General features: G+C 40.4%; 1 protein-coding gene across 4 annotated transcripts; it reads right to left on the bottom strand.

Moving 5' to 3' along the window:
• Positions 1–30,986: 30,986 nt before the first annotated feature.
• Positions 30,987–112,721, bottom strand: Nckap1 (NCK associated protein 1). Of its 4 annotated transcripts, none has more exons than XM_051166698.1 (32): positions 112,583–112,721; positions 100,872–100,889; positions 99,764–99,874; positions 86,438–86,530; positions 86,092–86,148; positions 85,298–85,440; positions 85,127–85,217; positions 81,195–81,332; positions 80,257–80,305; positions 77,735–77,891; positions 74,296–74,352; positions 73,353–73,449; positions 72,942–73,048; positions 71,830–71,962; positions 68,397–68,478; positions 66,376–66,434; positions 62,970–63,115; positions 60,757–60,889; positions 57,687–57,806; positions 54,976–55,115; positions 53,818–53,949; positions 50,976–51,194; positions 50,464–50,594; positions 50,173–50,270; positions 48,380–48,473; positions 43,240–43,322; positions 42,809–42,889; positions 39,418–39,511; positions 37,411–37,527; positions 36,751–36,860; positions 32,711–32,800; positions 30,987–31,868 (listed from the first exon to the last, which is right to left on the bottom strand). In XM_051166698.1, the coding sequence occupies exons 1-32, from the start codon at positions 112,688–112,690 to the stop codon at positions 31,752–31,754; spliced, it is 3,405 nt and encodes a 1,134-aa protein (XP_051022655.1). In that variant the 5' UTR covers positions 112,691–112,721; the 3' UTR covers positions 30,987–31,751. The 4 variants fall into 4 exon arrangements, with proteins under 4 accessions (XP_051022655.1, XP_051022656.1, XP_051022657.1 ...); XM_051166699.1 differs by having other exon boundaries at positions 86,438–86,524; XM_051166700.1 differs by lacking the exon at positions 100,872–100,889.
• Between the last annotated feature and the right edge of the window lie 31,458 nt (positions 112,722–144,179).

The following is a 144,179-nucleotide window of genomic DNA, read 5'->3' as shown; positions in this document are numbered from 1 at the left end:
CAGAGAAACGCAATTATTGCTTCACAGTATAAGCTGAGGAAGAAGACAGATGAAGAGACTTAGATGCCTGCGTTTCAATGAGTTTCAAAGAATTCAAGTCCAGGAATACTCTATCAGTACTTAGTGATGTCTGACCTGAGAGTTCTTCAAAGAATCCCATGCTTCAGAGGTGTCTGTGAAGACATACTGTCTTCAGTCCCTCGCCATTTCTATCTGCCATACCTTTCCCATTAGCACTGTAATCTTGGAATCATGGTTTGGTCTTTCAAGGTACCAGCATCCATACAGGAATACAGCTGCAGTGACCGAAATAGAACTAAAGGCATTGTACACTCAGGAACATCCAAGAGATTTGCAAGCTCTGTGCTAGGTAATGAGGCAAAAGACCACACATACATACATACCCACATTATTTGGTGCAAATGTGACAAAGATAGTAGTGATTTCTGGCTTATTGTAGACTAAGCAAAAACATAAGCTATTTTTTAAATGTTTTGTTTTTAGCAAGATGCACTTCCCAATAAGCCGGTGTGATTCTCGTGTGATTCTCCACAGGCAGTGAGTATTATCACAATATAAAATCTGTCCTTCTATTAGCTCATGCTCAACTCACAAATTCCACCTTAAAAGGTATTTTGATATTAGGGAATATATTGTGGGTTCTCTTTACAAGGTTCTTTTAAAGGCTATTTTATCCTAGTAACATGAAATTGCCCTACACTAAACTCTCATATACTTTTGTACTAGAATTTGTTTTGAAACTATAAATTGAATTTTAAAAATGGAATAATGTAACCATGGAACTCTTAAAGAAATTATTTTAGTTTAGTATTTAGTATAATAACTATTCTCTGTTCAAAGTAAAGAAACATAATTGGGAAGTCAGTTGACTAAGTATTTTTGTTCTTTGCTCAACCTAATCTTAGTTTTTTTTTTTTATTTCAGCCAAATAATGAGGCTCCATAATACGGTTTATTGGTAGCTTAATGGCCCTTATTATTCCCCTTCCTCATGCTGAAGACACTTTTAAGAGCACATCTGTGTGGTGCTTTGAGTTGTTCAGATTAAGAAAAGCCTATAAAACTTTAAACCAGTGTTTGGTCTGAGGCAGCAAAGCAGCCTGTCAAATCCTGTCGGGAGACACAGGAGTGGGTTGTTCACAGAACAAAGGCCTGGATGGGCAGGAGCGCTCCAGCTTTAACTCAGAATTCTGTGTCTGTGAATGATACCGCTGAAGAATCAGAGTTTGGTACACGCTATATCAGCACAAATCATTGAAGTGATTTAGACTAGACAAAAGGAGAAGGAAGTGGCCTGGGAAAATGTTCACAATGTTAAAAATCTTTAAACTTATCAAACAGAGCAGGAGTGTGGATCTGTGAGAGGGCATTTTCTTTCTATACGCAAAGCCTTGGCTCCTATTCTCACTTTCCCCTAAAACACACACACACTCACACACACACTCACACACACACTCACACACACACTCACACACACCCACTCACACACACCCACACACTCACACACACTCACACACACACTCACACACACTCACACACACACTCATACACACACTCACACACACTCATACACACACTCACACACACTCACTCAACTGTGGAGAATGTTCTGACCATTGGCTAGATCTGGGTAGGGGTTTAAAGTTTACCTCCTGTATTGTCCTTGGCTGGTGCCTTAGTTTGAGCGGGACCCCTGGGCCCAAATCTGCCTATCATAATGTTCTACTTGTAGGTTTCTAGGACCCTCTGCATCCTTCTACTTTGCTATTCTCCCATGCTTCTCTCATCTAGAGTCCCAGTAGGATGTCCTCCCCTCTGTCCCAGTTTTCTGGTAAGTGAAGGCTTTCGTGGGACAAGAAATACTACTTTTAATGCAGAAAAAAAAAAAACATGTAAATGACGGGAACTATAAAAAACTAAAATTGGTCAACTAATCACCAGGCTTTATCACAGTCATTCTGAAAGAAAAATATTATATTTTATTTGTTAATATTTCTCAAAGCCCAAAGTTTCTTTTTCTAAAGATTTTTATTTTTAATTCATGTGTGTCTATGTGTGAGTATGGGCACATACATATGGGTGTCTATACAAGTCAGAAGAAGACATTGGATCCCCTGGAATTTGAGTTACAGGTGGTGATGAGACATGTGATGTGTCTGCTGGGAGCCCAAACTCAGGTCCTCTGGAAGAGCAGTAACAGCCTTGCGTGCTGAGCCCTCTCTCGGTCCCATCAAGCTCCAGTTTTTCATTGTAGTGTTTTGCCCTTTGGGTTTTGTTGCAGTCACAACTGTACTTCCGAGGCCATGTGGGCTTGCGATATGGATCCAGCCTCAAAATTACTTGTGGACACCTGCACCATTAGCTTTAGGAACTCTTGAGGCACAATTAACTTTTCAGTTTGATGATACTAAATCACTCACTATTTGAAACATGATTTAAAAGTCACTTAAAGTATTTTTTATGGAACATCTCAGATTTTCAAAACAAAACAAAACAAAAACCCAGTTCTATGTAAGACCTTTCTTATGGCATATGGTTTGTGCATGAAGCATTTCTAATTGGCTTAAATATGACTTTTCTGTAGGAACTTAGCAGCCCAAGTACTATTGGCTAGGAACTCAGGAAACAAGACATTTGTTTTAGCATCCACTTCCTTCTTGCTTTGTCTGTCCAGGCTGCCTTCTCAGTCTAATCATGAAGGCAATGTGATCACCTCCACAAAGGGCTATCACCTTTGTGTGGGTTATTACTGATGTAATACTGCACCTATGTGCCAACTTTCATGAATAAATGCTTCTTTTTCAGCCTTAGAAGTTTGGGGTTCCACCTGGAGTACAGCAGAAGACTTGCCCTAGAGTAGTGCAGGAAAACTACAGAGGAAACTGTTGGTCTCTGTTTGTGTTCTCCTGTGAGCTGCTTTTGAGAAAATAGCACTTGGTGTAGAAAAAGGGTACAGTGAAAGCTTTTGACTACAGGGCTCATGAGAGATCCTTCCTTGTTCTTTAATTTTCTTGGTTTTCTTTTGTGGTCTAGGAAAAAAATAGGACATTGCTTCCTACTTTTTCAGAAAGTTGGCCTCTTGATGACAATAATTACATGATACTTACTTTCTCTTGAATGGGCTAAAAGAAGGCTAGGGTAAGATCACTCAGAGCCTTGGGCATGCTATCTCATGCCTGCCATCATAGTCCTGAAAGATTTCATCGTGTGTGTGTGTGTGTGTGTGTTTTTGTGTGTTTGTGTGTGTGTGTGTGTGTGTGTGTGTGTGTGTGTGTGTGTGTGTGTGTGCGCGCGCGCGCGCACCTGCCTACTTGCCTGCCTGTCTGAGTCTGTGTTCATGTGTGAAAGTATGGTCTGGTGCACACCTCCAGGGTTGCTCTTTGTCCTTCTACCTTGTTTGAGACATAGTCTCTTTGCTGTTTACCAGTCCATAGCCAAGCTGGCAGGCTGTGAGCCTAAGGAGCTCTCATGTCTCCATCCCCCATCCTGCAGGAGAAATACAGGGAGCAGAGATGCTGCTACTGCAATTGGAATGGGCTCCGGGGCCTCTGACTCAGGTCCTTATTCCTGTACAAGTGTTTTACCCACTCAGTCACCTCTCCATCCTCAGGACCCCGTGATAAGTGTTTTACTCACTGAGCCACCTCCCCAGCCCCCACCTAACTTGTTTCTGTTCAAACTAATGAGCTACAATATATCATCATCAGCTCACATACTCACCAGGAAATGTGGCTATCCACATCAGCTCACACGCTCAGTGTCCGTTGCACATTGCACGTTTTCTCTTCGTCTCAGAATCACAGTTAATGAATTGCTACCTACAGTGCAGATGCAAGTTACTGTTGCAAAGTATTGCTAAATATACAAAAAAGCTATAATTCATCAGAGGTTATTTATTAATATGCAAGCTACAACTTAGTTTACTTGTTTCCCCATTTAGATGACTTCAGAAAGCATCATTAAATGTATCCATTTATAATAATAAAAGAGGGACTTACTGCCTTTCCTGTCTCTACTAAAGTCTTGTAGTTCCTATAGGTAGACAACACAAGAGAATTTCAGCTTCCTTTACTAATTGCATGCACTCAATTTAGCTAATATAAGAGGGGTGGGAATGGGTTTTTATCCCCCCTACCCCCTAGCATGAGCTTGGTTTTTACCTTGTTTCTGTTTCTAATTACATTCTGTCTTTGGGTGTTTGGAAATCTCTGGTCTGTTTGTAAGTTGATATTTAATCATTTTGATTTTTTTTTTGAAAAGTGATTTGTGAAGCCTGCTCTGGGGGTGCATGCTTTTAGAGAAGCCCGGTCTGGGGCGAGGGTGTGTGTGTGTGCACGCTTTTAACCCCAGCTACTCAAGAGCATGAGCCAGGAGAAGGACAACCGCAAGGGCTTCCTGAGTTCAAGGCCAGCCGGGGCAACTTAGAAAGCACAAAAAGAGCTGCGGACAGGCCCAGCGGTGAAGTCCCTGCTCTGCACGCTCAAGACTCTCGGTTAAAAGCATGCCTGCTATTTCCAGAGATGTTGAACTGAGGCAGAAAATCCACCCTGAATGTGGTCAGCATCACCCCGAGGCTGGGGTCCGACAGAAAAAGGCAAAGTGAGTTGAGCATAGCATCTCTCTCTCTCTCTCTCTCTCTCTGTCTCTCTGTGTGTGTGTGTGTGTGTGTGTGTGTGTGTGCGCGCGTGTGTGTGTGTGTGTGTGCATGCGTGCATGCGTGTGTTTGTGTATCAACTTGACTACATCAGGAACTAACTGAAAATGCAAGCCACTGGACATACCTGTGGGGCACTTATAGTTAACCGGTGCATTTGGAATAGGAAGATCCACCTTAAATCCGTATCACTTGAGGTCGGAAGACCCACCTTTGACTTGGGCCACATCTTCCTACGGCAGCCTGTATAATGGACAGGGAGGACGTGATTACAGTGAAAGGAGGGCACTTAGAACACGGTGAAGCTGGGAACAACAAGAATTTAATGGCACCTCCTGCTCTTCCTGGAGAACTGAGCCCAGGGTCCTGTCAGGTGGCTGTCAACCATCTGCACGTCCAGCTCCAGGGATTTGATTGCCCTGGCCTCTGAGGACACCTACACTCATGTGCACATACCCACAAGCATACACATAATAAATTCTTAAAAGTAAAGATTAAAACTATAGATGCCAGCCTGGAGTACTGGCACATACCTTTAATGACAGCACTTGGGTGGCAGAGGCAGGTGGCTCTCTGTGAGTTCGAGGCCAGCCTGGTCGATGAAGTGAGTTCCAGGATAGCCAGGGCTACACAGAGAAACTCTGTCTTTAAAAAAACCAAACCAGGGGATCCAAGATGGCGGCGAGCAGTGTGGACCGCGTTTGGAGGCTCCAGTGAACAATTCAGGGAATTGCACAGATTTCTGAGCCAAGAACACCGAGGTCCGAACATCACGGCAGCGGGAGTGCTCCACCGTTCGGAGGGACCAGGGTGCGGAGGACCTGCGTGCCCCTGCACATGGGAGGAGCATGGATTTTCTCTGATCGGAGCGGCAGCGGCAGAGGCAGCAGCACCAGCGGCACCAGCAGCGGTGGCTGAGGTTTGCAGCTCATAGCCTTCCGGTGGAGGCGATTGGTGTGGTGGCTGGTGGGAGTTGCTGCGGGTGAGGGGACTCGGGGCAGGATTTGGGTCGCGTGGAGTCTTCGGACCCAGACTGTACTCGGCGGACAGTTTGGCCCCAGAGTCCCGGTTACTGGCCCAGCCCAGCAAGCAATTCCGCCCGAGGCACTAACTCAGCTTCGGCCACAGCTCCCCTGCTGTGGCGCAGGCTTAGTGGAGCGCGCAGCTCCACACTAGGCAGCACCTCAGCTCAGCAGCAGCTCCCCTGCGGTGACACAGTCTGGGCGGAGCACTTGGTTCCACCATTGGCGCTAACTCAGAGCAGCCGTAGTTCTCCTGCTGTGGCACAGGCTTGGTGGAGTGCTCAGTTCCATCCTAGGCACCACCTCAGCTCAGCGGCAGCTCCCCTGCGGTGACTCAGTCTGGGCGGAGAACTTGGTTCCACCACTGGCGCTAACTCAGAGCAGCCGCAGTTCTCCTGCTGTGGCGCAGGTTGGACAGAGCGCTCGGTTCCACCAGTTCTAAGACTCTGGTTGGACACAGTGTGCAGTTTGAATCCAGAATTCCTGGCTGAGATTGGTGGTCAGTTCGGGCCCTGAGTCAATAACTGACCACAGCACGCACTTTGGGCCAAAAGGCCCTAGCGCAGCTTGGTGCGTAGTCCCAGCCCAAAAATTCTGGCTGGACCCTGTGTGCATTTTGGGCCCAGAATCCCTAGCTGAGCTCGGCAGACGGTTCAGGCCCTGAGAATCTAGCTGAGTTCAGCCCGTGGTTCGGGCTCAGTGTTCCTGTCTGGACTTGGCAGGGAACACAGAAGGCTGTGGATACCTTGGCCTGACCCAACGCTCATTCAGAGACCCAGAACAATTGCAGGATCCACAGCACAGGGGGGCTGAAGATCACTGGCTGTGAGAGACCAGAACAACAGGGCTAACCTCCTAACATCTACACCAGTGAAGCTTTGAGCTCCCAGCCTAGGGAAATCGTGAGAAAACAAGTGAATCTATCGTCAGACACCCTCCATCCAACTCTGGAAGCTACCCAACAAAAACAAAGATGGCAAGATGTCTAAAGGACAACGAAAAAGCATACGCAAAAAACCCCAAAACAACATGGCGTCTCCAGTTTCCAGCTATCCCAAAGAAAACAACCCAGAGAATTCAAATACAACGGAAATACAAGAAAATGACCTCAAATCCTTAGTAATGAGGATGATAATGGAAGAAACAAATAAAATTTGTAACCAAATGTAGGAAGACGCAGACAACCAGGTGAGAGACATAAAAGAAGCACATAGAGTGGAACTGGAAAAATTGCAGGAAAATGCAAACAACCAGATAAAAGAAATAAATAAAACGGTTCAAGCTCTGAAGCCCTATAAAGAGGCAATGGAAGAAACTCAGGAATATACAAAAAATCAGATGAAAGAAATCAAAAAATCAGTTCAAGATCTGAAAATGAAAATGGATTCAATGATAAACACACAGACAGAAGAAAAACGAGAACGTGAGACCTCAGAGAAGAAGGCGAGCAACACAGAGGTGAGCTTTTCTAACAGAATCCAAGAGATGGAGGAACGAATCTCAGGTCTAGAAGATACAATCACAGATATTGAATCAACCATTAAAGAAAATGCCAAATCTGGAAAACTCCTGACACAAAACATCCAAGAAATTAAGGACAGCATGAAAAGAAGAAATTTGAAGATAATAGGCATTGAAGAAAGAGAAGACATCAGACTCCAGGGCCCAGAAACTATTCTCAACAAAATCATAGAAGAAAATTTCCCCAATCTAAAGAAAGAAATGCCTATAAACATACAAGAGGCCTACAGAACACCAAATAGAATTGACCAGAAAAGAAAAACTGCCCACCACATAATAATCAAAACACAAAACATGCAGAACAAAGAAAAAATATTAAAAGCTGCAAGGGAAAAGGGCCAAATAACATTTAATGACAGACCTATCAGAATTACACCCGACTTCTCAGCAGAGACCATAAAAGCCAGAAGGGCCTGGACAGAGATCCTGCAAACCCTAAGAGACCACAGATGCCAGGCCAGACTACTTTACCCAGCAAAATTATCAATAACCATTGATGGAGAAAACAAAATATTCCATGACAAAAACAAATTCAAACAGTACCTATCCACAAATCCAGCTTTACAGAAGGTACTAGAAGGAAAACTCCATCCCAAAGGGTCAAGCTACAACCAAAACTACCCAGGAAATAGATAACTATCCCATGGCAAAAACACAACTACACAAATGCTCGACTGGAAACAACATCAAAATTAAGACTCTCAACAGTCACTGGTCATTAATATCTCTCAACATCAATGGCCTCAATTCTCCAATAAAAAGACACAGACTAACTGAATGGGTACATAAACAAGATCCAACATTCTTCTGCATTCAAGAAAGACATCTCACCCATAATGAAAGGCATTACCTCAGGGTAAAATGTTGTAAAAAAAATATTCCAAGCAAATGGTCACAAGAAGCAAGCAGGCGCAGCCATTTTAGTATCGAACAAGATAGACTTTCAACCAAAATTAATCAAAAGGGATGAGGAAGGACACTTCATACTCATCAAAGGTAAAGTCAACCAAGATGACATCACAATTCTGAACATCTATGCTCCCAATACAAGGACACCCACATTTGTAAAAGATCTCCTAAAAAAGCTTAAGCCACACATCGATCCCCACACAATAATAGTGGGAGACTTCAACACTCCACTCTCACTGAAGGATAAGTCATTGAAACAGAAACTAAGCTGAGAAATAACATCATTAACCAATGCCATGGGTCAAATGGATCTAACAGATATCTATAGAACCTTTCACCCAAACAAGAAAGAATACACCTTCTTCTCTGCACCCCATGGAACCGTCTCCAAAATTGATCACATCGTAGGTCACAAAGCAAGCCTCAATAGATACAAGAGGATTGAAATAATACCTTGTATCCTATCAGATCACCATGCTCTTAGGCTGCAATTCAACAACAACAGAAATAACAAAAAGCCTACACGGACGTGGAAACTAAACAACTCTCTGCTAAATGACACCTGGGTCAGGGAAGAAATAAAGAAAGAAATCAAGGAGTTTCTGAAATTCAATGAAAATGAAGAAACAACATACCCAAATTTGTGGGATACATTGAAAGCAGTGCTAAGAGGAAAATTCATAGCACTAAGTGCCTTTCAAAAGAAATTGGAAACATCGCATATAAGCATCTTAACAACACAACTGGAAGCCCTAGAAAAAAAAGAAGCAGAAACACCCAAGAGGAGTAGACGCCTGGAAATAATCAAACTCAGGGCTGAACTTAACAAATTAGAAACTAAGAAAACAGTCCAAAGAATCAACAAAACCAAAAGCTGGTTCTTTGAGAAAATCAACAAGATAGACAGACTGTTAGCCAAACTAACTAAAAGGCAGAGAGACAGTATTGAAATCAACAAAATCAGAAATGAAAAGGGAGACATAACAACAGACACTGAAGAAATTCAAAGAATCATAAGATCCTACTTTGAAGGCATATACGCCACAAAATTTGAAAATCTAAGGGAAATGGACGATTTTCTTGATCAATTTCACTTGCCAAAGTTGAATGAAGAACAGATAAACAAGCTAAATAGTCCCATTTCCCCTACAGAAATAGAAGCAATCATCGATGGTCTCCCAACCAAAAAAAAGCCCAGGGCCAGATGGTTTCAGTGCAGAATTCTACCAGACCTTCAAGGGTGAGCTAATACCAATACTCTTCAAGCTATTCCAAAAGATAGAAATGGATGGAAAATTACCAAATTCTTCTATGAGGCCATAGTCTCATTGATACCTAAACCTCACAAAGACTCAAATAAGAAAGAGAATTTCAGACCAATTTCTCTTATGAACATAGATGCAAAAATACTAAATAAAATACTTGCAAAACGAATACAGGAACACATCAAAGATATCATTCATCATGACCAAGTAGGCTTCATTCCAGGCATGCAGGGATGGTTTAATATATGGAAATCCATCAATGTAATCCACCATATAAATAAACTGAAAATAAAAAAACCACATGATCATCTCCTTGGATGCAGAGAAAGCATTTGATAAAATTCAACACCCATTCATGTTTAAAGTTTTAGAGAGATCAGGGATATAAGGCACTTTCCTCAACATAATAAAGGCTATATACAGCAAGCCAATAGCCAAAATCACAGTAAATGGTGAGATACTCAAGGAAATTCCTCTAAAATCGAGAACAAGGCAAGGCTGCCCACTTTCTCGATATCTCTTCAATACAGTACTCGAAGTTCTAGCCAGAGCAATAAGACAACAAAAGGAGATCAAGGGTATCCAAATGGGAAAGGAGGAAGTCAAATTATCCCTATTTGCAGATGATATGACAGTGTACATAAGTGACCCTCAAAATTCCACCAGAGAACTCCTAAAGCTGATAAACACCTTCAGCAAATTGGCTGGATACAAAATTAACTCAAAAAAGTCTGTAGCCTTCCTATACACAAATGACAAGCTTGCAGAGGAAGAAATTAGGAAAACCATACCCTTCACATTAGCCACAAGCAATATAAAATATCTAGGAGTTACCCTAACTAAGCAAGTGAAGGACTTGTATGAAAAAAATTTCAAAACTCTGAAGGAAGAGATTGAAGATGACCTGAGAAGATGGCATGATCTTCCTTGCTCATGGATCGGGAGAATTAACATAGTAAAAATGGCCATCCTACCAAAAGCAATCTACAGATTCAATGCAATCCCTATCAAAATACCTACACAATTTTTTAAAGACATTGAAAGTTCAATTCTGAACTTCATATGAAAAAACAAAAAACCCAGAATAGCTAAAACAATCTTGTACAATAAAAGGTGCTCCGGAGGAATCTCCATACCTGATCTCAAACTGTACTATAAAGTAATAGTAATTAAAACAGCATGGTACTGGCACAGCAACAGGCTGGTTGATCAGTGGAATGGAATCGAAGACCTAGATATGATTCCACACACATATGGTCACTTGATTTTTGACAAAGAAGCCAAATCCATTCAATGGAAAAAGGATAGCATCTTCAACAAATGGTGCTGGTCTAACTGGAGGTCTATGTGTAAAAAAAAAAAAACTGGACCCATATTTGTCACCTTGCACAAAACTCAAATCCAAGTGGATTAAAGACCTCAACATAAAACCAGAGACACTAAGCCACTTAGAGGAAAAAGTGGGAAAGAACCTGGAACATATTGGCACAGGAGACAACATCCTGAACAGAACACCAACGGCCCAGGCCTTAATGTCAACCATTAATAAATGGGACCTCATGAGGCTGAGAAGCTTCTGTAAGGCAAGAGACACTGTCAAGAGAACAAAGCGACAGCCTACAGACTGGGAAATAATCTTCACCAACCCTACATCTGACAAAGGTCTAATATCCAAAATATATAAAGAACTCAAGAAATTAAACACCACCAAACTGAATAACCCAATTGAGAAATGGGGCTTGGAACTAAACAGAGAATTCTCAACAGAGGAGTATCAAATGGCTGAGAAACACTTAAAGAAATGCTCAACCTCCTTAGTCATCAGGGAAATGCAAATCAAAACAACTCTGAGATTCCATCTTACACCCATCAGAATGGCTAAGATCAAAAATTTAAGCGACACCACATGCTGGCGAGGATGTGGGGAGAGAGGAACACTACTTCATTGCTGGTGGGAATGCAAACTAGTACAGCCACTTTGGAAATCTATCTGGTGCTATCTCAGAAAAATGGGAATAGGGCTTCCTCAAGACCCAGCTATTCCACTCCTTGGAATATACCCAGAAGATGCTCCAGCACACAACAAGAAAATTTGCTCAACCATGTTCATAGCAGCCTTATTCATAATAACCAGAACATGGAAACAGCCTAAGTGTCCCTCAGTAGAAGAGTGGATAAAGAAACTGTGGTACATATACACTATGGAATACTACTCAGCTATTAAAAACAAGGAATTCCCGAAATTTGTGCATAAATGGATTGAGCTAGAAATGATCATAATGAGTGAGTTAACCCAGAAGCAGAAAGAATCAAATGGTATATACTCACTTAAATCTGCATACTAGTCCAAGGGGCATGTCCCACAAAAGCCTTCACTTACCAGGAAACTGGGACAGAGGGGAAGGCATCCTATTGGGACTCTAAATGAGAGACGCATGGGAGAACAGCAAAATAAAAGGATCCAGAGGGTCCTAGAAATCTACAAGTAGAACAATATGATAGGCAGATTTGGGCCCAGGGGTCCCGCTCAAACTAAGGCACCAGCCAAGGACAATACAGGAGGTAAACTTTAAACCCCTTCCCAGATCTAGCCAATGGTCAGAATATTCTCCACAGTTGAGTGGAGAGTGTGATATGACTTTCTCACGTACTCTGGTGCCTCACATTTGACCATGTCCCCTGGAGGGGGAGACCTTGTGGCACTCAGAGGAAGGACAGTAGGTAGCCAAGAAGAGACTTGATACCCTATGAGAATATACAGGGGGAGGTAATCCCCCTCAGGAACAGTCATAGGGGAGGGGAATAATGGGAAAATGGGGGGCGGGGAGGGAGGAATGGAAGGATACAAGGGATGGGATAAACATTGAGATGTAACAAGAATAAATTTTAAAAAATTGTATCATTTATCCATTAAAAAAAAAAAAAAAAACCAGCCGGGCATGGTGGCGCATGCCTTTAATCCCAGCACTCCGGAGGCAGAGGCAGGTGGATCTCTGTGAGTTCAAGGCCAGCCTGGTCTACAAATTGAGTCCAGGACAGCCAAGGCTACATAGAGACACCCTGTCTCAAAAAAACAAAAAAACAAAAAACAAAACAACAACAAAAACAAAACAAACCAACCAACCACCCACCTTGGAAAAAACTATAGAAGCTTTAGAAATGACACTATCCCCGGGGAGTCATGAACAAACATCTATTCCCCCAGATATGCAACAAATGATAGAACAAAGAAAGGATACCATCAAAGTCCAACTTAGCGAACCAATGAGTTTTACTGGGGTGACTTAGAGGAAAATGAGTGAAGGGTTACTTACAGGAGCAGAAATGACTCAAGGACTGCTGTATCACCAAAGCCCATCCCAGCATGAATGACAGCCCACAAAAGCTGTAGCACACTACACAATCTGCAGGTACCCAACAGGTTGAGGGTCTTTTCATCTCTCCCAGGCAGCTCACCTAGTCTGAGAACTATATTTGTAACTTGGTTGGTTGGAATATGTTTTTACTGCTTATATGTCTGTAGGCAGGGAGGGGCCTAGTGAGCCTGCTCAGTTTCAGGGACTTACTGAAGCCTGTGCATTGTCTCCTTCCTGAGCTTAAAAAGTTTCTTTACAGGATGAAATAGTTTATTTCTTTTAGAAGTTTCAGAGCCTTAGTGAGCTTCTATCCAAAACAGAATGCTTATGTAAAAGTTCTGTGTGCGAAAGAAACTTCAAGAGCCAGGCAAGGTCATGCCCATTTTATAATATAAACACCTGGGAAAAGAGAACAGTGTTATCAGGAGTTTCAGACTAGCCCAGGATAAAGTGAGACCCTGCCAGAAACAAAACAAAATAAGTTTAAAAAAAGATCACACGCCGGGTGGTGGTGGCGCACGCCTTTAATCCCAGCACTTGGGAGGCAGAGGCAGGCAGATCTCTGTGAGTTCGAGGCCAGCCTGGGCTACAGAGCGAGTTCCAGGACAGCCAGAGTTGTTACACAGAGAAACCCTGTCTCGAAAAACAAAACAAATCAAAACAAAAAGATGACACAATTTTCAAATATATATTTAAGATTCTTACTGAAGTGTTTGAATGAGATATGGTTGTCATATGCTCATGTCTTTGAAGAGCTGGGCTCTCACTGGTGGCACTATCTCGGTGGTTATGGAACCATTAAGCAGTGGAGCACTGCTAGGAGCACCCACCTTTAATGTAAGAACCTGAGAGATGGAGGTAGGGTGATCAGAAGTTCAAAAAGGGATCAAGTGAGTGTAGCCTTAGATTTTTTTACTATCTACTTTACTTAGGGTTCTTAAACACTTCTTATAACCCACTGAACAGAGGTAGGGGAGAAAGAAGGTTAGTAGGAAAAGAGGGCTGTGTAATTGTGTAGAAGTGGTTCCTTGGGGAAACTCCACTCTTCGTTGTCAGAATACCAGCAGTCCAGTCCAACAGCAAACACCAAACAGCAGCATGAATCAGTAGGGCCGACATGATCCAGCAGACACAGCAAGGCTCTGCGGAATCCACACAAGTCAACGAAAAAGGCCAGAATACAGTGAAGACCCAAGAGACCAGCGAAGTGCTGCACAAAGGTGTGGCAATGCGAAGTCCCCGTCTTACTGTCTGCGGGGTTCTAGTTATATTCTTTCCAGATATGACACACCCTCTCACATGTCTGAATTCAGCAAAACATCATGTGCTCTCTCATCACAAGACAGCTTCCAGAAAAACAACACCTGACATAACTGAGTCTTTAAAGAAACCAGAAACTTCTAACTCATATCCCCTTTCTGTTTTCTTTTTCTTTCTTTCTTTCTTTCCTTTTTTTTTTTTTTTTTAAGCTACTCTCTTGGGATCTTTATGTGCGTGCACTCACACTTATTATTTATTAAGTATACAGTATTCTGCCTGCATGTGAGCCTGCAGGCCAGAAGAGGGCACCATAGCTTATTATAGATGGCTGTGAGCCACCATGTGGTTGCTGGGAATTGAACTCAGGACCTTTGGAAGAACAGCCTGTGCTCTTAACCTCTGAGCCATCTCTCCAGCCCCCTTTCTGTTTTCTTAAAATGTCTTTTTCTCTACCATTAACAATCTATACACAATAAAAATAATTATGAGAACCATAGAGCTAGAACTTTACAACACATTTTAAATAAGCTGCTTATGTACAGTATGTCAAATAATAGTCAAACAATGCAAACTTAAATTTCTATCACTAAACAATAGTCAAACAAAACAGCCTTAAATTTCTAACAATATATAATAGCTAAACAAAATAACCTTAATTTTCTATCAATTTACATTAATCCATACTAAAATATTTAAGACTAGTAGATTCAACTTCTTATTAAATTTTTAATTTTTAAAAATATTTATTGATTTATTACATATACAGTATTATGCTTGCACACTAGAATAGGGCACCAGATCTCCTTATAGATAGTTGTGAGCCTCCATATGGTTGCTGGGAATTGAACTCAGGACCTCTGGAAGAGCAGATAGTGCTCTTAACCACTGAGCCATCTCTCCAGACCAAATTTTTATTTTTTATTTTTTGCTTATTCCTTTATTTTTTTTGTTATTATTATTTCCTTCCCTCCTTTCTTCCCCCATCATTAGACAAGAGAGAAAGGTAAGAGAAATACAGGAGAAAGGTGCCCGATTTAACTTTATTTTGTTTCCTCCCTAACCATAACCAATAGTAATCAACCACATTAGATGGTAACAAGCAACCCTAACATATCAAACAAGCAAAACCATCCACACCACCTTTTGTGAATGGGGGAGTTATGCTCTTAAAATTACTTGTCTTGAGGCAAAGATATCTTTTGGGTACCCTGTGAAAATTGGGATATTGCCTAAATCCTGGGAAAGCTAGGATTTGTATCTTTTTGTGTCTAGTTTCTGTGTTGTTCAGTCACTGAGTGATCAATTATTTGGACTAGCTCTTTTGAAGTTGATTTGCATGCATATTTTAGAGAAATAGGCAACTGAGACAATCTGGGAGAGTGAACCACCCGAGCAATTTGCTTTGTGGAGACACTCATGTCTCAGCTGGTAAGAGGTTTTCCCTGGTCAGATCTACTCTGGGATTAAAGGCATGCGCCACCAGGCCATTGGCATCTATCACTTTTAAGGTAAAATTAGCTCTTACTACAACTGTTAGTCCTGTGGGATTGTGTGATACACCAGTAATATGCTTTATATTGTAACATGTGAAGAATTTGAAGAATTGTTTCATCTTATTGGATACATATTTGGGAGTATTGTCAGTCTTAATTTGTGCATGTAACCCCATAACTGCCATTATTTCCAATAAGTGTATAATTACACAATCAGCCTTTTCAGAAACTAAAGTAGTTGCCTATTGAAACCCCGAGTATGTGTCAATGCTATGGTGTGCACACCTTTGTTTCCCAAACTCTGCAAAATGAAAAACACCCATCTGCCAGATATATTTTCTTTTGGTTGGTACCAGCAAGTAACGGAGTTTGGTTGTATAGAGAACAGGTAAGACATTTATTTTTTTTCCCCCTTTGGCTTGTTGTCAAGTGATAGAAAAAATTTGTTTTACACCTTTCCCATTAACATGATTGTTTCTCATGAAATTTTGAGGCTTCTAACACATTTCCTATTAGTAATTGGTCAATTTCTTCATTTCCTTGTGTCAGTGGGCCTAGAAAAACCTGTATAAGGCAAAATATGAGTAATACATAATGTGTAGTTTCTACTTATGATGGCCTGTTGGAATTGCATAAATAACAAAGTTAGTTATGAATTATCAGGAACAAATTCAGTAGTCCGTGTATGTAAAACAAGTCTTTTTGCATATTGAGAGTCAGTAATTATATTAAGAGATTCAGGGAATCCAATACCATAAGGATTGCACACAATTCTGATTTTTGAACTGAGATATATGGACTTTTGATCACGTTGGTTATTTTGTCTGACTTGTAACCTGCCATCTCCAACTTGTTTGGATGAGTATAGAATGTTATTGCCTCTGGAATTGGTTTTTTCTTTATAATACATAGAAGAATCCAATTAGCTCTTTTTTTATAAGCTGTATACATTTGCTTTTTGGGCATTTGTTATTCATTTATCCCAAGTAGCTAGTACAAGCTCTTTGCCAATCTTCACTTATCACCCATAATGACATAATCAGCATTAATAAGAGGTACTATAATTTTAGCCAGATCTGTTCCTAACAATTCATGTAGTCTTATTCTACCTTTTACAATTAATTCAGAAATCTTTTCTATATATGTCTTCAACTTTTTACTTTGTTTATGAGCTATGAGAATCCATTCCATAATATATCTTCCCTTTGCATAATGATCCCAGTAGAAGAATGAGTTGAAGACAAAATGACCAAAATGCAATCAAGTTTAGGATCAATTCGATCCACGTAGGTTGCGGTCTTTGTTCTACGGGAGTGTACTCTTTTCTGCTTCAGCTGTTTGACATCTGCACTGCTTAAATATGAATCTCCTTGTAATGTTTAAAACAAATTATTTAGCTCATAAGAACTTAACCCAATTATAGGCTTCAGCCATTTAATATCTCACATTAATGTTTTAAAATTATTGAGAGTTTATAATTGGTCTATATGAGTCTGTACCTTCTGTGGTTGAATTTTTTGTTGACTGATTTTATAGCCCAAATAACTAAGTGAACCTCCTCCTTGTGTTTCTTATGGGGCAATCTGTAACCCCCAGCATTGCAGAATTCTTTGTGTTTCCTTAACCACTTTCGCTAAAGTATCTTTATCAGAATCTGACAAAAAACAAAAAACAAAAAAACAAAAACAAAAACAAAAACCTTCATGTAATGATAAATCATAAATTAAAGACATTACCTACAAATTATTTCTAGTGATTGTTGCACAAAATATTGACATAAAGTTGGACTATTTAGCTTTCCTTGTGGAAGTACCTTCCAATGGTATCTTTTTACTGAACCACTATTGCTCTGAGTAGGTACTGAGAAAGCAAACCTTTCCCTATCCCATTTATGCAAAGGTACTAAGAAAAAGCAACCCTTTTCTTAGCAACCAATTATTATAGGCCATGATCTTAGTAACAAAGAAGGTAAAGGAAGTTCTGGGTGTAAGGTCCCATTGGTTAAATTACTCTGTTCACTGCTCTTAAATCCATTACCACCCTCCATTTTCTTGACCTTTTTTTTTTTTTTTTTAACAACACAGAAGAATTCCATCGGCTGACAGACTCCTCTATATATTGAGCCTCCAGCTGCTCTTGTACCAGTTGTTGAAGTGCCTGCAATTTTTCTTTTGTAATGGGCCATTGCTCTTGCCACACAGGTCTGTTTGATATCCATTCTAGGGGCAAGGCTGTTGATATGTCAGCAGTGGCTCCTTTATAAATTTGGAAACTCAATCCCTGTGATGTCCTGTGTTTGGAAACTAGGCACAGCTTGTGACTGTCCTTGACAGCCTGTATCAATACTTTCCCCAGGAGCATCTACCATATCACTTCTAATGTCCTCATTTGCTGTCCCTTGAATTGCAGGAATATTAATTTGAGTACCCCATTGCTGTAAAAGATCCCTTTCTCATAAATTTATGGATATGTTAGCTACATAAGGTTTCAAGTTCCCTGTTTGCCCTTCTGGTCCCACACAGTTAATCCATTGGATACTTTGCCTTATTCATGATAATTTACTAATTCCTACAAACTGTGTGTAAACCTTCTGAGGTGGCCAATCTGAATTCCAAGACTTTTGTGAAAGTATACTAACATGAGCTCCTGTACCCACCAAACCATCTCTTTCAACACCATTCATTTGCACCATTAATTTGGGTCTCTGAACATTAACCATTGTTTGCTAGAACACACATTTTTCCAGTACTCCCCAAAGTCCATGTTCTTTCTACTAGAGTGGGCTTACCCTTGATGTAAAGAAACAGTAACAGCTGAGCAATTCTATCCCCTACATTAGTTTGCCTCTCCTTTTTAATATATGCCATGGTTTTCATTTCCTCCTTGCAATCCCCACCTACAATACGTGGATGCACAATAAATCTTTGAGAAGTTAACCCACTTCTTTCTAAACATCATGTGCCATCTCGGGTGCTTGTTCTCAGCAAAACATCACATGCCCTCTCACAAGACCCCTTCCAGAAAAACATCACATGTCACAATTGAGTTTTAAGGAAATCAGAAACTTCCACTTCAAGCAGGGATTGTCTTCAGAGGCAGATCAACGGGTAAGAAAGAGCTCTTGCTATGTAGGAGTGAGAGCGGGAGTTCAAATCTTGAGCACCTACATTAAGCTGAGAGTGTCTAGAATCCTCGTGCTCCTACAGTGTCCCAGCTAGCCTGAGCAGAAGACAAAAGACTCCACCTCAGACAAGATGGAGAGAGAGGGTCACACTCAAGGTGAAGATCACATGCAAGTGAGAGTCACGCCTCTACACACATGAGCATACACTCAGACAGAGAGTGAATGAGTGAGAGACAGCAATGGAAAGATATTGAATAGAGGTCTAGAGAGATGGAAAGAGAACAGAGATGAAGAGAAAAAGATCAATTAAGAAAGGAAGGTGCAAACTAGAATGCAGAATGTTCAATAACATAACACTAAAAACATTTAAACTATTTCAAGATAATGCTATCTGTTGGTTCTACTAAATTAATGTAAATATATAGATTTTGAACTGTAAATAGGTCCAAGATAAAATAAAGCACACTACTTAGACTAGACATTTTTTAACATGTATGCACATGTATGTGTATATATATATATATTTGCACACATATACAATTCCCTGGAGAATATACATAAGACATATAAACAGGATAAACAAAGAGTGATACTCAGACAGAACCATTTTTAACATGCATGCACATGCACTCATAAACACCTGTAGAAAATACAGAAGAAAACTAATGCTGATGATTATTGGAGAATTTAAAATTTTTTATGTACATGCATGTACATGTAGTACACATGTGGCATTGCCAGACAGGGAATCATATGCCCTGTATCTGGAGTTACAGGTTGTTGTAAAAAGTCTTACATGGGAGCTAGGAACTGAATGCAGGTCCTCGGTGAGAGCAGCAAGTGCTCTTATCCACTTAGCCATCTCTCCAGCTCCTGAAGGGTATTTATTTTCTTTTTTTTTATTATAGAAAAATGCATGCAATATAAGCTTTCCCTCTTCACCTATTTCTAAGCACACATCTGGGAGGCCATCGCACTGCTGTGTGGTCCCCACCACCATCCATTTTCAGTATCTGCTCATCATCCGCAACTAGAATTACTCCCCTTGCTGAATGGCCTGCCCTCAGCCCCCATTAATAAGTGTGAGTTACCTTCCATCTCTGTGAACTGATTATTTTCAATAGCACCATAGAGAGGAGGAGGCTCAGCATTTGCTCCTGTGGTTGGCTTGTTTCACTTAGCAGATCTTGACTCTTTACCCATATTGCTGCATGTACCAATTTCCCCCCTTTAAGGCTGAATAAAATTCCATTGCGAACCCCATTTGTTTCTTCATTCATCGTCTGTTGATGGACATAGGTTTGCTACCTTTTCGTGTATGTTGTTTTAATCAAGTAAGCAAGCATTTTTAAAGTCAAATTTTCCCTGAGAAGAAGTTTAGTATGCAAAGTGGTAAAAATGCAAACAATCTGAATAGAGAGTTTCCTGTTCTCTTATTGTTGTTCATGTTTTGAGACAGGGCCTTTACTCTGAAGCCCAGACTGGCCAGGAACTTAGAACAAGTTCATACTGGCCTCAGACTCATGGCAATCCTCGAAGTGCTGGGACTACAGACATGGGTCACCATGCTCAACCTGTGCTTCATTTTGAACTTGGTTTATGATTCCGAATGGAACTGAATGGTTTACATGAGCTGCGTTTCAACATGAGCTCTGAGTATGCCTAAGAAAGGCTTTTTTGCTACAGTTCATTGGCAGCAACAGATTTATAGTAAGGCCAAATATCCTGTGGTGAAAAACTACAAATTCATTTGATAACACACACACACACACACACACACACACACACACACACACACACACACACACCTATCTGTTAAAATAAGAATTCAGTGAAGGTCAAAATACAAATGGAGATGGTAGCATCGTTTCTTCGTTCAATTAGGATAGCTATAACACAATATTTGAGGCTGGCTGGTTTATACCTGTGAGGGTGGAGAATGGACAATGAAGAAAAGCACTCCCACAGGAAAGGCAACGTGCCAAGTGCACTTCACAATAAACCTTGCTTATGACGAGCAGTCAGTCCTGTGTGAGCAAGAATTCTAGCCCTTAAGAAAAGCCTGAATCTCTCTCTTTAAGGTCTCAGCACCATTAAGCTGGGGGCAAGCTGAGTGGGAGCGAGGCATAGTTAAACCACAGCAGTTCCATACAGAGGAGAAACTTTGTTCCTCAGGAATTCAACTGCTGGGTGCTAGCATCACGGAGAGACGGTTTCCCCGCAAAGGTTGGTTACTCACCTAGTTCTGTTATTCAACTATGCTGGCACCACATAAATATTCTGGAAGCCAAAACAGCAACAAGTACAAATTAAAAGAGCTGTCTTACTAGGCTCAACGCTCGGTTTGGATCCAAGCAAATCCAATCAGGGCCAACATTTTGTCACTCACCCCTACCCTCAGCTGAGAAGCACGGAAGTTCTTTCTGCCCCTCAGCCCAGAGCTTGAGCAGTTGTCCTGCACTAGTCATGATGATTGGCCCAGGTGCTCTGCAAGAGCCACGCCCTCAGAGCCAGAACTGCCTGGAAATGTCTGCATCCAGGTGAATCCAAAGTTGTTTGGAAGGTGGGAAGAAACGGTTTTCAAAGGCTTGGAGGCCTGAGCAACATGTGCGGGAAATGGCCAGAGCAGTTCGGAAGTTTGCAGTCCCCGAGGCTTGTTGAGGGGGGGATGGTCTTGTGCACTGTGTATTCGAATGCTGAGTTCTTTGCCCCCAGATCTGGTTGCAGTCCAGACGTGGGCACTGTCATGTTCACTGACCAATGTTGTGTAAACTTTGCTCCCCAAATATCTCTGATTGGTTAATTAAGAAGTTAAAAAGGAAGGATAGCAGGCTACCAAGAAGAGACTTGATACCCTATGAGCATATACAGGGGGAGGAAGTCCCCCTCAGAAACAGTCATAGGGGAGGGGAATAAGGGGAAAGTGGGAGGGAAGGAAGAATGGGAGGATACAAGGGATGGGATAACCATTGAGATGTAATATGAATAAATTAATAAAATATATTTTTTAATTTTTCAGAATAATCAATAGAGGTAGTGGGGGAAAAAAAGAAGCTAAACAGCCAATGACTGGGCAGAGAAGATAGAAAGGTTGGACTTCTGATCCAGTGAGGGGGTCTCATATTGGGACCCCAAGGTAAAAGGAGAGAAGAAAGCAGGAGAGGTAGAGGAAGGGCGGGGCCGTGAGGACCGACCCAATGCAGCAGAAACAGCCCATCAGGACTGACCATGGCAAATAATTCGGGGCGTGTGGCCGGGGAAGGAGCCAGGCTAGCATGGAGGTTTAGAATAAATGAATATCTGCCCAGTTCTAGTGCCATAAAGCTCATTAATAAAACACCGTGTCATTTATTTGGGAGTTAGAACAGGTGATTAGAAAAGCTCCCTCCCCCTGCTCCCTTTTCTGTAACTAACCTCAGCTGCATTGCTTCCACATACACCTCTGTTTGCTAAGCTGCAGTGGTGTAACTTGTAACAAAGTCTCCACTGAAGTGCAGTGTAGGATTATTGATGAAAATTATAAAAACAAACCAAAACAAAATATGTCGGGACAAAGTGCCTCGATGAAGCCGATATGGCTCTGTTTCTCCATTTGTTCAGAAGAGAGCAGTCACTCCATTGATGCCCACTCGGAGAGGCCTTTTGAGAACAGCTTTTGTATTATTCATGTATTTTCACAATAGATACTGCATGTCTTTGAATTCTTTTAGTTGAGCAGGAAGTGCAAACAATTCGGCAAATAGACTCTTCCCTTAAAAGCTGGGGCCAAGTGGGTAGATATGGTATCAATTACATTATGAAAAAAAAGAAAAAAGACCAACAGACGTTCAGAATTCTTTAGTCCTACTTTTCAGCATATGATGGATTGGAAAAGAAAATACAGACTTGTTTTAAGTATCTTTAGAAGTAAGTTTTGATGTGAGAAAAATATGCATTCAGTGTAGCATGCTGCCCACCAGGCACTGATAAATTGGCTTCAACAAATACTTTCTTATCCAGCAATAAAAATCCACCTACTATAAATCAGCTACCACAGTTCTGTTTCTGCCTGTGCCAAAAGATTTCTTAAAACTGTTCAGTTAAAAAGCCAACAGGGATCAAAGAGGTTCCACCATGAGTCTCCCCGTGTCCTTGAAAGGCCAGGCCATGGTTTAGCACCTTATAATTCTCAAGTACAGAGTTACATGTTCAAGAAAGGCTCTTTTCTTGGCAAAAAATAAGAAAGCAGAAAATAGGAAAGGCGCACTCAACAAGCTCAGCAATGCTCTGATAGCAAAATATAGCCCCCTCCTGTTCGGAGGAACCCACAATTGCAAGCGTTTTTGCTCCTAGCCATGAGGATTGGATTTGAATGCTGGAGCACAACTGACAAAAATGACCTTATTAGCCGCTGAACTAAACACGAGCTTTGACATTTGCAGCATCCCGCTTGTGTTGTTAGGCATCCCTTAACACAATTGAGATAAGCGAACAAGCAGCGCACAGTAACCACACGGAAAGGGAGGGAGGGAAAAGCAGTGAAGGTGGGTTTTACCTAAGTGCAACTCACCTTGCTTGCCAGTGAAGGATAGTGTGCTAACTTCCGAAAGCATCCACCGACGCTCTGGCCGCGATTAACAGCGCTGAGGCTTTCACTCAAGTCCGTGCTGGGGTTCAACACAGTCAGGCTGAACAACCATTCTTTGTTTTACTGTCTGACTCCGGCAGAAACGAAAAGCGTTCAGGTTTGTGCTGTGGGCCAAATGAAGTGTCTCATTTGCGTCCACCAATCTGTAAGTTCTATGGCATCAGGGCCCGTGTCTGTTCTTGTCAACACCGGTTGAGAAATAATGGGCCTGGCTGGATTCAGTCATTCGACAAATAGTTACCACAGGTGTTTTCTGCTCAGAACCCTTTGGTTGCAAAACAACAAAGGTTTGTTAAATTCACTCAGGTGAAAAATAGTTTGACCGCTTTCTTTTTCTCAGCTCCTTGTGCTTCTTTTTAGGTGTGTGGTAGTTTAAATGAGAATGTCCCCTATGGATTCATGTATTTGAAGCCTTGGTCCCCCGTTGGTGGCACTGTCCCAGTTCGTTCTCTCTGCTTTGTGCTTGTTCTTCAAGATCGGAACTCCGTTTGCTGCTTAGCACCATGCCTGCTGCCACGCTGGCCCCGCCGCCAAGCTGGTCTCACTGCCACGCTGGCCCCACCGCCACGCTGGCCCCACCGCCACGCTGGTCTCACTGCCACGCTGGCCTCACCGTCACGCTGGCCCCACAGTCACGCTGGCCCCACCGCTACGCTGGCCTCACCGCCACGCTGGCCTCACCGTCACGCTGGCCCCACCGCAACACTGGTCTCACCGCCACACTGGCCCCACCGCCATGGACTCTAACCCGCTGGATCATGCACCCAAATAAACTCTCCCATAAGCTGTCTTGGTAAGGTGTCTTATCACAGTGGACAGCTAATACAGCCCATTTGTCCCATTCTTCTTTCCTGATTAGTTTTCTGCTAGTTTCTGCTCTCAAAACCTTCAAGCACAATTAATCTCCCAATTCCTGCCCAGCCCTTACTCCATGAACCTTTGCAGCTTCAGATGCCTCTTGAAGCGGAATCTCCTCTGAATGAAAGTACGGGCTTTGTTAGCACTGTTTTGAATTTTGCCATCTATGTCCTCTATGTACCACAGTACGATAAAAGCACTCGGAGCGGAGTCCCAAGAGCAGGAGTTCCTTTCTTGGTGTGTCTAAAATTCTGAATGTAGATCAATCTCCATCACATCTTGTCATTATCAATTTAAAGCATCTACCTAGACCTAAAAGTTTTCTTCAAGGCTGTCAAATACAAAGAGCCAAAACACTACGAATGTAACATTTATATAATTCCTGATTGTGTCATGGCTCTTCTTGCTATTGGTAGTTTATTGTATATATGTGTAATAATATAGGTGTATATGTAAAAAATAAAAATGTTTAATTAATAAAAAAAGAAAATGCCAACAAACAATAGAAACAAAAGTATTACACTACATAAAATAGGATTTGGAGTTCCAGTGTAGTTTGGGTTTTAGAAGCTTTTCTCAAAGGCACTGCATTTTTCTCTCCATTGTGACACTCTCTATGGAGCTCACTCAGCAACTTGTTCTGAATATGGTTCATAGCTGAAGAGAATCTAATTCAGAGCTGTATTCTCCTTCAGGATGGGGGTGTGACACCAGTTGACTTGTTAGCAGCACCTGGACCTATGACAGGAATAGCAGAGCTTGCTCCAGGCTCCAGAGGTCGTCAGCTGCCTCCTCTGGGTGCTGTGACCTGCAGCAGCCAGGACATTCACTCTCCAAGGTTGCTCTGCTGTCTTGAAAGCCTACGAGCCGCTACGGTTCTCCCTGTGTGATCAGCTGCCAAAGCCCCAGCCAGTGCAATCTTGAGAAGAGCTGATAGGATAAAATGTCAAGGCTTATTAATCCCTTGCACTTGGTGACATCAGATCACCAGGCCAGCCTGGGTGCAGGGGGAATTTCAGCAAAGGGGTAAGATTACAGTTAAGTGCCGCAAAGCCCCCGTGCTTTTTATGAAATATTGAGTCCAGTTAGTAGAGGTGAGTCACCAGAATGGAAAGATCTATTCAAGGGCAATAACCTCATGCATTGCTTTGTGGTTCCTCTCTGACTCTTCTCTGCTCTTCCATATTTTCATTTGTAGTTCCAAATTAAAAAAAAAAAAATTTTTTTTCCTGCAACAAGGAAAATCATTTTTGTGTCTTGCTGATGCTCCCGCCCATCACTAACCCCAGACAACATTCCCATCCAGTCTCTTTTTTCCAAATCGCCAGGCAAGCAAATTATTTTGCCATGAAGAAATTGAGGAAAACACTTTTCTGTCACCATTGAGATACCAGTATTCCAGGTCCTAGAGATACCCTCACCCCCTGTAACTCACAATGCTCAGCACTGCTACCAGAACCAAAAGGATACAGTCAGTCACCTCTTTATCACATGAAGAGAAGTCAAGGGCAACTATCAAAGGCCTGTAGCATCTCTCCAGCCACCAGTCCTTTCCAGCTCCCTCCACAGTTTCTGAACTATACAGGCTTAGAGATCTGTCCACACAGAAAGATGAAATAAAGACCTTGACCTCAACATATTATGAGAACGGGACAACAGCATGTAACAACGGCATTATGACTCATTAAGTTCTGTTAAAAAGGCATTTGCAAGGTTGAAAAAAAAAAAAAAACAAGCCGGAGGATGGTGCATTAAGGAAAGGGGCTACTGATGCTTGAACTCACTGTCTAGAACATGATCAGGAATTTGCCAGCCAGAATATAAGAGAACATTCTGGAACATTCCACGGCACCAGGAGAGAACAGCATGAAGAAAAGGAGGGGCTCCCAAGGAATATCGGTTATAATTGTTTTGAGTGTCACCAATGACAGCTGAAGGTATAAGCTCTACATCTCATACATTACATGTGGACTACATACATTGTAATGTATATATATGGTACAGCAGTCTTAAATTTAATTTTAGTCTCGCTTGTATGTCAAAGTTAAGGAAACCATTCTTTCTCATTTAAGATGTGGAAGTTTCAGGTCACAGCTGGACATGAACATGTCACTTTTTCATGAATGGAAATTGTGATAGTATTATTGCTTAAAGGATAGTAAAACCTTGAAGGCAATTTCTGAAGAAGCAAAAGCAAATAGTGAGATGGCGCAGTGGTTCTTCCAGAAGACCTAGGCTCAATTCCTAGCAACCATATGGTGGCTCACAACCATCAGTCATTCTAATCCCAGGGGAATCTGACACCCTCTTGATTGTCAATTGACCGACTTTAGAATCACCATGACTCTAAATTTGTGGCTAATGTCAGTGGGGGATTTTCTAGATTGGCTAGTGTATGAGGGTTCTCTAAGAGAAACAGAGCTGATACAGTGAGTAAATGTAAATTTATGTTTATATAAATTTATACAGATGGATAATATGGAGTTGATTAGAGCAGCCTGCAGGCTGTCGTCCAGTTAGTAAAACAACAGCTGTCTCTAGACAGTGAAGTCCAAGAATCCAATAGCCGTTCAGTCTAAGAGGCTGAATGTCTCAGCTGGTCTTCAGTATGTATCAGAACCCCAAATAGGCTCTAACACCAGAGGAGGAACACCCCAGCAGCAGACTATGTGACCTTGCTATAGCGTGAGGTCAAGCAGACAAAAAAAGGCAAAAGCTTCCTTCTTTCCCATTTTCCTGTGTGGGCTGCCACCAGAAGATGTGGTCCAAATTTAGAGTGCTCTTCTGGTCTCAAATAATCCAGTCAATAAAAACCTAGCCCCAGTGTGCCTGAGTTTTTAGTTAATTCCAGATGTAGTCAAGAGCAGCAGGAAGATACAACCGAAGGCAGTGGTTCTCAACCTTTCTAATGCTGAGACCCTTTAATACATTTCATTATTGTGGTGACCCCCCACTATAAAATTATTTTGTACTTCACAACTATAATTTTACTACTGTTATGAATCATAATGAAAATACATGATATATAGAGTATCCGATATACAACCCCTAGAGGTCACAACTCACAGGTTGAGAACCCCTGCCTTAAGTGAAGGTGCCATTGGTCCACAGGTTGTTTCCAAATTGCACAGGAGGAAAAGGGAAGGGGGAGGAGGGGGGGAGATAACTGAGCATCAGCTGTTACTCTGCTTTGACTGGATGCAAAGTAATGCGCTGCCTCATACTCCAGTGCTGTGACTTTCCTACCACGGTGTACCGTGCCCCCAGATTGTGAGGGAAACCTTTCCTCGCTTCCTTACTTTAATCAGGTACTTGTCCCAATATATAGGAGAATTAAGGCAGAACCATCAGGGTCCATCTAGTCCTCGGAATCTGCTGGCCACCAGTTCTAGAATGTATGAGCATGGAGGCATTTCAAATTTAAACTAATATGGAGAAAGAGTAGGATGGAATTTGATTAAATACATGAAGTTGAGGAGGACAGGAGAGGCAGACACAACAAAATTAGGGTCAGTGAGGACCGAGGAGTGGGCACAGTACCCAAGCCCACTCAAGGAAACTGTTTCAGTACTTTGAAAAAGAGGTCACAGTATTAAAAATGTAGGCTAGAAAGCCAACACTCATGCACTTCCACACTATTTTTCAATAGTTCTATTGGTACTGGGCAGGGGACCTATTTGAGAAACTGCTCCTCACTCATTTATGGCAACTGGAGGAAATTCCTAGTGAGCAATTTGGCTGAGATGAAGCAAATATGGACATGAAAATACCCAGTATCAAGAGCAATGTAAGCACTTAAAAGTGTTGCTTTCTGCACCTCCCACTTTTAGTGAGTGCAAAAGCTTTAAATGCTGTAGAATGCAAATTCCACATTCAAATGTGAGTAATCTAAGAAGCAAAACTGCGGCTTTACACCGGGTTTACATCTTCACTTGTGCTTTCTGCAGTGTTTATACAAATGGCTTTCTTTCCTGTGCTCAGAAACCACACCAGTAAATGGACTTACATCATACAGGGTTGAGATCTAAACAATACTTACGGTTAAACTGAATACAGCATAATGTGACACATACTGAGCTCTCGATAAGCACCACTCTCGTTATGACTACCTTGGCGTGGCCAGTCAGTAGCATCCGCCAAGGTTAAACAGTCCCTTCCTTGCCATCCCCAGCTGTATTCTTTACTCCATAGGATTAGCCTTTGCAAGGTCAGTTAGTTAACCACCTATCCCATCACGCTTTATCAACACGTATACTGGTGTCATCTCATATGGCCTGGAACCCTCAACCTTCTTGCCACTCCTCTCTAGTGTGGCATTTTCATTTAGTAACAATTCAAAAAACAAAACCTTTAGAGTCCTTTGAAGTAAGTATACTCATCCTAGCTGCAACTCGAAGGGAAGAAGTGTCCCTGCTGCCCTTCCGTGTCTTCAGAATCAAAGCACTTGTGTGACACTGCTCCCTAGTGTCCTGCTGAAGCTGGCATGCCCACCATGACATGACATAAGGCAGCTACAGCACCCCACTGTTACACCTGCAGAACCAGGGTGCCAGTCTGCGTGGGCCGCTTTAACAAACCGCCTCAGACTGGGCAGCCTACACTTAAGGATCTCCAGTCCAAGGTGCTGGTAGATCTGCTGCCTGCTGTCTCCTCAGAAACTGTGCTCCCTGCTGAGGCCTGCCTGCTGTCTCCTCAGAGACTGTGCTGCCTGCTGAGGCCTGCCTGCTGTCTCCTCAGAGACTGTGCTGCCTGCTGAGGCCTGCCTGCTGTCTCCTCAGACTGTGCTGCCTGCTGAGGCCTGCCTGCTGTCTCCTCAGAGACTGTGCTCCCTGCTGAGGCCTGCCTGCTGTCTCCTCAGAGCCTGTGCTCCCTGCTGAGGCCTGCCTGCTGTCTCCTCAGAGACTGTGCTCCCTGCTGAGGCCTGCCTGCTGTCTCCTCAGAGCCTGTGCTCCCTGCTGAGGCCTGTGTGCTGTCTCCTCAAAGACTGTGCTGCTTTCCTGTGTCCTCATATGGTGGTGGGTTCGGTCACCTCGCACAGACCCACCCCATAATACTATCATACTGGGATTACATTTCAGCATTCGAAGCTTGGGAAAATACAAATATTCAGACACATTCAGTTTATGGATAATAGTACTTTCAAGTCATTGTCTGATGTAGTAAATGCACATGAAAAACATTTTTCTACTGTTTTTTTTTGCTTTGTTTTCTCTCTCTAAACACAGGGTATTTGGAAATGGGGCAGGCAATGCTATGGTTTCTAAAAAAACATTGAACAGCATATAAAGGTGATGAGAATGCCTCAGTGAAATTAAACCACCAATTACAAACAAATATTCAACCACACTGAAGGAGAACCGTGTTTATCCTGGTAAGTCACTAATTGATCAATTTGGTGGCAACTTTAGCATGACCTGAAAGCAATTACATAGCGCCTTATATCAGTGGCTTAATGAGTTTGGAAGCAGTGCAGCTGACCAACTGAGAAAGAATGATCCCACACTAACATTAAAAAAACAACTAAAGCTAGCTCTTAAATAAAATTTCATTATTTATTTGTATAAAATTCCAAAGGATTATTCTGATCATCTTCAGCTAAAGTCTAGGCCGAACAGTGGTTTCAAGACCCAGGCACAGAGCATTCGGCTGAGTTGTATATTTAAAAGAAATGACTAGGAACCACTGACAGGAAAACCTGGTCTCTAGCGTGGACACTGCACAGCCCCACTGCACAGCCGCCCACCGACAGGCTTCCGCTCTTCAGCGTGAAGGGATTTTCCTTCAGCAGTAACATGTCCTCTCACACTTCAGGTTAGGAGCTGGTGCACAGGGAGAGCAGGGCACACATTTAAATCAGGAACAAGACCTTGGGACTGCAGGTTAGCAGTTACCCCAAGGCACGGCCCTCTACAGGCAGATCTTGGGACTGCAGGTTAGCAGTTCACCCCATCTTGTTCCTTTAGGCCTAAGGCTAGGCTGAACATTTGGATGGAAATGAAAGATTCTAGAAACGGACTGATGATGACAGTGTGAAATTTGTTTTAAAAACACTTATTTCACATCCACATGAAGGTCAAGAGGACAACTTGTAGGAGCTGGCACTCCTACCACACTGAGTCCCAGGGACTCATGTCAGGTCACCATGCCTGGTAGCAAGCACCTTTACATGCTGAGCCATCTTTCTGGCCTAGTATATACATAGTATTTTGAATTTAAAAAAAAATTAAATCTTAGCACAATTATATGGAGAATACTAGAAACTATTCTCTTTAAAAACTCTACTTGAAAAATCCTTATCAAGCTATGACAATTCCTAAATAATGGCTATTTCCTACTCTAAATACAAACTACACAAGGAGTCTGAGAGCCATGTGGCACCAGAGTCTGACCCTACTGCCTGTATCTAAACAAAGGAAGCAAAATCAGGTTTATAAGCAGTTTCTCTGATCTCAACCCCATTCCCAGTGCCCATAGGAAGCTATGAGCAGCAGCTCTCCATGCTGACCAGACACAGAGCTACAGACAGAGGGTCTCAGACTGAATGTGCTGTCCTGCCACCCACAAGGCAGAAGCACTTCTGGACCTCATACCCAGCAGTGGTCCTTAGCAACAGCGCAGCTCCACGGTCACTCCGTTTTCCTTATTCATCAACAACTTCATTTGCTTATAGATATAACAAGCTGAACACACACACAAACTCTCTCTCTCTCTCTGTTTTTATCTTTAAAACAATGTCATGTGGTTTTATTTCCTAATTTCAGTATTTTCCAAAACATTTAAACAAATGTAATAGTGAGTCTGCTATCAAAGTTTAAACTAAAAATTTCATATTGTCAAATAAACTCCCAAAGATCTTAAAGAATCATTCAAAATGTGATACAGTCTAGTGTTTATTTATGTTATGGCAGATACACTTAAATTTCAAATTTTAGAACATATAAAAAGTGGTTCGGGACTAAACACCTGTATCAACAGTTGACAAGTGTCTGGTTATTTATTTTACAGCAGGGTACATGGTAGTGCCGACGCCGGAAGGACAGCATGGGGTGAGATTATCAGTAGGGTTTCTGCAGGCAGCAGCGTTTGCTGCTGTTTGAGAAATTCAGATCTGCTCCCAATGCTCAAGTTGTCTAACGTTTCTAAGGTTAAACAGTGTTAGGCATTTAGTTTGGCAAATGTTCAAAATAAAGTAGAAATGTATTCATAACATCACAGATATGCACATCCAGTCTTGATCTCAGGAAGAACCATAGGTACAGATCAGAATTCTCCCTATACGAAATAATTTACACACAGATGGGTGCTATCATATCACTATCTAAAATAATCACTAAATACAATTCTTTTTCAGAAATAAACAAGCAAGTCTTTTTCATTATCAGTTATCAAAAACATAGTGTTAATGGTATCTCAAACAATGATCCTCTAAAATCATAGAATTTCACTGAGTCTTGAGAATGTGTAATTAAATCAACCAAATATACTGTAGTAGAACCATACTAGGAAGCCAATGATCAGGAAATACAATGGCATGAAGAAAATTTAATCCACAAAACTGTTTTCAGGCTTTAAGGTAAAATAGTTCCACAGTTTACAGATAAAACAAGGCAACAAAAACTCGTGCTTGTCTTGAGTGAGTTTTCTATGCAGAAGATGTAACACTTTGTTTGTAGACAGCATGGTATGCATTTCTTAGCAACACATAAGGAAAACAAGATTCCAAGAGATCCATGGTCAGGAATGGTGATTCCTGTACAATCTGAAAAAGTTAAAAAAAAAAAAAAAAGTCAAACATCAAGTTCCTCACTCAAACAGGAACAGTAAGTTCTGTATTCTTCTTATTAGAAACAGACACAAATGGTTTTACTTCAAAATCTAAAATGCAAGTGTACTACAGTGAATGCTATCAAAACATTTTTAAATACTACCTTTGAATTTATCAGTCAATAGGAACACAAGGAAATAAATCTTTAGTAATACTCTAAACATAAAAATAAATACAAAAATATTAAAAATATAAAAGAACATTTTCAGAGGCTCAAAGCCAAGCTAGAAAGTAAAGTAATAAAATAGGACTGTCTATAATTGAATGAAAGCAGAAAATTCTAGAGTTCAAAAGGAAACAAAGACTACTAAAGGCCTGAGTGCTCAGGAAAGACCATCTGGGGAAGGGAGCTATGAGTTCTGCTGATCCCCAAGACACAGACAGACCTCACAGGCAAAGGAAACTCCTTTAAGCAAAGCCTTGAGGTGGATTCCTAGACACTGCCGCGGGGAAGCTCAGAGAACTGACCTTGGTATAGCAGGATGATACAGGGCCTCATCACATCCTTAGAGGACGTCACACAGTTAACATTTGCTCACCTTTGGTCTTATTTCGTTCTATTATTGACTATGGCTGAATGAGAGTTCTGGCAGTCTTTGCAGGAGTTTTTAGAAAGTATATGGTTTGGGTTAAGTGAACACAAGAAATGGAGGAAAATCAAAAATCACAAAAGAAAACAAAATGCCAACAAAGCTTTCACTTGCCAAGAAGAGGCATGCTAAGGATGGGAACTTTTGGTTATCAATAAAAGTTAATTAAGTTGAAATGAGACGTACCATATCCAGTAGCAAATAAACAGATTCTCTATTTCTTGTTGTAGTTTTATCTGTCTCTTGGCCGATTTTCAGTAGACTGGAGGACGCAAGCTATAAAGCACACACACGCCGTCAGTGAGGTTGGCAATGAGACACTACTCAGTTACTTGCTCACTTCAGTACAGTTCAACTCTAACAAACCTCAATCACTCAATGTAGAATGTACAAGGAGAAGACCTCACATCAAACAACAAATACTTGTTAACACTGACAGTTTCCTCAAGTTTGTTCCTCCCCCCCCACCCCACCTGCCTTTTTAGTTTTTCGAGACACTGTTTCTCTGTGTAGCCTTGACTGTCCTGGACTCAATTTGTAGACCAGGCTGGCCTCGAACTCACAGTGATCTACCTGCCTCTGCCTCCTGAGTGCTGGATTAAAGGCGTGTGCCACCACCGCCTGGCTTCAGGTTTGTTTCTTAAAATGATCCAAATTGCTTTCTCTCTTCTTAACATCTATAATAACTAAACAGTAGCTCTTCCTTTACAAACAGTTTTGCTTTTGATGGCCAGCCACAGCTAGAAAACAAAATGGAAATTGCAGAACTTTTCCAATTTCCAATCAGTTCCTAAATTTGAATTACATGTCATTCTAAGTGGATGGAACCCTGTAAGATTCTGCTCCACGTTCCCCAGGACAGAGTTACCCTCGGTCCCAAGGAGCCACACTGTGTCTGTGCCTGTTTTTTAGTCATTTGGCTGTCAGTTACTTGGCTGCCAGTTACTTGTGTTCAAGTGGCTGCTGCTACATAGAGGTGCCCACACACCAGCAGTGCCACTTGCAATTATACAGCCAAGGAGGCGCAGTCTTTCCTCCCAGGAAAATGTTGACTCTGACATGAACTCTGGTGCCCCCTATTGACCACTTCCCCTTGGTGGGGAGGCCTGGTGGCACTCAGGGGAAGGAGAAGCAGGCTACCAAGATGAGACCTGATAGGCTGTGTTCATATGGTGAGGGATGAGGTCCCCTTCTGTCACAGACCCAGGGGAGGGGAATAGGGTGAAAGAGGGAGGGAGGAGGGAACGGGAATATAAAAGTGAGGGTATAACAATTGAGATGTAATCTGAATAATTAAATAAGAAAGAAAATGTAGACTCTGAAAACGTCAGGAGGGGAAATTTGTTGCAGCATTGCTGCCACATATCAAACTGAGGGTTACAGGCACAGTGACTGCCACAGTACAGAGCAATGGGCACAAGCATTTCAGAAATAAGAACATAACCAGAGTGTGTGTGACGGCCATATTGTTTACACACGTATTGTTTCCAGAACTAGGAAAAAAATGTTGAAAGAAGGGTTTGAACTAAAAGCCCCATGACTAATAGACAACATCTGACTGCCCTAAACTTCTGCAAAAAGAGAATGAAAATATAATGCTGGGCCAGGCATGGAGGCACATGCCTTTAATCTTAGTACTCGGAAAGCAGGTGGATCTCTATGAGTTAGAGGCCAGTCCAGTCTATATAGTGAGTTCTAGAACAGCCAAGGCTACATGGAGACACCCTGACTCAAAAAAGCAATAGTAATGACAAGGAAAAAAAAGGCAAGGAAGGAAGGAAGGAAGGAAATAAAATAAAATGTGATGCTGAGTGTTTCAATTTGACAAGTATTATTTAGATTAGAAATAAAATCCACCTCCCTGACATTTGATTGTAATCAACCAGAAATCAGAGTAATCCCTAACCTGCACATAATGCAGTACTGAACACTATTTGCTGTTATGGACACAGTAACATTTATTAAAGATTCAGTGGATTAGTAAAAACTAGAAACAATTCAAGGAACTCACAGATACAGTGATGGATGAGTTATTTTAAAGGCTTTCTAAGGGACAGAAAAATCAGGAAAACATTTAAAAACAAGAGGACAAATTGGTGGGAAAGGACCTGGTGAAATGCTGGGTGAAGAACATAGTGACGTGCACAGAAAGGTCTTGACACCTGCGGACCCGTGAGAACCTGAGTCTTCTGCAGACCACACAGAGGGTGAAAAGGGGGCTGGAGCAGAAGCAACAAGCAGCTGTTCCTGAAATACACCAAAGTGCCCACGCTCCCTAGGCTCGGAAGGGTAACATCAATGGAGCACTGAGGTCCACCATACGGTCACTGACAGACTGCAGCCTCGCACCACCTTCATGACTTAAGAACATATTACGTACTGATCACAGTATTCTTCCAAAACGTTTCTGCTAAGGCTGATGAGAACCCACAACCATCAACATCATCTGCTACTAATGTCCAAGAACTACACCAAGCCATGTCTAATGGATACACCTAGCACTACTCTCTTTTGTCATGATGGTCTCAGGCTTAGTGAGTACCGCCATGTAAAGCAGAGGGTCCTTGAAGTACTGTCAAGGCCAACACCAACCTCACCCTCTGCCAACTTCATTACTTATCTTACCCACTCCTGTATCGTCTCAGTGTCGCAGGAAGGACGAACACAAGCAATGAAGAATTTTGAGAGACTACACTCCCCTTTTATTATAGTATACTGGTAAAACTTTTCTATTATTTCTATTAATAACTTACTGTGCTCTAGTAGTTTACTATGTATACTTAGTATACATATGTATGCATGCATGTATGTGCATATCTTATAGATAAGAAGATAGTCTGTTGTGTAGCTTTTAGGTCCTAAATAAAAAGAAAATTTCATACTAGGTTTGTAGTCATAGTAATTTTGAGAAAGGACATTAAACTCCGAAAGGAATACAGCAAATAAAAGAACTGAATTGTATTACTATTTTCAAACTACTTGTTGTATTTACCTGTAATCTTTTTAAATTTAAAAGCTAACAGAATTTTCAACACAGAAAACAAACCCAAATATGCTAGAGTTAATTTTGTTCAATCTACCTTCCCTCTAAGCAAAGTATGAAAAAGATGTGTTGATAAAGAAAACAAAAACAAAACCAACAACAACAACAAAATCACCAATAAACCCTATCTGAACAGATTTAATATTGCTCTCTTTTGGTAGCAAGTCACATCTATTTTTATGGGTTTATTTTGGTTTGTGCGTGTATGTACACACCTGCGTGGGTTAGTGTACAAGGGGGACATCAGATCCCAAGAACTGGAGCTAGAGGTAGTTGTGTGAGACATCTGATGTGGGCGCTAGGAAATGAACCTCTGGAAGAACAGCAGCATTCTTAACTGCCGAGCCATCTCTCTAGCGCCACGAGTCATGCTTTTATTGTTGAGTTTGTGCCCATTAATAGTATTTCTTCACGTAAGTAGAAATAAGGAAACGTACCTTTTTCTACTGTTTTAAATATTTATTTTTATTTACATGTGAGTGCCTGAATATATGTATGTATGCCATACGTGTGCCAGTGCCCATGCTGGCCTGAAGACAGTGTCAGAGTCCCTGGAACTGGAGACATGGGTGGTTGTGAGCTGCACAATGTAGTTCTGGGAACTGAGAAGCAAATAATCATAGCTGATGAGCATCTCTCCCACGCTTTGTTTTTTGGAGAGAGGTTGTCACCCATTAGCCCAGACCAGCCTAGAACTTCTAATCCTATCTCTGCCTCCCCATCAGTCACGGGATGACATGTGTGTGTCATATCCTGCTCTCAAGCAGTATTTTTATTATGGAGTTCATCACCATTCATAGTCTTTCTCTAAGCAAATGGAAATGAGTAAATTGTATCTTTTAAAGGACACATTATGTTTCTTGGCTTCCGTTTTTCTTTTTTTAAAAAACTGTAAAATGTGAAGAAAATCTCCAATCCAAGCATGAGTTTAAGTAAAAAGGCCATATAGCAGAGCTTGAAAAAGATGGACAGCTGGAGGGAAACTAATGATAAACTTGATGTACCCCCGCCCCTATTTCTCTTTCCCAAACCAAAAAATTTTTTAAAAACCAGTTAGGTTTATGTATTTAATAAACTGAGAATAAAAATGTCATTGGAGAACACTAATAAAATAGACATAATTTTGTTGTTGTTTTGTTTTGTTTGTCAAGCGTCATAAGTTCTGATATTTGAATAGACATACCGCCAGGAACTCTTTAAGCCGGTCTTCAATACTTCCTTTGTGAATTGTAAACAAAGCTGCAGCAATTTGGTTGATGGCTTTGGCCAAACAATGTATATTGTTGCAGTGTCCTGGGAAGAATAAACAGTTTGTGTAGACTGTGCAACCCCAAAATACTGTATATTGTAACATACAGAGGCAAGCTTTCAGTGACTCCCCAGTCTGCATAAACAGCAGTATGACTAAGAACTAGGGCGCAAAGTAATTTACTCTTTTCATTTTATGAGTGTGAGTGTTTTTAAATATCACAGCAAGGAAGCAACTAATGACCAGGTTAGTATTTCATTAGCAGCTAACACTCTCCAAAGATGTACACCTTAGAAATGTCCATGATAAGGGTTAACCTGCCTAAAGGCACACCCTCTCTCAGTGCGTAAAATAATCCCAGGATCTGCACATGCACATTTTCTGCTGCACACCTGAGCTGACCTACACACACTTCATATTTTAAAAAACTAGGACTTTGAAAAAGAAATAGATGCCCACTGTAAAGCTACTATTTGGTAGATCTACATTTGACCTACAGTTTATCATAAAAAAGCATTAACTGCCCAAAGAGAAAAGTATATGTAACATTAAAATCAATGTTCTTTCACCACACAACAATCTTAAGCAAGGTACCTTCTATTGCAGGGCTGTACTGTGACATCACATTACTGGCTAGCGTAGGCAAGGAAACTGCTACAAAGACCATCAGGAGGCAAGCAATCTTATATTCTTCTTCTGGACTAATGTTCTCTAAAGAAAAAGTAAGGAATAAAAATCAAGCTAATCTTCAAACTTATTTAAAAGTTAATAATTTAACCTAAAAATATATAGGGTATAGATTTCTAATTTATATTTCCTAATTGAGGAGAGGAGGTAAGGTGAAGCAAATAAATCAATTACTTAATGAAAAGAATTTCCTAATTGAAAGCTAGTAATCATGGGAACACCATATTTATTACCATTTATACACTTTTTATCATAATCTGAACACTCACTAAAAGAAAAAAAAAAATCCATTTCTTTCCCTAAGATAGCTATGAATACAATTTTAAACAGATTGCCTAATGGACACCAACATTGAAAGGGATTGCCTTACTTGTCTCTCCATCCTAGAAAATGAAGGAAGCAGCCATGAATGACAACAGCCAACACACTCTGCAGCTGTAAGACAGACCTTCACTAAAATGCTTGAGAGTATTTAAATCCTTCTGTCTAGCACTTGGCTTCTTAAGTGACACCTGGGAACTTCTAGTTACCCTTCAGTTTGCAATTATATGTAACTATGGATTGATCACAGGAAAAAAAATTCTTAAAATGTTGGTTGATCATAAAAAGTACCTATAAGCAATAATTAATATATTATTTGAACAAAGGAAAACAAAGTGCATTTAAAAAGAAAACTAATGAACTCAAAGACTATACTTTGGCTCAAAAAAGTAAAAAAGAGGCTGAGTGGCTAAGAGCAGTTGCTACTCTTGCAGAGGACCTGGGTTCAGTTCCCAGTACCCACATAGTGGCTCACAACCATTTTTAACTCCAGCTGCAAGGGTTGATGCCCTTTCTTTCATTCCTTGGGCACCAGGCATGCACATGGTAAACATATATAAATGCAGGCAAAACACTCATACACATAAAATAGAAACACGTAAAAATAAAATCAAAAGAGTAGGAGCTGTGAGTTTGAGGCCAGCCTGGTCTACAAAGTGGGTCCAGGACAGCCAAGGCTACACAGAGAAATTCTGTTTCAAAAAACCAAAACCAGCGAAGGGCATTTCAATGCCAAAAAAAGGGTACTTATTTACACTGTAGAGAAATCTGGAATTATGTGGAACATTTTTGGTACTATGTTTCAAAAGAATGGACTTAAAATGTCTAACTCGTCAGTATCATGTAATATATCCACTTCTTATGGTAACTGTCCATTCTAACTAAAATAGGACAGCCTTGTCTAGTTACCAGCTTCCTGGCTACCATATGGACCGTCTTCCACCAACACACAATGTTTTCATCTTCTCCGTCTCAGAAAGTCCTTTTCATAAGCTGGGGTACAGCTCAAGTGTAGAATGTGCACAACCACAAAGTCTTCATTTTCCTCCTGCCTCTAGCTATTATAATTTTATTTCTTTACTCTCAACAGAGCTGTTTTATACTGAGATCTCAACCCCTTCTTTCCCACTCATCTGAGTGCTCTTACACTAAACTCCACTGACACCAATCTCACCATCACCTCACCAACCTGCAGTTAGTTGATGGTTCCTTTTCCACTTCCTTGGGAGCTTTCTCCCGAGTTTTTGTTTGTTTTTTTCTCTAACTACATTGGTCCTTCCATCTCAGTTTGTGGTTCTTCTTCTCCCTGAGCTCATTAAAGCTGAAATGGCATTGCTCTTCTGCACGGCTGCATCTAGCTACACTAATAGCTTTAACAGTCTCATCTGGTGGTATGGCTTGGACAGTACGTATGTAACGACAATGCTGCAGCAAAACTCCAAGCCTTCTGCATTTTCTATCCTGACGTACTCTGATTACAAGTAAACAAACAAGCAAAGTCTAACACTAGGAAGAGATTTGCAAAAACATGTATAATGTATGCCTGGGACGCCCTATGACTGTAACAAGGAAATGTGCTTTTATTCATCCTACCTGACTTTTGTGAGGAAAGAGCCACTACTAAGGCAGGATCAATCTCACATGGTAACCCAGCCGCTGACGATAGCTCATACACATTCATTGCAACCTGACAAAAACACAAGAATTACAAAGAAATAAACATTTCAAGAAGCTTCTAAGAAAGCTTACTTTAGTAAGAAAATATTTATGGTATAAATCAGATTGCCAACAAACATACTAGTGGAATTCAGCAACTCGGCTGAAGCAGGGATGACAGTGTAGGTAGCCCATACTGGACAATGATCTAACCCTGGTTCCTATAATTTCCCACTGTGTGGACAAACGGGACTGCAGCCTCTCTGTGGCAAGGTCTACAGAATCACTCCAGAGTTACTATTTGTATTGGAAACACAGATGGGAAATATCCAGTCAAAGAAATGAATAAATGAAGCCACTTGTGGTAGCTTATGTCTGTAATCTCAGCACTTCAGCTTGAGCTACAGTGCAGGCCAGGTAAGGAATAAACAAACAGAAGCAAATCAGAACTACTGAGTTCATACTTAAGTCCACAGCTACTTAATGAGAAACCTCAGGGATTCAATGCTTAATCAGATCTAGACACATAGCAAATTAACTACAGAAAAGTTTAAGAAAACTACTTTAAACATTTGATAATAGCAATTTCTGATAATTTTCTACATCATGCATGGATTCTAAATGTTCAAGACACGTTGATTGATACTTTAGGTAAAACTGTACACATATTTATCTTTAATTATTACAGTCAGTAAATCTCAAATAAAACAGCCATTCACTACGTTGTAGAAACACACACTGCTCACCACACACAAGCATTAATTTAAAATGCATCAAAGATATAAATGTAAAAGCTAAAATTTGGGGAAAAAGTACAGGCATAAATCTTGATGACCTTTGTCAACACGATGTTTATTTGATAGGAAAAACTACAAACAAAAGAAAAACAGATATGCAAAAAGTACACTGAAATTAAAGAGTTCTGTGATTTTTGAATACTACCAACAAACTCAAAAGACAATTCGGGGGCGGGGGGGAATGTGCAAATCATGATTCTACTGAGGATATACAAACTCAGGACATTTCAAAAATAACACTACATAGGCCAGAGATGGCTCAGTGGGAAAGCGCACTTGCTACATTAGCCAGGCAATGGAGTTCAACCCTAAAGGCTAACGCAAAGGTAATGTGAGAGAGCCAGCTCTGCACGCACAGGTTGACAACACAGTTTATAAATGGGCAAAGGACCCAAATAAACCTTTCTCTAAAGAAGTCATACAGACATATCAATAGATGTGTGGCAGCCTCTTAAATGAAGGAAATGCAAATCAAAATGGTGCCATACCATTGCACACCTACTAAAATGGTTCTTATCAAAAAGACAAGGAGTAAATACAGAAATTCCTAGCACCCTCATTCAGTGTTGATAGCAATATAAAACTGTTGCCAAGGCCAATCTGTTTGGTGGTTCCTCAAAGTTAAACACAGCTTCTTCAGAACCCAGCAGCTCAATTCCTTATACAAGAGAACAAAAATATCAACGAAGATAAACATAATAGCATTATTTATAATATCTAAGAATTAAAAACAACCCATTTCTCCAACTGATGACTAAATAAACAAACTATCGCATATATTCATACAACAAAACACTAAAAAATTAAGTATTAACATATGCTAAAACATGGACCATGAGAACATGCTAAGCTAAAGAAGTCTAAATCAAAAGACAATCTGCTGTATGGTTTATATACAGTATTTAGAACAGCGATGTCTACAGACAAAACCACAGTTATCTAGGGCTGGGGAGGGAGATGACAGTGGGAGTGACTGCATGGGCACTGATGCTCTTTGCGGATGATAAAATGTTCTAAAATTACTTGTGAACTGTGATCATCACAGCTCTGTGATTATACTCAAACCCACTGAACTGTACACATAGATTAATACATTTTTTGTTAAAGATCATGTTTGGGTTCTTTAAACAAAGTAAATTTTATTGACAGTTTGCTAAACACTAAATAAAATTATACCAAGTGATAAGAATAAGATGATTAATTCAATTTGGGCAGAGTATCAGAATTCTCAGCATGTCTACATTTGTGTGTTCATAAGAACAATTTAAACTTGTGCTTTCTGCATTATTTCTACTTAAGAAAAACTCATTTTTTGTTATATTCTTAGTTTCAATCATAAAATCACAGGGCAATCATTGCTTTCAAATGCTTATTTCTGTAAAGCACTATAGGAAAACAAAGAATTAAAAGAAACAAGACCTCATCCTTTAATATGTTTATTATCTAGTATAAATATAGGCAGAAGAAAATTAAAAAGTTGTCCTTAGCACTAAAATCTAGGAATGGTTCTTAGAAAATGGCAAGTGAACCCGGCCATCACAGCCATGCAAGACTTCCAAAGGCAAACACAGAAGAGGGTGGGGCTTCAGTGAATAAATGAAGAGGGTCAACGGATACTGACAGAATGCTCACAAACCAGTTATTCAGATGATACATACGAAGAGAGAGACAGAATGAAAACCGAGTGGTAGGTGATAAGCCATTTGATAAAGCAAGCATGGTGGCATATATCTGTAATCCCAGCATTTGGGAGACTGAGGCAGGAAGATTATTTAGAGTTCACAGCCAGCCTGTGCTACCCAGGAAGACCCTCAAATCTGTCACACCCTGAAGTTTAAAGGCATCACTCTGAAACCTGAGTACTAGTCACGAGTCAAGATACGGACAATAGGCTGGCAAAACGGTTCATCAGGCAAGGCTCCTGCCAACGAGGCTGACAACTGGTGCTTGATCCCTGGGACAAACGGACAGATGGACTGACACAGGGACACACACACACACACACACACACACACACACACACACACACACACACAACCAAGTATATAATCATCTCTCAAACATGGACACTTAAAATAACAATGCCTCCTTGCACACCATGTGGTTTAAATACAGTAGAGAATCACAGCTGGGATAAACTAGAGGTTGGATCACATCAATCAAAAAATTTAAACCAAGTAACTATGGACCATTAAGAAGCTACTGACTTCCTGTCTTGTATTTATTAATGAAAAAAAATTTTTAAAAACTGGTTTTTATTAGACTATAGCAATCTCTTATAAGACTCTTAAATAACTGTTTTTAAAACTGAATACAACTGAATTTAAAACAACTCATCTTTCTGCTTTAGGACCATGCAAGAAAAAGCTATCACATTAAGGGGGGAAAAGATAAATTTTAAACAAATTTCATGTCCTTAGAACTGATCTTGCTTAGGAATATTTGGGTGCTGAGGACTGAGAGAAGCACTGTCACAGGCGTGCATGCTAAACATGTCACTTTATTACTACAAACGCTAACAAAAGCTCTACCTTCATGTCAGTTTCCCTTGGAATGTGATCCTTGAAATCTTCAATGGAACTCACGAGAAAAGGGATGTGGTAGGACAAAACCTAGGCAGACAGTAAATGAACGCAGGGTCAGTGCTATGTGGCAACATGCACATTTCTGAAATACTACCATTTGATAAAATCAAGTTTTCACAAAAAAGTATTAACTTTTATTGAATGGTGCTTAAAGGCCAAAATACATGGAAATGATTTATAGTTAGTGTTAAGATGAATATAGTTCAAAAGGAATGCTTTAATGTAGAGCAAAGCTGAAATAGTATATTAATCAAATTCCAATACCAAACCAAAAATGTACTTTATTTACCATCCCTATGTAAACTGAAATTTTACTTTTATCATTGCTTACTGTGAATTTTAATTTTTGGAAGAGATGATTGGAAATGGTTTCTTACATCTCTCAGTGCTTCTTGTGCCAGTGACCGGAAGGATAAAATCACTCCAATTATCGTCATCCTTTTCAAAACACTGTCAACAGCTAAAATGCAAGGAAGGGGGAGAAGAGAAGAGAAAAAAACAAAAACAAAACCATAAACTGATTGTTTTGTTTATTGTAGCTTTGGTGAAAACTCTCAAAATCAAAATTTCTGGAATAAATACCACAACTAATGGCAATTTGATCCAACAAAAGTTAAAAAATATTGATAGCCAATATTTAAACTTTAAAATATTTATCAATTCTCTCTCTCTCTCTCTCTCTCTCTCTCTCTCTCTCTCTCTCTCTCTCTCTCTCTCTCACACACACACACACACACACACACACACACACACACACACACACACTGATCATGATCTTGAAATAATCTCCTCAGAAACTTGGCAGAGATAAGCGTAAGGAGAGAGCTGGTAATTAACTAGAGAGAACAGCTACAGGATGGGTAGAGTTACTCAGACAGTCCAGAAACTTTGAGCAAATTTTTTATTTAAATTTTTTTATTTTATTTCATGTTCTGTGTATCAGTGTTTTACCTGCATACATGTTTGCACTTTTCATATGCCAGATACCTGTAGAGGCCAGAGGTGGCCAGCAGGTCCCCTGGGACAGATGTGACAGAGTTACAGAGGGTTATAAGCTGCCACGTGGGTGAGCAGAACCCAGGTTATCTGAAAGAGCAGCCACTGTTCTTAACTGTAAAACCATCTCTTCAGCTCCTGTTTTAATTTTTTAATGTACATTTCTGTGAGTCTCTCTGTGTGACATAGAGTATGGATGCCCAGGGAGGACAGAAGATGTCAGATCCCCTAGAAATGGGGTAGTGGCTAGAGGCAGTTGTGTGGGAACCTGGAACCAAACTCCAATCTTCTGCAAGAACAGCAAGTGCTGAGCTATCAGTCTACCCCTTTAAAAAAAATTCTGAAGTTGTGGTCAAACAAGGAAAAACTCCTTATTGAGATCATAAAAAAGTCATTGGTCATACGACCCTGAACACCTCTGATCTCAGAAGCTAAGCAGGGCCGGCCTGGGAGACTGTAAGTGGTTGGGGCAGAGCTAAGCCACTGGAATTCATGGTGGTAGATCTGATCACTTGCATGCTGCTCAGAGAAAAGTATTTTGAAATGATTCCTATATACTTAATAGTCAAACTGTGCTAACAAAATAAGAGACTGGGATTCAAAGGAACATTTTATTAAATACCTCATACAAGGCAAGGGACTCTGTAACAGCATAGAAAAACCAGTCTGGGCTCCAATACAAACAGATAAGAAATCAGATAAGAAAGCAAGAGGCTAGGCATATGACTCAGGGGAGAGACTGCTTCCTATGCAAGTGTGGCCTGGATCTTGAGCACCCATGTACAAGATGGGTGTGGGGCACACCCACGTAATTCTAATGCCTGGGGTGCAAACAGGGAAACACATATAGTGCACTGGCCAGCCATTCTGCATGATTGATGAGTTCTGGGAAAAACCTTGTCTCAAAATGTAAAGTGCAGAAACAATGTGATAAATGTTAAAAAAAAAAAAAAAAAAAAAAAAAAAAAAAAAAAGACACAAATACATGGTAAGTTCCACATAAACAAAAATCAATCTATTAATTTTTTTTTTAATCTGTCTCCAGCATGTGACTGCCTGATTGGCAGATTAATGAAACAGTGGTATAAAGGAAGACTAGGACAGGGTTTATACCAGAGGAGAAAAATTTGTAGAACAATCAAAAACAAACAACAAAAGATTTCTCTGAGCAAATGCCATCCTAGTTGGAGTAAAGACTAGGAAAAGGTGTTTTATGAAAAGCTAAGCTAAACAAGAACCAGTAAAATGGCCTGCTACCAACCTCAGTTCAACCTTCAGGATGCACACAGTTGAAGGAGAAGCAACTCCAGTCTTCCACACACATGACCTTACACATACAAACAGATGCACATGTGTTGTGGCATGGTCTGGAGCTCGGGCCCTGAGATCTTTAGTGTTCCACCAGCAAATGCTCACATACACCATAGCCTTGCCTCCAAAATTATCCGTGACTGGCCAATAAAAAGGCCTACACCTGGGCAGGGCAGAAAAGAGGTAGGCCCGTGGGCTTGGGGAGAGGGAGGAGAAAGGTAGAGCAGAGGAAGAAGGAAACAGAGTTGCCGTGGTTAAGTATGAACTAGACGCACATGGGTGGGAGGAGCTTAGATCAGCAACTGGAGAGAAACATTCCCAGATGGAAAACATGTGCAAATATTTATGGGATTTGGGCTGGGATTAGAAAGGATAGCTTAGGGAGTTAGTTTCTGCCCAGTTCCAGTGTATACGTATATTAAAAAAATCTAGCAGGTGTCTGTCTTTAATTGATAAGATAGTTAAATAATAACTACTATAATAATTATATAAATTGTAGATATTAGTAACTATCACACATGAAATCACTCATGTACGCATACACAGATACACATGCTCACTCTAAGTGTAATTAAAAATAAAACTTAAAATAAGACAAAGATTACCCAAAACTTATAAAAGGGTAAATAAGAGGGGGGTGGTCTGAAAGGTGAGAGGCTCAGGGTTTCAGTGAGCTACATAAGACTGAGCACTGGGACAGACTATGGTCTAGACAGAGCTCTAAACTTCAACACTTTACTGTGGAATCATTTTGAGTAAGATCACCACTCTATATATTGCTCTGTAGCAATATGTATGTTTAGACATGGTGACAGGAGGACAAAAGTGAATGAAATAAATTTTTGAAGGATGAATCATGGCAGAAAGGTAGAAGATAACAGGTCCAGCTCAGGCGATTGTCAGCGAAGAAGGAGGACCAGGGCACTATGAGATTTGTTCACATGATACAGAAGCCCTGAAGTGAAAAGAAAATTCCACACTTACCCCCAATTCAGAGCCACTTTTAGTAAATCATAATGCCCTGTCTCCTTAATAGAATGACTTGCTGGTTCTAAATTGAACACCTGCTTTCTGGACATGGGGTGAAGGAAGCTAAAGAGGGGGTCAAAGGCGAGAGCATGTTCGCAGCACTTTACCCTAATGAACAGCCATCTGCTCTAAAGAAGACTCTCTCAAGCACACTTTTTCTTTTTCTAATAAAATACAAAATAGGCTTAATATATTTTAAGGCTAATTTTATAAATATGGGTCACAAATATTCAATAATTTAAATTTTAGTTTTAGCAAATCCCGGAGCCTTATTATGCACAAAATTTAATCATGCATAATCTTGGTAAGGGACTGTGAATTTTATTTTAAGTCTGCAAATTCTCTTTGTCTCAACTGCACACAGAGGTAAGGACCAGGTATTAAACATCTCACTGTATTCCTTGCTTCGAAAGGTCCAATTAAAAGACTGCTTATTACTAGGAAGGTTCAATTAGGGTTAATGGGGTGGTCATGGTCAGCTGACTCCAAAACCAGAGAAAAACAAAAATAATAAACAAAGAAAGCACAGAGATAGCCAAATAATAAAAATTAAAGCTTAAAAAAAAATTCTATTTAAGCCGGGCGTAGTGGCACACTCCTTTAATCCCAGCATTCGGGAGGCAGAGGCAGGCAGATCGCTTTGAGTTCATGGTCAACCTGGTCTACAAAAGTGAGTCCAGGATAGCAAGGACTGTTACACCGAGAAACCCTGTCTCGAAAAAACCTTTTAAAAATAAAAAAATTCTATTTATTTCCACGTTTCCCCTTGTGAGACTGTCAAGTTGGCCTTTCTTTTTTAAAACAACCACATAATAAACTGAGCTTCACAACCCTCACCTTGGCGTAAAGTTCTGTGAAGCTATAATGTACACGTGTTACCAACATCATGCCCCAAACTCCCTTACTGCTTCCTTCTTAAGTCCTGGGAACTGCTGCTCTGTTCTACAAGACCATCTTTAGTGTTTTTGTGGCACAAATGTTATGATAATTCTTAAGTGAGGTTTGAAAAGCAGAAGACAAGCAATAAAGTGATTCTCTAAGCATGTGAAAGGATAACATCAAGTGGTAAGGATACCAAATCCATGCTTTGTTTCCAATTATTGATACTGTTTCAGATACACTGATGTTGAGAAAAGAAGCCATGGCCTTGCACAGTAAGCATGCACACTACTCCTGAGGACCCTGGGGTTTTTTTGTAGAGTAACAAACTCTCTGCCTTTCTCCATTACACGTTATTTTGAATTTCTTAAGCTTTTCATGCAGGGAAGGCCTTTACTATTATGAATAAAATATAGCTGCTCCACCAATTTCAAAAAGATATTTCAAGAAAAATTTAAGCTATAAGTGACAAGCTCAAGTTTTCATGCAACAGAATATAATTAGGAGGAAGAGGAGGAAGAGTAAGAAGAGGAGGAGAAGGAAGAAGAGGAAGAAGAGGAAGAGGAGGAAGAAGAGGAGGAGAAAGAGGAGGAGGGGGAAGAAGAGGAGGAGGAGGAGGAAGAGGAAGAAGAAGAGGAAGAGGAAGAGGAGGCAGAGGAGGAGAAGGAGGAGGAAATTACTAGCCCAGTAGACAGGTAACACTCAAAAACATGCTAAGTGAAAGAAGTCTGATGGACGGCGGCAGGAATGGCTGTGTAGAACTGCTGGGTATGGCCATGGCTACAGAGCCCTAACACCTGTCAGTACACACCACAGCCTTTACTCAGTGTTTGCACATTTCAGGGAAGCTGAGTTTTACAAAGATACAGACTCAGAGGTTAATTACCTTTTAGTCTAATTAATGTGGACTTAATATATTGAATTTAATAGGTTCAAGAACTCATTACAGACAATACTTACTAATAACTGACATATATTAAAAACATAGTCAAGTGTTTCTAAAGTAAAGGTGGTGTAGTGATACCCATCTTTAATCCTAATAACTCAAGAAGCAGAGGCAGGCAGACGCTTGTGAGCTTAAGGCCAGCCTGGGTGAAGTCCCTGCTACCAAAAAAAGACAAAGTAGATATACTTTGAAAAGGCCTTTGATTACATTTCTTTCTAGTTCTCTTCACATGCTTAAGAGCACTTTTCATGGTTTGCTGTTTGCTGTTTGCATTTATGTTAAAAAATTTGGCTAGAAATTAAATATTGCATGTTAGATCCTTTGAATGTTTGTAAAAAGTGCCCTGAGTTACCCACATGATAATCTTTTGAAGAGTGCAGCCATCTGGTCTGGTTTGTCAAAGCTGGTCCTCATTTGCGTTAGCACATCAACATTCTCCACCACAAGTTTCTGAAAAAAGAAAAAACACTGAAGGCACAGATCTTTGTGTTATGATATACAAACTTGCTTGTGAGTTACAATTTGGAAAATAAAAAACAAAATTCATCAAGTCCAGATGTTCTCTACTATACAATTGTTTTAATAAGAGAATCTTAAAATTATTTATGTAAGATTAATGTTTTCCTTCAGTTTTGCAATTCAAGAAGTAGTAGGAAAATTCAGCAGAATTAATTCAGCAAGAATAAGGATCACTCTATGCTTAGACACACAATAGTACTTTAAAACATGCCTTTTCTAGTGTGGTAATTTCCAAGTTTTAGTGACCCAAACTAAAATGCTCTCAAAATCTAGTCACTTTATGAATATTTATGTGCTTATTAAATAATTCGTCTGAGGACTAACATATTCCTAAAATGATAAAAATGACAATTTAAAATGCTGTTGCCTCTAATATCTTTACTTATAGATTATGCAGTCTAAAGACACTTTCCAAGCAGCTTAAAGGACTTAAAATAAAAGAAAACACACTAAGCCAGATGTGCTGGCTACTTTTATGTCAACTTGACATACACTAGCGTCATTTGAAACCAGGAGCCTCCATAAGCTCTGGCTCTAGGGCATTTTCTTACTTAGTGACTGATGGGCTGGTGGTCCTACAAGAAAGCAGGCTGAGCAAGCCACGGGGAGCGAGCCCATGCACAGCCTTCCTCCACGGACTGTGTGTTAGCTGCAGTCTCTGGGTTCCTGCCCTGCCCTAGCCCACAGCGACGGGCTGTGATGTGGAAGCTAAGTAAGTCCTTTCCTCTGCAGCGCGTTTTTGGTCACGATGTGTCATCACAGCAGCAGTAATCCTAACTAAACAACAGGTCTGTGGTGAGTGGCAAAGCACTTGCCGTCCACGTAGGAGGCCTTGCCCTCTATCTCTAACGCTGCCCAATAACCTAATAATGTTCATGTCACAATCTGTGGAAATGTGGAAAGCAATACATTCAAATGATAAATTATAACAAACAACTTGGGCTATAATTTTGAACATAATCAAATAAAAGCATCATTATGCAACAGAATAAAGGCTTAATTAAGAACAGTGAGAAATTTGGCACCAATCCCTTTCACAAGTCAATTCACCTGTTTAGGCCTCTTGTTTCCTCAGCTGTAACTGAACTAAGATGCCATTGAGAGGCTCTGCACATGCTTTAATTTCATTTACATGTTGGTACTTTCATGTCAGGTTAACTTAAAATTCTAGGTTTTAGCCGGGCATGGTGGCACATGCCTTTAATCCCAGCACTCAGGAAGCAGAGGCAGGTGGATTTCTGTGAGTTCGAGGCCAGCATGGTCTACAAAGCAAGTCCAGGACAGTCAGGACTATAAGAAAAACCCTGTCTCAAAAAACAAAAACAAAATTCTAGATTTTACTCACATTCCTGAAATGTTTTACAAGAATTATTGTTTAAAAGGTGAATTAAAGCCTGGTATAGGAGTCTACATATACTAAATATACATATACTAGCTATCTGTGAGGCTGGTGCAGAAGGTTCAAGGCCAGCTGGGAAATTAACAAGACCTTGTTTAAAAACAAAAAATGAGAAAAGGGCTGGAGATGGAGCTCAGTGGTAGAGCACTTGCCTAACACATGTGAGGTCACAGGTTCAAACCCCAACACTGCAAACTAGGACAGCAAGGTGGGTTGATGGAGACTGTGTACCTTAAGCTCAGCAACTTGTGATGAAATGTGCCACATAAGACTCTCACTGAGGAACTTCATCCCGTATGGGCCTAGGAGCTCTGATAATGATCTCATTTCTGAAAGGAAATTAATTAATTTTAGTTTTTTTGACAGAGCAAATATATTAAAACAACAACAACAAAAAAAACCACCAATGACATACTGGACTATCCCATCTTATAAACTAATTATTAGTAGCCAACAAAACCAAGCCAAATCAAGTTATCATGTAAAACAATCAGGTTTTCTTCACCAGGATGCAATATTCACCTGATATATCAGAATATTCCTCAGCATTGAATGTTAACTCATTTTCTGTGGGTAAATTCACAAATGCTTTCATTGCAGGAAAATAAGCTATATGGCCATTGCTGACTTGTCTTAATAAGGTTTCCAAGTACCTAAAGAGGAAAGTAAATTTATAACTACGAGAAATGGTTTAAATATTTATTACAGTGTACATCCCAACATATAAGTCTTAAGTTAACTGATAAAAAGTGAGCCCATGATGCTGGGGAGGTGGCTCAGTGGGTCAGAGCGCAGGCTGCTCCCTCAGAAGGCCCAGCTGTGAGTCCCACGTGCTAGTTTATAACCAGCTCTGACTGCACTTTCAGGGGATCTGATGCCCTCTTCTGGCCTTTGAGGGCACTAGGAACACATGTGGTACATACATGTAGGCAGAAGAGTCATACATAAACACGTAACCATAAAACGGCTTTCGTAAGGAGTTCATTACAAAACAAAACTTTCCATCATTCAAAATTCCTACACGTGCTCCTCACCAATTTGTGTATAGGCTTGTGATGGTCGGCTCTCCATGACTGTCTAAGTGCTGCGTCTGCTGAAGAAGGACGTTATTGAACACCCTGGTGATGTCAATCTGCACACAGTTCTCTATGGACTGCAGCACAGTCATATACGCTCGCACACTCGTCAGAAGCTCTGATGGCTTTGCAATTTCCTGTGTAGCTTGGTTATACATAGTCATTCCAACAATTGATCTGGGGATAACAAAAGAAGTAAAATGTTCTCACTTATATAAACGATCTACTCAATCTGCTAACATCTAATAGCAAATAAGCAATAAAATGGAAAACATTTTTTAAAATAAAGCCATGGAATCACTACTGTCATTATGCCAATAACCTAAAAAATGATGAAAAAGGAATTCACAGAATTAAAAAGCATTCTGAGAATGACAAGAATTAAACATAAAAAGGACTTTAAAAACTGTATTAATATAGCAGGATAATGAACTATTTAACCTATGAGTTGAATTTGCTTGGCACTGCTGCTTGAAGCTTTTTAGAGTTTATGTGAACAAACTACAACCCCAATATTTAATAACATAACTACACAGTTATCTATCATCATTAATATTTTAAAAATGAAATAAACTAAGGTTCAAAACATAAGTAAACTATAAAAGGGGTCACTCTTTGGAGGTAGCCTGTTTAGAGTTAGCAAAGTTTCCAAACACCTAAAAAGAAATGTAAATATGTAACTAGTTTAACTAATAAGCATTTATGAAGGTATACGCCCTATATCTAAAGTTGACAAAGTAAATGATGATCTATAAATGTTTGCCTGATTTAAATGACATTCAACAAACTACATGACAGTTAGAACAAGATGATAATGAAAAAGCACATTAAAATATATGTTTATTCCCCCTGCATAAATGACACTAAAAGGAAACACGAATTTGAAAATACTTCTCTAAGTGAGCTTTCTCTGTATTAGACCCACCTATCCACTTAAAATTTTTTATTTAAGGGGTTGGAGAGATCGCTCAGTCAGTGGTTAAGAGTACTGTCTGCTCTTCCAGAGGTCCTGAGTTCAATTCGAGGCAACCACATGGTGGCTCACAACCATCTATTATGTGATCTGATGCCCTCCTCTGGCATGCAGGTATACATGCAGATAAGAGAACTCACATCATTACATTAAATCAATAAATCTTTTAAACATTTATTTAAATTATATTTACTTACAATTTAATTTTATTTAAGTTGTATTGACTGATAAGTACTGATAAATTACATTATGTGCATGTGTGTAGAGGTTAGAGGACAACACTATAAAGTCAGTTCACTCCCTCTACCAAGTGCCTGCTTGCTTCATAGCAAGCATCTTTACCTACTGAGCCAAGCTACCAACCCCTATCACTTTCTTAAGAAGCTCTCATAAGCATTAGACGTGTCAAACTTAAGACAAGTATTTGTAAGAATGCATCTTTAAGAAGGCAGACAAAGCCCATGGACAGGACCACGCCTAGATAAACCAACTCCAGATGAAAGTTGTCATTCTTGTACTTGGTCTCTGATTACTAAGACTAAAGCTAAGTAATAAAAACAAAACAAACACAAACAAAGCAAGTTGCTGCTTTGTCTTGACTCCAATCACTACACAGAGGTTTGGGGGAAAAGAGCATTTGCATCCCCACAGTTTATAACCAAACTATTACAGAAAGAAAGTGTGGGAGCTGAATTTAAATTGAGCCTCAAGATTCTGCCCAGCAGTCTCCCATGCACGCAGCTGAGAGCAATAAGCACAGAGAGCATAACGTCCCTTGTGCTTAAACACTGGAGTTTCGCTGTCAGTACAGCTGACCCTGCTCAACACCAGCCAGCTGACCAGCAGCTAACAGCTGGGCACTCACGTCAATGCTGTTCTACACAGTCCTATCTTGCTCTTGTCTTGCCGTACCAACCATTCCCTTACCAAAGGGTTAAGCATATAGCAATACAAACTTGGGAGAAATACACTGATGGTGGCAATGTCAGTGATCAGCACCAAGTGTGGGGCCGGAACCTACTGCCCAGTCACTGTCAGTTCACTATTCCACATGATTATCAGTTTATTGCTATTACTCATTAATGACCATAAAACCTTTATAACCTCCTTTGACAAAATTTTTTAGATACTAAGATTTATAAGATGAAAAATTATTAAGTATTAAACACTTCCTTAAAAATTAACTTTAAGGGGCTGAGATGGCTCAGTGGTTAAGAGCGCCACCTGCTCTTCCAGAGGTCCTGAGTTCAATTCCCAGCAACCTCATGGTGGCTCACAGCCATCTCTATAATGTAATCTGATACCCTCTTCTGCAGATAAAGCACTCATATGCAATAAATAAAGTAAATATTTTTTTTAAAAATTAACTTTAAGAAGTCTGAAGTACCATTCATAGAACTGTAAGAATTTTTTATTAATCTATGCAGTATTTGTCAAACACCTATAAAACTGTACTGAGAACTGACAGGTTGGTATGCACAGGCAAAGCAGTCCTAGACACCTACTGCTGATCAATGCTGACACCTTCTCTTACTCATTCTGTCTGTCTTTACTGCCTGCAGCCTCGTGACCTCCTGACCTCATTCACTTACCCTCCAGGAGCCTGAAAACAAACTAAGGTAGTATGACAGCTAACACTTTGGAGGAACTTACTGCCGTTGGCAGTGTCAGTAAGCAGTAACAAGTGTGGGACAGGAAGCTGCTGCCCAGTTAAGTCACATTCCTTGCTACGTGTGGTGCAGCAGTTTGACTCACTATGTCTAGAAAGTTAGTACTGGGTAAGCATTAGACAATGAAACGGTGGCAGCAGCCTGCGTGCTCGCTTACTTAGTGAACCGGATTTCCAGGTGAGAAGTCAAATACTCGCGCGGAGTGAAGGTGTGCTCCCACACCACCATGTTTGGAACATAATTTATGGAGAAGCATAACTCCGAAAGTGCAGTGTGCAACTTATCAAGGCTAAAAAACAATAATAAATAAGAATTAAAATGATACCACAAGTAATTTCAAATCTAGTTCATAAAATTAGTAAGACTTACAAGGAACACTGTAGAATTTGACCTATTTATTCTTAAACTGACAATTCAAAGAGTGTAGAGCTAACACAAGTGAGCCATTTTTAAACATCTCTCATGTTTCTATACTTTCAGCTAATAATGCATACACTGAGGGACCTCAGGAAGAGGGCTCACTCTGCACTCGGCAGCAGCAACTTCCTGTCATGGGAGATAGAGCGCTGTTTATAAAGTGGCAATGACTTTCATCTTAGGAACAAGTGCAACATTTAACAAAAATAATTCACCCAATGATTATCTACTTATGTTTTCTTTCCCATATGTTAAAAAATGTCCAAGACTGCCAGCTAGCATATTTATGTTTTCAAATAATGGATTCAGAGACATTCTAAGTGCTAAACATCTGTGACCTGACTCATGTTGAAAATACTCAGAAAATGAGACAGATTCTTGACAAATACCATATATTATTTATATGATGGTTCCTACTGACTGTCAACTTGACAGATCGAGAATCACCTGGGAAGCAAGCCTATGGCTATGTCTGTGAAGGGCAGCAGAGGTGGGAGGACCTGCCCTGACTGTGAGCAGTGTCATGGGCTGAGGCAAGGAGAGCAGCAGCATTCCTCCCCCGCCCCCAACCAGGCCTAAGCCCCTAGCTCCTGCACCGAGGTGGACTGCGCCCACACTGTGAGCCAAAATGACCTTTCCCCTTCTTAGGCTGTTCCTGTTAGTTATCTTGTCATAACAAGGACAAAACGACAAAACGAATGTATCTTCAAGAAGCTACATTTTAAAATAAAGCACTAACAGCTAGACAAAGTTATAATGTTTTTGTTTGGTTGGTTTTTGTTTTTGGTAAGGGACAGAAAATAAAATCTATTTAATTCCTATTGTTGTCTCAGTTCTAATACCACAGGGGCAAAGCATCTGTAGCAGAACAAACACACAGTAAAAGCAGGAGGCTTACTTGGTCACTACCAGCCTGTTTTTCCTCATGCTCTCAACACCTGGTTTTTCCCTTTCAGGTTCCCCTTTCTTGCCAGTCTGTTTTTTTGACTTCTTATTCACTGCTTGACTGATGGTTTTGGCACAATGCTTAGGCAGCAACTGAAATTGGGTAAAAATGACGTTATACTGTTGCATCAATTTCTCTCAATATATAAGCTAATGCAGGGCACCTTGGCTGAGTTGGGACAAGCAAGCAGTAGGCAGGGATGCAGGGATGCTTCACCTACCTGGAGTACATGCCTTACAGAGCATGGCGGAGGACAGAACTTTATTAAGGTTACTCAAGTTATTACTCAAAGGACAAGTAAAAACATACAGGGCAAGTAAAGAGTAAGATAAAGCACTCACTACAATTATGTAAGTGGCCTATAAAAAAGAACTAAATCTGCTCAGTATCTAGAGAAAATACTATGTAGCAGGGCATGAAGTGCAGAGTGAAGTAGTAGTTCCGGTTGTCAAGAGCGTCCCAAGAGTGCAGGCAGCCTGAGGGTTTCTACTGCAAGCAGCAGGGAGACAGGGGCAGCTTTTACAAATGGAGAAACAGGTATTTTTTTTCTAAAGCTAATTCTAACATTGACCAAAGAAATAATTAAAGCAAAACAAGGCAAAAAAAAGAAAACAAAGACAACCAGACAAGCTGTGGCGGGAAAAGTATAAAATGAAAAGGTGGGCTGGGCGTGGTGGTGCACGCCTTTAATCCCAGCACTAGGGAGGCAGAGGCAGGCGGATCACTGTGAGTTCAAGGCCAGCCTGGTCTACAAAGCGAGTCCAAGACAGCCAAGGGTACACAGAGAAACTGTGTCTCAAAAAAACCAAAAAACTAAAAAGAGAGAGAGAGAGAGAGAGAGAGAGAGAGAGGAAAGAAAAGGTTTCTACCTAATATAATGTTAATATCACTATTGTTTAAAAAAAAAAATCAAGGCACAAATAGTAAGCAATTTAGATTGATAGATAACATATCAAACAAAAAGAAAAGAGAACAGCATTACAAGTGTTGGAGGGCTACACTGTACAACAGAGCTGCCTTTATCAAAGAAATACTATTTTCAACAAATGGAGTCCATTACAGAAAATCACAATTAATCAAAATGCAGACTGTGAAGGCCAGTCCCAATGGATATATTTACCAAACACTCCTGTACCTAAGGCTCAGGAAACAATGCAAAAGAGGGGGCAGAAATTTTCTAAGAGTCAAAGGATCACGGAGTTTGCTGTGAGACTGTCCTAGTAAGATCAGAAACTGCGCTCATCAAGTCTTACAAACATGAGCAGGGCACCAACGAGCACGCCAAGGTCCACAGGAAAAGGTCACAGGGGTTCAATCCTACACAAAAAAGTACAGGCAACTGAGGAAGCTGCTGAGGTGGGTGGGAGGGGTCTTCCCCAGGGGAGAGCACAACAATTGGTTCTTCAGTGCCAACTGGTCAGTTATAGTTTTAGGAGAAGGGAGAAATGTGTAATCATATTATTCTCCAAAAATAAAACAACCTCCCATAAGACAATCAAAAGATGGTAGAAAATAGTGAGCTACCAACGAGATCAATATGAAGAGTAGAATTGGAGCATCAAACACATGTTCGCACAGAAAAGCAGTAAAAGTGAATGAAAGTTAGCATCAACAGAGCGGAGCATGTACTACTCAGAAGCCAGATATCATCATTACCAATAGGATTAGTGTCAGGAACATATTTTTTTTGTTAGTAATTTTTGTTTATGGTGATAATATTAGTATTACTGTGGAACTGTTCTGTGCATGTTTGAAGAAATAAGTATTTAATTATGGGAAATTCTAACTCTTCCATTTGTATTCTAAAACCTAGATTCCCAATATCAATATATGTGTGTGTGTGTGTGTGTGTGTGTGTGTGTGTGTGTGTTGGGGGGGAGGGGTAAGGTATGTATTAAACAGGCAAGGGCAGCACTGTGGCCGTCCTGAACTTGAAACAGTGGTATTATGGACGCTGTGGGGGATGAGGAATGAATACAGCTCATGAGGCCTAAGTAAGACCAGGAAGCACCAGATTGGGGCATGAAGAAAAACTGTAAGTAAAAATATATACAAGATGAAGTTGGTACTTTTAAACTAACTAATTTACTTATTTTGGTGGCACTGGGGCTTGAACCTAGGCCACTGTGCATGCTAGGCAAGTGGAGACACACCTCTGTGATTGTACAGTGCGCCTGTCCTGTGGGAAAGCAAGGAAGCTCTCAGGCGCTCTACAGGCTGCCACTTGCCAAACATGAGTCATTCTGAGTTTCAGTGTAGAAATACAGTAGATTTAAAAATCATCAAATATGGTGAATTCCAGGAACTCACTGTAGTATAAAATAATTTCCTCGTCACTTAGGAAACTAAGAGAAACATTCAAGTGTGCCGTTGCTTTCCTTTACAGTCACAGCGCTGGGTAAAAGCAGACGGGAAAACCTGTGAGAGTGCATCACACCTAGTGAGTAGCCAAGTCAAGTAGGTGCTGCGCGTCTCCAGGGTAAAGAACAGACATGGACACTCAACCCTTACAGCTCTAAGAAGTTCTGCGCTGGAGTTCACAACAAGAGGCAATGACTAGGCTTGAGAGTCAGAGAATTTTGAAAAGAAAAGTAACAACATCTAGTGACTTATTTTCTTGTATTCACAAATTTACTATCTGTAGGAAAAACTTAAATTATTACCTGGTCACTGAGAGTGCACTGTTCTGTGCAGATGTCAGTGATAAGGTTCCGAGCTTGTTTGGCCATCTCATCCAGGAACATATTGCACAGGGAGAGACTGCGGTCTCCTATATGATGGCGCTGCAGGTCAGAAGGTGGGAATAACACAAGTCACAAGGAAATGATCTCAACAAACACGGTAAGTGAACATGAAATTCAGTTACAATCCTACACTGCTGTGTCGGGGTGGGAAGTTTATGTGTGCTGCTTTCTCTACTACAGAAATTAAGCCATGTGTGTTCATATAAAATAATTTATACTTGGTAATGACACATGAAAATTATGATTAAGCCATGCGTGGTGGCGCACGCCTTTAATCCCAGCACTCGGGAGGCAGAGGCAGGGGGATCGCTGTGAGTTTGAGACCAGCCTGATTTACAAAGTGAGTCTAGGACAACCAAGGCTACACAGAGAAACCCTGTCTAAAAAAAAAAAAAAAAAAAAAAATATGATTAAGAACAATCCTCAAAGATCTCTATAAAGTATAAAATTATGTGTTTAACCAGGCATGGCAGCACATAATTGTAATGCTAGAACTGGGGAAGCTGAGGCAGAAGGATCACAAGATTGAGACCCTATCTCAAAAAGAAAGATAATAAAGTATACACTTTACCATCCAAATTTAAAGGTCTAAATCTAGTTATTCAATATTTAAAATAAGGTACATGATATACAGGAGCAGATTTAAGTTCGAGTTTTCTAATCTCAACCCACTTTAATATTGACATCTAATATATAAATACAGTTCTTTAATAAATACACAGGTGCTCAAATAGATGCATTAAAGTATTAGAGATTAAGTTGGGAAAATAAAGGAGACATTTAAAATTTCTGAAATTATTTCTTTCCTTCCTGCTTCCTGGGGTTGGGGAAGGGAAGAAAAAATAAAACTGAACATGCCTTCTTAGAATTCAGCAGATGGGGGGGGGGTGTGATGTACTTTTAATTTCAGGATAGTATTAATATATCTATATGTACATATTTATATCTCTTTATAGGTAATAGACAACCCACTTATCTCTACAGGAGTCTGTTTTTGTTTAGTTTTGGTAAATTGTAGCTGTTTGGTGGGGTTTTGTTAAAAATAACTACGATATTGAGCATATAAAATAATAACTTCTCCACTATATATGAGATATCATACAAAGAGAAATTAAGGAATAATGTCCTTCTCTGTCTTCCAAATTCACGTAATATACAGAAAGTATGTTGTTGAAATAAAGGTGTAGAACATACAAATATATGACCCACAAAATAATCATTCCTAAATCTATAAACCTTGAATTTTATTTCAAACCGCCTATAAACTGTAATAGGAATCCAAACACTGTAGCCAGACATAAACATTGGTCAACTCGTATGTGTATGTGGAGGTGGTGGGGGCGGGGAAACAGTTCAGAGGATTTGTGGCGGGATATAGTGAATTGAACCCAGAGCCATTCACAGTTTAACTGGGTAAGCCCTCCCCCAATAAACTACATCTCCAACCTTCTTCTGCCTTTTTAAATTTTGAGACGGGCTCTCAGTATGTTGCCTAGACTGGCCTTAAGCATATAATTCTCTTGCTTCAGCCTCAGAAGTGGTGGGGATTACAGGCTTGGGCCACCAGGCCCAACTGGGTCTCTCTCAAAGTCCTCTTCCCACAGAATACTCACAAGCTAGAGATATGCTACCTCAAGTTTCTTTTCAACATATTCTGCAGTTCTAAGAAAAGAGAGTAAGCACTAAGTTATAAAGAAATACAGTAGCTGCCACACTTACAAAATGATAACTTTTTTAAAGACCAGAGGGAAAAAAAACTTTTCATTCTATTTCCTTACTGGTTGTCAAATGTTAACTGTATCTATTGGGGATACAATGTAATGCTTTATTTATGGGCTTTTGTCTGTTTGTTTTGTTTTATTCTGGGAGTAAACCCAGGGACTCTGGACACCTAGTCATCACTCTGCCACACTGTGGACTCCAGCATCCTGAAGACACTGTAATCCGTGTGGGCACTGCAGAAAGATCCAATCTCTTCACCAACTTAAACATTAAAAATCTATTCTTTGTAGCCATTTAAAGTGTCCATTATTACAAGGGATGGGATAAACATTGAGATGTAACAAGAATAAATTAATAAAAAAAAATCTTTAAAAAAAAAAAAAGTGTCCATTATTAGTAGTATTTCCTGAAACAGTTTTTCTAGGTAGCTTAGGTTGGCCTTGAACTTACAACCTTCCTGCCACAGCCTCCTGAGTATTGGGATCACCACCATGCCCTGATCTGCATTATTAACTATGTCACCATGCAGTAGAATGATCATTAAATCATTATTTCTCCAAGCTAAAACTTTATGCCATGTGATACACAGTACATCTTTTGCAGATCCTCAAAATGACTGATTAGCTGTCCTCAGGAGCTGTGGGTTTTTATCTCACACGTATCAGAAAACCTGGGTTCTGTCTTACATATATATAATGTTGACAAGTCAGTAATCCATGAATTCAATCTTATTTCTTTCTTTTGTTTTGTTTAGTTTTGTTTGCTTTTCAAAACAAAGTTTCTCTGTATAACTGAGCTCCAAGAGCTCTGGCTGTCTAGGACTCACTTTGTAGACCAGGCTGGCCTCAAACTCACAGAGATCCACCTTCCTCTGCCTCCTAGTGCTGAGATTAAAGGCGTGTGCCACCACACCTGACCATGAATTCAATTTTCAAGACCTATCAGTATTAAAATGAAAGCAATTGTAGAAATTTAGTTGTTGCATAGATGTGAATAAATCTATAAACAGTAATTCCAGCAATATTAGTTATTTTAAAAGGAACCAATGAGTGCTATATGAGCACAGCTGTGCACCAGGGATATTCTTGTTTGCCTCTACACCTTACTGATCGGTTTTATCATGTATTTACTCAAGAATGGTTCTGATTCTATACAACGATGGTTTAGGTGAAAAGAAAAATTATGTAATTACATCTTCTAAAACATTTGGCTGGCTACTCAGTTGATCTCACTTCACCACATAAAGCACAGCACTGAACCAAGTTACCTCTTCAGGACACAGCTCATGTGTGCAGCTCATGAAGTGCGTGCAAAGCAGCGGGAAGGCAATGGAGTATCTTGACTGAGAGGGCAACTCCAAGCACTGCTGAAACATCTTCTCAAAAGCACGACTGTAAAAACTGTTAGAAAAACATATAAAGTCAGACAGAATGCTCACAGCTTACACGAAAAGAAAAGATGCAGCGCCAGTGGCTGGTTCAGTTCTTAACTCAAGTGAATGAAGATTACCAAATGATCACATTTATTCTCTTAAGAGTAGTTATTTCTCCCGCAAAGTACCTTTCACATAGCAACCATTCATTCAGAGCAATACTCTTTGTATGACATCAAAGCATTTTAAACAAAAACTTACACTTATGTGCAATGTCTAAAGAATATGAATACATAACATTCAAAACTCTTTACATTTTCTCACAGGCTAAGGAATTACCAGTCATAAGGACCACTATTGTTTTAAGTATCACTGAGAAAAGTATTACCAACTATTCAATTGTATGTCATCAATCTTTAAAATATGAATAAAATTACCCAAATGTGACTAAAAATTACAAAGATTTAAACATTATACTAAGTACTTTTATCTCTAGGAAGATTGAAGTTTCTAATTGTATTCTTTTATAGTCAGAACCTTCCTAGAGACAGAAAATGTCTCACCCTCTTTCTGGGAGAGGCTTTAGTCAGACAGTAACAAGACAGGTCCAAATAATCTTAGAATTCTTGTACATTTAACATACAATATATCTAACCCCCCCAAAAATGAGTGGACCGATGTGTCCCTGAGAGGACGGCCTTCATTCCTGGTGATGTCTTCTCCAGCACTAGTAATAAAAGCTATTCTAACAAACTGCATAGAGGTCATCTCTACGCAGTACCTAAACACCATAACCACTAGCCATTCAGGTATCTCAGCACTTTCAGAGTATGGAGACCTACTATGGTGTTCCAATTCACTCCTGTAAAGGAGCAAGAAGCAGAACCAAAGAGGTACTTACTGTACAGCTACAGAGTGAGAGTACTAGAATGTACACTGTAGCTTAATTGTTTATGAGTCTGACAACAACCTAGTTCACTCATTCATTCTGATGTTTATTAAATACCTACTATGTTAGACAAGAAGGAAACAACAACATAACTTTTCTTTAAGAAACTTTTCTGGCTGGGCAGTGGTAGCGCACGCCTTTAATCCCAGCACCTGGGAGGCAGAAGCAGGAGGATCACTGTGAGTTCGAGGCCAGCCTGGTCTACAAAGAGAGTCCAGGATAGTCAAGGCTACACAGAAAAACCCTGTCTCAAAAAACCAAAAGAAAAGAAAAGAAAAAATAGAAAAAGAAAAGAAACTTTTCTGGAGAGGAAAATGAGAGTAAAGTGAACGGTGGTGCTAAGTGGAATAGGAGAGGTGGTGCTTAGAAGAACCCAGAGAGCAGCCAGCTCACCTCTGTGACACAGATGTCTAACACGATGGGCATGAACTTACCAGGTATTAACCTAGTACTATTCCAGGTTATAATACCAGGTATTATTCCCATACGTGCTCTCCTTGATTTGTCCACAGCTGTTTTACCCTCAGACTGTACATGTAAAAGAGCCCTTAATGTGAGATTCACATCTTCAAACAAAATGCAACAAGACAGTTCACATCAGGAGGAGTTGGCTGCTCTTAGGAGTAGCTAAAGCCGGACATTAAAAAACTCTCAATTTGGCAAGCTTCTTTTAGTTACAAAGTGTGGTGGTGTTGTTGCCTGTTTTATGAAGACAGGGTTTCTGTGTAGCCCTGGCTGTCCTGGGTCCCACTCTGTACACCAGGCTGGCTTCCAACTCAGATACCCACCTGCCTTTGCCTCCCAAGTGTTATGAATAAAAGTGCTTACCACCAGTACAACCCAGCTTGTTACAAAGTTTTTATTTATTTAGTTTGTTTGGCTTGGTTTGGTTTTTCCAGACAAGGTTTCTGTGTGTAGCCTTGGCTGTCTGGACTCACTTTGTAGACCAGGCTGGTCTCGAACTCACAGAGATCCACCTGCTTCTGCCTCCCAAGTGCTGGGATTAAAGGCGTGCGCCACCACGCCTGGCTCAAAGTCTATTGTTCCCTTTATGGTTAAGAGTCCAATACTGAACTATCTTAACTGAACTAACAAAAACCAATCAAACAGCTTTATAATAAATATTTATAGTTTAGATCTATGGAAAATTACAACATACCAAAATATGGAGAGATCTGATGTTTCCACCAACATTTCCACCAAGGAATCTACCATTTTTGTATGGAATATTATTGTGTTCATCATCTTTCCAAGTTCTCGGTGATCTGCAAGGCTAAGTGAAGCTTTGGAGACGCTAGTGTATGCCTGTAGCAGTTCAACAACAAGTAACAGCAGTTTAGGGACAGACTAACGACTCAGGACTTATTGTACGGAGCGGGAAAAGCCCATTACCGAAAGGCATCAAAACTCTGATAGTGTACCAGAAACAGCATTTTCTACAGTTGTTCACAGCAGGAGCTGGCTGGTGCACTGGCTTATCAGGTCAGGCTGTTTGTGGCTGATCCAAAAGACCTAGTTCAATGCCTTGGACCCACATGGTTGGAGAAAGAACTGACTCCCAAAGGTTGTCTTCTGTCTTCCATATGTGTCTTGTCCAGCAACATGTATACATATACACATTACTGGGCAATATAATAGAAAATAAACTAATTTGATGGCTTCTACAAACATAAAATTAAGTAAAGTAAATAACAAGTAAGTAAATTAAAGTGGGTTATACAAAGGAAGTTGTAAGACTTAACCAAAACTCTGCAGCAGGTTGTGGAGAAAGAAATTCTATGACCAAATCAAAATCAGAATCCTGTCCATGAATAATGGACACAGAAGAAGGGCAGAGGGTGACAGGCGAGGTGCGCACAGTAAATATCAGTCACAGTGACCCATGTTAGAGTGCAAACAGAGAGAAGTAGTGAAGAGTGAGATTCAATCAGACTATGTACATGCTAAAGGATTCAAAACCTTGGCTGAACCACTGAGGGCTCTGTGTAATGGCCAGTTCTTACTTAGGAAAGTTGGCTATACATGGAAGGAGGAAGAAAAACGCATGTAGCTAGAAAGCACAAAGAGGCAGAAGCCTATTAGAAGACCATGCTGCCAACATGTCAGACAGCTTATGATGGCCTGGTCTACAGAGATGGCTACTTAAATAATTCACTGTGGAAATGGCTAGAGGTGGCGGGCAGCAGAATCCCAGCTGCTGATGGCAGCTCTGGCTGTCAGGAGCACTTCTTCATGGGCCTCAGGCATTGTGTTAAATATGGAAATTACACAAGACCCAGACTACCCACTCCCAAGGCTACTTATTGGGGCTATATGTGTAGCAATAAACTTGAAAGATGAGGTAATGTTTACATTGGAAAATGAGAAGTGTGTATGCTGTCAGAGAACAGATAGTCCCACAAGCTCAGGACCGCTTAGCTACAAACACACCCACCACACACAAGGCATTTATCTGCAGGGCCCTAAGCTAGTCCTGTATGACTCGGGGACAACAAGAACATGATGCACACATGCTGACACGCATGCTAGAAAAACCAAGTACTTGGTCTCTCGGAGCTCCATGTCTTGTAAACCATGGAATGTGAGAAAACTAAGGTATGTTTTATAAGCAAGATAAAAAAATTACATCTCTAATCTTACAATGGCAAGAAGCCTTAAGGTAGAAGATATTAGCACCCATTAGTAGCAAAAGTCAGAAAATGCAATTTTGTATGTTTTAATTTTCGTTAGCTAAGAAGGGAGTGAGAATAAGAAACAAACACATCAATTCTCTGATTTAAAAATACATCAGAAAAGAAAAACCTAACTGTATTTATTTACTTTTGATCTGTTATGGTCATGACTTTAATAAATATACTTCCATTAACGGATGCTCAGAATTTAAGTGACATTGTGAAAACAGATTCAGGAATAGTGCCAAGTGAAATAGCTGAAAATACCCTTCTGCAATTACTAACAACAATGGAAGAAGAACTGTGTTCCTAAACCACTTTTAAGAAAGGAACAATGCACATAAGTGAGAAGATGGGAAGATGGCCTCTGGAAAGACGCCTCACTAAAGGGATGAAGGAATGTGGTCTCTTAGCAAGAAGGGAAAGACTAGTAACGCATAGATAAAGAACTCCCAAGAGTAGAAAAAAGTGAACCGGGAAAATGATCTATAAATAAATGACAAACTTAGACTCAAAACTGCATAGGACTGCAGTGAAGGGAAAGCCAAAGATTCTCCAAATTGCACTGAGCTGTCTTCACTCTCCTTCTGCCACAGCTGGTGTCTGCAGAGACCCTGCCCTCTCCCTGGCCAAGCCTGTCTGTCTAAACACCCCCATTCCCCAGTCTGGAGCCAACTGTGAGTGATGGAAGTCCTGTCATCCATATTTCCTTCTCACAGGAAAACTTCATACTCAAATCTGTTTGTTTTTAAATCAGTTTTGTCATTTTCCTGAACAAGCTACTCTCATATTCAAATCGCACCCATCTTTCCAACTCTGTGTAAAAGTTATTACGGCCGGTTCCAGTTTTCTCACTTTTAATGTTGCAATTAGCTAACAGTATTATCTGTAGTGTCTCTTAATTCAATCCTTAAAACAGCAACAATAACCCCACTTATTCATTTATCTATTTATTTAATGGGTGCTTCATCTACATGTATGTCTATGCACAATTCGTATGCCTATTACCCAGAAGTCAGAGAACAGCACCGGAACCCCTGGAAGCAGAGTTACAGACAGCTGTGAGCCATCATGTGTGTGCTGGGAATCAAACCCAGGTTTTCTGGAAGTGCCAGTGCTCTTAACTAGTGAGCCATCTCTGGAGGCCCTGTCTTTTAGATTTTCAACTACTTTTTCCTTTTCTATTTTTTATGCTTCATCTCCATAGTCAGATTATAAAACTCTCAAACTAGGTAACTAACTCTTCTTTGTCTAACAATAAAGACAGTCCACTACTGTTTATATAGTATACACAAAGATACTAGGATTAGTTTAAAAACATACTTAAGAAATACATATGAAGTGACTCTACTGAAAACTAAAACTATGTAGTTCTGTAGTTCAAAAATAAAAGTTTGAGTAAATGGATCAGGTGATGATAGTCCAGGGACTACAGATCAGTTGCTTATTTTTATAAATAAAGTTTTATTGAGATACATTACAACTGTTTCCACACTGTCTGCAGCTGCTGTGGCATTATAACGAAACTGTTATTTATATCAAGTGCTATTCAGTACACATGCCCAAGTCTTTCCAAATGCCTTTTTTTAAGTTCATAAGTACACTATAAATGTGTTTCATCAAAATAAACTTTGTATTTTCACATTAGAATGTAAAGCTATGAGTCAGGATAATCAGGAGAACTAGATATAAATTTATGCATGTCATAAAATTATAACCTATAATATTAAAAACCTATATTGGCTTGTTAGGGATATATTTATACAAGTTTAATAATGTACAAAATATTTCATGTTTGTGATTATCACATAAAAGACATCTTTTCAGTAAGTTAATTCATAGTTGTAAAACTATTCAAACAAAACAGAGCAATACAAATCAAGTTATTCTTACCTGTAACCTAAACCAATCTAATCTCATCCCTCGGAAGTCAAATACTTCCCCATCTTCAACTGTAATAATAGAAACAACAGGAGAAAACAAATTAATGATTCTACAAATCACTGGGTCTATTTTATACTCTACGGGCTAGGTCAGCCCAATGTAACGATGCAGGCCTTCAATGCCAGCACTGGGAGGCAGGTGCAGGAAGATCTCTTTGAGTTTGGTGCCAGCCTGGTCTACACAGTGAGTTCCAGGACAGCCAGACCTACCTAGTGAGATAATGTCTCAAAAACAACAACAAAGCCAAAACAAAGTAAAAAGAGCTAAGACAATTCAATTTCTGAGTATATAACCAAGGGGGAAACAAAAACAAAAAACAGAGTCTCAAAGTGGTAGTTGTACACCCATTGTCATACCTGGGTAATTCAAAATATCCCAAAGTGTAAGCAGCTTATGTGTTTGCTAAAAATAAGTGATTTCATAAAATGTCATAGAAATTACAAAAGAATATTAGTCTTAAATAGGAAGGAAATTCTACATATGGCTGAACACTGATGACATCATGTTCAATGAGTCAGAGCCAGCCAGTGTCATCTATTTGGGGAAGCTGAGGCAGAGGATTATGTAAAGAGTTGGAGGACACATGAAGTAAAGTATGAGATCTTCATGCTCAAAAATAAATAAGTAAATGAAAGAAAGAGACAGAGATAGAGGAGGGAAAGAAGGAAGGAGGGAAGGAAAAAAGGAAGGAAGGAAGGAAATAAGAAAGGGGGAACAAACAGCTAGCCATAGTCACAAGACACAACTACATGCCTCCTGATAAGTGTTTTAGAACAAATTTACAGAAACTAAGTAAAACGGTGTTATTACAGGCTGTAGGAGTGGAAAAGGGCTGTAATCACCAAAGTTCCAATTTTCCAACATGAAAAGGCTCTGTAGACTGGTGGTTAGACAATGAACATAACTAAGTAAACAATACCCTGAAAAACAGTTAGGGTGGCTTATATAAGATGAATTTTCTAGTTATATAAAAAAAATCAACAAATTTTAATTCAGGAGCTCTCTTATATGTAACACTTCTCAAATCCTGGCAGCTGTGCCAAGAGAAGCTGGCTTCTCTCCAAGAGCTCTGAGTCTTCATGTGCTTACAACGCCAACACGAGAGAGCAGCACAGCGTTAGGATGCTAAAACTCCACAAGGTAATGCCTCACAAACCAAGCGTCATTACATAACATGGCAGTGTGTCCTTACTATACACTAAGCATAAAGCTTGATGGGATTAAAATACATACTTATCAACCTAATCTTTTCAGGGTTTTTGACATCTTTTTATAAGGAAAACAAATGGAAAAAAAATCATTCTATTGGAACAGAAGGTTCAAGCAATGACCAGCTACTGTAGGTGAAACATGGATTTTTGAGATTGGTATATCTAACCTCAATAACTACTCTTACTTACAAATAATTGAGTAGTTAATGCTCAAACCCTTTAGGGAAACCTAGTTTCCAAATCTGACAAATGCAGTAACTATTTTCTTAATGGTGTGGACTAAATGGGACAAAACATAAAAAATGACTAGTACAGACTTTAATTCTTACTATTTGGCCTTCGGATCAGGGCCTCATTGAAACACACTATGTGAGGAAAGCTAGTCTGCCTCTGCTTCCCCAGTGCAGGCACTTAAGGTTCCCACCGTGACCGGTTTCAGATAAACACGCTAACTGCTGATGCCAGTGCACTGGTATGCCAAAGCCACACAAGTACTCAGTACTCCTGGCTCACTTTTTTGTCACTGGACACCTCTTTTTCCTCCAAGTAATAAATACCACCAAATAACTCTTACACCTTTATGAACACTTTCTGAAAACCCATTTTGGAAACCTTTGCTCTGACAGAACTAAATTAAGACAAAGGTAACAGATGAAGAATATCCAAAAATTAAAGAAATGATTTTTATAAAATTTAACCGTTGAAATCCTCTTTAAAATCCCACGTGAGAACAACTACAAGACAGCGCGCCACTCCTACCTTGTTTTACGCTCAGGGAGGTCATGGTGTTAACGAAAGAGGACATGATGATTGACTCATCTTCTGGGCAAACAGAGAGGTTCTGAAAACAAAAGGTAACGTGGAAGCCATTTAGTTGGACAACTCACAGGTGCATCAGCAAGTGGATAAATAAATTGGTTTATCAACACTACAGAATGATTTTTCAGGAATAAAGAGGAATTAAACACTCATCTGTGTCATTAAATAAATCTCACAATGCTATGCTAGTGAAAAGAATAAGGCCAAGAGATTGTAAAATGTGATTCCATATGCATGAAAAATGTTTCAGGAAGTCAAATTGCAATGAGAGGACATCAAAATTTAAAAGATCAATGAGAAATCCACGGTGAAGATGCACAGTGATGCTCGAAATGTTCTGTGTCAAATGTGGTGTGTTAGATGAATATGTACTGCATTAAAACTGGAGGGAAATTTTAAAAGATTATTTTTAATATATGTAAAAAAATGTCTCAAAAACAGGACCAAAAAAAAAAAAAAAAATGCAAAAACCAGCCACACCAACAAAAAAAAAAACATGGTAAGACCACAGTAATCAGTAAATTCCCAAGCAAAACTCTTTTAACTGGTTAAGAAAATAAGCATTTAGGGGACTTGGGCGTCGCTCAGCAGCACAGCCTTTACCTGCAGGTTACAGGCCCTTAGTTCAATCCACAGCACTTCAAAAGTGAGAACAATGGAGATGCCTTCAAATGTGGCAAACCAGCCACTGGGCAAATGTCCTTGTTTCTACCAGACGGAATTCTTCCTAAAAAAGGGCAAGCTTGGATGCAGGTAGAGTCTACGGCCAAACTCTGCCAAGACAGGGTAAGCAAGTCCTCAATAGTTCCTGCCTCGCAAATATGTCTGTCAGATATATTGGGCCAGAAAGCTGAAGAGGATGCTCCAACACTATAGAGAAGTTTTGGGTGACTGAGCAGGCAGTAAACTGTCATTTGGGAAGCTGCGAACCTGCACTCCCTGTTTATTCAGGTAATCAAGTTTATTCCTTCTCAAGTCTCTGATGGAATTGAAGACCAAATAGTTTAGTTTTACAATTAAGCTTAGTTGTTTAGGGGTTACGATATTTTTAGGTCTAGATAGACGTTTCAAGTTGATAATGACAAGAAATGATAGACATTGATTTATATTCAGAATTCTAGAGGAACCAAGATAGGAAAGATGTTTTCTTCAAGGCTGCCAAATATGAATAGTCAAAACACTAAGAATGTAACATTTATATAATTCCTGATTGTGTCATGGTTCATCTTGCTATAGGTAGTTTATTGTATATATGTGTAATAATATAAATGTGTATGTAAAAAATAAAAAATATTTAATTTTAAAAAAGCAAAAACAAGAAGTGAGTTTTAAAAACTCATGCCTTTAATCCCAGCATTCAGGAGGCAGAGGCAGATGGATCACTGTGAGTTCAAGGCTAGCCTAATCTACAAAGCGAGTCCAGAACAGCCCAAGCTAACATAGAGAACCCCTGTCTCAAAAAACAAAACAAAACAAAATCTAAACCTAAAGTGGACATTAAAAACAAAAGATAACAACAACAAAAGCACACATAGGGCTGGAGATAGCTTAGTTGTTACAGATCACAGGATCTGGCTTTGGTTCTTAGCGCCCACATGGTGACTCTCAACTGTCTTTAATTCAGGTTCAGGGGAATGCTGTGCCAAAACCAAGTATATGCATATGGTACATGTAATCAAAATACGCTTACACATAAAGTATAAAAAAATAAATCTTTTTTAAAAGTTTAAAAAATTAAACAAAGGTAGATACTTAGCTCATAAACAATGTATATAAAATTTAGTTTGAAAACACTAAGACTTACACAGCAACATGAGTGTACATGTCACTGAACTATACACCAAAAATGGCCAAAATGCTAAATTGTGTTCTTTAAACATTAATACAATATAAAAACTAATATTTATAACAAACCTCATGAACAGGTTTGTAATCTTACTTTTACATTTACACCTTAGCAAAAAGTTAGAAGTACCACGAATGTTTCCTGAAAGGAAACAGAAGTAAGAAGCTGTATTTCTTGTTACAAAGACTTAAGTTTGAAGGCCAGTTCTGTTCCTTATAAAATAGCAAGTTGTATCAACCCTTTCTTCAACAATGGTATCTACCCTCACAGCTCTGTCAACTTAATAAGATATACTATCAGTCGGCACAGCAACTTAACATTACTATTCTTGGTAATAATCTCACTTCAGGCCCAGGAGAAATGCTAAGAATTTTCTCAGTGTTAGTACATGCTATTTTATATAAAGCACTCCAAAACATTTGAAGTGGATTGAACATTTTAGTAAACATCAACAATCTGTAAAGTTTCTTAGTAAGTATCTAAAGAGCCTCAACCGAGGTTCAACATCGACATGAAACTAGGAAGTTTAGGTTGGTTTTAAAATTATATGCTATTATAAATAAATAATAAATAACAATGATAGGCTAAAGTTCATCTAGTGAATAGCTGTAACTAAAAACTACAAGACAATAATGCTCTCCGGGGTTTAACAAGTGTTCTGGTCCTTTTTAACAACTAAGATTTAATAATTTTTAAAAGTATCTGAGCGCCACCTAGTGGATAAAGTAAATAAATGAGTCCAGGAAAATCAGAGCTTCAAAGAAAATTTTATTGTTCCTTTTTTCTATCATTCATTAGAATACAGTAGTTTAAGTACCTGTAAGTTTATAGGGTAGAGCAAAATGAAAAAATATTTTTAGTACAGTTTATCTTCAATAAAATTAAAGAAAATTTATGTTAAAATAAAAAACTAAAGAAATTACTGAAAAAATTTTTAGAAAAAAGCAAAGATTAAAAATCAAAGAGGAAAACTCAAAATAAAAATAAAATTAGGACATTTGATTAGATTCAGATGGAATTGTTCATTTACTGACCATCATGTAACATGTTCTTCAAAAAGGCATCCTCTCCACCTGATGTTTCCTCCAGCAAATGACCAACTAAACAGCCGCCATGTCGTCCTCTGTATGGAGCCGCGCTCCAAGCTGTCCACCTAGTGTACCGGAACAAGTCTGCTTCTTTCTGGCCTGTCTTCTCCTTGGCCTGTAGCAATGCTTTATCCACACCAGGCCGGCATGATCTTTCCAAGTCCTGACTAAGCTCCTTTGTAAGGCCCTCTAGAATCTGATTAGCACACACCCATCCTGGGAAAAAGTAACTGTGACTTCATTGTGTTCATTCTTGTGTGTACAAACTCACTTGAGACACTAACTATGCAAGTTGGTTCCTTCACCTGTAGACAATGGCCTCTGGCAGATGTGACCACGCTTACTTCTGTTTACACCATTTGGTACATGACTGCAGTTTAAAAGTCAATTACTCAACAGGCAGTAAGCAAAGGACCAAGGGGATGAGGAGACTTCTTACCTGCACGAGTTCGTTGAGGACAACGGCGTCAAAGCCAGAGAGGTACTGCACATAGTACCTCTGCATGACGGGGCCGTACTTCCTGACATGTGCTCTAAGCTCCTCCATATAAAATACCAGCTCAGCAATGTGCCTTTGTGAAAAGTCAAGAGAAAAGTTTCAGAGAATAAGTTTACTGTTGTCACAAAAATACTAAATGTGTCTGGTACTACTTCTAGAACTTTCCCCCTAAGAAAGGCCATTAATTTTTACTGTCAATTTCCTTTTTAAGTTCTTTCTTTGTTGTTTTGTTTTTTTGAGACAGGGTTTCTCTGTTAGACCTTGCTGTCCTGGACTCACTTTGTAAACTAGGCTGGCCTTGAACTCACAGAAATCTACCGGCCTCTCCCTCCTGGGCTTAAAGATATGTGCCACCACACCCGGCTCTTAAATTCTTTTATGTCAACAAAATTACAGGGAAAAAAAAAATACAAAGACTGAATTTTCAATTGAAAGTACAAATTTCACTTATCATAGATATATTAATTTTTTCTGAAAACTATTAGAAGATTATTGACAAGAAATAAGATTTTCCTGCCAGGCAGTAGTGGTGCATGTCTTTAATCCCAGCGCGCAGGAGGCAGAGGCCGGTGAATCTCTGTGAGTTCAAGGCCAGCCTGGTCTACAAAGGAAGCCCAGGACAGCCAGGGCTTAAACAGAGAGACCCTATCTCTTAAAACCAAAAAGATTTTCTGTATGTACTGGTTTTTTTCCAATTATCTAACTCTGACTGAGAAACTACAGACCACAGTAAGATATCTCAAATGCCACACTGATGGCAGTGAAAGCATGCAATGGTTTTTATGTAATGTTTTGTGCAATAATAATTTTGGAAACCAAATAAAGGGGGGGGAACCTTCCTATCACTACTATAATAGAAAATATTAAAAACCCTCGAGTTTTTGCATTCTAATTTACATCATTTAATGCTATTTACCCACGCTTATTCTATTACAAATATAAAGAACCCCAAAGAGTGTTGAAAACATCTTTGCTTTAATATAAGTCCTTAGAGTTATGACCATGAAGCAGACTGAACAGGAAGCAGGTGCTGACCAGCGCGGCTCACTCACTTATCCACAAGGTCATCTGCGCTCTTCTTTGGCATGTTGTCTGCATGACGGAGCAGCCAGATAATTTCATCACGGGCAAAAGATAATGCCATAAAAACAAAAAGTGCCTATTTAACAACAAACAAACAAAAAATTGATTACTCAACAATTAAAAACCAAGTTTCCTCACAGTCTTACTCTAAGTGAAAAGTCCCTGACAAAGAATAACGCTAAATTTAAAAAGCCAGCTAGTACAAGACAGAGCACAGAGCAGTGCGCACTGAGACAAGCACACGTGTGAGAATGAGGCAAAGGCAGGAGTGGGTGCTGAGCCTCAAGCCAGCAACGCCACTGTCGGCTCAAACTTCAGTCAACTTTCACACAGAATACACACTTTTATAGTGTTGATCGGCACACTTATCCATCAGTTACCTTGGGACCAAGCAGGCCGGGCTGATCAGAGAGGACAGTCGCCAGTTCTTTCAGTGCAGACCGTAAAAACTTCCGTCGTTCTCTGTGCATTGAGCCACTGTGGGGGAAGACAGCACCATGTCACCTGTGCGTCACTGAGGTGGACAATGTAGGCCCAGGGAACGATCACACACAAAGAACAAGGACCAATCTTTTCTCTGCCTCGAAGAAGCACTGATGGGTCAGACAACATCACTATCTCCTCTTATCTAAGCTCATTGCAGAGTATATAATCATGCATATAACAACTAAATTGAGGTATCTATTTCGCAAGAAAACTGCTAAGCTTTTTACAGGTCATACATACACCAATTCCTATATATTCATTAACTTAAGAATATAAAATTGGAGAAAGGTGTGGAGTTAACACACATTTGAAAGTGTGTCATGGCCTCACAATGTTTGCATTAGTGTAAAAGTGTAACAATGTTCGTGGGGTTGTACAGCAGTCAGCCCAGCTTGCAAAGCACTGCTGTGGAGAGCACAGTGGCAGGAGGAGCTAACAACCAGGGCCTGAAGGGATGGTTAAGTTAGTAGCAGCACCTACCATCAGGGCAGACCCTCTGAGTTTCATCTCCAGAATCCCCCAAGGTTTCCTCTGACCACCACATGTGCTCTGTTGTGCAAGCACTGGCACACACCCATGCTTATTCTAACTTAATACATGCACTATTTTTTTTTAAAAACACTAACAACTAAAATAAAAGGCCTCTGTAGGAACTTTTATCAGTGTTTCAAAACATCTAAGATCTACACTAATTACAAAGTTGCTAGTTGCAGGGATTACATACTTGTTTTTCCTTAAATTCAAAGTTTTCATCTTGTACATTTCCATCTCACTGACCTGCCTTCATTTAACAAAGCAGAATTTTAAGAAGGCACCCCTCACAATGGAAGTACTCACGCATGCGATACAGCTGCTTCCTTGCATTCTCGGATGTCGTTAATACGTTTATTGTAGCTGTGTGTAAGAGAAAAAAAACCTTGTCAACCTTAATTTCAAATGAAAAACAAAAAGAGTAAGTGAAATACTAAAGGGAAATGTTAAAATATATGAAATACTTATTTCCAACAACAATAACAATGATTAACAGAGGAAAGGATGGGTGAGTCTAGCTACCAAAATGTTTCCTAATACTGTATTCAAATCTTCCTATAAAAAGTTTATAGCAAATCCAAAAATAAAATGAAACTTCATGATGCAAATTTTATTATATTGTAAGCCATATATATATATATGTATATATGTATATATATGTGTGTGTGTGTGTGTGTATATATATATATATAGGCAGCCGTAAGTGATTCTGATAAAGTAGTGGCTAACATATTAAGCCATATAATATATATATGTATATTAAAATTTGCTTTTGATGCAGTTAAGTCATTTCCAAGTATCTAAACTACTCAAAAAATGACTGCTTCTGACACTAGTAAGGTCACTCATAAGCACAGATACATTCCAAAAAGATACACGAGGAATCAACAGCAGCAATTGTGAATGTAGGTGTTTTGTGGGTCAGAAAGCTAAGGTGGAAAGCAGCATTTTGTTTACTTTAAATACACACACACACACACACACACACGTATGTGTGTATGTGTGCATATAAAGGGGGTTGGACCTTTTTATGGTGCATGCCTTTAATTCAGCACTCAGAGTCCGTGGCAGGTGGATCTCTGTAAGTTCAAGTTTAGCCTGGTCTACACAGTGGCACTCCCAGTGGGGGTTGAGGAGGGCTTCTAATAAAAAGTAAAAGAAACAGAACTCCAATATTAACTAGTTCAGATGTACCACTAAAATAAAAGTGTAAGCAAATAATTTCATAAATACTAGTGATAAAAACTGAAAATTTGTAAAGGAATAACTTAGCTGAGCCATTTACACCAAAGGAATCCCTATTTCTATATGTAAGCATTCCAAGATTAATTTTTTTCTTTGAGAACATGTCTAAAATATGTAATATGGGCCTTGTAATTAATACACTTTCATACTCATGACTTCATTATGACAATTCTTTTTAATGTGACTGATAACTCAAAGAAGAAAAATAAAAGAAAGCAGGATGTTGGAGTGAGGCTGCACAACGCCCAGGGCCAGAGCTGAAGAGCTGCTGCGCCAACCCAGAGCGCCTGCTACTCCTGCAGAGAGCCAGCTTTGGTTCCCAACGCCCACATGGCAGCTCACAACTAAACAACTACCCGTAACCTTGTTCCAGAGACTCCAATACCTTCTTCCGGCTTCCTTACACGGGAGTATACACATACACACATGAATAAAAATAAAATACAATTTTAAAATAAATACCTAAAGGATAAAAGTAATTACTTTTGTGGTATCAGTAAAATTTACATGCATAAGCTCAGTGAATATGATCAGATTAACCAGTTTAAATATTTATGGTTTTTCCAGGGAGTGTTTCTCTGTGTAGCCTTGGCTGTTCTGGACTTGCTTTGTAGGCCACACTGGCCCCTGCCTCCCCAAGTGATGTGATTACAGGCAGCCGTAAGTGACTCTGATAAAGCAGTGGCTAGCATATTAAGGCACAATACAAATTTTATCATTTTATTTTATCACAATAAAATAAAAGCAGAAAAGCAACCTGGCACTTTATTTTATTTGGCAGAAGTCAGAACAGTTGTTGCTTAGGAGTAACAAAGACAGGAGTAAGCAGGACAGTGGTGACTAGAGGCACAAGGGCTCACTTGTGAAGACAGAGACACCTACACCCTAATCTAGGTGTGAACCCCTCCAGTATTCACACACAAGGTCACTGGGCCATCTCCCTAAGACTTTATTTTTCTGTTTGGAAATATAAAGAATAAAGTGCTCAGGGTGCATAGAGCAAACCACTTAATTTTTTCCAAAATAAGCGATGCTTGAGAGCCTGTATTCAGTTTGTACCCAGAGTAATGCAAATGTCTACTGAAGATACATACCAGCTCAAACTGTTAGTGCACACTGGGTTTTGATTTTTGTTTTTGTGGTTTTCTGTTTGTTTTCTTTTTTCTTTCGGGTTTTTTTTTTTTTTTTTTTTTTTGAGACAAGGTTTCTCTGTTTATCCCTAGCTGTCCTGAAACTTGCTCTGTAGGACAGCTTAGCCTCAAACTCAAGAGTTTCACCTGTCTCTGCCGAGACTAAAAGCATGCATGATCACACTGCTATTTTTTTATATTTGTGGTTGTGAGCCTAGCCTTTAATGGCTGAGCCATCTCTCCAGACTCACATTTTTTGTTTGTTTGTTTGTTTGTTTTGTTTGTTTTGTTTTTTCCAAGACAGGATCTCTCTATGTAATAGCCTTGGCTGTCCTGGACTCGCTTTGTAGACCAGGCTGGCCTCGAACTCACAGAGATCCGCCTGTCTCTGCCTCCCGAGTCCTGGGATTAAAGGCATGCACTGCCACCACCTGGCCATTGTTATTTTTTAATACCCAGTAAAAGCTTCATTTTTGTCTCAACTTCACAAAATACTGAATTAGACATAAAATACATATAGATTATACTTTTTTCCCCTGAAGTTACTATATCCAGCATAAATACAAGGAATCAGCTAAATACAAGTAATTCAGGGTATTTTATCTATTTTTTATTTTAAAAGATTATATGGCTACTCTTATATGTGACTGACCAAAGGGTCCCAAGAGAAATGTAGTTATTAAAGATAGTAACAAACCCTCACAGTCACTTCAGAGAGGTACTTGCTTTGTAGATAATGAGTAATTACCTGCAAATATAAGTAATGTAAGTCTCTGTGGCACACTCTGAGATCAAGGACAGTGATCCCTGAGTGCTATGGTCAGGAGTCTGTAATTGTTAGGCATAAGTTAATGACTTTTTTTTTATTGCTTCAAATACTTTTATGAATATATCTGTTCCTTGGGGGTGTGTGGGGGGAGACAAGGTTTCTCTGTGTAGCCCAGCCTGCCCTGGAACTCACTCTGTAGACCAAGCTAGTTCAAACTCAAGAGACATGCCTACCTCTGTCCCCTGCTGGGATTAAAGGCATGTGCCACCATGCGGGCCAATATATTCTATTATTTCACTTTCAATCATATTTATGTATAAAATCGTGTATGAATTTAAAAAAAGAACACCTATTTCTCTAGAATACAAATTAGGAAAGGGTAAGAAACACTAAAGATTTTTAATTAGTAAAGTTACCTGTAAGAATCTTATTTCTACCATTATCAGAATAGTGTTAAAAGCAGCTTGCTGGGACCAAAGTAAGACAGTCTAGGCCACTCCCTCCTGTACAATATGACCAATTCTGTAACTCCTTTAATAACTAAAGACATTCCTTTCAACCCCCCCTCCCCTCAAAATGAATAGAACTGAAAACACCATACCCCCGAATGTTTACAAATAAATCTTCTGCAGCTTTGTGAATGTGGAAAACTTCATCCCGAAAGAGGGAGAGGCAAGAGCTACTCTGAAGAGCTAGCTTCCAGAGGTTCAGTGCTGTGGCCTCCGTATTAAGCATCCCATGGCACAGAATAAAGCCAACTTCAAACAAAGAAAAACAAGTACAAGTTACAAGTACTGCACAGACCTGTTCCTTTGGTAACAATGCAACACTCTACAGATAGGAAAACAACCTCCTCACTGAATGGAAGTGCCTAAGTGGTTCATACTGTAATACATACATACAGATAGGTATGTATATATACATATATATGAACAATATTTGTCATGTTTAATTATGATTTCCTATATTCTGCAAAGTAACTTCTCTGAAGTCATACTAACAAAGGGGACAAAAATACTGTTTTAGGGGGTTATGTGAATTCTTCTAATAAAACATTTAAAAACATTTGTTTAAGCAAAAGATTGAAAACTAATACATGATATAGTAATCATTACTGCTGTTAAAGTAACTGGAAAATAAAAGTAATCAACTTTTATAGTTGCCAGAAGAAAAGCTAGGGCACTAGCATCAACTTGTGTCAGGAGCTTCTCCTTACACATCTTGGCACACATATAACCTCATATAATTATTCTGTGTGACAGACAAGAGAGTACCAGTCTTCTAAAGTAACAGAGGCAGGCAGGCAGTGAGTTCAAGTCCAGCCTGGTCTGCATAATGAGTCCCAGGCTAGCCAGGAATGGCCAGGAGACTCCTTTCAAGGAAGAGGAGGGGAGGGGGGAAGGGAAGCATCCAAATATTAACTCTTGAAGTACAAGCGTTAAGCTGCTCTCTTTCTATGAATTCTAAATAATCTTTCACTTTTGGTTACCTAATCTGGAAATCCTACAGAAATATACAGTGCTACATATTCTTGTAAATGCCTTCTCTAGCCGTCCACACCAAGGCATGAAGCCTCACTGCTCATTCATTCAACATTTACTTAGTACTTGCATATGCATAAAGTTACAACTTTTGTTGAGATTTTCCTGCTTCACAATAGCATTCCCATTTTAAAACAAAACAAAACTGAATTCCAAGGTGCTGGCTAATTTGTGTAGAGGTGGGAACCTCAAGTAAGGAAATGTCTCCATAAGATGGACTGGATGAAGGAGGGTGTAGCCCACTGTGGGTGGCGCCACCCGGTGCAGGTGGTCCTGGGAGCGTAAGAAATCAACCAGTGCAACGCAACAGGCAGCACCCTCCATGGCATCTGCTTCAGTTCCTGCCTAGCAAGACTTCCCTCCTTACTCTGGACATGTAATTGAAATGAACCTGATGACCTCAAGTTGCTTTTAGTTATGGTGTTTCAGCACAACAATAGAACTCTAACTATGACAGTTACCCACACAGCTAACCCTACTATTCAACTCAATTCTTCAATCATAGTCATAAAGTAAAAACCAAGACTCATTATATAGTTAAGCAAAATCAATGCTTCAAAGCCTCAGCATCAAAAACATAGAAGTGGAATCTGTCTTTCTAGAAAGTAATATTACTATTACAAGTGTAAACTGTCTTTCTAGAAAATATTACTATCACAAATCTGAGACATAACAAAATTAACTAACATGTCTAAGTACAGGCAGAATGTGCTAGTAAATTCCTCTTCCATATTTAAGTTAGTGTTACTAGTAGTACCAATCTATGAGACAACTTAGGTAAGTTTGGAGTATTCAAACTCTGCAGTCATTTTTAAGTACAAGCTGAATAATATCTAATTTTTAGATTAAGCCAAATCTAACAGAACTGTGGCTTTTATGTCTAATACTTGTTTTGCTGTTTTGACAGCCTGTATATCAGATATTTACACTATAGTTCACAACAGTAACAAAATTACAATTATGAAGTAGCAATGACAATAATTTTATAGCTGGCGGTCACCATAACATGAGGAACTACATTAAAGGGTTGCAGCATTAGGAACCTTGATAACCACTGCACTATAATAAAAAGTTTACAAAGTCAATACATCAAGAAAAAAGCACAAACTATCCAAAACTCACCTGTGGTAGCAAGCAGCGGGAAGAGGGAATCTGACTGTGCATACTGCACCAACGCTTATTCTTTATTATGTCATTTGTTTTTCCAGTGTGCAAACTGCCTAGAAGCCTCACTAGTAATTTTATCCCTTGAGAATCTATCAAACTGCCAAACAGAAAGCGTTTTATCACATGTAAATTAAAACTTAACTAACCAGATGTGACATTAAAAAAAAAATGACTAAACACAGAAGGTTAGTGTTGAGAGTGATAGTAGCTCCTGAGCTTTGGCATGAGCTCCTCCCTGGTCTCGGTCTGCACTTAGATGGACATCTACATTCTAATCGGATCAGTCTGAGGAATGATTGAGGTAAAGCACTTAGGTGTTCACTCCAGAGTGAAGGTCAGAGGTAAGGCCAGTTACCAGGCACTTCATTAATGCTTAAACCTCAGGGTAATCCCATAACTAACTCGTTTTACTTACAGATAATCCATTTCTCCATTGCATCCAAAGAGAGATATTCACAAGGCATCTTAAAAAGAGAAGACACACCTGTGCTTAACATGAATTCTTTAAGTAATTTCCTAGTTAGTCACTCTCTGCCTCTCTTCCTCCTAAGAATTCTTACTGTTCCATTCTTGGTTCAAATACCACAAGAAATCTGAGACACTGGGTAGAATTTTAGTAATTACTTACCCATGCAGCAAGCAGAGGACAAAGAGAGCTGTAACCATTCACATATGCACACCCTCAATCTCTGAACAATACTACTGCCAACTGTCTTCTGGCAAATTTCCCAATTTCTCAAGCTCACTTCAGGAGTTTACATTTTTCCAAATGATTAATTTTAGTCAGGTAAAAACAAATTCCTATGCCTGGATGCTCTGCATCTCCTCTCAAGTGAACCAATGGTCTGTGTGCATTCTCTGTAATTGTAATATCTACATTCATATGCCAAGAGTTGAAAAGAAGTATCACAGATCATAATAATGATTTTCTCTAATTGGTAAGATTTGACATGTTTCTGGTTTATATGCTTGTCGACATCTTAAAATTTCTGTACCATGATAGAAACAAATTTTTACAATCTTTTTTAAAACTACATTTTCTTGGGTAGGCATGCATGCCACAGTATGTTGGCTGCCCCTTTCCACCATGCCTTTGGTCCTGGGAACAAAACACTGGGTATCAGGCTGGGTGGCAAGCACCTTTAACCACTGAACCAGCTCAGCAGCCCAAAACATAATGGTCACTTGTGTTAACTTCAATTTTTGAGATCTAAGAAAAATAAATTTTAACTCTACATGATTTTTACACATTTTACAGTAAACCTGACAGGCTAAAGTTAATTAGAAAAGAACTGGATTAACGTTGTTTTAATAATAAATGATATATATTTAAAAGGCAAAATGGATCCATACAGTGTCAGACTGTGCGGGATTAAGCATTGTACTGGGTGCACTGATGAGACTCAACAACTGGGCATTTCTCCACTGGTCTGCTGAGAGATTCCGTCTAGGGTATACCATCTGAAGGGAAATTAGTGCATCTGAAAGAGACTGATAAAACAGAAAACAAGCTGAAGCATCGTGTGTTCCTCTGCCAGTTAGACTTCAGCCTCAAGGGCTGTACACATCTAATTGACTCCAGCATGCTCCCTGTAACAGGCCACACGTCTCCTCAAGTTACACTTGAATGTTCCTGGGCAAGAGCTATATTACGGAAACCATGTTACTTCCTTAAAAACAAAGCAAGATAGAGGCCAGTACTTATTTACTTTCCCATACGGGTGTTTTGATTGCATATATGTCTGTGTACCACCCGTGTGCCTGATGCCTTAGCATTCAGAAGATCTACAAGATGGCCTGGAACTGGAGTTATAGGTTATTAGTTATACTATCTGGGTACTGGGGGTCAAACCTGGGTCCTCTACAAGAGCCTTTGCTTCTAGTCACTGAGCCATCTCTTCAACCCCACATGTTACTTCCTGAAACGTTAAAATGTGTGACAGCTTTGGGACTCTTCACTTACTATTTATTTCTGAAACAGTAGCACTCAACTCTCATGCTTTTTAAGCATCTATTGATTCTTGTTGACAGAAAATAACTCTGTGATTACATGCCTAAGTCTTTGTTTCTGTGTTTTTCTGGAAGCTGTGTATGTATAGCAATTCATGTGTGTGAATACGGACGCATGCTTGCAGAAGGCAGAGACAACTGAGAGGTCAGTTCTACTCTTCCGCCTCACTAGAAACAGGGCTTCCAGCTGAGCTTTAATCCCAGCACTCAGGAGGCAGAGGCTAGCCTGATCTACAAAAGTGAGTGCAGGATAGCCAGGACTGTTACACAGAGAAACCGTTTCTCGAAAAACCAAAAAAAGATAGACAGACAGACAGACAGACAGGGCTTCTTTGTAATACAATGCTGCATATATCAGGCTGGCTGGTCCTTGGGCTACTGGGGACTCTCCTGTCCATGCCTCATCTCTTCAGTAGAAGCACTTGCACCTGGCTTTTACATGGGTTCCATGAAGTGTTTTTCCTCCTAAGGCACCTCCCTACCCCATAACTTTGGGATTTTTGAAAAAGGGTCTCATATATACCAAGCTGGCCTCAAATTCACTATGTAACAGAGAATGACTTTGAACTTCTGCTCTTCTTGCCTCCATTTCCTGAAGGCTAAGATAACAGGTATGTATGTAAAGTTATGCTTAATTTATTGCAAAGCTGGGGTTTGAACTCAGAGCTTTATGCATGCTAAGCAGGCACTCTATCCACTGAACTACATCCTCAAGCCCTATGACTAAGTATTAAGATATCTTAAGAGTGTTTTGTTTCTCCAAAGAATGCCTTTAAAAAGTCATATTCTGTACTCTTATTTTTTAAATAAATGTTGATTTTATAATTGTGGTTTTGCCTGTTATGTGTGAATACATACACCACATGCATGTCTGATGCCTGCAGAGGTCAAAGAAGTCATCGGATCCCCAGGAACTGAAACTACAGAGGTTGAGAGACACTGTGTAAATTCTGGGAAACAAACCTAGGAGTTGTAACAGTTTCATTTGAAATTAGAATGCTCCATCCTGCAGGAAAGATCCTTAAACAGGAAGTTAAGAAACTTAAAGTAGCTTCAAGAAGTCCCCAAAACTGACTAGATCCACTAAGCCCCTACGGCTAGAGTAGAAAATAAAAACCAAGAATTCCTCTCAGACAAAAGAAGTGAACCTGCAAAGAAGCTCTCAGATAAGAAAGCTTCCAAGAAGGTGCTGAACCAGAGCAGCTGCCGACAAGCCGCAGAAGCCAGCACTCTGCCTGGAAGAGGTTTGCCCAGCTGTGGCAACGGGAAAGGGCACTGTCCAGCCTGCCAGGCTGCCGCAGGCTGTGCGTGTGCCCTAGGGTCTCAGTACCACACATCATGTGTTCTGTTCCTACTGCTACCCGAGCATGAGGTCAAAGCAATTTGCCACATGTGGTATCAGGTCAGTGCTCAAAAGGAAAATGCTTTAGACATTGGATATTTTTAATCTGTGGTTTTCAGATTAGAAATTTTCACCTTACATAATAGAGCTATGCAAAGAAATTAAATTAGAAAAGTATCTTCAATTTTTCATAAGAAAACAATCGGAAATTCTTGAAAATAACTGAATGTCAAGAAAAACTATAGCATTATATAAACCTGGAATTATTCAGTGGTTCAGTTAATTAACAAAGAGAATACCAGACCAAGACGCACATACTCTGAGCCTGGTCACCTCCCCAGTCCTCACTCTACTTAAGATGGTGAGGTTGCATGAGATGCCGAAAGCTCTTTGGAAGCATGTAGGTTTAACAATTGCAGGACAATTACCCTGACAAGATTTCTTCCCATCAAATTTATCTCACCAAGCATGGTGATGCACAACTTTAATCCCAGCACTGAGGGAGGCAGAGGCAGATGGATAGCTGTGAGTTCGAGGCAAGCCTGGTCTACAAAGCAAGTCCAGGACAGCCAAGGCTAAATAGAGAAAGCCTGTCTTGAAAACAAACTAACTAAAAGAAATATCTTTCAATCTTTAGTAAAAGGGCATTTCCATATGATTTCCACAAAATTCCTGTAATCTTGTTCTCATCAAGAGACTAAGACAAAATACAGCTAAAACTGATTCAATACTATGACTCTAAAGTCTCAGGATGAAATACTGTGTATCTAAATGCTTTTTTATTTTGTTTTTGTTTTTGTTTTTTGTTTTGCTTTTCAAGACAGGGTCTGTGTTAGGCTTGGCTGTACTGGACTCTATTTGTAGACCAGGCTGGCCTCGAACTCACAGCGATCCACCTGCCTCTGCCTCCCAGTGCTGGGATTAAAGGCGTGCGCCACCACGTCTGGCAACTCTTACTTAAATGTTTTTTAGACGTACTGCAAGTATGAGTGCTGCCATGTGTATCTGTGTATCACATGTGTGCAGGACCTGCAAAGGTCTAAAAAGGGTCACTGTATCAGCTGGAACTAGAGCTATAGGTGGTTGACAGCTGCAGTGTGGGTTCTGGGAAGCAAACCTGGGTCTTCTGGAAGAGTAGCTGGTTTTCTCAACGGCTGAGCTCTCTTTCCCTAGCCTTGTGTCTAAATTCTTTGTTGTTATTATTGTTGCTGTTTTGGGGGGGTGGTTGGTTTTTCGAGACAGTCTTTAGCCGTGGCTGCCCAGGACTCACTTTGTAGACCAGGCTGTCCTCAAACGCACAGTGATCCACCTGCCTCTGCCTCCTCAAGTGTTCTCATGTCTGAATTCTTAATGCAATACTACATATCTAAACTTTTTTGATAAAGTGATCGTTTCAATTTTTATAAAAAGCACATAGGATGACTGCTACTTTAAGACTATTTAGGCCATAAAGGAAAGTGAGAAACCATAAAGTTGTTTAAGTGACTTAGACAATATTTCAGAGTATATTGGTAGACCCAAGAACACTGCATTATACACCTTACTACCTCTACATATTGCATTCAACTTAGTAACTATAATCAATACAGCCTGAGTCTTTACATGATTGTGAATCTGAACAGCTAGCTCACACAGATAAACAGTTATTCGTAACCCATTATAATTTTAATTTTTAACCCCAAAACTAAGTTATCTTTTTAACTCCCCAAGGATAAACAATCTCTTACGTGTACTGTTAGACATCTCAAAAAACAGCTCTTGCCAGGCAGTGGTGTCCCAAGCCTTTAATCCCAGCACTTGGGAGGCAGAGGCAGGTGAATCTCTGAGTTTGAAGCCAGCCTGGTCTACACAGAGAAACCTTGTCTCAAAAACAAAACAAAATAAAACAAAACAAACAAGCAAACAAAAAACAACCAAACAAATATGCTCTTACCTTGCTATGGGGTACAAATTCTTCCATCATCTTTTTTAAAGGGTTTTCATAGTCCACAATCATCTGACCAAGGCGTGGATATTCTCGGTCACTGAAAACACACGTCACATTACGTGAGCTGTAAGCCTCTGACCGAGAACTTTAGAAGCACTCTGTGTGATGCCTGCCTACCTTGCTCCGTGGGTCATCTCATGTGCATAGTTGTACAGCCCAATGATTGCTTTCCTTTCTTCAATCCGCGACAGCAGTATCATTAATGTTGTGTAAGTTACAGTCAAGTCTAAGTAGTTCTTTGTTAAATCAAAGTTCACAGTCTAGGGGGAAGAAATCAAGTTTAACTCCTTCTTGTGAAACTCTGAAACACATAAAAATCTACAATTTTGTTTATCTCCATTTCTGGATTTCTAATTTCTTTTTGTAAACATGTAAAAATTGGGAATTACAGGTAAGTTCTTGGTTTGTGACACAATTTTATGGAAGAAAGAAAAGGAATTGTGTCACTGTATTCAAGCTGGTAACAGCTGAAAAGGACAAAGCCAAAAAAAAAAAAAAAGCATTGGTACCCATCTCACCAAAGCAAAATGGCGTATTTAAACTTTTATATTTTTTACTATTAAGTCAATGGACACATTTCTCACCACAATTTCTTATATCTATAAAATGGTCAAACAAAGGAAACTATCAAGTATGACGTTACAGAAAAATACTGTCCAGTTTTTATAGCCTGGTATATTAAGATTAAAAAAACTAAAATTAGCAGCTATTTTAGAAATGAATTAAGATTTATATTTAATAACATACAAAAATATATGACAAAAGTTCTACTTTTAAAAGTTATTCAGCAAGGCAAATAAACAATGCTAAAACTTTATAATTTTGCTAATTATTCTAAAGAAAAGCAATTAGGTCCCTGAGTTCTTTGAAAACAGAGAAAATTAAGAAAATTTCCTAAAAATGATACTTACAATATCAAAGAAGACTTGGCAAACGTCAATAGTATTTAGTAAGTCACAGACATGGTCCTGAAAAGGAAATCTTAATTACACTTTATTCAGCATGACTTTTGGAGGGGAAGCTAAGGACTAAAACCAGAGTTTCTGCACATTCAGCAAGCATTCCTTTCACCACTGAGCCACATCTTCAGCATTGAATAAATAACTTTAAATTCAGAAAACAGAAATGTATAAAGTATACTTTAGACTTTGGTTCTGAAGTTTCATTTTTACCACATAAGTGACAACAGAACTTATACAATTAACAAATTATAAGTCAACTTCTGTCATCTTAAAGTTTACACATCAAAGTACATACCTTAAATTCCATAACATCTACAAATGTAAAGTAATATAAGGCCAGATTTTTCAGAATCTCTGATTTTTCCTTCTGTAGTTGTGCAAGCTGTTGCTGTAAAAACAAAATTAGAGTTTACTTTCAGAGAGAACAGAGCTATCAAGTATTATTGTAAGCTTTCTTTTTTTAAGGCTGCTATATGGAAGCACAAGCTTTTAGACTTCTCAATGATTAGGAATTTTTTCAAACCTAATCACTTGAGAGAGCAACTGCTAATGTGATCAGCAGCTGACAGTGGGAGGCCATAAAATAGATCAAAGCGGATTAGTACCAAACTGTACTACAACAGAAAACTGAAAACTGTTAGGAGAAAATACACCAAATGAACTTTTTAAAAATTAAAAACAAATTATGATTATGTTCACTAGAAGTAGGAGGAAAGTAGATGAAAAACAGCTTACACTACAAAAAACAATATGCTAGAGAGATTTGGAACTTACCAAAAAGAACATCCAGGCAAAGCCACGTTACGCATGCAAAATAAAATGTAGATACAAACATAAAATACAGTAACGGTTCCCTGATCAGACCCACAGAACACAATAATATATTAACAAAAGTAAAAAGCACAAGAACAAAAAAGAAATGGGGGGGGTGGAAAAAGCAAGACTGAAGTTTAGACATGAGTGAAAGAGATGTGAAAAAAGTACTCCAGCCAACTGGATTATTGAATTTACAAGCACTACCTTTTCCTTTCCTTATCTTTTGTGCGTGTGTGCATGTGCGAAATGTAAAATTTTACTCCTAAAAGATTTTCAAGGCAATACAGCAAGTCCTTTTACAAACATTCCTCTATTACGTGGTAAAGTGACATGAACACTGTGGCATTCTTCTTCCATATTTGAACACTACTTTTTCTTATTAAATCAACTATGACCATCATTTCTGATACTTATGTAACAGGGTGCCCAGGATTCCAGGACCATCCAGACCCTGGATATTCTGCATATTGCCTAGTGACTATCAGTCAGGGCCTCCTTACAAAGATGAGCAAAGGCCGGCATGGTGGCACACGCCTTTAATCCCAACACTCAGGGAGGCAGAGGCAGGTGGATCGCTGTGAGTTCAAGGCCAGCCTGGTCTACAAAGCGAGCCCAGGACAGCCAAGGCTACACAGAGAGACTCTATCTCGAAAAACCAAAAAAAAAAAAAAAAAAAGGTGAGCAAATACAAGAAAGCATTTAAAAATATCCAACATGTTGCCAGAGCCCACACAGTTAACTCTGAGGTCATGGAAGCGTTGGGAAAGAGATGCCTATACATACAGGTGCCTATGCGCTCTAGTGAGCCAGCACATTTACAAACATTAGCCTAACATCAGGAGAGGATTTCAGAAAAAGCCAGCTGGAAACAGAGAGCAGTCTGGCAAGCCACCCCAAACACATCCGTAAGGCCATTTAAAGGAGGAGTTGTGTCTGCAAAACATGAGTAACTAAAATCTCATTTATCCCATAAATTCAAGAGAAGTTAGGGTATGCATGTGCAGCAGTGTGTAACTCTGATGTGCAGCTTCCTCTAGGAGCATAATTATTTTGTACAAGATATCTGTTTCAAAACAGTTCCATGTTTCCCTGCATTTTTAATCACCATCACTCCACCATTCCCAGGTGAATAACTACTTTAAAAAGACTTGTTCTCAGATTACATCTTTACCTTGTTCAATAACTTTACTAAACTCTTCCGTTATCGTGAGTCTTTTCTGGTTTTTTGTTTTGTTTTGTTTTTTGTTTGCTTGTTTGTTTGTTTTAAATCTATACATTTGAGTTGCAACATATGATAGGAAAAAGTAGGTTCAAAAAATAAGATGTCAGCTAGGAGTGGTAGCTCACACCTTTAATCCCAGCACTCAGGATGCAGAGACAAGTAGATCTCTGTGAGTGGTGGCACACACCTTTAACCCCAGCTCACTGAGGCAGGGGTGGCAGATCTCTCGGAGTCCCAGGCCAGCCTGGTCTACATATTGAGCTCCAGGACAACGAGAGCTATGAACCATCAAACATTAAGATATGAAGAGAATAATATGGTTGCTTCTTAATATGGGACTTCTTAATCACAATTTATTTCAATTGCACTAAGGTAATTAATTTTTTTTTAAAGATTTACTTATTTATTATACACAGTGCTATGCCTTCATGTACACCTGCATGCTAGAAGAGGGCATTAGATTACATTATAGATGGTTGTGAGCCACCATGTGGTTGCTGGGAATTAAACTCAGGGCCTCTAAAAGAGTAGACAGCACTCTTAATCTCTCCAGCCCCTGCACTAAGGTAATTATTAACAGTGTTTTCCTTCCCACCTCAGTATCCCTAGCTTGCAGTTAATGATCATCATATTCTCATAAACTTTAATGATCTTTTATACAAACCTTCTTTTCATGTATCAAGAATGTAAATTTTTGCCGGGCGTGGTGGCGCACACCTTTGATCCTAGCACTCGGGGGGGGGGGGGGGGGGGGGGCGCCAGAGGCAGGTGGATCTTTGTGAGTTCAAGGCCAGCCTGGTCTACAAAGTGAGTCCAGGATAGCCAAGGCTACACAGAGAAATTTTGTCTCAAAAAACCAAAAAAAAACAAAAACAAAAACAAAAACAAAAAAAAGTAATTTTTATAAAGAGATACCACCTACAAAATCCAAAACAAATTTTGCAAAGTTGGGTAACTTCTTAGTAACAAGCCAAGATCAGAAATCTCACTTTCTTCTTAAATGTGTTCTGGTCTCACCTGCCACCATCTCCCCTGTCAATAATAACATGCTCTCAGTCTAAATTTCTCCTTTAATTTTCCCATAGCATGAATTACTAGGCTCTGTATCAGCTAAGTGACTACACAGGAAGCCCCACGTGAGTGAGCTTTTAACACTCTACCATCTTGTTCCTTTACTGTTCCAGCCTCTCTCTCCCTACACGCATCCAGGCTATACAATAAACAAGCTGCTGTTCTCTATGCACAGTTATGACTTAACTCTGTCTCCCCACAGGGATAAAAAAAAAACAAAAACAAAAACAAAAACCCTTACCTCATATATCCAAATCTCACTATCCTAAACTACTAAGCTTAAATAAAAACTCCATTTCCCAGAAACTAACTAACTATAACTAACTACCTAACTTCCTCCTGAAACACCAACAACCTCCTGATGGCAGCCGCTATTTCCCAGCTTGTCACCGTTATTCTAGCAATACAGTGCTCAAGACTCAAGGTTTTAGTTTCTCCAGTACTTACAGTTCTGCATAAGTAAGTATCCAACCCAAATGTATTAAATAAAGGATCACACTGCTGCTGACTGCCAGATGACATATTTAGGAAGAAATGCTTTTAGAAAGCTCATCTCCAATTGTACAAACAAAAAGGTTAAGTGACTTAACATCTCAAAGTCTTCATCATCACGTGGGAACTAGTTTATACAATTAACCAAAGCAATGTATCAGTTGGCACATAAGGACACTGAAGACTGGCCAGCACTTAGAAACTATGCATTAAACGTTAGGAGACTAATAAAGGAGGCTCAGACCACTACCTCAAATAAGCAAACTCAACCTCTATTGTAAGCAATCCTAACACCATTCATAGTACTTGGAGTAAACAAATATTTGCTGGGTATGCACTGTGTCTGGCATTATTCCCAATATTTTATAAGGATCACACAATTTCTTCCTAATAGTAACAACTATGTTCCATATTTTAGTGAAAATAAGGTTCATAAAACCATGCATGAAAGATGTCAAATATTATACTTCTTAGGCTTCAACTACAAAGAAAAAAAAAGGAAAGACCTGTATTTTAGTTTTCAAAGTGTGATACCTCTAAAAAGCATTAGTGACAGGTTCAAGGTCATGGATGACTTAAATATACCTGGGCAATAATTAGTGTTGCTGTCACACAGCAGAACACAGGCACTATTTTTAAAATCATGTATTCAACAATTTTAAAGCATATGCATGTGATACATAAAAATATTTTAGCAGAATATTCATATAATGTTTCATTATGTTTTCTGACTCGGACCATTATTAACATTAAAATAAGATTTTTTTTTTTTTAAACCTGAAATAAATAGGGCCCATATCAGCTATGGAAACTGTGTATCTCTACATTGAAATATTCTGATTAATCATGCTTGGTTCAATTAAGCATATTTCAGACAGACAAAATTAAATGTGAATTGAAATTTAGCATTTGCTACTTTTCATTTTTTCTAAGAAAAGCAAATTACTGAAGGAGCCAACACTTAGCAGGGCTTACTCACTAATCTTTAACATAAGCAACACTGCTAGAGATTTTAACTAAGCATAGTTATCAACTTCTTTATTATTTTACAGTGGCACACATCTGTAATTCCAGCAATCGTGAAGCTAAGGCAGGACTGAGACTGCAGCCTCCCCGCGGCTTAACATCCTGTCTCAAAAATATAAAACAGAAAAACAAGAGAAGTCTAGTTTCAGGAAAACTCTCTACAGTGCCTTAGTAAGCGTCCATATCAGACACACTTAAATAAAAAAGTACTGAGACCCTGTTTTACAGTGTCGTAGCTCTCACTCCATTGGATTACTACGGTGGCTCCTAGCTGGTCTGTGGACTTGTGCTTCACTGAGCGTCAGTGCAGTGTGCTTCTGAAGGTGCACACCACTCTACTCTTGAAAAAAAGCAACTCTAATGATGATTATGCAACAGGTTAACCCAGTGGGAAAAAGAGTGTGTGAGAACTCTGTATTTTTGAAACTTATATTTAAGTATAGTATTATTTCAAAATAAAGTTTTAAATTCCAGTAATCTGCTGGCACACTTAAAATATAATCTTACAAGCACCTCCTGTTTTCCTTCTCCAATCTCAACCATATCAACAGCCATCACACTGGCCTTGTCAGCATCTGCTTTAGTCGTGACGGGGTTCCCCCTCACTTCTCCTCAGTGAGCGTATGCTGCTGAGGACCACTTAACTAACACAGTCCTCTCTCTAGGATTCTCTCAGCCCTACCTTGCTTCCTATTTCTTTCTCCTACTCATCTCAAGAAGAAAGGGCATATACATTCCTTCTGTGACCTACCATGCGCATTTACATTAAATCCACAAGGATTTATCTCACTCTCAGAGCTTCAGCACCTACGACCAAAGTGCACAGTACACTGTGCTTACTGGTAATTAACCTAGATTTGATTCCCAGCCCTGTGCAAATAATAATCTGCTTCCTGCCTCAATAAACCTCTCCTTTTTAGACACTTCCTAAAGCACAGAATTAAATAGTTTGCAGAGCTTGGTTTACCTGACTTCTTCACTTAACACAATGTACTTAATGTTTGGTTTTAGCATAAATATGTATCAGCAGTGCTTTCCTTTCAGCATGCAGATATTCAGTTTTGGGGCGAGGATGTTGGTAACATCTTTGTTTATTCATTAATCAGTTAGTTGATGAGCATCTGAGCTGACTCTAGTTTGGAATTATGAATAATGAATGCTGCCACAAACATGTCTTCAGAAAGGCATTTTTATTTTGTTTGAGAAATTACTTGGATCAGAACTGCTTTCTTTCCTAGTTTTCAGCTGTAATTCAGACAGCCAAGTGAATGAAATATGATCACTAAATAATGCATCACTCATTATTTGTGAACAAGTACTGCAAACAAAACAGCAAACACTGGGAGAAGTTAAGCAAAGGTATAAACAAAGACTTTCGCTGTGGCATAAACTATACTGAGGGTGTACATTCACATATATAGACATTCTCCTGTGTGTTGCTGAAGGTAAATAACACAGTTTAGAAGTCAGTTCCACAATTATTCCTAGGTAGAAATGCAAAGATGGTGGGGAAACTACAGTTCCACATTTGCTTCAAGCCACAGGGACTCACCAATTGGTAATAATAGGAAAGGGGTAAGCTCTTGTGTTGCACTACAAAAAAAGACCACAGTTTAAAAACAACAACAACAAAAAAGGCCACAGCTTCGAAGAGCCAGGTGGAGGAAGTTAAGGAAATCCATGGACTATCTGGAGTATGTACTGACAAGATAGAATGATAGTTTCCTTAATTGGCAAGTCAAAAAACAAAAAGTTTCCTCTTAAGTACCTTGGTCCTTTTAGTTCTTTTGCCCCTCTCCTGCTCTTGGAGACCTCAGGGACGTTAGAGGGCTTCAGAGGGAGGATAGATACGTCTCTCCCAACGCTCTCAACTCAAGAGGCCCCTTGACTAGTCACCTATTTTTTTTTTCTTTTTTTCTTTTTTTCTTTTTTTTTTTTTTTCTGGTCACTCATCATCACAGCCTAATTCCTTTCTTATCTGTCTTAGTTTCAATTATTTTTGGTCCTTCTCTTTCTCAATTCTAATTGCCTGATGAAACCTACAGTAAGAGAAAATACACATATGCTAACTTGGCCATAATATAACTTCATGATCACCAACAGTAGCTGAGTTAGGACCTTACTTTGGTTTCTGTTGTCAAATTGCTCTCTCGCTTTCTTCAATGATTAATGAACTTAAAAAAAAAAAAGAAAATATTTTCTTTATTTATTTTATGTATATGAGTGTTCTGCCTGCATCCCAGAAGAGTGCATCAGAGGCTATAGATGTTTGTGAGCCATGATGTAGCTGCTGAGAATTGAACTCAGGATCTCTGGTAGAGCAGTCGATGCTCTTAACCACTGAGCCATCTCTCCAGCCCCGATTAATGCACTTTCTAAGTCTCTTAAGATCCCCAATAATTAACTCTCTTTGATTCTCAAGAGCTTACCCCTATCCTGAGCCCTAGATTGGTACTATAATTTGTTGTTCTGAACATTTCTTTCTTTCTTTTTTTTTTTTTTAAAGACATCTTTTTTGTTTGTTTTGTTTTTCAAGACAGGGTTTGTCCGTGTATCCTTGGCTGCACTTGCTTTGTAGACCACGCTGGCCTCAAACTCACAGCAATCCTCCTGCCTCTGCCTGTTCAAGTGCTGGGATTAAAGGTGTGTGCCGCCTCACCCGTCTGCTCAGTGCATTTCTAGTGGGCGTCTCAAGCCTAACACACTAAGTTATTGTCCACAACCTCCACTAAGCCCATACTTCTTTTGCTTTCTAACCCCAGTAAATTTTGGTTATCTGTTTAAAACCACCAGCTCTTCTTTCTTGTTGTTATTTAAAAATAATGCTGTTGCCTGAGTTATTTCTCACTGTAGTGAAATTCTTTTAGTTTAACACAATATCCCAGTAAGTTCCCATCAGGGACTACACACACTCACACTGAATTACAATATCCCAGCAAGTTCCCATCAGGGACTACACACACTCACACTGAACGACAATGTCACCATGTGTATTTTATTGCATGTCACACTCACTCCTTTTAAACCAAAGTTTTATCTGTTAGTGTATATCTCCTAGACATCAGAGATTCAAAACGGAGTGAATGTTTGGTCCATAAAGACAGATATGCAAGGGATCTGAGAGGAGTACTGGTTTGGTTTGGGGATAATGGAAGGAATAACAGGTGGAGAAAACTAGGAAATGTGAAAATCAATGTTTGGCTTATGATAGATGAACTTGTCTCAACAGATACTATATAGCATAGTTCAGGAAACTAAGGAGTGTTGAAGACAAGCCCAAAGTAACCAGCCTGATGCTTTATAAAAGCCAAAAAGAGACTATAAAGATTGTAGTTCAAGCAACCAAGTTACATGATAATGCCTCAAGGCAGAGAACAGCTTGAAGCTGTTCAAAGGATAGCGGAAAGCAAATCATAGGCAGTAGCATGTTGTTTCATTAAAGCCAAAGAAGTAAACGTGATATGGGCAGCGGGGGGGGGGGGGGGGGGGCATTTAGAAATTTGCTGCATCAGCTTTGAAGTAGGGCAGAGAGTTAAAGGGATAATATAAACAACAGCCGCCATTTTTAAAGCCATTTGCCAAACTGTGCTAAATCTTTAGGGCACATTGAGCTGCTCCTTCCGATTAAGTATTATTTTCATTTTAGACATAAGAAAAACAGTGCCTTCAGATGCCAAGTGATTTGCCTAAAATCTCTTAGCTAGTATGTGATTTTAAATTCTAACTCCAAGGTCTACCTTCTAAGCACTATGCTACTCTTATAATGGAAGCCAGTCCAAAACTAGGGCAGCCCCTTAAGAACTGTCTAAGGCGGGATGTAAATGTCTTCACCATTTCCTTCTGATGCCTTCCCATAGGGAAGGAAGGGCACTCCTACACCTATGCCAACACTGTGCCACACTACTAGACATGCCCTTTTAAGAAAGATTTATTTATTTATTTATTTATTTATTTATTTATTTATTTATTTATTTTAGGTATATGAGTGGTCTATTTGCATGTACACCTGCATACCAGAAGAGCGTGTTAGATCTCATTACAGATGGTTGTGAGCCACCATGTGGTTGCTGGGAATTGAACTCAGGACCTCTGGAAGAATGGACAGTGCTCTAAACCATCTCACCAGCCCTAGACACGCGTTTTTAAAGCTGAGGACCTCATTCTTTTACCAGGAACCATATAGCATCCTCAATGAAAGCTGCACTAGCTTTACTTTTAAGAAGCACTGGGATTTTTTTAGCTTAAAAATGTTGAGTCCTGATTTAAGTCTAAGGCAGCATTTAATGCAACACAAAAGAACGTCAGTTAATATGTACCAAATAGGTTCATTCTTTCATTGGATATTTGATATTCTGTTACCATACACCAGGGATAAAAATGATGTTTAAATACAGTGATATTATACAACTGAATCTACTTTATTGCTGGCTATCTCTCTCCTTGAGTGCTAAAAGCTACTTAAACAGAAAATAATTGCTGCATAGCCTCTTGTAATATTGTGCTCCCTAAGGAGAAGTAATAGCCATAACTTAAAATGTTTTTCTTTGGTTGAAAATATGATTTTCAGAGTATTCTGACAATCTCCTGTGTTCTGGTCCAAAATCCCTATACCATCTTTGCCACCCTCTACTTAGAACCTTAAGACATACTATACATATGGCTGTAATTATAATTTTTAATTACTTTAGGAATTAAAATCTAAATATTATGTTTAAATGCACAATAGAAAAATCTATAGTGGCAGAACTCTTTTTACACTTTTAATTTGAAACATGGTTTCATGTGGGCTGGCTGGCTTGGAATTATAACACAGGGTGACCTTGAACTCCTGATCTTCCTGCCTCTACCTCCTAAGTATAGGAATTACAGGATATTTTTCTTTCTTTGTAAACGACAAACTGGATTTTAGACGTAAAAAGCACATGAAAAAAAGTTTAAATATCTGAAAAATAGTACGAAATTTTAAATATATACCTGGACAAAGTGAGGATGTAAAAAATTTCCTAGAAAGTAGTATTGTTTTAGAAAGGTTTCTACTGCTCTCCTCGTGTTGGATCATAACAGATCTTAAGACATCTAGGAGAAACATGGATATCTTCATAGTTGAACTTTCAAGATAATGGAAAATTCAATAATTTGGACAGTCTGAAATTAAATGAAATCTACCAAAATGTACAGCCCAGATACAGAGTGGCTACTATAATTATAAAACTGGTAAGCTGTAATCATCAGTGTACTTTGAAGCACGTGAGCCATCTAATTCAACATCACAGCAGGGGGCGAGGGACCCCTCATTCTTTGGTGCACCACTCCCCCCCAAATCTAGAACTAAATATACAATAAATGTCCACAAAGGGGCATGAATACAAATAAAAATGAAAACAATAAGGATGCATTACACACCAATCCTGCTGTTAACAACAGTGCTTTCTTTGATATACTGAAAGTCAGGTGCTCACGACGTCTAACAGAATTAAAAAGCATGTGGATAAGATGAGGTCAGTTACTATAAAGAGGGAACCAAAACCAGAAACATTTTTAGCTACAATGGTGTAAAACAAACTTTTTCATAAAACAATCTATTTTAGAAATTTTTTTTTAGAATGTGTTGCTTTTCATTAAAACACTCTCAATTCTTGAGTTCCTTTTCTTAAATGGAGGACAAGTATTATTTTAAGACATGAATCAAAGAGGAAATAGTGCCAATCATGGCGGAATCCTAAGCATGTTCTGTGGCAGAAGAAGGGAATCTGCCACTTACTGTCAATGCCAGACATCGTCTGTCAGTCAAACTTTTAAAGTTTCATTAGCTACTTTTTGTTGTTTTCTTTGAGCCAGTGATAGACTTCGATGGTCCAATCATCACTAGGTAAACTGCTGACTTCAAACTAAGATATCTGTCTGCCTCTGCCTCTGTACTGCAATAAAAGGTGTGCACCACCACACCCAGCCGTCATTAACTAATTTTATGGAACTAAAAGTAAGTATAATGCTCAAGTTCTTACTTCCTAATCTAAACTAGCTAAGAGTCAGCAACATTTTAACAAGTTCAGACCAAGGGTAAGGTAAGACCTCTCAAATACTTAATACGTAGCATAATGATATAATTCCAGCACTCAAAGGGAGGCAAAGGTAGATGGATCTCTGTGAGCTTGAGGTCTGCCTGTTCTACAAAGTGAGTTCCAGGACAGCCAGGGCTGTAACACAGACAAGCCCTGTCTTGAAGAAGCCCTGTCTCGAAAAATCAACCAACTGGACTGGAGAGATGGCTCAGTGGTTGGGAGCACTGGCTGCTCTTTCAAATGTCCTGAGTTCAATTCCCAGCAACCACATGGTGGCTCACAACCATCTATGATGAGATAAGGGGTCCTCTTCTAGTGTGAGATGTATATGCAGGCAGAACACTGTATACATAATAAATAAATCTTTTTTTAAAAAAAGAAAAACCAAACAAACAAAATTAACATCACAGAATATCATATACAGAATAATCATAAAAGCATACGACAAATAGGCTCTGCAGAGTAAGTCTACATAGTCACAATAGTTAACATGTTATCAATTTTGTAGATTCAACACAGAAAAAAAACACGTATCACATTAAAAGCAATATAGTGAATCTATGTAGACATATTACAATAGTGTTACTCATGACCAAGCAAAGTAAAACAACACAAATATCTATCAATTCATGAATGAGTACATAAAATATTTTATATTCACAGTGGGATAATTTTCACTATAAAAAAAAAAATGAAGTGTGAAATCTGCTAGCATTTAGATAAACCTGGAAAGCATTGTGTTAAATGGCAGAAGCCAGTCACAAAATATTACATCCCATGCTTGTATTTACATAATAGCTCTAGACTAGGCACAGACAAAGTAGATCAGGGCTGGCCTAGGACTAGGCAGGGAATCAGGGACTCTGAATGCTCAGGAAGCAAAATTTCTTTTGCATGACTAACTGCTCTAAAATTGACCAAGTTGTTGAATACATTAAAAACCATTGAGCAGTTTACTTCACATGGGTCAACAGCATAGTACGTGTAACTCAGAACAACTCTGTAAAGATCCTAAAAACCCTAAACCGTACACTTCAAAGACATAAATTGTATGGTATGTGAATCATATCTCAATAAAGTGCAATTTTGTTCTTTTAATTTTGAAAAGGGAAGTAAAACTATGAAAGAACAAAGATCAGCAGAGCATTATTATTACAACCAGTTTGCCAAGTATATTAAGAACAGTAAAAATTATTAATTGGCCCTTTACAGGATGTTTACTATTACTAAACAGTTAATATGTACCTATCAGCTCCTAGTAATTATGTAAGATCTCAAATTCAGTACATATGCCACATAAAAATAAACATACACTAAATTTAAGAGATCTTTCATGTCAGATACTTTATTAGGAACAAGTATATACAGAACTAAGTGACAGATTTTTCATTAAAACTCACTTCAAGTGAGTATGTAATCTCTCAAAAGAGACAGCAAATTAATGTTCATAGCTAACACCCTTGTTCTTTCCACCAGCGTACCTAACTTCTCACTTCTGTGAGACAGTCTCACCCTGGGGGCCTGGAACTCCATATGTAGACCAGCTGGTCTGTCCCCAAGAGCTGCTGGCCTCTGCCCTGGCAGATCATGCAAATATTTTACTATATACTGCAAATGAATACATGTTTGTTTGTTTGTGTAGCCCTGGCTGTCCTGGAGCTCATCCTGTAGACCAAGCTGGGCTGGAACTGGGCTGGAAAGCCACCTGCCTCTGCCTCCCTAGTGCTAAAAGCCACCACCCCATGTTTTTTTGTTTTAGAAAACATGTTTTCTATTTGCTTTATTGTTTTAATTTTTGGTTGTATGAAAATTATTCAATGAAATATCATCATGTTCTGCTTTTTTCTAAAATTATCCATGTTAAATAATTGTGTTTTTAAAAGTGTATGCTTTAAATCATTGCTTCTTCCTAGCAGGACCTCTCTGTGATTCCTTTATACAATCAATTATAAAATACTAATACAATTTTTTATAAAACCAAGATTTTTTTTTTTACCAATCCAAACATCGAAACCCAGACTTTAAAAAAGCAACCCAAACCAGACTTTTTTTTTAAAGCACCTGACTTATTTTTACTAATTCTATTAACATTTCTGTCTACATTAAAAAATTTTAAGTAAGTGTTATCAACAAGGGAAATACAAATCCTCAATGATCACACATCACTTGAGAACAAAACCATGAGAATGTATCTTCTACAAAGAGTTCTCAAGACTGGGGAACTCATGAGAGGAAATTGCTAGACTGAATTTTTATATAAAGCAAAAAAGATAGCAAGAGCTACAGTATGGGACAAAAAGATAACCTATGAAGAGATTCCAAATCAATAAAGCTTTTATAAATATGTTACAGTAAAACAACTCTAAAATTGGTTATTCATAAAATGACTATTAAAAAAACTGCCCCAAAATAAACACATCAGGAAGACTAAATATGACCAAACCTTTACGAGAAAGCTTCCACATAGAAGCTGACATGGGAATAGGGGCCCCAGTACCATGGCCTCACTAACTTCCAGAAGTGCTTTGGAAACTATGAAAATGCCACGGAAGCAAATACATTTTAAAAGTAAAAACAGCTGATTACTAGAGCAATAAAAGCTCCATGAAGCCACTGCCAACTTCAAAAGAAAATTAAGTTAATGATATAAGGAAAAAAGGTGTCCCGAGCAGTCACACACACATTACCTATTCTTCCAAGAACATAGTGTAAGAAATTAAGATTCAACATTTTTCGCATAAAATCTAACTAGAAGTTTTTGAGTTTCAAAGAAATGAATACTGTCTTTAAAAGCATTTGGGCAAGGTCTAAAATCTGTGCATCAACTGTGGCACATAGCGTGAGACAATGGAAGATAGAGCACTCCACTGAGCATTGCTTTTCTTATAGATGGGCAGATCGATAGCTCAAGTAGAAAATTGGGACAACTTACATTGTTGTTGCGCGTTTCTACAGCAGGAAATTTTCTGACTATGAATTTCACAGCAGATTCCAGGTTTTTGTCAATAAGGTAGGATGGTTTTGCCTTGGGATCTCCACATGCCTAAAAAAACAACAGCAATGAAAAAAAGTGAAATGTATCTTCCTAAAACCAAGGAAGACTAGCAAATCTGAAATCAGAAGTTAGAAAGATTTATTGGTTTTGGTGAGCAGGTGATAAAATGAACAGGCAAAGTGCAGGGATTGTCACAGCTGAAATATGCGATGGGAGACAGTACAGAGATGTTCTTCTACTGAAAAAAACGCATGGAAAGTTTTAAAGCAGTTAGCGCAGAACAGCAGTGAAGAAAAAAGCTCAAACCTAAAAAAAGGAAAAGAAAATGAAAACCTTTTTGGTTTGAGGTAGAATTGTATTCATCTGAAGCTAATAAAGTATTACAAACTTAAATATTAAGTAGAGTCCTAGAAATGTTTCTAAGTGTTATAAAAATGAAGGCTTATGTTTGAATGTCTTTTCCAAAATGTTTTTCTTATTCACTTTCAACAATGTAATACAAAAGCCCTAGCTCAAAAGCACTGGAAGCTGCTAAAATTGAAGTTGTTCTATCCTCCAAGGGTGTGCTGCCTGCTCCTCTGAAAGTGAATTACAACACTGTGCTCCCTCGCACCAGCAGCACCTCAAGCAATGCACCTGTGTCTGTCCTCTCGCACACAAGCACAGGAGAATGGAAATGTCTCCACCTGACCACATCAGCAGTCCAACCTCCTCTGCAGTGAACTGGAAAGTATTCTACAAATGTTACTGGAAAGGCTTAACAGGAAGTACTAACAGTAAAGTTACATGACAACTGCTTCTGCAAGTGAGATGCTTCTTCTTAGAGAAATATTTAAAATCCTATCGTTCCTATTTAAATTTTATCTCACTTTTAAAGCACGTGCTTTTTACAGTGATGTCTGTCATGTGAGAGGAGGTAACAGTACTGCAACCTGACCTAGTTTACTATGGCTATGTTGTGGATTACAGAAAGAGAAGTTATGAAACATGAGACTGATCTGAAAGCGGGCAAGCGGGCAGAGGGAAGGTGAAAAGCTTTGCAAACCTTCCAAACTTGTCCTTGCTGGGGAAGCATTGTAATAAAAAGAGAGAAAATTACGTGTAAACAATGATTGTCAAACTATGACATACTTTTTAAGTAGAAAACTTACGCACCAGACTATGAATAACAATACAAGATGAAAACTGTATGGTGCTACAATTTATAAGGTACTTAAGTAGCGAGTTCTATCACACAATAGATTTATATAGTTTATACTATTCATATAGATTTAAATACTGCCGTGTAAGTGTATAACCATGTCAGTATCTTGGTGGTCTTTCTAAACCAACTTAAAATAATTCTAGGAAGGAGGAAAAATAAAGACTACATGCAGCTATAAAAACAGGAGCAAAACCATTAGTGAAATTTTACATACCTTAAAAAGAAACGGTAGCCAAGAATAAAAAATTGTTACAGGATGAATTTTGTACTTTAGCTCAAATTGAAACTATTTTTCAAATATCAACTAGCTTCTAAGCCAAACTATGAAATAAAGCCAATAAAAACATTCCTATTTTTATAAATGGAAATAGGAACACAGTACTAATTCTCAGTATAATTAGATCACACAATTCTTTAAATTGAGAACTTAACCTTTAATGAGACTGACAGGGCTACTATGCAAATGCATTTCTACATAATATTAACATAACTTGACTTTCCCTGAGACTTTGAAGTAGTTTCTTGTAGACTAGTCTTCCTTCTTCAAGATATCATATATAGCATAAACTAATTATCAAGACTCACACAACTAAGATACTGCCCTTAAAAATAGCTAGATCAGCATTTTCTTACATAAACCATGCCTAAGGCAGTACAGAATCCCAAAGTGATTCAATACACTGTCTTTTCATAATATATGTTTTATGTTCTACTTATGTAAAAATCCAGGTCCCTACTTTAACAGTATTAGCAACTATCAATAAAAACAGCCCCTATTTCCCAAGATCACAAAAGATGTTTATAAATAGCTCTTCCTTTATTGGAAAAAGAAAAGGAATTCCATTTCAATAGGAAAGTAAAATTAAACATAACTTCTTTTAGAATTGGATTACCTCTTTGCATGCTGCTCAGTGGGCCATAAGTAAACAGAACCTCTGAATTGGCAGACTCTGCTAAAAGCATCTTGGCTTTGATCTCTATCTCTCACTAGCTCTGGGACCTTAAATATACCGCATGTCCTCAACTCAGTTTCCTTTTCTGTAAGATGTGTTCAGGATAGTACTTACCTCACAGTGTCATTATGAGGGTTTGAAGAGCTTAGGTAATCCATGCAAAGCATTTAGCAAAGTGACTGGCACATAAGTGCTCAAAAATTTTGATAATTTTGATAATTACCTAGAAGTCTGCTATGGAGAATGATCATCAGTAACAGTGTATGTCACGGTATCTAGCACTAGCACATTTAGTGTAACTTCCTTAGCAACTGTGATTCCTTCTCTCCAGGAATTAATTTAATCAGGAATTAGACCTGATTCCTAGGTCTAACATACTACATCTGTTTTACTTATGGAAAGAATATAGATTTATGTTTTATTTGGGGGCTTGGGTGCTGAGGACTGAATTCAGGAACTCAAGTATGCTAAGAACGTATCCTAGCACTAAAGCCAAGACCAGGAGTCTTTTTTTTTTTTTTTTTAATTGTATTTCATGTGCATTGGTGTGAGGATGTCAGATGTCTTCGAACTGGAATTACAGACAGTTGTGAGCTGCCACATGGGTGTTGGGAATTGAACCCAGGTCCTTTGGAAGAGCAGACAGTGCTCTTAACCACTGAGCCATCTCTCCAGCCCAAGAACAGGAGTCTTAAAGCAGGATGCCCATGTTCAAGTCCTAGCTATGTCACATAATAGATGCAGAACCGTCAGTAGACGAGTTTATCCTTCATACCTTGATGTCTTCATCTACTAAACTGGAGAAAATACTTACAACCTAACCTGTCCTAAAAAGTTCAGGTGTTTTCTGCATACAGTGTATGTTTAAAAACAAACAAACTAATAGAAATATAAGGAATATACAGAAGATACACCTTATCTAAGTTCAACTTACTTGATATATTTACTTAATAAAAAGAAATATTTATATAAGGAATTATCAGGAAAAAAGAAAAGTACAATAAAAACTAAACTATGATCTGATTAAGTTACCCACTAGCAAGGAACTATGACTGTAACTCAGTTATGGTTTTTACACAATACTACCACAGTAGGAATATTCTAGGGGACCAGAAATCTGTCTATAAAGAATAATTTATAAAAGCAATTCACATGGGAAACAGAAAAGCTAGGAGATATCATTTATACTGTTTTAGAACAAAATTTGTCAATAAATTTGAAAGCATATCAAGCTATCAAAATTATAATTAAGCCTTTACTTTTGAATAGTCATCAAGGAAGTACAGATTTGTATAAAACTAAAAAGCATCACTATGCTTACCTGCTAAGCCCATCTGTACTAATACTTTCAGAAAGGCTCATTACAAAGACTAGATAAACACACTAACAAAAGGGGCTGACAAATCGCTCAGCATGTCAAGTGCTTGCTGCACATGTATGAAGACCTGAGTTCAGATCCTAGCAACCAAGCAAAAACCCTGAGTAGCAGTATTCCTGTAAGCCCAGCACTGGGGCAGAGTAGAGACAGGCAGATCCTTAAGGCTGGATGGCTAGCCAAATAGCCTGAGTGTCATGTTGGCGGGCTGGCGACGGAACCCAGCAGTAACGTGCGTGTGCAGCGTCCTAAGCATCTCTCCACCCCCAACCCTTTCCCAATGCACAGTATAGAAAGAAAGGAAGGAAGGAAGGAAGGAAAGAGAAGGAATGGGGGAAGAGGAATGGGGAGAGAGGATCTGTCTTATGGCCCAAGTGGACCAGCAGTCCAGCTTATTTAATTAAGGATATTGCCTTATAGGCAGACATAATATAGATGATAGATAGATAGACAGATGTATAAGGTGGGTGAAGTGCTTATCTAAGGGACTAGAACATTAAGTATTTAATAATTTCTAAATCACATCTTCTCATTTTTAAAGTGAAACTGTTCGATCTATGTAGATTTCCAATTTTATATTCATATTGTTAATTCAACATCTATAAATTTTCTTACAAAACCAAAATCTAATGTTATTACCAGAAACAGATTTTCAGAAAACAACATAGTATTTAAGTCACAAAATAAAAGCCTTTGACTAGAAACATTAGGACAAGCTCTGGTAGAACTTTTCCCACTAACCTGCCACTGAAACCTCTTTTCCAGACCTCTCCTCAAGTGTTCACACAGCTAAGACCACACACCACTGCTAATTTCACATGCTAACGATACATGGTTTTTCAAGAACTTACCAAGATTTTTTTTTCAAGATTTTTTTAAAAAGTCAAATAATACACTCTCAAAATTCCACATTCATAAAAGATTAAAAAAAAAAAAAACCTCAAGGAACAACAAAACAACCGTAATTCAGAGTAGAACCAACATTTACTGGCAGTTCTCGAACTGAAAGGCATCCATGCTTCAGAGGTTGGCTGAACAGAGAAGGAACTTCAGAGAAAGCGCCCCTGGTCAAGGGCTAGTCATATCAACAGGACCCAGACACAAGCCTGAGACTCACATTCTCAGCACCAGAAGGTACATCTTTACATGGATGCCAAAGCAATATGTAAAAATATACTCATTCTTATCATAACCAGCTGCTCAAAACCACTCCATTTGATAAGTGTTCTTTTTAATACAGCATAGTTTTTAATCATAGTCAGTCGTTACTAGTTCATTTTTTTCTCCTTCTATGTTTTGGCCAGCCAATCTACTTTAAATTTGTATTTTCCATGAGTTTGGGTAGGGGAAAAAAGGAAATACTCCACTAATAGTTTAGGCTAAGATGCTGAGAGAAAAGTGCATCAAAATTACTAGAAATGCTTTCAAATTCATGTAATTTTATTAATACTAGCTCCTAATTAAAGCTAGTAATTGCAGATCTAAAGATAAGAAATTATAATTTCTGTTCTCTGTGAGCAAATCATGAAAAAAAATCATGATCTAAAAGGTTCAATCATTATGCCCTTCAAAATCCTTTAATAAATTTTTTCTTGATTCTGGGTTGGAGAGATGCTCAGCAGGTCTTGCAAAGGACCCTGGTTCGATTCCTAGCACCCACAATGGTTCACAACCATCCATGAATGCCAACTCCAGTGGATTCAAAGCCCTCTGTTGACTTCCTCGAGCACCAGGCACACACATGGTACACATACATACTTACACATAAAACATTCATACACAAAAATAAATCTAAAACATTTTAATAAAATTTTAATGACTCAAAGTTTCTAGCAACTATTCAATTCACAAGATAACTGTATCACTACATTCTTTATATTTCTGAGTTCAGATATACAGAATATCTTACATTTATGGAAGTTTTGAAAAGTTTTATACACTGACATACACATGTTCACTATTAAATAGATCTTTAAAGAAGTACTGCAGAACACACTTCTGCAGTTACTCTGTGTGAACAGTAAGGAGATGTCTAACTATATTGCCACGTAGTTAAAAGGGCACTTAAGAAATGTCTACTAACCACATAAGTAAAACTAACAGAAGTAAGCTGGGTGCAGTGGCACATGCCTGTAATCCCAGCACTCAGGAATTCCAAGCCAGCCTGGCCAACAAAGTAAGTTTCAGGACAGTAAAGGCTACAGAGAGAAAGCCTACCTTGGAAAACAAAAAACAACAACAGCCAAAACAAAACAACAACAACCCCCCCCCCCCAAAAAGAAAGAAATCTTTCCTAAAGGTGGAACTGAGCTGGATTTAATGGGAGGGGTGTGAGCTCTGTTCCAAGACCAGAAACAGCAGCCAACATTAATTCTGCTTATTCATTTTTTTAAAGTCTACTTTAAAAAAATAAGTAAGTCTACTTTATTTTATTTGTGTGTATAAGAGACACAAACATAGGCAGAGAGGAGGGGTGGGGGAAGAGGGCTGAGACCTGGTTGCAGATACCTGCAAGGGCCAGAAGAGGACACGGGTCTCCTGAAGCTGGAATTACAGGTAGCTGAACCAGACATGGGTGCTAGCAACCAAACTCAGGGCTACCAGAAGAGCAGTAAGAGTCTCTAATCAGTGAGTCGTCTCTCCAAACTCATTTATTCCTTTTTACCAGGCACTGTACTAATTAATACTTCACATAAATAATCCCATTTAATTCTCAAAATATGAAGTTAATAGCAGTATTGCACAATGTGGGAGAGCTGGAATAGCTACTTAAGATTCTAAGAATGAAAATCAGTAATACTAACAACTGGAGACACAGCACAGCAGTAGAGGTTAGTGTAAATCAGCATGGCTATTAAGGCTTTAAAAAGGCAAAAGATGGCCAGGTGGTGGTGGTGGTGCTTGCCTTAAATCCCAGCACTCAGCACTAGGGAGGCAGAGGCAGGAGGGTCTCTCAGTTCACAGACAGCCCAGTCTACAAATCAAGTTCCAGGATGGCCAGGGCTACATAGAAAAACCCTATCTCAAAAAAAAAAAAGGGGGGGGGGTGATGTAGGTTAACACCTAACAGTCATTGAGGGCAGAAGACATTGTACAATTAAAGAGAGCCCTAAGCAACCTTCCCAAAGTTTAGTTATAGCCTAGCTGACAAAACTGAAGCCTAAAACTGAACAGTTGTGGAAGAGAGAAATCATGGGTACTAACAGCACTACTGTTTTCTTACATCAGTGGTTCTCAGCAGCAGAACTTCTTTTAGCTCATTAGATTCAAGCCAAGATCCAGGCATTGTAAAGTTTTCCCAAGAAAATTCTAACATGCGCTGAAAAAGGGTAATTCAATTGTTGGTAAGAACTACTAATCTCACTTAATAAATTATAAATTATTATTTACAAATAATTTGTTCAAGGCTAAAACAAATTAGTATTAAAACTTTACCTAAATGTGAATCTCAACTCACAAAATATGCCATGAGACTTGGAAAAATAAAATCTAAGTACAGGTAAGTATAGTTTGTATGGCTTAAAAAAAAAAAAAATTAAAGTTGGCTAGATGGCTCAGCTGGGAGAGACTCTGGCCACCATGTCTGACGACGAGAGTTCAGTCCCTAGCACCCACATGATGATGGATGAAAAAAACAACCTCCTCCAAGTTTCTCCTCTGACCACAACACAGGGGTGTACCGTGTGGACTGCACAAACTGTTGTACCAACCAAGGACAGTGCATGCAGTAAACCTAGACCCCTGTTCAGACCCAGCCAATGGACAACTCATTCTCCACAGATGTGGGGAGAGCAGGGACTACCTCTGACAGGAACTCTGGTACCCCAATTTGATCACTTTCCCTTGGTGGGGAAGCCCAGTGGCACACAGAGGAAGGGGAAGCAGGCTATCCCGACGAGACCTAATAGGCTGTGGTCATATGGTGGGGGAGGAGGTCCCCTTCTGTCAGAAGTCTAGAGGAGGGGAAAAGGGAAAGGGGGGGGAGACAGGAAGACTCAAGTGAGGGGATAACAATCAGGATGTAATCTGAACAAATTGTAATTAAAAATAACTAAGTAATAAAAGGAGAACTTAGAAAAAAGAAATAAAAACTATTAGCTAAGGTATTTTATAACATATTTTGTGTCTTTGTCTAGTCTATTGATCAAAAGTTGTGGAATTTAATCTTTAATGCCTGAGTGTGCAACTGTGGACATGCCTGGTATCTCCACAGGCCAGAAAAGAGTGAGATCCTCTAGAAATAAAGTTAAGACAGCTGTGAGTTGCCATGTGGGTGCTGGGAATAAAACCAAATCCTCTGGAAGAACAGCCAGTGCTCTTGACTGCTGAGTCAGTGAAGAAAATTATTTATTTTGTGTGCATAAGAAGAGACAGAAAGAGAAATGTGGAAAGGGACATGCTCACATGTGCCGGGAGGAGCACACATGCCAGGGAGCACATGTGAAGGTCAGAAGACAGCACTTTCCAGTCACTCAGGTCTATCTTTGCACCATGTGGATCTCTTTTCTTTTCTTTCTCTTTTAATCTGTGTAACAACCCTGGCTGCCCTGGAACTCGGTCTGTAGAGCAGGTGTCCTGAGACTCACTCTGTAGACCAGGCTGGCCTCTGCCTCCTGAGTGCGGGGATTACAGGTGTGCATGTGCCACCACACCTGGCTCCCACATGGATCCTGAGGGTCACACTCTGGTCATCACACCTGGCAGAAGTGCCTTTACTCACTGAGCCAGCTCACTGCTCCTGAAATTTCATAGTAGGTTCTTCAGAAACCTGACTTCGGGTAGATCCAAATCAACTTTTAAACATCTAAAAGAAATATGCAACTAAAACTAATATGCCAATAACCTTACAGAAATATACAAAGACAGGAATAATTTTCCTTTTGACTATGAACTACTTGTGATGAAATCTGTATGGAATTGTATGAAAAGATCATTTTCATTTTCTGATCAATGTATCAGTGATTATTAATGGAGATTTCTGTTTGGTTTTGTAATGTAGTAAGAATAAAATTTTAAATTTTAACTCAAATGCCTTTGGTAATATGTATTTTGTATTAACTCTGCATGTTAAGTTATTTTTCCTTTGTGATTTTAAGCGGGTTGAGTTTACCTGTGTGCACATATTATGTACAAGTAGAGGCCAGAGGTCACTCTGGTGTTATTCCCCAGGAGCTTGCTTTCATTCATTCATTCATTCATGCATTCGTTCATTTTTGAACTATGGTCTCTCACTGGGACCTGGGGATGGCTGCTCTGGATAATTAGGTTAGGCCAGCTGGCTAGCCAGCAAGCTCCAGGAATCCACCTGTCTCCATGTCCCTGGGGCTGGACTACAACCCTGGCATTTTAGGTCAGGTCTGGGGACTAAATTCAGGAGCTTATGTTTGTATAGCAAGCAAGCCCTTTACCAGCTGAGCTGTCTCTTTAGCTCCCTTTACAGCTACTGCTAAGATTTAGATCCTGATGTACTTTAACATGTATAAGCTGAAAGAACTAACCACATAAGTAAAACTAACAGAAATAAGCGGGGTGCAGTGGTACACACCTGTAATCCCAGCGCTGAGGCAGAGAATCTCTGTGAGTCCAAGGTCAGTCTGGTCTATAAAGTGAGTCCAGGACAATCAAGGTTACAGAGAAACCCTGACTTGGAAAAAATGGGGTGTGTGGGGGAACTAACAGAAATAAAATGGAGAGTATCCTTAAAACATAAAATTAGAATGAAGAGAAACCCAGCAAGTAAAAACTTTCATCTGTAATTTTCATTTTCAAAGACAAACCGCAAAGCTGAGAATTAACTTTGTGGTAGACCACTTCTAGCAAGTTCAGTCTCTGGGACTGGCTTCCCAGCACTCTCTGGGGTATGAAATCACAAAGTCAAATACTAATTTGTACCCTAAAAACTATGTAACCTGCAATACAAGAAATGCAATTGGGAATCATGATTAGCCTAAGTTTATTTCATTAATAGTACTCAAACTGTTTGTTTAATTAATAGTTTAATTAATAGTAATCACACGCCTAGGATTTTCACCCACTCTTTTCAATATTGCATTAGTTAGTGAATATAGTAAGTTCTTAAGAGTATAAGAGTTGATACTGTTATTAAGAATTTAACAATATTGTAGGCTTTGATAAACTGTATGCTTAATTAGACAATGATAAAACTATTCCATTAAACTATAGTACTGTAGTATTGTAATAACGTCAAATTTCCTAAGATCTTAAATTATTAATGTGTAAATAGATCTGTATATGATAATTTCAAATAATCTCTTTTTGTTTTGGTTTGGTTTTGGTTTTGGTTTCTGGTTTTTTTGAGATAGGGTTTCTCTGTGTAACCCTGGCTATCCTAGACTCACTTTGTAGACCAGGCTGGCTTTAAACTCACAGTGATCCTCTTGCCTCTGCCTCCTGAGTGCTCAAAAAAATCTTTTAAAAGAAGGCTTCCTTATAAGCTAATCTTTTAGGTTGTCTCGATGAAGGGAGGAATTCCTCCCTATTTGTTTACTCTCCATCTATTGAATGTCTTCTCTAGCATGAGAGAAACGGGTATATTAAGTCCACTGTTGAGACACTCATATCTTGATGGAAGAGAGATGTGTAGCTAGTTAACCAAAATGCAGTGTGTAAGGAGGTTTGTGGGAAACTTGAGACAGTAGGAGATGTTAGACTGGGAAAGACGGGAAGATGCTAAGAACGTGTATGCCAGGTTTTGAAAGATGAATTGGAGTTCACAATCATCTTAATTCCAGTCCCATGGGCTCTAACACCCTCTTCTGGCCTCTGTATGCAGCAGGCACACACATACTGCAGAAACACATGCAGTCAAAACACTCATACTTATCAAACTTAAAAGTCTAAAAAACATAGAAACAAATAAAAAGATTATGTGATTGATACTGCCATAAGAATGCTGACAACATGAACCTTATAAACACATGGTAAACAGATCCTACTTCTTTGGCAAGATATTGAAACAAATGTTTCAATCCTTAGCCACCTGGGAAGATGTAGAAAGGCAATTTCATAGGCTAAAAGATTCAAAATCTACCTAAAGGGAAGCGAGATGGTTCAGAGCGCAAAAGCACTCACAGCTAAGCCTGATGATGACCTAGTCTGAACCCTGGAACCTTCAAAGTGGAACAAGAGAACAGAGATGCGCAAGTTTTCCACTAACCTGTGTCTGTCTGTCTGTCTGTCTCTCTCTCTCTCTCTCTCCCCCTTCCTATCTCTCTCTGTCTGATTCTGCCTCTCTCTCTCTCTCTCTCTCTCTCTCTCTCTCTCTCTCTCTCTCTCTCTCTCTCTCTCTCTCCCCCCTGACCAAAGCCTTGTGTCCAGATAAACTACCCTTCTCAGAAGGAACTCATAAGCCAAGTAGGCAAATTAGTTCAAGAAACTACAAATACACAGCATTTCAATAACTCAAAATGCTTGGCAATGAGACATAATGATCAGATCCACTTATTTTCCATTTTAGTAGTCAACACAAAAGCCCCGAAGTTTCTCAAAACAGGAAGTGAAAATGGCAGCAAACTGGAATTGTTAAGTTTAAATACTTAGAATTCCACTTACTAGTAGTACCCATGGAAATGAACTATTAAAGTCAGTTTCTATTTTTACTATAAAATGTTTAGTGTCTTGGCTGCATTAACGAAAGTAGTTTGCTCAAGTGCCCAAATCACTTTTGATGTTCCTTTCACTTCCTCTTTTGAGAAACCATCACAGCCACTTCCTTTAACCACAATACCACAGGTCTGGTGACTTTTAGTAACATTTGACTTGCTGGGTTCCGTTTTTTGTTTTTTAACAAAGTCCATCTAAAACTTGATTTCCAAATTGTTTAGGCAGTGAAATCCAAAAATCCCCATCAATGCAACGTAGGCAAGCTTGAATTTTCCCTAGCCTCATACACTTACACTGAAGGCGTGAAAGCAGAGGGCTTCGTCCTGGCACAAGCACAGTGAGTGCACACACCCTCGCTCCAGGCTGTGGTGGGTTTAGACAGAATCATTAAAAGCAAGGGAACAGCCAGAACAGCACAGCCAGCCTTTCCCAATGTGTAGTGTTACTAGCTTAAAACAGTGTGCTTCAGAATTGCAGTGTCTAAATCAAACTGCAGGAATAAAACAAGTTTATACTGAAATGCTTTGATTCTAAATGTTAAAAGAATCGTCAACAATACACACAACCCATACGCTACTGCTATTGTCAAAAGGATATTTCACGTCCTATTTTTTTTTTAATAAATGAGATCATGAAAGATATGATACATATACACAAAATCCACAAGAATGTACAGGATGTGCCAAAAGCAAACTTTTTTTTCCTCGTTACCAAATTCAGTGAGGCTTACCAAAACGATCTTAAAATAAATGGATTTGGAGCTGTTTTCCTCTAAGGTAAATTAATGGAAATTCCTTTCTTTTCCATCTTTAGACCTACTTTTCTTAACTTCAGTACAGCCTTCCAGTCCCTAATCTGAAGACACGCAGATTTTCAATAGGCTCACTGGCTAGTTGCTCAAATCATCCTACTGTGTGCTGTGCTGCGAAGGGAACAGCCATAAGAAAGCACTGGTTTTTTATTTTATACAGCCATTGTATTTTAAGGAATGTTGCTTTGGTGCTAATCAGATAGGGCTGGGGAAAACTAAAACGAGGAGGAGAGGAAAGGTGGTTATTCCTGTTCTAGTGACTCACAGCCTACAAGGATTTCAGACGAAAACCGGTTCCACCCTCACTTCCCCCTCCCGTCCATCTTCAACATGAAATTATCCTAAACGTCAACACGCCGCCGGGGTGGAGGGTGGGAGGGGGTGGTAGTGGGGGGGGGGGTGTCTTTATTCGACGAACGACATACCAAGTGTCCAAGTAGGGGAGCGGAGGGTCGGTCTCCACATTCCCACACTCACACGCCAAGAAACTCGGGCCCGCCGGCCGCAGCCCCGGCAAGGCCGCGCGCCCTCCCTTCCCCGCAAACCAGCGCGGCCGCGGCGGCCATGCGCGGCCCCTGCCGCTTCCCGCCGCCGGGGAGCCGGGAAATGGCTTCCTTGCTCGCCCGGTCCCCGAGGCTCACTCTAGGCCGCGGCTCTCCCTCCCCCACCCCCTCCACCCGGGAGGCCCCGCGCGAGCAGCAGGCCGAGCTCGCGCCCCTCCGCGGCCTTCCTCGCCCGCCTCCGCCCCGTCCCCTCCCGCCGCCGCCCGGCCTCGCCGGCCCGTGCGCACCTTCTTGATGTTGTAGAGGCGCGTGAGCATGCCGACGCCCCGGTCGTTGAGGATGGTGAGCTTCTCCGCCAGCTTCTGCTGACTGGGCTGCAGCACGGAGCGCGACATGGTGGTGCGGCCGCCGCCGCCGCCGCCGCCGCCGCCGGGCGCGCAACTCCCCGGCTCGCCGCCTCCCTCAGGCCCGCCCGCCCCGCGACCTCCGCCTCAGCGCGGCGCGCCCATGCCGTGCGCCCACCCGCGCGCCGTGACACAGCAGCCGCGGCGCTCGCTTCCGCCCGCCGCCCTTCCGCCTCCACCCGCGGCGCTCTCCGCCCCAGCACACACACACACACCCCACCACCACCACCACCACCCGGGACGCCTTTCCCGGCTCCTCCGCTAGGTGCGGCGGCGGCGGCGGCGGCTGAGAACGAGGCGGCTTCCCCGCAGCCCGCGACTGGCGCTCGGTCACCTGATCGGCCGCGCCGGCGCCCCCGCGAGGCCGCCGGGAGAACTGCGGCCGGAGCCCTGTGCGTCCCCGCCCGGCCTCGGCTCCGGGACCCCCCCCCCCAACCCTCCCCCCAGGCCGCCGAGTTCCTCGACTTCCCCAGAAGTTCCACCCACCCACCCCCAGGAGCCGCGGCGGCGTGAGGGCCGGGCGGGGAGGGGGGTGTGATTCGGGAGACTCTGGCCCCGAGAGGGGGCTGGCGGGAACGGAGCGTGTTTTCCCCCTCCTCCCACGCCTTGACAGACGCCCCCGGGAGGACGTGGCCGCTATGTGCCCCGCGCGCGACGACGACGACGACGGGCCTCGCCCAGCCACCTCCCGCCTCCAGCCGGCCTCGGAGGAAGGAGGTCGGAAATGAGGGCAGCTCGAGTTCCAGAGATTACCAGAATAGGGAATTATCAAGGACCAGCACCCATCCGGACACACGAATAGGCCCTGGCGTGTGGGTAGACAAAAAACAAACAAACAAACAAACAAAGTAAAAAGCAAAAATCCCAAATGTTTGTTCAGTGTAGGAGGGTTCGCTCCCAGCCTCCACCTTAATACCAGTCCTTTCTGGAAACAATTTTACTCCTCGCACCCCACCACCTACCAAGGCCTGTTTGTCATCAATCCACTCCTCATCACACAGGATTTCAAACATGAACAAATCGCAACTCCACGTGAATGACTAGAGTGAAAACTTCCTCCTCGGAGGACTCTGGTCACTTGGATAGTTGGGACTTTCCCTAACTTGAGCTAATTTAATACCATATACATGGTCAGTTACAAAGTGTCCCATCCCACCACCTTCAAAAATAAGGCATTGCGAAGTTGGTAAGATACGGGTTTCATCAAAGCAACTTTCTAATACAATGTAACAAATAGCTCCTAAGACATTTTTTAAAAGTTACTGTATCTACTAGAATTACAGTACTCTACAAGGGAGAGTCCACAGAATAGATTTTCTTTAGGGGCTGTTTTGAGCCCCAGTCCAGCCAGGCTGTGGTGGCCTGCGCTTTCAATCCCGCCATTCAGCAGGCAGATCTCTGAGTTAGAGGTAAGACTGGTCTAGAGTCTTCCATGCCTTACATGACTTCCAGGACACTCAGGGCTACACAGAGAAACCCTGTCTCAAAAACGAAGTCCTAGTCCCACTGGGGGGGGGGGGGAAGAGTCAAAAGTTTATCTGTCAGTGTGCAGTGTATGTATAGAGCTGCTCACCTTGAATTCGTATAGTCAGTCTCGCTCCCTCCCTCCCTCCTCTCCTCCCCCCTTCCCTCTCTCTGTCTTCTGCTCATTTCTCTCTCCTCTCAGAGAGACCATCCACTGAGCTATTTACTCTGTTATTAACTAATTGAGATATTTAATTTACTTGGCTACTTGCCGGGCTGGTAGCTAACATTTAAATTAGAGGTTGGAGCATGAAGCCTGAGACAGTTAAAAGAAGACCGGGAAGTAAAACAGCTGTGAAGATTTGGGGACAGGCAGACAAAAAAAAAAAAAAAAAAAAAAAAAGAAAGAAAGAAAGAAAGAAAAGAAAAGAAAAAGAAAGAAAGAAAGAAAGAAAGGTACTGGAAGTAGAAAACAGTAAATGTGTCTTCAGGGAAACCAGGAATCAATGCTGTCTAGATGGACAGCAGTATTTTTTTTTAAGATGCATTTACTTTTATGTGTATGAGTGTTTTAGCCTGCGTGTATGTTAGTGCACTCACTGTGAGCAAGCCTGGTGCACACAGAAAGCTAAATAGGGCGTCAGTTCTCCTGCCACCAGAGTTACAAGCAGCTATGTCAGGTCTGAAGAAGGCAAACAAAATGGCAGTGCCACTGAAAATGTCCTAAACGCCAATCTGTGCTCAGCCTAGGCAGAACTCTGACTATCCGACAGAGGGGGGGAAAAAAAAAAGACATTTGGACAGAATTATTTTTCTTCGAGAAAAGCTATTATGCTCCCAGAAGAACGTTTTCTTTGTGGCTGGGTGTAGAAGAGGTTGTTTTGTTTAGGTTTACACTGACATCTCACTGTATAACTCAGGCTGGCCTTGAACTCTTAGTGTTTGTTCTTGTTTAGTTTTCTAATGCTGTGATAAAATACTGTAACCAAGGCAATTTATAAAAGAGCTTGTTTAATTAGGGGCTCACATCCAGAGCATGTGAGCCCATGACCATTTGGGGGGACATGGCAGGAAGCTGGCAGGCATGGTGCGGCAGAGCTTACAATTTGGTCCCCAAATATGAGACAGAAAGAGCTAACCAGAAATGTTTTGGGCATTTGAAACCTCAAAGCCCATACATTACCAGTGACACACGTCCCCCAACAAAGCCACACCTCCTAATCCTAATTCTTTCAAAAAGTGCTGCTCCCTGGTTTCTAAACAAATATATGAGTCTTTAGGGGTCATTGTTTTGTTTTGTTTTGTTTTGTTTTAGGGGTCATTCTTATTCAGATCACCACAGTTACTCTTGCTATCAGGAAACACCTTGACCAAAAGAACTCAAAGAGGGAGAGAGCCTAGAGTCAGTAGCTGATGCAGAGCCCTGCACCTACCTATCTCTCTCTCTCTCTCTCTCTCTCTCTCTCTCTCTCTCTCTCTCTCTCTCTCTCTCCCTCTCTACCTTTCCTCAAAAGGGAAGGAAGCCCTGGTTGTCCTGGAACTCACTCTGTAGGTGACACTGGATCTACCTGTCTCTGCTTTCTAAGTGCTGGAATTAAAGGAATGTTCCACCATTTTCTGGCTTCAGCCTGCTTTCTTAAATAAGCCAGAACCACATCTCAGGGTGTGGCCCCACCCACACTGGGCTGGGCCATCCCATGTCAATCACTAATTAAGAACCCGCCCTTACAGACCTGCCTACCGCCTGGTCTTACAGAAGCATTTTCTCAACTGGGCCTCCCTCCTTTTCAATGACTCTAGCTTGTGTCAGTTGACGTAAAACTAGGCAGCACACCACTCTTACTCGATTTCATACAACTAACTTTTAGACAAACTAACCTAAAAATGTAATAGGGCAAATCCATTTAAGTAAAAGACATTAAATTAAATTTAATTTAAAAAAAAAAAAAAAACTGTTTACATGGCTGCCGAGATGGTTTAGTGGATAAAGAAGCTTACTGCCAAGTTTGATGACCACAGTTTGATCCCTGAGATCTTCACAGTAGGAAGAGAGAAAACATTTCCACAAGTTGACACACACACACACACACACACAATTTTTTAAAAAGACGTTATTTTCATTTAGTCAAGAGATATTCCATACGACGTAGGCTATAGCCATTGTCCCGGATTGCCTCACAGAACGGAAAGTAAGACTTTCTAGTTGAAGACACCACACCCACGCTCTTCAGACATAGGACTTCAAAGAACTGAGCTGGATCTGTTCGGAAAGCCTCGTACCTGAGGGCTGCCCTTCATCATAGGGGACGGTGCTGTACAAGCTGTGAAGAGAGAAACAAGGAGTCATCTTACCCAGCTGAAAAGCCTACCAACCACGACAATGACCACTATGACAAGATATTCCCAATGGAGCAACAGTGTCACTTATGTATCATGGGTAACCAACAACTATCTATTTGGACTTAAGGTCCGCTCAGTGGAACAAAAGTCATGCCTGGTACTAGAAACCTAACTTTCTAACTGTGACTGGAGAGGTTGTAGACCCTAGAGAAGAGCCTACTACTGAAGTTTGTCCAAACCAATAAACTTCCTAACTGCATTCCAGATGCTACTACTGACACCCAGAGATGAGTAGCTCTCACTTCTCGTCAAAGAAGCTTCTTTTTACAGCTGATAGGAACTACTACAGGGGAATCAGCAACCTGTCAAAAATACGGAGCAATCGGTGGCTGTGGGGTGCCCAACCCCTACTGACACAACTGCAACCCAAGCTCTGCAACGAGAGCTCAGGAGATAGTGTGGAAGACAGGGGAGAAAGATTGCAAGAGCCGAAAGACCAAAACATCTGCTGCAAGGCAGTATCTTCTCTACACGACTGGCAAGCTGCGCCCATGCTCAAAAAGACGGTCCCTAAACAAGACCTGCACAATGACCACCCCAATTGGCATGCTATTGTGGGTTGTGGAAATCGCACAAAGCCCTACCCTAAATGAAGAGCTACAGTCAATTAATTACTGGCTGCCGGAAGAGGAAGACTCTGTCTGCTCCAAGGGTGAGCTCCCTGGTGGGGTATCCACTTCGAAGTGTTCAGCCCTGAACACACATACAAGTAACGGCTCAATAGACTGTATTCTATGTGTCTGTGACGTGTGATGATGACTGAAGATGTCATGAATTTAAGGACTTTGGAGGGGATGAGTTTATTGTGGCAAAACTTGATTTTAATGATGATAGTTTCTTCAATTAACATTATAATCTCTGCATTAAGAAAGAATAAAATAAGGAATAAAATGAAATTAATGTTTATTAGTTATTCTTACACTATGTGTCAGGCTTTAATAAGTATATTCTTTATCTCAAGAAGCAACATTGTAGATTTTGTTTAATCTTATTTTCACTCTCTCTCTCACCTTACTTCCTTTATTCCATCTCTTCTGTTTGCTTTCCTTTACAATGCTGGAGAATAGAGCCCAGGTCCTGGTGAGTGCTAAGCAAGCACTGAACTATGAGTGAATAAGGAAGATGACATGTACATAATTATTTTTTGACTGCTGCAGGGCCACCTCATAGACAGTAGCAGATCTGGTACTGGATTCCTTATTCATCTGAATCCAAAGTCATACATGCTGTTTACTGTAATAATACTAAAGATCATTGGGATAAGATTTTTTTCTTTTGTTTCACCTAGTCAGCAGGATCCCACGTGTTCCTCTATTGTCCCCTTAGCCCTACGTGTTCCTCTCTTGTCCCCTTAGCCCTATTCAACCTCCGTGAATATTTCCTTCTGTTACTATTCTTCAATTCACAGCTAATATCTTGACAGATTTTCCCTGACAGATACAATGGGTACATAGTCATTTCTTTTAGTGTTGCTTTCTCCAGAAACTACAAAAAACTGCTTATGTAATGCTCTTTGCTAATTGTGAAGGTTTTAATATTATATATTTTATTTTTTTCATGTGGAAATCGCATCCTGTAGCTCCACAGCCTGTGGGGCTTTTTGGTGTTGTGGGAGATTTTCAGTTTTTTGTTTTGTTTTGTTTTGATACAATATATCTTGATCCTATTTTCCAATCAGGCAACTCTTCCTAAAGAGAATTTCATGTGATATTTCTTTCCCTCAGTCCCTTTGTTCTCTGTCTCTGTCTCTCTCTCTCTCTCTCTCTCTCCCTCCCTCCCTCCCTCCCTCCCTCCTTCCTTTCAGCACACAAAACAAAAATCTGTGTTCTCCATGGCATATTACTGAGTATATCACCCACACTTGAAAGCAACGCCATGCCCAGGAACAGTTGACTAACAAAAGAATTCCCATGCTTTGTTCTGGCCTTTTCTTTTCTTTCTTTCTTCCTTCCTTCCTTCCTTTTTTTTTTTAACTGGTGTTTTTGTTTGTTTTGATTTTTATTGTATGTAAAGACTTTTGCTTTGTATTTTTGTTAATGTTATTTTTATAAAACTGTTTCTTAGTTTCTCTCTTAACCCAGCTATCCCACAAATAACTGAAACTCTTTTATATTTGTTTAACGATCAGCTTCACAAAGCAATAACTGAACAGTTATTACTCTGTTCTTAACTCTCTAAGCTAATTTGGTTTCTTCCCAGCTTACATCCCAGAGATACTTGGACTTTGTAGCTTTCCTTGCTGAGCTCTCTCTCCTGGTGTCTCCTGGACCCCTACTTCCTTTTTTAATTCCTCCTCCTCCTGCTAGAAGGATCCAGCCCTATTCTCTCCCCTGCTCAGCAAATGGCTGTAAGCTGCTTTATTGGCATACCAGGGGCCATTGAGGAGCAGTGTTTACACAACATTGAGGCAGGAGGTTCTCAGAACAAGGATTGTAACTGGATATGAGGGGATAGAAATCAGCATGTGAATTACACAGTAACCTTATGCCTACACATTTTGAAATCAGTTAGCTGACACAGGACTCTGTTGTTTCCCTACATAATGAAAGAAAAGAGAAAAAATTCTGGCATTTCTGTGAGTGCTTAGGTTAAAAACCTTTTAATTAAGATATCTTCAGTCAAAGGTGATAATCCTCTGTTCTTAAAGAAAAAAAAAAAACAACAGTTTTCTTTCTATCACACCTCAAACAAGATGCTGCTGGCTCAAAATAGATGGACAATTTTCTCTTTAAAAGCACCTAAGATATTGAGCTGAGCGTGGTGGTGCACGCCTTTAATCCCAGCACTCGGGAGGCAGAGGCAGGCAGATCACTGTGAGTTCGAGGCCAGCTTAGTCTACAAAGTGAGTCCAGGACAGCCAAGGCTACACAGAGAAACCTTGTCTTGAAAAACCAAGATAATAATAATAATAGCCCCAAGCTTAATCTTCACATCCAGATAAAGTCAGCTTACAGCTCACTGGGTCTTCAGAGATACACCTCATACATACTTAAACTTCTGTACTGCACAACTAAGGGTCCAGCTTAGACTCCTTTTTAAAATCATCCAAAAAACTTAAGCTTTTTTCTTTGGGGAAAAGTCTGATACAATAAGAATTTAAGTTTGTGATTTTTACAAAAAAAAAAATCCTTTTTATTTTCATAATGCAAAGGACTCACGAGATTTTTATTTTGAATATGCAAATAGCATGCAATAGAGTCCATATCAGTGTACACAAATATTCATCTTTTTGGTTAGATTTATTTATTTACGTATTTTTGGTTTTTCAAGAGAGGGTTTCTCTGTATAGCCTTGGCTATCCTGGACTCACTTTGTGGACCAAGCTGGCCTTGAACTCACAGCGATCCACCGGCCTCTGCCTCCTGAGTGCTGGGATTAAAGGAGTGCTCCACCACCACGTGGCTAGGTTTAGTCTTATTTCTTTGCTTGCTTAGTTGGATTTTTGGTATTTTGATACAGTTTTCTCTGTGTAGCCTTGGCTGTTCTGGACTCACTCTGTAGACCAGGCTGATCTCAAACTCACAGCAGTCCACCTGCCTCTGTTTTCCTGAGTGCTGAATTAAAGGTGTGTGCCACTGTGCCCAGCTAGATTTATCTTAGATTATCTGGTGATGGGTTCAGGATTCAAATGCTTTCTTGACATATACAAAGACCTGGCTTTAATCTGGTGATGGGTTCAGGATTCAAATGCTTTCTTGACATATACAAAGACCTGGCTTTAATTCCCAGCACGTTATACTCAAAAATATGTTAGAAATATGAATGATAGAACAAAACTGGAGCTAGAATACAAGTTAAACCTGTGATAATCCCAACTCCCAGCTGAACACAGGTGCTCTGGTCACAAGTTTACCTTTGGTCAGTCCCAAAGATGACGGTTCCTTCAAAACTTGGCAGGGAAACTGACTATGATAAATAGGGCTTCCAAGAAAATGCAAATTAGGCACCATAAGAGTACAGTGGGTATCTGTTCCACTCAGTTAGATAAAGTTTGCAAAGTAGGTTGAATAAGCAAAATAGGACCTCGTCTGTCTTGTCCCCATGCCTAACAAACTACAAATCTAAACCCCCAGTAAAGGAAATGGAAGTAGCAAATGGCCTGTAAGGTACCAGCAAATCATAAGCAAACAGAGGACGGGAAACAAGAGGAGAAAGTATTTCCACAAGTTGTGGTCAACCCAAATGGCTCCTCAAGACCCCTTTGCTTCGTTTTTGTTGTAGTGCTGTGAGTTGAACTCAGGTTGCCCCACACGCGCTAAGTATGCACTCTGTCATGGAACTATATCCCAACCTATTGAGTAGTTGAATTATGAGAGAACTAGGCAGAAACGCACGCACTGAACGTGGCAATCTGCAAGTTCATCACATTAAAGAAAGCAAGGAGGAAAGAAAGAGGAAGCAATTGACATGAGGCCAAACTAATGCTTTTGTTTTGGTGAGGGCAGGGGTAAAAGAACCCAGGTAATGCTGGGGTAAAAGAACCCAGGTAAAGCTGTTACTGCATCACTACTGAGCACTTGGACTGTGCATGCTAGTTCAGCTCCCTGATATGGGTTAGTGAATTCCATCTTCATAACAAAGTCTCGTAAATAGCTAAATCTTACTGGTCCTGTTAAGCAGATAAGGGAGTCCTGCCCACACTCACGCTGAGAAAGGGACAGAGCTACTCTTAACCCTTGCTGTGTACACTGCCATAGAGCAGTAGAATTTGCTTGTTTGGGGCTGATGAGATGGCTCGTCACTGGATGAAGCACTTGCTGTGCAAGCCTGGCAGCCTACGTCCCATCTTCAGCACCTCCCCGTGTAAAAAGTAGCAGAGAACTTCGCAAAGTTGTCCTCCGACCTGTGTGTCCACACATACGTCACCAGCATCATCAGAAACCGTGTTTGTGCGTGGACAAATGACTCTAGTTGAGCACACATTTCTCTTGCAGAAGCCAAGCTCCTAGCTGTCACAGGAAGGGGCTCACAGCCGCCATACCTCCTACTCCAGGGGGTCTAACACCCTCCTTTGAACTCTGTGGGCACTTGCACTCACACATATACATACTCCCTGCCAGCACCACCACCACACACAAGTATATGCATAATTTTTAGCTTAAAATTTAATTTAAATTAAAAGTAATTTACTTGGGAAAACTATAGAAGTTTTATATTGTCTTTTTTTTGTTATTTGTTTGTTTGTTTGTTTGTTTGTTTGTTTTTCTCTGTGTAGCCTTTACCGTCCTGGACTCGCTTTGTAGACCAGGCTGGCCTCGAACTCACAGTGATCAGCCTGCCTCTGCCTCCTGAGTTCTGGGATTAAAGGCGTGTGCCACCACAGCCCGGCAGAAGTTTTATATCTTCTAATTTTTCAATGAAGCAAAAATATTTTAATTGCTCAGAACATGGAGCATATGTAAGAAATGTTAAGTATTTAAAATAGGCGTTGTAACTGAATGACCAGCACAAGCCTAGCTAATGTTCCTAAGTTCCACCACAGGCACAGTAAAAAACAAACAAAAACAAACAAACAAAACCCCCAATGTTCCTTTGAGCTGCATGGTATGTAGTTAAGTGGTTGGAAGAAAAAGGCCTGGGCTGAAGGTCAGATGCACTTGGGTAGACTCCGGGCTCGGCTTCTCACTGCAGTGCAGCTGAAGGTCAGATTGGGTAGACTCCGGGCTCGGCTTCTCACTGCAGTGCAGCTGAAGGTCAGATGCACTTGGGTAGACTCCGGGCTCGGCTTCTCACTGCAGTGCAGCTGAAGGTCAGATGCACTTGGGTAGACTCCGGGCTCTGCTTCTCACTGCAGTGCAGCTGTGTGCATGTGGCTGAAGTCAGGAGACGTCAACTTTTCACCTTACTAGAGATCATTCGACCTACTTCACTAGATTATTGTCTGAGACCATTTCAGCAGAAGGAAACTTAGAGTAAGGCTGTAAAGGTTGCTGCCGTCACTGTTCCTGTAGTTGCCATGATCATTTCCCCCTCTCTGTACATAGCATACTGTACATTGGTACATGCATTCGCATGCAGAAAAAACTAGAAGCTTGTGGGTTTTGCTTTTTTCAGTTGAGTACAGTGAAGGAAGGGAGCAGAAAGGGAGTAGGGCGGTGGCTGTGGCGTAGTCGCCTTCTTTAAATAGCGAACACATTGTGTTTTAGCACTCAACCAAAAAAATTAAAAACCTACCTAATTATATTAAATTGCTTTGCTTGAAAAACTCCTATTTCAAAGTAATAATTTCTGAAAATGATATTTTCACTGTTTCATATGAGCCGCACACCATAATCACTATAATTCCAAGGTGATTATATGCAAATGTTAAGGGCATTAACTTTTTCTTTATTATAAAATATACATTGCTAAAGTATATAAGCTCATCATAAGATGATTTTTTCCTCATTAAGACATCATTACAGTCTAAATGTTTAGAACAATTCAAGTATTCACTACTCCTTAAATTCACCATCATAGGGGCCGGAGACAATTGCTCAGCCTTTGCTGTGTAAGCCTGATGACCCAAGTTTGGTCTCAGAAACCCATGTAAAGGTGGAAAGGGACAAATGACCCCACAGAAGTTCTTCTCTGGCCTTCACACCTGCATACACAACACACACACACACACACACACACACACACACACACACACACACCCTGCCATACCGTATATATACATATATACACAAAAAGTAAATACAATCTAAAATTAAATAAATTCAACATTATATTCCCACTTAAAAGCAATTCCAGTGTTACTAGAGTCATAAAGAATAAGTTGCACCTAACCAGGGAAAAAGGAGGGAGGATATTACAGAGGCAAAGGATGGAAGGAGAGATACACAACACTAAAGAAACATTATTTTACACATTTACTTAAGATACATGTATATTACATATTATATTAATATATTAAATACATAGTATATTACATATTTATAATTTATGTTAATTTATATCAATATGCAATGTAAATATATTATTGCATGTAATATATATATTAAATGGAGTTACACCACATGGGGCGATAATGCTTACCCCCAAAAAGACATAGACTATCCAACAAAACCCAGTGCCAGGCATGGGAAACCTCTCTTAAGATTGTCACTCAAGGGTTCCATGAGAATCCCCAAACAGTGTAGGCTGTTGTCATTGCCCTTGGCTGCACCACAGAACCTGAAGTTAAGACTCTATAGCTGAAGATGCGCGTACTTTGGACACAAGACTTAGAGTAATTAAGCTGTAACCGACCTGGACTCCTCCCTGAGGACTGGTTCACATAATATGGGAAGGTGCTCTGCAAGCTGTCAAGAGAGAAAAACAACTAAAGGCACTACCCAGATGTGAAGTCTGCGAACTATAACAATGACCTACGGACAAGACGTCCCCAAGGGTGCAATAGTGGCACTTGTGTCCGGGGGTAACCAACAACTGTCTAACTGGGTAAGGTCCACTCAATAGAATGGAAGTTACACCTGGTACTAGACACCTAGCTAACCAACCATGGCTGGAGAGGTCATAGACCCTGGAGAAGACCCTACTGCTTCAGTTTTCTTAAACTAATATGGTTTCTAATTGCATTCTGAAAATTGCTACTTATACCCATAAATAAATGTAGCTCTTGCCACTCATCGAAGAAGCATTTTTTTTTTTTTTTTTGGTAGCAGATGGAGGCTATTACACAACTGTCAAAATTTAGAGAGTAAGTGACCCAGTGGTGCTCAACCCCAACTGACACATCTACAATACAGCCCCAATGACTGCTCAGGTAATATCATGCAAGGAGGAGTGGAAAGAGTGCAAGAACCAATGGATCAAGGCGCCGGGTGTAAGATAATGTCTCCTGCACATGGCAGGGAAGCTGTATTCATGCGCTCGATGGCGTGGTTGCCGGAACAAGACTGCACAAGTTACTTCGCTAGCGTGGATGAGGGAGATCTTCATTAGGACCCATACCTAGGGAAAGGCAAGCTCCAGGTAGTCAATTGCTGCCAAAGGAAAGAGAATCAGTTGTCTCCAGGGATGAGCCTGTTGATAGGGCTATCAATATGAAGTGCTCAACACTAAACACACGGACACAAGAGCAACACTAAATGGAGTCAATATGGTGTGTGTGTGCGTGTGTGCGTGTGTGTGTGTGTGTGTGTGTGTGTGCGTGTGTGTGTGTGTGCGTGTGTGTGTGCGTGTGTGCGTGTGTGCGTGTGTGTGTGTGTGCGTGTGTGCGCGTGTGTGCGTGTGTGCGTGTGTGTGCGTGTGTGCGTGTGTGTGTGTGTGCGTGTGTGTGTGTGTGTGTGTGTGTGTGTGTGCGTGTGTGCGTGCGTGTGTGCGTGTGTGTGTAAAATAATAATGATAGAAAAGCTCATGAATTGGAGAGTGATTGGAGGATACATGAGAGTAGTTAAGGGGGAAAAGGAATTCTCAAAATGTCTCTTATTAAAACCATGAAGACATGCTGTGCCACCAAGGTGGTTTCCGTACTAAAGTTGTACCGTTTCTTGCCCTATTTTTAATTGCTTCCACTCATTGCAGCTTTACAGCCCTTTAGCATCAGAATTCACTCAGATCTTCCACAATTGCTTTTCACATTTTTCTATCCCATGGTCTTACTTTGTATATATGTGAAATGAAAGAATAAACAAGTTATTTTTAACTTGTGAACAGAAGAAAATCCCATTTTCTATTGTCCAGTTTACTTACTTATTTCAAATAGCTGGTTCTACAATTAAAATACCAAGGTGAAATTTAGCACTTACTGTGTATTCATACATAATTTCTTGCCTTGTATTTTAACAGTGTAATTGTTTGACCTGAGCAGGAAACGTTGGTAAGTTGATTTAAAATGCTAGCAATTCCGTCGTGTGCCGTATGAGATAAACATACATGTGCTTGTTTGTAAACTACAGAAGCTGCATATGTTAGAAAGGAAACTTGGCTGACACACCCCAAGTTGGAAATAACAGAGTTCGTCTGGACTGCGTTGTTTAAGAGGGTGAGGTAATTTCAATCCTGTGAAATGACTCAAGAAAGGAATGCGATGAACAAGTCATCTTCACTTATTTCCCCCAGGAGTCAAAGCAGATAGAGACACAAAATGGCAGTATTTCTGCAGTCACTCCAAGGCAGGCCAACTGTGTGCAATGAGTGTAGTGGTTGCAATCATTTTTTTCTTTACATGTTGATACAGTATTTATTCTTAGCACTAAGCGTCCTCGTTAGCTTTTGGTCAAAGACTTGACTGTAAATCCCAGGAGCTCTCATATCCTGACAATATATGGGGGGGGGGGGTTTGACCCATAGCACAGTTGGTTGTTTTGTGGGTTTGTTGTTGACCTTGCACGTGTGAGCTATATCTGGAGTCCAGCACAATTTTGAAGAGTTATTGTTTCACTAAATAGATTGAAAGCTTCAGAGACTAATGAGAACTGTCCATTATAACATCTATCAAAAGAGAAAACACGAGCCAGGCATGGTGACCTATGCCTGTAGTCCCAGCATCGGCCCATAGGAAGCCTCACAGGAGAGGCAAGAGCATACAGAGCTCCAGTCTACCTGGACTATGTGGTGAAATCTTTTCAAAAAGAGAGAAAAGAAGAAAAGAGGCTGAATTGGAGCAAGGAAGTGTGTGAAGTGTCCACGTTCAATCTGGACATCAGTGGCAGGAAGTGAAGTTTTTACATCACCCAGAGCTGTGGAGTTGGCCTTTTCCTCATCAATTTGCTGCACTAGCTGCTGAAATGGGGTGGCCTCTCATTTTCCCAAGGCCGTATATCCCACAGTAGATCAGCCAGCCTCTCAAGTTCTCTCTTTATCACACACTCTGGCTGCCAGGCCTGGCACCTCCCACAGAAGGTAGAAGGAGAGCTGGAAATGTGAAACTCAACGTGTTGTTTTCAGTTGAACACCTTGGCCAAGTGTTTTTATGGGAAGGAAGACACGGGAACTGCTGCCTACCAGGAGGATTTAATTTGTTTGCAGGTTGTCGTTTGTCTGCGTCTCCCTTTCTCTCATTGCTGTAAGTAGCACGGGGTTGGCTGTTGAGTCCTAAATTAAATGCAGTGTTTTACAGCAAGTCCATGGTTTCTGCACATGACATAAGCCATACTTAGTTTGCCTTAGAACGATGGCAGAAACATTGCAAATTTAGACTCTGAAACCTGCTGCTGAAGTAGACCCAGCCAGTTTTTCAGCTTTCAAAGCTGCTCCATGTGAAGCAAGCAGTGCGTCAGGAAATCTGTTGCTGGCACACCCGCTTCGGATCCTTTTGCTAAGAAGACTTGACATGAGGAAGAAGAGACACAAGCTATGTGCAAAGATTGCAGACATCAAGGAAGAAACAGCCAGTGGTGGTGTGGGTTTCAAACACTAGAACATCCCTATGTTTCAGTCCTGAGAAGAGCCTCCCAGGAAATACCTCCCCTTGACTTTTGGGACAAGTGGAAATCCCACTGGCTGATAAAATTGATGCTCTGTTTCATACTGCTAGTGTTTTCTTTATGTAGAGAAAAATAGAGAGTAAAATGCCATTGATTATTTTCATGGAATGTGAAAGACCAGTTTGCATTAGGTAATGGCAGTTGCCAGAGTTAGGTCAGTGGCCTGGATTCTTTGTAGAACAAGACTGTACCAAAAAAAAAAAAAAAAAAAAAAAAAAAAAAAAAGATACTCAGTTACCAGTAATGAGGAATTTGTTTTCTTCCCTCCGTGGGAAGCCAATTAGCTCAATTCATGTTGCTTGGTTTCTTTTTCTTTGTATCCTTTTCACTTAAAGAAACAGTCTTGCCTTTAATGGGCAGGCTCTGAGTTTCCTAAAATTAGATAGAGATGGGACTCAGGGAAGGAGGGGAGAGGAGGGATAGAGAGGGGAGAGAGGGAGGAGAGGAGAGAGAGGAAGGGAGAGACTAATGTTGCAGGTTCCCATCACCCAGTTTTGACTGCTTTTCTCTCTATTTGCTCCTCCTTCTGTGGTGTGTGTGTGTGTGTGTGTGTGTGTAAGAAAGAGACAGAGACACAGAGACAGAGACAGAGAGATATGCGGGTGCCCATGCATGCTAACGGGGTGCTTCAGATATCCCAAGGCTGAGGTTTAGCGTGATGAGCGAGCTATTTGGGTGCTGGGAATTGAACTTAGGTCCTCTGCAAAAGCAGCAGGAGTTCTCACCCTCTGAACCATCATCTCTCCGGCCCCATTATTTATTTTGATCACATTTATTTATTTTATTTTTATTTGTGGGTGTCCCATGGTACTTGAGTAGAGATCAGAGGACAACTCACAGGCGTTGGTCTTCTCCTTCCATCATGTGTGTCCTGGGGATTAAATTCAGGGTGCACATGCTACCCAGCAGACCATCTACTGGCCCTCAAAAACTCCAAAGTTAGCTCCAAAACATTTTTCAAAAACATTTATTTTTAATTCCCTGAGGCATTGAAGTTATAAACAATATTTTCGAGATGAGGTTAATTTTATTTTCCATTTTCCTCTTTAAGAGATTTTTTAAATGGGTGCTAGAGATATGGCTCAATGCTTTGACAGTTGCCTTTACCATTTGAGCCATCTTGATGGTCCGGATTTTTTTTTTTTTTTTTTCAGATTTCTTAATGGTAATTATTAGCAAGGTTTGAAAGAATAACTATGACTAACTATCAAAATGACCCACCTGGAAACTAAAGAGATTGTTCAGTGAATAAGCATTTGGTGTGTAGTCATGAGTATCAGAGTTCAGAGCACAGCAGCTGTGTAACAAGCCCAGAGCCCCACACATGTCTACAACCCAGACCCAAGCAGAAGCAGAGATAAGAGCATCAATGGCATTTGCTGGCTTCCAGCCTGGGAGAAAAAACACAAACTCAGTTTCAGACAGGCATCATGCCTTAAAGATAGGTAACGCACAATAGGAAAGAATACCTGATGCCTTCTTCTGGCCACATGCACTCATGTGTGTGTACACACACATGCACACACACGCACACACACACACACACACACACACACAGAGAGAGAGAGAGAGAGAGAGAGAGAGAGAGAGAGAGAGAGAGAGAGAGAGAGAGAGAGTCTTTTAAAACAACACTTCTGGCAGCAGCCACTCCAAAGGGCAAAGATGATGCAGCCAGTTAAGCATGTATCCCTCTAGCAATCGGAACCTAAGCTAACAGCACGTGATATGGAGGCCACGTGACTCCTGCTTTCTAACTGTGCCTTTGTGACTCAGACGAAGAATGCAGTGGTGGTTTCATTGTGCTGAGTCACTGGCAGGAAAGAATGATAATCCTCCTCGAGAATAATTGCCTTTTCTTCTCCCTGGCATTTCATCTTTTTCCGAACTCACAGGATAAACCAACCCAGCCTCACGCTGCCTGCCGTCCTGTGTCCTATCTACAACACTCCTCGCCCATGGCCTGGTCAGTGTATCCAGGCAATGAGGTGTGAACGGGCAGGCTGAGTATGTAAAACGTGCTCTGGCTGTTGTGTAGGTAGAAGGAAAAACAGCTTCTGATTTTCTAATCAGTTAATATTCATATTCATGGTAAAGTATTATTAACTGTTTTCGCTCAATATTAAACATTTGTAAGAGCTTTATATGAAGAAGAGAACTATTAAATAATTCATTTGGATCAGCTGGTGAAAATAGTGACTCCTCCTCCCATTTCAAAAACAATGAAAGAGGTGGGAGTTTTTGGCTTGTATTTTTTGTTTCATTTTGTTGCTGGTACTATTACATTTCAAATTTTACTGAAAAATTCCCTCACGAGAAATTCCCTCTCCAAATTATGCACCAGTACACAACTTATGTTGATGTAGATTATACACAGGTTCTAAAAAGAGGGACTGGTCAGAGGAGGTCTATAGCATACTCACACGCTGATACTTCTACATGATTCCACACCAACACAAAAACACATGGGTTCTGTATCTCACTGCAACCTGCTGTAAAGCTGCCTGTCTATCCGAGCCGTGGAGCACAGAGAATTTCATGGAAACGGCGAGATGCGATATTGAATAGTAAGAGCCACTAAACTGAGGAGTCAGGTTGGTACCCAGACAACGGAAGCGGTTAGGTACAGTCAGTTCTGCCGTCCAGGCGTCCATCCATCTATGGACAGTTTCCTGGTCACACTCATTTGAGGGCCCAGCGTGTTTCTAACTCTTTGGGGGACTCTGAGGTTGAAACCCCAGCAGAGGAATAAGTACATTGCTGGGGTGGGGATTGGGGGTCAGTGGATTTATTTTTATGGACCTTTGAGAGTTTCACATAACATGGTTTTGATTATATTCTTCGACCCTACCCGCCTCCAACTTTTTCCAGATCCATCCCTATTTCCTTACCCACCCAAACTTTGAGTCCTTTTTTTTTTTTTTTAATCCTTCAAGACTAATTCATGCTGCCTATAAAAACTAGGTGATACTGCTTGTCCCAGTATAAGAGCCCTGAGCCCTTTTCAATCTTTCCTCTTTAAGAAAATTAAGATTTTTAAGATCTTTAAGAAAATGCAACCTTTCTGCTTCTGGGTTAACTCACTCATTATGATCATTTCTAGCTCAATCCATTTATCCACAAATTTCGGGGATTCCTTGTTTTTAATAGCTGAGTAGTATTCCATAGTGTATATGTACCACAGTTTCTTTATCCACTCTTCTACTGAGGGACACTTAGGCTGTTTCCATGTTCTGGCTATTATGAATAAGGCTGCTATGAACATGGTTGAGCATATGTCCCTGTTGTGTGGTAGGGCATTTTCTGGGTATATTCCAAGGAGTGGGATAGCTGGGTCTTGAGGAAGCCCTATTCCCATTTTTCTGAGATAGCACCAGATAGATTTCCAATACTCATATCTGCATACTAGCCCAAGTGGCATGTCCCACGAAAGCCTTCACTTACCAGGAAACTGGGACAGAGGGGAGGACATCCTATTGGGACTCTAAATGAGAGAAGCATGGGAGAATAGCAAAGTAGAAGGATCCAGAGGGTCCTAGAAACCTACAAGTAGAACATTATGATAGGCAGATTTGGGCCCAGGGGTCCCGGTCAAACTAAGGCACCAGCCAAGAACAATACAGGTGGTAAACTTTAAACCCCTACCCAGATCTAGCCAATGGTCAGAACATTCTCCACAGTTGAGTGGAGAGTGGGCTATGACTTTCTCATGTGCTCTGGTGCCTCACATTTGACCATGTCCCCTGGAGGGGGAGACCTGGTGGCACTCAGAGGAAGGACAGCAGGTTGCCAAGAAGAGACTTGATACCCTATGAGCATATACAGGGGGAGGTAATCCCCTCAGGAACAGTCATAGGGGAGGGGAATAATGGGAAAATGGGGGGGGGGGCCAAGGGAAGATTGGGAGGATACAAGGGATGGGATAAACATTGAGATATAACAAGAATAAATTAATTTAAAAAATTAAAAATTAAAAAAAAAAAGAAAGAAAATGCAACCAACTTCAATAAAAAAACAAAACTAGACCAGGGCTGGGAAATGGCTCAGTTAGTAAACACTTGCCTTGTTAGTACAAGGGCATGGGTTTGACCCCAGAACCCACATACAATGCTGAGCCTGGTGGTGTGTCCTCTTAATCCAAGCTTTGGGGATTCAAAGATCAGCCCCCTCTGCCCCCAGCCTAGCTTGCTAGTGATTCCAGCCTAATTAGTGAGCTTCAGGCCAATAAAAACAAAAACAAAAACCTGTCTTAAAGGAAGTAAACAGCGCTCCTGAGGATGCTGTGTGTGTATCCTCAGGCACAGATATGTGTCCTTACACATACACACATACATGCACACACACACACACAATCACGCACATAAACATGCACAGTTTCAAAAGTAGACTAAAGCATGTTATTAGGATAGTTCTAAAACAGTCTTTAGCCCCCAAAACATGAAGCAGAGCTGGAGAGCCGGCTGAGGGCGAAGGCATCCACTGTCACATCTTACAGATCTTAGCTGGATTTCCAGAGCCCACACCGTGGAAGGAGAGACTCTTCTCCCACAAGCTGTCCTCTGGCCTCCACATATGCACTGTAGCACAGGCACGCACACACCTGTACACACACCTCCACACACTAACGCAAAGTGTGATATTAAAAATAGCTCTTCCTAAACCCAAAGACACACTTAGATGTATTTTCTCTGTTGGTTTAGATGTGTTTGTTGTCTGTATGCTTATTGGTTAAAAAATGGATCTGATTTTTCTAAATTGTTTTTTGCTGCGGTGGTGGAAATCTACAAAAATGGACTCTAGACTATTTTAGGCCCATTGTTCAGAACACGTTCATCTTAGAAATGGTTACCATAGAGACGAGTACGCATTGTGTGACTCTACAGCTGGCAAGTCAGAATCATCTATGCTACTAAGACATAAATAGCCGTGTATCGTATGCACACACTCAACAACCCATGCACACTGAAGTTGTGCCTTTCCCCTATGTCTGTTAAGTAATTAAATTAGTTTCAGCAGTGACTCCTGGTAGTCGAAGGGCCTGTGAAGTCTACACATTTAAAAATGAACAGTGACACCAAAAGCAAAAAAAAAAAAAAAAAAAAAAAAAAACACTGTGTAGTCTGAGTCAAATTCAAAGCCTAATAACGTACTTGTAAAGGAAGGGCTTGGTGCGGTGGCCCACGTCCTAATGCCAACGCCCGCTAGCGGGAGGCAGGCGGGTAATGCAGGAGCATCCTCAGTGACATAACCAGTTCAAGGCCAGCTTGGATACAGCCCTCCCGCATGGTAACCTCACTGAGTCACTCAACTTGGAGAGAATCCCTTGGCGCTCTCTCTCTCTCTCTCTCTCTCTCTCTCTCTCTCTCTCTCTCTCTCTCTCTCTCTCTCTCTCTCTCTCTCTGTCAGGTGGATGCTGGCCCGGGAAGTACTCCACATGCATGGCACTCTCTCCAGTGAGCACGTTTTGCGTGATCTTTCCTTCTACAGAGAGAGACCCAGAGGAGATTGAGAAAGAGAAGCAAGCTGCTGCTGAGAAGGCCGTGACCAAGGAGGAGTTCCAGGGCAGATGGACCGCGCCAGCTCCTGAGTTCACTGCTGCACAGCCAGAGGTGGCAGACTGGTCTGAGGATGTGCAGGTGCCCTCAGTACCCATCCGGCAGTTCCCTACTGAGGACTAGAGCACCCAGCCAGCCTCTGAGGACTGGTCAGCAGCTCCCACAGTGCTGACCACCAAGTGGGTTGGAGCCACCAGTGAGTGGTCCTGAGCTGCTCTGTAGACACCTGAGCAAAAGGAAAATCAAGTCCCTAAAAATTGAAAAAAATATTTTTTTTCTTTTTTCTTTTTTTCTTTTTGGTGTAGAGTGTTTTGCCTGGGCTGGAGAGATGGCTCAGTGGTTAAGAGCGCCGCCTGCTCTTCTAAAGGTCCTGAGTTCAATTCCCAGCAACCACTTGGTGATTTGCAACCATCTGCAATGTGATCTGACGCTCTCTTCTGGCTGCAGGTGTACATGTAGGCAGAGCATTGTATGTATAATAGTAAATTTTTTTTAAAGTGTTTTGCCTGTATGTATTATGTATACCACATGTGTACCTGGTGCCCATGGATGTCACTCTGATCCCCTAAAACTGGAGTTATGGATGGTTGTGAACTAACCATGTGGGTACTGGAAACTTTCTCTCTCTCTCTCTCTCTCTCTCTCTCTCTCTCTCTCTCTCTCTCTCTCTCTCTCTCTCCCTCTCCTGTTTTTGATTTACCAGTTTTTGTTTTGGTTTGTTTTGGTTTTTTGAGACAGGGTTTTTCTCTGTTAGCCTTGGCTGTCCTGGACTCGCTTTGTAGACCGGGCTGGCCTCGAACTTAGTGATCCACCTGCCTCTGCCTCCCGAGTGCTAGGATTAAAGGTGTGTGCCACCACGCCCAGCTTTACCAGTTTTTGAAGGTTTTGTTGTTGTTTTTAACAAAATCAAGTTTTTTCATGTCTCTTATAACCACATGAATACTTTAGTTTCCTAATTGGTCTTCAGACATATTTTCTTTACCTCTTGTAATAATATTTTATTATGACATCCCCAATGTTCATAAACACTCTAACCCCGAATAGCTGCATGGTTCTTGAGGCTTACATAGTTTAGTATGCGTATGATGCCGTCAGGTAGCTTACACACCTGTTGGTGGGTCTGCACGGGCAATGCCTGGAAGGGTTAAATGGGGAGGAAGACCTAGCAGCAGGCAGCATTTCCTGCTCATAAATCCCCTCTGTCGTATGTTTCCATCCTTTAAGTCTGTTCCTCTATGGGGAACTCTGGCTGGTACACAATGTATGCATTAGTTTAAGCTTGCACCCTTTGTACCCAGGATGAGTCTCTGCAAACATGTTTTCAGTTTTACATCTATGATTTTGTTAATAGTGTGGATTTTCTTCCTCTATGATTTTTTTCCTGTTTTTTTAAAAATATCTACTTTATTTGATGTGCTTGCGTGTGGATGTTCCTTGTACTATATGTGTGCAGGAGCCCATGAAGGTCACAGCGAAGCCTCTGAGCCCCTGGAACAGGGCTGACAGAGTGTTGGGAGCTGGGCGCCATGTGGACACTGGGACCTGAACTCTGCAACAGCAACCAAACCTTCTTAGCCGCAGAGCCACTGCTTCAGCCTCTTTGGGTTGGTATTTATCCCTCTCCTGCAGATCTGTTGGTTCCTGGAAATCAGAATCTCCTTTTAGTTTTTGAATTTTGTTGATTAGAATGTACATTTAAAAATCTTGATAATTTTTCTGAAATTAGAATGCATCTTATAAGTAATAGTGCCTTACTGCAAATAGTTCTGTGTTGGCACATAAAGTAATGATTTGTATTACAATGAATGCTCCCTAGAGCCCAGGGAAATATATTTTTATGTACCTTCCTAGGCTGAAGCACTATACTCGTTGCAGATACTCCGGAAGTATGTATTGGTTAATTTCCTGGTCATGAGGTTTTTGAAGCAAAACTGGCTGCAATAAAGATAATTCACATAGTTAACATATCATTAAACTTAAAAATAAATTATAAATCTGTGTATTTTTGAAGGAATATAGAGCAGATGAAAATGAAATTGGAAAATTTATGCTAAGCCTGTTTTTATGTGTATAAAATGTATCTCAGAAGCATAGAATTCTGAATTATGTCCTAAGCTGCTTTTCTCTATGTTTTGAAAAAAGAAATCTGCAATAAAGGTACTTAAATAATACCCCAAACTCTTAAATAATTAATATTTTCAGGGATGGCAGAAGGATCTATTTCTGTTTTATTGCTTCTTTTTAATATTATTGTAACATAAATAAAGCTATGCAAATATGACAAAAACATATCGTGGAACCAGAAGTACCCCATTAACAAATTCATTTATGAGGCACTGAATTTTGCAAAAGAAATTTGCACTCAAACTGGCTTTAATTGAACTAATTTCTAAATGTCTTTGAAAAGATCAGAGAGCAGGTGCCAAAATCCTCAAGAGGCACTTTCCCTATGTTCGCTGCAGGCTGTGCCTGCTCTGCCCTGGTGCACTGCAGATGGGATTACGAACTTGGGCCAGAAATGAACGCAAAGTGAAGGATTCTGACTGTAACTGTCACAGAAAGACTTTACTCATCCAGCCAGTCTGCTTTAATAAAGATTATCTATTGCCAAGGCAGATTTTATCATGCAAAATGTCAGGCCATGTCATGCAGCAGGATGAAAATCAGTCTCAAAACCCAGCAGACCTCCGCCCAAACACAGAGTCTGCTGCTTGCCAGTTCTTTGCATTTTAGCTACTTTATTGAAATTGAGGTTTTTAAGAGAGATTAGAGCCAATGCTGGGAGAATGCCCAGTGTAGTACTTGGCATACACACTCTAAATCTGCCAAGACAGAGAAACGAAGCCAGACCTGGGCAAGGGTCTATAATCCCAGATAACCCAGGAGTCTGAGGCAGAAGGAACCTTAGTTCAAGACCTTCAGGGACGACATATAGTGAGTTTAGAGTCAGCCTGAACATCTTAGACCATTGCTCAAAACAAAAAATCGAAAGGCGGCACGTCTAGTACTTTCATGGCATGCTGAGGAACCCAGGCTTAATACCTGTTATCACGGGAGAAAGGGAGAAAAAAGAAAAGGGAAGAGGAGTATGAGAAATTATCTGGAGAGCAGAGAAACGTGGTCAGGCTTTCTTCACTGAGCCCGGCCCCTGGGCCTTTGTCATGTGACTTTTCCTGAGAAGCTGTAAAGACGTTCACCCCCGACAGAGGGCCCAGACAGGCACACCACAGAAAGGATTCTACTCAAGGTCAGTTTAAGGGGTCTATTAGTTTAGCAGAGTTACCTACAGGGCAACTCAAAGGCGGGTGCATCCTGAGAACATCCCACAGCATCCATGTCTTACTGATGGCAGCTGCACCCCTGGAGACAGCCCCACCTCACTGCCTCATGCATTGCTTAGTGCTGATATTACTCCAAGGAGAGGTTGCCTTGGGAACCTTGAAAACTTTGGGAACATATACCCTCCTTTCACGAGAGACTTTTTGGTTTGTTTTTTGGTTTGTTTTGCTTTTTGAGGCATGGTCTTTGTATAGCCCTGGCTGTTCTGGAACTCACTACGAAGACCAGACTGACCTCAAACTCACACAGGTACTCCTGCCTCTGCCTCCCAAGTGCTGGGATTCAAGGCGTGAGCCACCATGCCAAGCTCATGAGGAAATATTACTAGGTTTGATCTCACAAGACTCTGATGTGGGTAATCACAGCTGGCCTGCTTCAAGAAGGGTTTCACCAAACTCTACTGCTTCCTTAACATTCTTTTCCACAATCATCTCTGAACCGTGTGTGTGTGTGTGTGTGTGTGTGTGTGTGTGTGTGTGTGTGTGTGTGTGTGTTATGTGGTTTTAGCAGTTTGACCAGTTGGCTTAGTCACTGTTCTGTTGCTGTAAAAAGACACCATAACCAAGGCAACTTTTAAAAAAGAAAGCATTTATTCCAGGGCTAGCTTACAGTTTCAGAGGCTTAGTTTATTGTCATTATGCTGGGATGATGGCAGCGCATAGATAGGCATGGTGCTGGGTAAGTGCCTGAGAGCTTTACATACTGATCTGTAGGTAGTAGATTAGGGCAAGGGGAGCCAAGAGGCCTGGTATGGGCTTTTGAAACCTCAAAGCCCATCTATTGCCAGACACAACTCTTCCAACAAGGCCACATCTCCTAATCCTTCCTAAACAGTTCCACTAACCGAGGACCAAGCATTCAAATATGTGGTCCTATGGGCGGGGGCATTCTTATTAAAATCACCACGCCAGTCATATGCCTCCATAGTAATTACTGCCTACTGCAGAACAGAAGCCTCCTTTGACTGGTACTGACAATAGCAGTAATATGCAGATGGAAATGTCACAGTCACATTGTAGCTATTTAACAAAACAATACGTAGTATCAGGCACAGATTTTTGCATGCCCTTACAATACCAAATACCAGTCCCTTCTTACGGGGAGGACCCAAGATATAACTCGAAGAGTTGGTTTCATTCATACAAGTTATGCCATGATCTCACCCGTGGCCATGTGGTACCTAACCTATTGATAGCATCAAACACAAGGTCCATAACTGGGAAGGACCACTGACAGTTCTCTCAAGGCAGCCCACACATTAGGCCTTCAAGCACTGTGAATCAATGAATGGCAGACACTCAGGAAGGAGCTCCCACTCTGCCCCAGCCTGATTTCTTTGTGTTCTACACATTTAGAGTCTTCCAACAAGTTTCCGGGTGAGGGTACCCAAGAGCCTGTACTCCCAGAATTGGGTTTTTGCACCTGCAGGGTGCCTTGTTTTTTAACTTCTGTTTTTATTGTTCTTCCATACGGCTTTTTCAAACCTGTAAGTCACTCAATGAGCAGCATTATATAATGACACCTTAGTACAGAGGGTGGGCATGATCTCAGATCTACTGCTCTTTGTCCCAATTGGACTTGGGACTCACCAGCCAACAGGATACAAATCCTTCCAAATGTTGCCGCACACCCAGATGTGAGAAGCCTGGCTGATGGGAACTTCGTGATGGTAGACTTGGAGTGTCATAAACCCATAGCAACATTATCTCACAAAGTCAATAAAATCCAGATTTCTCCCAATGCGTGTCCCCACTAATGTCACTAGTATTTATTACACAAAGAAAATCCAATTTCATTAGAAAAGAAAGTAAAGTTATGTTGTAATCTGATTGTTTTCTGTAATGTGACTGTTCATTTAGCTCCCAAGGTTGGAATCTAGTACAATGCCAAAATAATAAAACAAATGAAAATTACTGATCATAAATAAAAATTATAATAATTTGGATATTGTGGAGATTTGAATAAGAATGGCCCTCATAGGCTCATATATTGGAATGCTTGATCACTAAGCATTTGTGACCAAACATTCAAGTGGGAGTGGAACTATTGGAAAGGATTACTAGGGTTAGGAGGTGTGGCCTGTAAGCAAGCCCCCAATCAAATGTTTTCTTTGATAAGAGTTGCCTTGGTCATGGTGTATCTTCACAACAATAGAAAAGTGACTAAAATAAACTCAAAATATGAATCTTTCTAAAAACTAAAACCTCTACATGAGACTATAGCTCTAAATCATCCCTACAATAACTAAACTAAAAATTATGAATTATTTGAAATATCCCAAATACCAAATGAAATATTTCGTACTATACACACAAGGGGAGATGTATAGTTAGGGTGAGTGTGATAGTTAATTTATCAACTTGATGAATTTAGGTTCACCGTAGATAAAACCTCTAGGCATATTTGGTTTTATTTTATTTGGTTGGTTAGGGTTTTTGTTTGTTTGTTGGTTGGTTGGTTGGTTGGTTTTTCGAAACAGGGTTTCTCTGTGTAGCCTTGGTTGTCCTGGACTCCATTTGGAGACCAGGCTGGCCTTGAGCTCACAAAGATCCACCTACCTCTGCCTCCTGGAGTGCTGGAATTACAGGCATTGGCCACCGAGCCTGGCTCTAGGCATATTTGTAAAGGATTTTAAAAATTAGGCTAATTAAGTTGGGAAATCCTGCTCTAAGGGTGGGTGGTACTAGTCCAACATTTGTCCTTCATGTGAACAAAATGTGAGACTTGCCCAACCAGGGAACCATGAATTGAACTTCGCAGGAAAAAGCCACACCTCTGTTAAATGTGACTGTAAAATAGAGCGACAGATTAGAGCCACCACGCCTGGCTGGATTAGAGAAATAGAATGTTACAGATCTGGAGGCAAATTATCTTGAGTTATCTTTAGTTCCTTTAATAACTACTCACTGGCTACTTCTATATCTGGACTAGCTCCCCTTTAAAAATTATTTATTTTTAACTTTTAATTTTATGTGTATGGGTGTTTTGTCTGCATGTATGTCTATGTGCATGTGCCTGCCTGATGCCCAAGGGGACCAAATGAAGGTGTAAGATCCCAGGAACTGTAGTTACAGAGGGTTATGAGCTCCCACGTGGGGGCTGGGTATTCTAGCAAGAGCAGCCAATGCTCTTATCTACTGGGCCATTGCTCCAGGCCTGTGATCTAACATTCTTGCGACTATTGGTTAAAACCCATAGCAGATAAACAGCAGATAACCACCCACTAGCTAAGACTCTTATTAGAGAACAGCTAAAGCTTACAGTGGAAAGTCCCCCACTTGCCCATAACCCTCCCCCCCCCCCGATGATCTCACCAATGTATCTAGAAAATAACTTGGCTTATGGTTTTGTTTTATAACTTTAAAAACTTCACAAAACAACTTCAAAATAGCACATGGCACTCAGGACAACGTGAATACGTTTCTGAGTGCTGTGTTTGGCTAAATAGAAATTCTACCTTACTCTCTCTGAGATAAAACTTGTTTGTTTGTTTTTCAATCTGTGTAAAAAGATACCCATCACTTGTATCAAGGACTCTGTTCAATCATGAGAGCAAATGTAAAAGTGCAAGGACAGAACAGAGTGTTCAGTGCTGTCCTAGCTGTTTCCTGTGAGCCACTGTGCACACACACCTGCACACTGGAAAGTAATAATAGTTTTCCTACGGCCATTCTAGCTCCCAAATAACAACACAGAGACCTATTGGATTTACTTTTTGTTTTGTTTTGTGTGTTTGTTTGTTTGGTTGGTTTTTCTTTCTTTTTTTTTTTTTCCTTTTTTTTATTATTAATTTATTCATATTACATCTCAGTTGTTAGCCCATCCCTTGTATCCTCCCTTTCCTCCCTCCCTCCCGCTTCCTCCCCTATTCCCCTCCCCTATGTCTGTGACTGAGGGGAACCTCCTCCCCCTGTATATGCTCATAGGGTATCGAGTCTCTTCTTGGTGACCTATTATCCTTCCTCTGAGTGCCACCAGGCGTCTCCATCCAAGGGACATGGTCAAATATGGGGCACCAGAGTTTGTGTGAAAGTCAGATCTCCTTCACCACTTAACGGTGGAGAATGTCCTGTCCATCGGCTAGTCTGGATAGGGGTTCGAAGTTTACTGCCTATATTTTCCTTGGCTGGTGCCATAGTTTGAGGAGGACCCCAGTGCCCAGACCCGCCTGTAGTTTTCCAGGACCTTCTGGATCCTTCTATTTCCTCATTCTCCCAGGCTTCTCACACCTAAAGTCTCAATAGGATGTCCTCCCCTCTGACCCACTTTCCTGGTAGGTAAAGTTTTTCGTGGGGACGTACCCCTTCGACTAGTGTCTCGATATAAGTGAGTATATACCATTTAACTCTTTTTGCTTCTGGGTGAACTCACTCATTATGATAATTTCTAGTTCAATCCATTTGTCCACAAATTTTGGAAATTCCTTGTTTTTAATAGCTCAGTAGTATTCCATAGTGTAAATGTACCACAGTTTCTTTATCCATTCTTCTACTGAGGGACATGTAGGCTGTTTCCATGTTCTGGCTATTATGAATAAGGCCACTATGAACATGGTTGAGCATATGTCCCTGTTGTGTGGTAGTGCATCTTCTGGATATATTCCAAGGAGTGGAATACCTGGGTCTTGAGGAAGCCCTATTCCCAGTTTTCTGAGAAAGCGCCAGATAGATTGCCAAAGTGGTTGTACTAGGTTGGTTGGTTTTTCAAGTCAGGGTTTTTCTCTGTCACCCTGGCTGACCCGGGCTCACCCTGTAGACCAGGCTGGCCTCGAACTCACAGCGATCCACCTGCCTCTGCCTCCTGAGTGCTGGGATTAAAGGCGTGTGCCACCACGCCTGGCTGGATTTATTAATAAACTGTAAAGCACTATAGCTGGGCATATATTGATCTATTCTCGGCCATCTATACTAGCCTGGCTACTTCCTGTGTTAGCTGCCATCCTAATCTCACCTTGGCTGTGTCTGCTCCATCTTTCTGTCCCTGTGGCGACCTCCTCATGGCCTCCTTCTCAACCGTCTCTTGTATTTCTCAACCTTCTCTGGTTCCTACAGGAGATCTCTGACTGGGAGGTTACCTTGAACCTTGAAGTAAGATGCACTGACACTTTGGTACCCAAGCAAACCCCACAGTTTCTTCACATTAGCAGATAAAAAACCCCCCAAAACTATACTCCAGCAAGGCTCCCCTCATCACCCTATGCAATCCTCACCTATTGGCTACCCCAGCAAGAAGTTCCCACTCAGGAGATCTTCTTTCTTTGTAACAGGGTACAGTGGGAAGTGTGGGCCTCTCCTTGCCTTTGACCACTTCGTTAAACTCTTGTCCTGGTGGTAAAGCTGTCCAGAAGCTTACAAGCTCAGCATCTAACTTGTTAAATTTTTAGAGTTGAAATTTTAGACATCTGGCTTGACACAAATCTTGCCACCATTTCTTTGAGTAACTCAGACAGCTCCTTTGTCGGCTTTTCCTTACACCCCACAGCTGAGAGAAATGGCAAGCCGTTGACTGTCTCCTCCTCATTGTTAATCTGCTCGTCCTTCCAACTCAGCAGCTAACATGGAGGATGCCTCCTATCTGCTAATTTCCCATTTTACTTCCTCCCTCACATGGGCCAGCAGCTCTGTCTCAGCTGAGTGTTCCACTGCTCATAATGGGGGCTGTGCAAGTGCAGCCACAGCAAGGAAGTACCCCATCCCACCACGTAGATGAAGATGGCTACACTAGAATTTCCACTGCCTCTCGTCTTCAATTCTGTCAGTTCCTGTTTGAGTTTCAAGTCCTCTCCTGGGGAGATTTAAAGAAATAAATGTCTGGTCACTTCAGGTAGAGATGGCCGAGACAGATCGACAACAATGAAAGGAGTCTATGGAGTCCCTTTTGGTGAAGCAAAGAGTTTATTGGGGTTGGTTACAGAAGCAGGGGTGACTGCACAATGGCTACTGCACCCCTGAAGGACTCCCTCCCCTCCCCCAGACTTCTCTTGGATGACGAAAGAAAAGCTGCACAGCTGGAGAGCCCCACCCATAGTCGGTGCTGGCTTCACATAATTTCAGGGTGGGAGGAGCCTCTCGAGCCTCCACCTCTCCACCAGGGAATGTTAACAACCTGACCTCATCTCAAGCTTTTATTCAAGTCAGCGTGATTATGTACAACTCAGTGGTAAAATAATGTTACTGAAGGACAATAGGGAAATGCTCCTTTCCCAAGACAACCCCTGACTGCTCACAGTAGAACACAGGCAATGCCGCCACATGGGTGAAATTCTTCCTTTCTCCCTGGCCTGGTTTTCACAGCATTTTGCTGCCTGCCCTCCCCCCCACCCCTTTTCCTCTCTCCTGTAAGAACCTCGGGACTTTGAGTGTGGCTTCTTCCAACACTTCTGCACCCATTACTCTGAAAATGCTTTCAATACAGTAGAATATGTATTATGTGTTAAATCGAGGGATCTGTGATGACAAGTGATGTGACATTTGGCAGATTGGTTTATGTCTCTGGACCTTAGTTCCTGTCCAGGAAAATGATGTATTAAACTAGATAACTAGATATTGAAAGATCTTGATATTGAAAGTGTATTAATAATGTCTGTTCTAGTTAGCCGGATCTGTCAACTTGACACAGCCTAGCATCCGTCTTCAGGGGAGGGATGCTCAGTTGAGATACCTCCCAGATCAGACTGACCTGTGGACAATGTCTATAGGGGATTCAGTATTATCAAGAATGACTGCAGCCAACAGCCAGGTGTGGTGGCACACACCTTTAATCCCAGCACTTGGGAGGCAGAGGCAGGCGGATCACTGTGAGTTAAAGGCCAGCTTGGTCTACAAAGAGAGTCCAGGACAGTGAAGGCTACACAGAGAGACCCTGCCTTGGGGGGGAAAAAAAAGACTGTAGCTATCAAAATGCAATAAATAATTCTATACCTTCTCTACAAAATGTGTGAAGTCCATAGGTTCTTAAGTAATACAGAGCTGGGTTAAATCAACCTTGTTACTAAAACTTAGCAAAGAAAATGCAACTGTGTAACTAAAGGCTAGTCTTTAATATCCAGATTAAATGAGCTTTTTCAATAAGATAAATACATTGTATGCGCCTCATGGAGTTACCTAGCAGCTGTCATGGGATGGTGCTAGGACAGTGCTAAACATAGTATCTGTTTTGTTGAGGGTGCCTCTAATTCTTTAGGTTTCAGTCTTCCTCTTGATAACATTTATTGGCACACCACAACACAGACCACACTGCTTTGACCCCCCCCCCCCCCTTTTTGGTTTGCAGCGGCAGGATTCTCTATTGTTTCCCACTTCCTGACTTCTCTTCACATTTCTCCTTTGCTGAGCCCCCACCCGTTTTTCTGATGCACAAATGAGACCATACATGGGATTTCTCTATCAGTTCTCTGCATCCGATCACTTCGTTCTGTTCAGTAGCTGTAGTGCATCTTTTTGTTTGTTTGGTTGGTTTGTTTTTGTTTTTTCCAAAACATGTTTTTCCATGAGTTTCTCTTTGTAGCCTTGGCTATCCTGGACTAGCTTTGAGCCACCACGCCTGGCCTGTAGTGCATCTTGAAGCTCCAAAATTAACATTTTGAGAAGATACCTTCTTAGCTGGGTGTGATGGCACACACCTTTAATCCCAGCACTCTGGAGGCAGAGGCAGGTGGATCTCTGTGAATTCCAGGCCAGCCTGGTCTACAAAGAAAGTTCGAGGACAGCCAGGACTATTACACAAGAAACTTTGTTTCGAAAAACCAGAAGAAGACGAAGATGAAGACGGAGGAGGAGGAGGAGGAGGAGGAGGAGGAGGAGGAGGAGGAAACCTTCCTAGAAAGTTTAGATTCCTATGGTTAGTTACTTGCCCACTTGACGTCAATACTCGAACAACAGCCATATTAAGCATACTGTCTTAATACGCTTATGTCTTAGTTTGCTGTGACAGAACACCATGACTGAAAAGCAGATTGGGTAGGAAAGGGCTTATTTGGCTTACATTTCCATATCACTGTTCATCATTGAAGGAAGTCAGGGTAGGAACCCAAACAGGGCAGGATTCTTGGCCTGGAGATAGGAGCACAGGCAGAAGCCATGGAAGGATGCTAGTTACTGACCTGCTTCCCATGGCTTGCTCAGCCTGCTTCCTTATAAAACCCAGATGGCTCCACCCACAAGCTGCCCCTCCCCCGCCTCCCAATCAATCACTAATTAAGTAAAGGCCTTGCCAGGTGGTGGTGGCCTACGCCTTTAATCACAGCACTTGGGAGACAGAGGCAGGTGGATCGCTGTGAGTTCGAGGCCAGCCTGGTCTAAAACATGAGTC

Source organism: Acomys russatus, chromosome 24, assembly GCF_903995435.1.
Source record: "Acomys russatus chromosome 24, mAcoRus1.1, whole genome shotgun sequence".
Taxonomy (NCBI): domain Eukaryota; kingdom Metazoa; phylum Chordata; class Mammalia; order Rodentia; family Muridae; genus Acomys; species Acomys russatus.
The sequence above is the reverse complement of the archived record's forward strand: the minus strand, read 5'-3'. Positions and strand labels throughout refer to the sequence as shown.

Bases quoted from the DNA above. Each gene is read 5' to 3' on its own strand.
- Nckap1 (XM_051166698.1), bottom strand. From the start codon at position 112,690: ATGTCGCGCTCCGTGCTGCAGCCCAGTCAGCAGAAGCTGGCGGAGAAG. The intron at 81,333-85,126 runs GTAAGAGCATAT...CTGTTTTATCAG, and splicing joins AATTTGTACCCCATAGCAAG to TCTCTTTCAGATGCACTAAT. The intron at 48,474-50,172 runs GTACACAGTCTC...TTCTTTTTTCAG, and splicing joins CACAAGTTGCTGAGCTTAAG to AAACTTGTGGTGGAGAATGT.